Raw genomic sequence first — 139,871 nt, 5'->3', positions numbered from 1 at the left:
TAATTTTCCCTAACCTCAAAGAGATTTATTTATATCAAAGAGTTTTTACAGTAAAATTACAAAACTATAAAAGTAATGCAAAATTATAAAAGAATAGTCAACACTCCCCCTCAAGATGGTGCATAGATATTTCTCATGCCCATCTTGTACACAATGTTATTGAAGACTGCTCTACCAACTCCTTTAGTGAGAATATCAGCTAATTGATCACTTGACTTCACAAATGGAATGCGTAAGCTGCCCTTTTCCAAATTCTCTTTGATAAAATTCCTATCGATCTCGATGTGCTTTGTTCTGTCATGTTGTACCGGATTGTGAGCAATATTAATAGCTGCTTTATTGTCACAATATAGTATTGATGGTTTCTCATCTGCCATATTAAGCTCTTGCATAAACCTTCTAAGCCATAGAATTTCACTAACACCTTGAGCCATAGCTCTATATTCAGCTTCTGCACTAGATCTGGCTACTACATCTTGTTTTTTGCTTCTCCAAGTAAACAAATTTCCACCAACAAAGGTACAATATCTAGAGGTTGATCTTCTATCATCTGGAGATCCAGCCCAATCAGCATCAGTGAAGGATTCAATCTTCAAATGACCATTTCTAGAAAATAGAAGTCCACTTCCTGGAGCTGACTTCATGTATCATAGAATACGATAAACAGCCTCCAAATGTGATACTCTTGGGTCATGCATATACCGGCTAACCACACTAACTGCATAAGAGATGTCAGGTCGTGTGTGAGATAAGTATATCAATTTACCTACTAACCTCTGGTATCTTTCTTTGTCAACTTCTTTTCCGATTTTACTTTGCAACCGATGATTCACTTCTATTGGCGAATCAACTGGTTTGCACCCTAACATTCCAGTCTCTTGAAGTAAATTCAGCACATATTTTCTTGGAGAAATAAAAATTCCTTTCTAAGATCTCGCCACCTCAATTCCTAGTAAGTACCTTTACTTTCCAAGATCTTTTATCTCAAATTCCTTAGCCAAGTAACATTTCAGTTTACTCATTTCTTGTGGGTCATTTCCGGTGATTACTATGTCATCGACATAAACAATAAGAATGGTGATTTTGCTCGTCTTTCTTGATGAACATAGTATGGTCAACATCACTTTGTTTATATTCAAAGTTTAACATTGCTCGGCAAAATCTATCAAACCATGCTCTAGGCGACTGTTTCAGGCCATATAATGCCTTTTTTAGTCTGCAGACCTTTCCAATATTTTTCTGAGTCGAAAAGCCGGGAGGCATCTCCATATATACTTCTTCTCGTAAATCTCCATGTAAGAATGCATTTTTTACATCCAATTGTTGTAAATCCCATCCTAAATTTGCAGCACATGAGAGAAGGACACGAACAGAATTCAATTTTGCCACTGGAGCAAAAGTCTCTTGATAATCAATCCCATATGTTTGGGTGAATCCTTTTGCCACCAATCTTGCTTTGAATCTTTCCACTGAGCCATCAGCTTTATATTTCACCGTGAAGACCCATTTACATCCTACTGTCCTTTTTTTTTGCTGGAAGATCAACTAGCTCCCATGTATTATTCTTTTTGAGTGCCCTCATTTCTTCATCCATAGCTCCTTTTCATTTTGGATCAATTAATGCCTCTTTCCAATTATGTGGAATTGACACAGAAGACAAGGACGAAACAAAAGCTCTATATGAAGGTGATAAGGATGCATAAGAAACAAAATCAGATATAGGGTATTTACTTTTATTTCGGACACCTTTTCGAAGAGCAATGGGAACATCAAGATCATTAAAAAGGGAGAACAGCTGTTCGCACTCCCTTAATTTTCGTTTGGAAAACAAGGAGGGAATAATCTCTTAGGTATTGTTTGGTTTGAGAATAAGCAAAAAGTGGGTATTCCGAGGATAGGTATAAATTGAGGTATAACCGGGGATTAGATCAATTTTGCGTTTGGATGAAAATTGGGTTATTCCTGAAAATAAAAAAAATAGCGTTTGGTTAGGTAAGATGGAATAAGAATTAAAATGGGTAGTTATTAAAAAAAATATTATTATTATTATTCTTTTTTTTATATTAGAATTTTTTTTTATTTTATATTTATATTCTAAAAATCAAAATTAAATTTTAAAATTTAAAAATTTAAAAATCTCAAATTTATAATTTTAAAAAATTAAAATTTTAAATTTTAAACTTTAAATTTAAGATGAAATTTTAATTTAAAAATACAAAAAATCAAATTCTAAATAAAAAATTGAAATATCAAAATTTAAAATTTAAAATTAAATTTTTAAATTTTAAATTTTAAATTTTATAATTTTAAAAATTATAATTTTAAAAATTATAAATATTAATTTTTAAACTTACAAAATTTAAATTTTATAATAAATTAAAATTTTTCTTTCACTCTCTCTCTCTCTCTCTCACTCTCTCTTCACGGGTGGAACAAGCTGGGTTATCCCACCTTGTTCCACCTTGGGTTATGCTCGTTAAGGGATGGGAACTAGTGTTTCCATCATTTTTTGTTTATGTTTGAAAATTAAGGATGGAATAAACTCTTTATTCCATCCTTATCCCCCAACCAAACATAGCCTTATTCTATATCTTGTTCCCCAACCAAACGGGCCTAAATATATTACAATAATATACAAAGTTCTGACATTTGGACTAAAATAGTAGTTAAATAATACCTTTTAGAAGCCCTTGCTGGTCCAAAACAGATCTACACTATATGTTAAATATGTTTCTCCATACGGTTAATTATGGAAGTCAATTCCTAGAAATTAGGACAAGCAAAGTTATAAATGAAGTGCATGGCCAAAATATTGTTTAAGGTCAATTAATACTCGAAATAATTAAACTTCACTTAATTATGTTAATGCGTGAAGCCTTTTTCAGTTTAAATTACTTGTTTCCAACTGTACACAGCTCATGATATATAGGAAGCAACGACACAACTTGGATCTCTTATCTCCATTCCAGTTAATTTTTATCTTAGATTATATATATCTATGATAGGATTATCGGGAGCATCAATACACTTAAAAGCTTTTAATGACATCTTTTGAGAGACATGCATGTACACAGCACTGACAGCAGCGACGCTCATCCTCGCGAAAGTTGTGCGTGACAAAGGATATCGTAAGATAAATTTAGTTGGCCCATAAATCCAGGCCCACCGTAGGCCCAACCAATAACAGGCTAGTTAGGCCGAGAACCCAAATATCAACTAAAAAGAACAAAATAAATAAAAAAAAGGTAATGTCGCTCGTAAGAGGCCTAGGTAACCACATTGACATAATTATTAGTTCTTCCACGAGATCAAAACAATGAAGGCAGCTATTGTACTTGCGTAGCAAACAAAGCAAAAGATTAGAAAAATTTTCGCAATTATTGTATTTCTATTTTTGAATTTTAAATAGCGAAGCTTCAAAAACCCTATGTAGTTTCACCTTTTTTCACTTTAGTACCCTGTGGTTTAAAATGTATCAAGTTAGTATCTTGTGATCTATTTTATCACTTTAGTACCCTGTGATTTTTTAAACCACAGGGTACAAACTTTATACAAAATTAAAACCACAGGATACTAAAGTGTTAAAATGCAAAACCACAAGGTACTAATTTGATACACTTTAAACCACGTAGTACTAAAGTGATAAAGTGAGAAACTACAGGATACTAACTTGATACATTTTAACCACATAGTACTAAAGTGAAAAAAAGTGAAACCACATAAGGGGTTTTTGAAGTTTTCCCTTTTAAATATGTGTTTACAAGCTAAAAACCCGAGCTAACCAGCAATGCTAGGAACACGATTTCATCCACCGGCATCATCCATTATATAAACATGGAAAGCAAAAATGAACAAAATCTCCAACTTGTTCTCAAAAGCAAACAATTGCTAAACATGCAATGTAGGTAAGCATCCGGTACCCTACACTCCAATAACGAATTCAAGTACGAAAAACACCAACTAGTTCTCAAAAGCAAACAATTGCTAAACATGCAATGTAGGTAAGCATCCAGTACCCTACACTCTAATAACGAATTCAAGTACAAAAAACAGCATATGACTTAAAATAGCTAATAAAAAGCAAACAGTTGCTAAACATGTATATGTTGGTAAGTATCCACCCTAGACTCTAATCTGTTAGGACCATGTATTGCTCCTTCACTCCAGAAGTCTTGGTTGCCTATTCTCTATACAAACCTTCCTCAATAATCTTCCAAAATGGCAAAGAGTTTACTCCCCATCTCCTCTGCTGATGAAACAACCTTTTCAGCTATTTCCAGATGTTGCTGCAGGTCTTTCATCATTGTTTTCAGTACCAAAATATTATCGGCATTGGAAACGTGGTTGGCTTCTTCAATTAGGGCGAGGAGCCAACGATTTCAACGTATTCAAAGGAAAAAGTAGTTGGAATAAATAAGGTAACATACATTGAATCTGAACTCGTTTTCACTACTATCTGGCCTCAGATATTACTTTGAATACAACTTAAACTTCTTCCCCTTTTCCAAATAAAAGCACAGTTTGATAACTCTTACTTACACTCCAATTCTATTCGCCAACTCTTTCTCTGCTAGTTTTCATAACATTTCAAACTAAGGTGACATCATTGCATCTGGACTCATTTAGACTACTTGGACTAATGTGATTTTAAAGGGTCTTAAATCATAGTTACATCCCAGCTTTGAGTTAACTAAGGTTACACTACATTGCATTTGGACTCTTTTGAAGTACTATGACTATCTAATCGAGTTCTAAATGAAAAAACATTGTTTAATACTTCTTACTAGCATCCCAGTTTTCTCCAGTTCTTGCGCAGTTCTTGCGATTCTAGTTTTCAGAACACATTCGAAAAAAGAACTTGAAAGAAACTGGAGTCAACTATAGTTACATTACTTGCATCTAGACTCCTTTTTACTACCACAACAACCTGATCTGACATATCACTTTGAATACGCTGAAATCGTTGGCTCCTCGCCCTAATTGAAGAAGCCAACCACGTTTCCAATGCCGATAATATTTTGGTACTGAAAATAATGATGAAAGACCTGCAGCAACATCTAGAAATAGCTGAAAAGGCTGTTTCATCAGCAGAGGAGATGGGGAGTAAACTCTTTGCCATTTTGGAAGATTATTGAGGAAGGTTTGTATAGAGAATAGGCAACCAAGACTTCTGGAGTGAAGGAGCAATACATGGTCCTAACAGATTAGAGTCTAGGGTGGATACTTACCAACATATACATGTTTAGCAACTGTTTGCTTTTTATTAGCTATTTTAAGTCATATGCTGTTTTTTGTACTTGAATTCGTTATTAGAGTGTAGGGTACTGGATGCTTACCTACATTGCATGTTTAGCAATTGTTTGCTTTTGAGAACTAGTTGGTGTTTTTCGTACTTGAATTCGTTATTGGAGTGTAGGGTACTGGATGCTTACCTACATTGCATGTTTAGCAATTGTTTGCTTTTGAGAACAAGTTGGAGTTTTTGCACCATCCAGCACGAAGTCCTCAGTGACAACCACTTCTCCAACCTTGTTTGCAGCATCCAGCACAAAGTCCTCAGCGCCAACCACGTTTCCAACCTTGTTAGCACCATCCAGCACAAAGTCCTCAGCGCCAACCACGTTTCCAACCTTGTTAGCACCATCCAGCACAAAGTTCATATACGCTGGATAAAATTCATTGTTCTTTAGCAATTTCATAAACTTCTCATCTTTCATCCCTTCACAGAATTTATGAACTTTCGTACCCACCAACTGGGACTCTAAGTAAACTGGAGAAGCACGTTTACCGAGTCCGAGTTTGTGGACGATGAAGTCGTGCACTTTTTGCGCTTCATCCATGTCATCAAAAGGTCCCAAACGAAAAATCCCATGTTTGGACGCTTCAAGCCTAATTGACCATTTGTCACCTTTGACCTTTAAACCCTTGGGGGGCATGGCTGTCTGCACATAATGTATATTATATAATTATTGATAAAACAACAGTAACATGTTAAGCAAACTTGCTAAAAGGTCAAAACAGAAGAAAAAACACGATGATGAATCCATATACAAATATATGTGCTTCATCCATGTAGTTTACTGTCAATTTTTTTTTATCAGTATCTTTTATATTTTTAAGATTAGGAAAGAGCCTGCAATTTAAGATCCAGCTCATGATCTCATCTCTTCCATGCCTTTCAATGTCGAGAGATCAAACTTGAACTTCAGAAATCAAAGAAGAAAAGGCCTTCGATACCCTTCTATTGACATTTCAGAGCCATCACTGTTACAAAATATAAATTTACCACTAGAACTGTGTTAAATTATGTGTTCTAATCCCTGTATATAACTAAGTTGTAGCAAAGTTTAATACCATTTAATCCCCCAATTATCTATACTCTTCAGAACACACAAGAAAGGAAAAAGTAGTTGGAATAAATAAGGTAACATACATTGAATCTGAACTCGTTTTCACTACTATCTGGCCTCAGATATTACTTTGAATACAACTTAAACTTCTTCCCCTTTTCCAAATAAAAGCACAGTTTGATAACTCTTACTTACACTGCAATTCTATTCGCCAACTCTTTCTCTGCTAGTTTTCAGAACATTTCAAACTAAGGTGACATCATTGCATCTGGACTCATTTAGACTACTTGGACTAATGTGATTTTAAAGGGTCTTAAATCATAGTTACATCCCAGCTTTGAGTTAACTAAGGTTACACTACATTGCATTTGGACTCTTTTGAAGTACTATGACTATCTAATCGAGTTCTAAATGAAAAAACATTGTTTAATACTTCTTACTAGCATCCCAGTTTTCTCCAGTTCTTGCGCAGTTCTTGCGATTCTAGTTTTCAGAACACATTCGAAAAAAGAACTTGAAAGAAACTGGAGTCAACTATAGTTACATTACTTGCATCTAGACTCCTTTTTACTACCACAACAACCTGATCTGACATATCACTTTGAATACGCTGAAATCGTTGGCTCCTCGCCCTAATTGAAGAAGCGATGTTCACTACTTACTTCAATCGAAGAATCCTTCTCCAATTCTTCCACTTCTAATATTCAGAATGCTTTAGAGCAAAGAACTAGAAGAAACTGTGGTTAACTAAGGTTTCATACGTTGCATGTGGACTCCTTTCAACTACTACGTCTACCTGATACTACAGAGTTGTTTTGAAAATAACTGCGATCCTTCACTCCTTGCCCTTTTTTTTCTTTTTGTCAATTGTGAGTCTTCGGTACCCCCAAAAGATGGAAAGAGATAGGTCATAGGTGATATGATTGCAGAAGCCGAATTTTCGAAACTTCTATCAGAAAATTTCCTACCCTTTGGAAAATAACCATATAATTGAACAAGAAATCAGAGTTCATTCTTTTGGAGCCACAGAATAAACACAAGCTCAAACTTGTCTATAGACGGCTATAGACACTTCACGCGAGGCCCATTTCATGCTAGAGTTTACGAAAGTCCTACAGTGAAATGAATCACAAAATCCTAATGTTTACATACTTCTAAATTGATCATCCTAACGAAATAAAAAAGGAAAGTTTGTATAACACTCTCACAACTTGTTCAGAAAGGTGGGAAGGAAAAAGAGGGTAGATTAACTGTTAACCAGGAAACAGAGATCTGTCCACCCTTATTAACAAGCAAGTAAAGAATTTTAGTCGCAAATAGAACATTAGACTATGATGAGAGAAGTCCAAACAAGGAGGAAGAAAAAAGAGAGAAAAAAGAAGAGTAAAGCTGGATGCTAAAAAGATATGTTAAGTCTATGATAACATAAGTCGACCATGACATTTAATGGTTTCCTCTATTTTCTGAAGTAGAGAATTAACGACGACAGGGCAAAGTACATAGCACTAGATAAAAATTGTAGGAATTAAAGAGATTCAGATGTAAGATATATATATCACATACCCCATTTCTTAGACATCTGCAATTTGCTAACTTTTAGGGAATCTCTGCTAGTTAAGGAAACGGCATGCACAAGTGATTGAAAAAACAGCTGGAAATATGTATGATGACTGTAAAAGTACTAGCTTCAACCTCATAATCTGAAGATTACATAGAGAATTTGGAATCAACTTCCTAGACAAATATGAATGTTCAAGTACTGTAAAGATGAAGAATTCTTTCTCATGTTTCTTCCTAGACAAATGTGAATGGCGAAGCCTCTCCATGTATAGCCTACTTTATCCAACTGATATTCTCGGATAATGAGGGTGTATGCATCTCTACATTTGAGGTAAGTTAATGATGTTGTTTTCATCAAGACTGAAAAGTATGGAAGTTTGTTTTGATGTTTGGTGTTTGGAACCTGGGTGATGTCTTAAGAGGAGAAATCAAACTTGAATAGATTTTACACTAAAAGCCTTGTGAAAAATGAGATAGGATATTAAGCTTCTGTCTTCTAATAGATATTACAGTCCATATATTTTGTTAGATTGCGTGACCAACATAAGGAAAAATAATCCTGTGTAAGGTGCAACTTGAACGGGTTGAGTCGAGTTGAAGGCTAAGTGACAACTCTATCTAACCAAATGCTACCTCGGGTTGTGCTTTGATCCTAACAAAAAATCTTTTGGATTGCACTAAACTAGGGTCAAAACCAGGTTGGTTCAGGTCGGGCTGAATTATTTCAATTTCTTGGGTTCCAAATGATAAATTTTATAGGGAGATGATTTGAAATGCAAGGGTTCAGTCATTCTCTAGAACCAGGATGAAAAAGAGTGGAATAGAATATCATATCCTTCTCTAGTATCATCCGGTCTAAAAGGAGAATTCTAATATATACGATTGTATGTGGTGTATATATAGAATGTATGTTGCTTAGCTTTTATGATTATTAATTTATCATTTTAGGTCGGGTTGTGTTGGGTTTGATTTAGATTTGTGTAGTACAGGTCAGGTTTGATATCACCTACTTATGTAACACAAATTGAGGTTCGGTTGAGATTTCATAATCACAAGGGAACTAATATTCTGATTGGTGAACCTAATGCTAATTATTGATCAGGTTTGGTCGCTTTGTGCACCTTTCATACCTGGGGCCTTTTGGTTACTCATAAGAACATTATCAGTAATGACTATACTTCTGGTTTTATTCTTATCTGCCCAAGTCATAAAACAAAAAATCAAGGAAAAATAACAATTCATTCTTGCTAGCCGACGCAATGTTTTTTAATAACAATCTGTGAAAACTAGGTTTGGGAGATTGCTCAAAAGAGGAAAACTTTTTAAGTTCAAGGTAAGCCAAATGTAGTAGCTTTCATATTTCATTTCCTTTCTCTCTTCTTTTGGAACCTGGATGTACAATCCTTCTTATGCTTGAACATGAATATATATAATTGCGTTTTGATTCTTATGCTTGAACATGAATAGCTCATAGGCATTTGTAAACCATGAATACATCTTTATTCCAGGGGCTTGCCATTCATCATCTTAAGCATAAAAAATATGTAAAAAAAAAAAAAAATGCACGTGCACACTTAAATTTTAAACTTTAGTCTCTGTTGTTGGGGCTAGGCGTGTTGTTGACAGTTTATCTAACCTCTATATGCAAAGGATTTCTCTATGACTTGCATAATGTCTATACTATAGATAGTATAGTAGCCTAATTCTATATATATATATATATTACTCTTCTTTTTTTTTTTACTGTCGACGCTAGGTCTAATATCATATATATTATCCACAAGACAATTCATTGGACAACAAACACAAAATAACAGTTCATGTAAGAGCTCTACTTGCACAACAGCTTAAACAGGGACTCCACAAATCATGTACACCACAAGCAAAGCTAATTAGAAAACCCTCTCAACTTCAAAAATATTTTTAATCACAAAGAATATAATTATTGATAGCATGTTGGAATCCATAGAAAACCCAGATGGTGAGCATCTTCATACTAACACAGAAGTAGAAGCAAAGGATATAAAATAGATCTTTGTTAGAGTTTCATCCTGTATTTCATTTCTTCGTAACTTTATAAACAGGTTCCTGGAACCATTAACTCGAGGGAAGTATCCCTCAAGCATGCAAAGTTTAGTCGGCAATCGTCTGCCGGTATTTTCTAAAAAGCAGTCCGAGCTGGTTAAGGGATCATACGACTTCATTGGGGTTAACTACTATACTGCCAGCTACACTTACAGTGTTCCTCCACCTCCCAACAATGTTAATGCAACCTTTTCCACTGATGCACAGATTAATGCAACAGGTAAAGGTTCATGACTAAAAAAAAAAGACCTTTCAGCATCCCAAAACCTTCTTCCTATATATTGTTGTCTTGAGTTCTGACACCATTATAACATTTTCTAACACCCGATTGGACCACAGGTATGCATCATTACTTTTCAATTTAAAAAAAAAAAGGAAAAAAGGTTTAGATCCACATGAACTAACCTGGGGTTTAGAAGTGAGATAGGTGACACAAATGAGATTTTATAAAATGAGCTCTAAGGTCAGAGGTGTTTCACAGGCTGCTTCAGGATGGCTTTACATCTACCCACCGGGAATAAGACAACTCTTACTCTATACCAAGTCCAAGTACAACAACCCAGTCATTTACATTACAGAGAACGGTAAGATAGCCCCTTTCATATCCATTATTATGAAGCTCATAGTTCAGTATTATGAGTGGTTTAGCTAATCAAATGGCGAGCACAATGTGATTTACTTTTCTCTTGTTATTCTTCTTTAGGTGTTGATGAGCACAACAATAAGACTGTATCTCTTAAAGAAGCCCTAAATGACCGCACCAGAGTTAGTTACTACAAGAAGCATCTCCTCTACGTGCGCCAAGCCATCAGGTGATTTACGCTTCAAAATTTGGACTAGAATCAGTTGGGTTGTAATTGTGACAAAGAAGTATTTGATCTCGCACTTTTTTTAATTTGTTATGCTGGTCCAAAGGACCTAAAACATAATCAGAGCAAACATGTCATAAGAGCAATGGAGATTCACAAGTAAAACCGTTCTTGAAACCTAAATAGTCTCGCAAAGCTTACTCAATCAATCAGTGTTAATGAAGCACAAAAGAGACCTAAATTTCGGCTTCGAAACAAATTTAAAAGAGATGAGCATGTAGATGATCGAACATTGTCAAAAAACTGGATAATATCTCCCACAAATCGCAAGCGAATCCAAAAATTAACTCCTAAAACCCCCCATTACGAACACTTCGGCTTAATTGAGAAGCTAGATCAAATTGCACTAACACTGCGAGATCAAAGCCAAAAATGAAAGAAAAATCAATAGCTCACCTCTCCCGATCGTGGAATCGTGTGTAGATCCAAGTGAGAAGAAAGGGAGAGAGATCGAGAGAGAGAGCTCCAAGCTCGCGGTGCGTGGAAACTCCGATCTGAAAAAAAAAAAGGGGGAGAGAGAGAGAGAGATGGAGTAGGGCTAATTAATTTCTATATTCCAACGGAGGTCCATGCCTTTTCAAACCCAATATTGGCCCAATTGTTGGCCCAATTTATAAAATAAGTTAATAAAATAGAGCCAATATTATTTATACAATTAAAAATTATTATCACTATACTAACGGTTTACTAAATATTACAGAAAAAATAAAAAATATCGATATAATTAAAGGTATCCAAAATATCTGATATCCCATACCCGACTCGAACCCTACCCGGATCCAAACCGGACCCGATAAAAAATAAATAGTATACGGATAAAAAAAATTACCCATTAAAATTTCGGGTATGGATCCGGATATTTTATACACATATCCGATTTGGACCCGACCCAAACCTAACTTTTAAATCGGTAGGGTCCGGAGTAGTTTTCAAATCCGAACCTGGACCCGAACCCGGACCCGGATCCGGACCCGATAAAATATCCGATAGTAAATAAAAAAAATTAACTTTTGAAGTTAAATGATCAATTTTAGTATGACTTATAGATGATGAGTCACTATGTATTTTCATCATAATAAAATCTTTGCCATCTCTTTTACTCATTATCTTTTTCTAATTTTTTTACTCTTTTTCTTTACTCTTTTTTTTCATTTCATTTTCGCCAACAATATTTTATTGGATGGTACAACTTATTAAAATGTGCGTTTTTTTTATGGTGGGCTTTATAGTTTGTCTATTGACTATTTAACAAAATTTATAAAAAAAATATATTTATACGGATATCTGTGCCCGATCTAAATCCGATCCGTATCCGGTCTTAAACGAGCAGTATTCGGATAGTCACTATCCAGACCCGCTCAAATAGACCCGATGGGTATATTAGTAACTTTAGTATCCAGATCCGGACCCGACCTGAAATTAAATGGGTAGGGTATATATATTTTTTTGTGATCATTTTTTTTTAGGGTATGGATACAGTATATTAATTATCCAGACCCGATCCGGTCCAGACTTGTTTATCGACTCATATATGAAGTAATCAACATGCTCTAAATACAAATCCATCAATATAAAATATAATAAACCTATACCCCTCGTTGGTTTCGTTTTAGTTTGAATGAATTCTAAGATTCTATCACCATCTACATGGAGTTTTTTAAAAAAGGAATACATCAATTCTTTTATAATAAGATTTTGTAACAACTCATTAACCTTTAGCGTAAGCTTATCCCTACTCATAAAAGTAGTACGTGGTGAAAAGTCATAAAGTTTGAAAGAACCCAGCGTGACCGATGCTTTATTAGCTATTAAGCTATCCATAAATCGAAAACGAATATAATTAGGATGGAATGGCATTATATCAGGTAAATTATCTCCATTTTCGTACCCTTTGAAATCAATATAATTCTTCTTCATGTAAAGGAATTGCGCGAACGATGATTGAACAAATGTATTTTTAATATCTATACTAGTTATCCATTTTCGTACCCTTTGAAATCAATACAATTCCTATATCTTCTCCAATCCCATTGTTACTGAAAGAAGTAATTCGATCCTTAAAATTTTTTATATCTATACTAGAAATCAAAGGATTACCCACCGGTAATGTCACGGTCCCACGCCGATGATCACCAGCTCCGGTGATCGCCGAGGATGGACATAAGAGGATGGGGAAAGGAAAACAAAGAGAGAGAAATAGCTACACTGTGCTTATTTATAGACCCAGTTGAGGGACTAAAGTCTAAAATGTAGAAAAGAACAGACTCAAGAAAAAAAGGAAAAATCCTCATAGGCGGTCCCGGCCTTTGACTGCGTTGGCCTGGCCCCTTGTGAAGGAGGAATTCTACACTATCACACCTTCACCACGTCATCAATAACAAATCAATCACATTTCTTTATTTCAAACAAAAGTATAATAAAAATATTTTTTTACAATCATGATGGGACATATATTTCTAAACAGAATTTTTTGATTGATTTGTTACGCCACGTCACCAATATATTCGTTGCATTCTAGAATTTTTCCTTGTGAAGAGGCGTAACGGGTCGGATGCTAGTAGCTTGATCCGCTAAGTAGGTTGATCCGCTCCATTCTGCAGCTACTTTAGGCTATGTGTCCATGTTTAGTTCCTCGAAAGTGGGCAAAATAAGAAAACTTATCAAAATGACTTTTATAAAAATAATTTTAAAAAAAATTAAATTTAAATTTAAATTTTGAATTTAATATTATATTTTAAATGATCAATTTGCATAAAAAACCACTAGTTACTAGGTAATTGTGAGGCAATCAATGCAATTAGTTCCTCATGCTTACTCGCATGGTCCTTCAACATCTGCAAATCTGAAAGAAAATTGCATATTTAAAAACTTCATAACTATAAGTTCCAACGGTAAGGTTATGCATCCTAAATTTCTATTGGTAAACAAAATATAAATCGAATATAGCTACTGGACTTGTCAAGCTTATCATGCATTCTTTTGGCAGTAAGCTTGCTGATTTCTCTTAAATTTTTTTTTTGAGAGATAGGTTGCACGCTACCCGTTTTGTTTATTTCATTTAGAAATAAACTTAGCTAGAAATGTGAATTAACTAGAATTCGAACTTGGATCTCAGGTACCGACCACCAAGCCCTTTACCACTTGCTTTAGGGACGGTCGGTATTTCTCCTAAAAATTTAATGTGTATTTTTGTATACTTTATTCCCCTTGAATTTTAGTTGTGATGCAAGTTTTTTAACCCTTCTATCGTCTAATAGTATCTATTTAGTACAGAAGCTTTTTGATTTAATTGCATTTATAGGATCTGGCGATCATTTTAATGGATCTTTTTTAGTTAGCTAATTTTGTATAATTAAGCGAATTTGAGGTGACATTTTTATTTTCTGTTTACTGATCTTTTTGACTACTTTCCGCTGACAGCACTGGTGTGTGTCCAAACTTGCTATAGAACCTCACTTGTGTTACTCTTTTCATCTGTTCTGTAATGACTATTCTCTATTAACTGAAACTGAAATATACAACTACTTGATCATTGTGTTTCCTTTTCTTGTTATTAGATCATCCAGCTAATCATTGCTGTTGTTTTATCTTTGTTCTGCTTGAAGGTTGAATCAGAAATATTCTGCCTGCACGGTGGTTTGTCTCCATCTATCGAGACGCTTGATAGCATCCGAAACTTGGATCGCGTTCAAGAAGTTCCTCGTGACGGGCCAATGTGTGATCTCGTGGTCTGATCCACATGACCGATGTGGCTGGGGGATTTCTCCTCGTGGTGCTGGATATACATTTGGCCAAGTAAACATGCTGACTTCTAGACTCATCTATATTGTGAATTTGAGCTGCAGCCTTTTCTTATACTCTTTTTTTTCGGGCTGACTGCAGGATATATCAGAACAATTCAATCATACCAACAACCTTAAACTCATAGCCAGAGCTCATCAGCTAGTCATGGAAGGATATAATTGGGGACACGTAAATAGTTGATTATTCTTGTTTACTATATCTATATATTTGTCTGTGCTTGTTTTTCAGTAATTGTAATAGTATGGTGCCTTTCTTGTACAGGAGCAAAAGGTGGTAACTATATTCAGTGCACCTAATTACTGCTACAGATGCAGGAACATGGCCTCCATCTTGGAGGTTGATGATTGCAAGGGGCACACATTTATCCAGGTGTTAATTCCAGCCTTTTTTTTCATGTTTTTTTGTCCTTTTATTCTTGATATTATGGTTTCTGAATCATTCTAAGACTCTTTGATCATTTATCAAAAATGTCGTTGAAGAGTATCCTTTAGAGGAGGAGGAGGAGAGGTGAACCTGATGTTGTTGTCTAATGTTGTTGTCTTATTGTTGCAGTTTGAGCCAGCACCGAGGAGAGGTGAACCTGATGTTACGCGAAGAACACCCGATTATTTTCTATGATCCTACAATTGTTGGTTTTGCTGATAAGAACTCGCGTATATGCTCGCAAATGGAAAAATCAGTGCAAATACTATGCAAGATGTTTTGGCGTGGTGCTTTATTTCAGGGAGCTGATTGTGACATGAGAATATGAAATATTTAATGCTGAAGAAGGAAGCCCCCTTATGTATGTTTGCTAAATTAGGTCCTAGAAAAAAGTTTCTTTCAGAGAAGCAGCGTGCAAGTCTTTTTGATGATAGCAGTGAGCAGGACTAGTGATGAACATGGACCTTCATCTCTCTCTCTCTCTCTCATGATTTTGTAAAGGCAAGGATTCTCTTTCTTGGTATGCAACTACTGTTTTCCAGATTAAACTTTCTAATCATTTTGTGTTGGTTGTCCATTATAGCATAAGATGTCATGTTTTCTTCTTGACTCGGCTACCTGTGGTTTTGTCACAAGTAATATGACTAGTAAGACTTATTTTTCTTACAACCTCGTTCATGTTTGAACTAAAAATGCAGGGAGACTTGTTCAAATTAAACACTGTATGACTATTATCTCATTTTGCTGTTGAAGTCCTGGGGGTACGGTGAAATTCCCCAAATTGTCACCTATAATGAAATGCGGTTGAGATTTCCAGTTGCTAATGATTGCTAGATTTCCAGTTGCTAATGATTGCTATTCTTAAATTTGAAATTTTTGTCTGGTTTTGTCTGGTTGCGAAAGATTTATTGCTAATGTGTTTCATTCTCTTTCTTTATCATTCTTTTGTGATGATTTGTAAAGCAGTTGATTAATTTGAATTGAAAGGCATAAAAAATTAAAAATATCATGGTGAAAGTGGCAATGTCTTCTATATAGCAATGATGTTACTTTTCTTTTTCATATCTTTTTGTCTCTCAAAAATGCATTGCATACTTTGGTTGCACATATTTCTTACCATATTGGAGTTCTTTAATCTATCAGTCTCAGACACTGTTTCTTATAAAGCGCTTATCTTCTTCATTTTTGACAACAAATAAAGCCCTTATGTGATAATAAAATCATTAGCTTTAAGAATGAAGCCACATATGTCAAGCCAATAAGTTATTCATCAATTTTCTGAATCATACAAACAACCAGCTCGGTGTATTTTCAGAAGACCTATCAAATAAGGTTGGCCACGGGATCTGTTTTAGCAGGAGTTCTCGTGCTTGATGGTTACTGTAATTGCTGAATGTGTATCTGCAAAATTTCACATTGAGGAGTTCACTAGCTGGGGCCTGGAACACATGCCCCTTCCCTTCATGACATGTTTCCTCAGTCCAGGAATATGGACCTTGGAGATGTATTCCTTCCAGTCAATGCTTCTAACATCGAAAGGAAAGCTCCTCTTCTCATCCTCAGACATCTCATCCATCAAATTTTCCGTGTTTGTGTTGTCAAACCTGCAAATTTCATACATAATCCTCTAATGAAAAAGAAAAACAATTAGAAATGCAATCTGCTGCTTGTCAGATTGTAATTCTCTGCAAAGTGGCACGATTGTGCAGTTTGCCTAGATATATACACTGAGTATTAAGCGCTTGTTTTAGCTAGAGCCTCTGCCTTTAATACTGTTATACGCCAGATATTTGACTTTCGTAACTCGATGAAAGAGATGTTGCAGAATCTGAGGCAAACAAAGACTAAAGCATGGGTGCAGATGCAGTTGTTTAATACTCATGGCACGTCCATTCCGAGACAAATCAGGCGGTCATGAGACGATTAGATCATCCGGGGAGCGTCACTAGCTGTCTAGCTAACATTATCCCAGTGTAAGGAGAAATCTCACCTTCCGCCATAGAAAGTATATGGCTCATAGATGTTAGCCAAATAGATGGCCTGCTCCACAGATTTCGTGCATATGTTCTTCAATCTCTGCAACAGCTTCTCCTGCGTAGAAGCACCGGCTGCCTCTGCTGCTCTGCTGCTCTTCTGCACGGCATCGACAGAAACATAAGTTGAGAACTTGCTCATGTCGCTGAAAAGCTTCATCTGAGGAACAAGGATTGGCCTCCCTCGCATATCCACACAAGGATTTGTACTGAAGTGTTCGAAGAGAATTCTAGCCAAGTCTTGGAACACCAGGGGATTGACGATAGAGGAAGCCACATGATAGACATGCATCCCTGGCTCCCCACATGAGCCATGTTTTGCCATGGCTGCTAAAGTTGCATTTACAACCATGTCAGCTGGAACCTACATCCGTATATAAACACACCAGCCGTCTATAAATGTTGACATCAAGATCAATATCCTGGTTATTTACTTTAATATTTGCCAATGATATACATGTATGCCAAATTTATCTTACTGTTTGATTGAAAGAACAGTTTTGTGGGTCATTTGTAGGGAAATAAACTTAAAGAGAAGTCACTCACAACATCAAGCACTCCATCGGGGTCAGCGAGAAATCCAGTGAGTTGGCCTTTGCCGTAGTATAGAACAATAGGGTCCATCATTCTGAGAGAGAATAGGGCAACATTTACCGATAAAGATTTGAGTATCAGATGGTACCAATGATCTGTTATAATTGTTAGAGAAGAATGCAAAGGGTGTAGTTTACCTATTGCCTTCCATCCAACCGGGGAATGGTTCTTTCCAAGTGCTTTCAATCACACTAGGCCTTATTGTGATCACCGGTATGTCGCCTCGCATGCAGTTTATAACCATCTCCCCCATGGCCTTCGTGAACACATAAGTGTCCTGCCACCCATAGATCTTTGCTCTACAAGTTTTGCTCTGATTGTTAGTTTATGTAAGCGAATATACAGTTCATATGCCGATATGTAATATCAGAAAAATATGTTCGCGCAGAGATTTTTTTTCCTTTGTTTATAGAGTAACTGAATCACCTCTTTAAGCCCAAATCTTTCATCTCTTGAACAGCAGAAGCATCACTAGAATTCCTTCTAGAGTCAAACGCCAACTTGATTTCGGCCTCGATATCTAACATGGGTGTGTGTTTTGCTGCAGATTTCGACAAATTTGTCTCTTTTGTTATCGTGTCCCCTATGCGAAAGGGCTTCTCCAAGATCCTACCTTGTCTCTGCCCATTCACATATGCTGTTAAAGGAAACCATGTTAAAAGAGTTTAGTTTACTGTTTACCATCATAAAACATTAGGCACGAAACATTACAAGTAATACGGTTTCAGTGACAGCTATTATCTGACCCGTTGATACTTGTAAGAAGAGTTTAAGTCTCTTAAACCGCTTCGCAAAGCTCATCAGTCTGCAAGGTCCTATGGTGTTTATGTCGAGGGCTACATCGTACCTACAAATTTGGCGATTTCGATGAAGTGATACGAACAAGCAGGACGAACAAATGCAAATAATACTTTCTGAGTAGACGAAAGTAGTATAAGGAACCTCTCATCAAAAGTGGTATTTGCTGCTGAATTTATTATAACATCTACTTCTTCAGAAATCTTTTCGGCAATCTCAGGCTTAATGCCAATGTTGCCTACCCTGACATCCCCTACCACAGGAATAAGCTTCCTAAGCATGAAAGATTGGTAATTCTTTCCATGGATCTCTTGTAAGCATCTGAAGAGTTCTGTATTTACTATCTGAGTGATGGGGAGAAGAAAATTTTGTTAGTTCATAGTTTTAGCTATATTCATAACAGGAAAATCTATTAGGATTAAGAAGTCGTACTTCGGTCTTCAGCCTCTTCATTGCTGCTTCCTTATCCTTGGCCTTGATTAGGACATATATCTTTCCAACAGAAGGATTTGTCCTCAAAATCTTCTCAATAAGAACTACACATCCAGATTCCAAAGAGAAAAATAAAGAATGAGCCTTTTAAGGGTCAGAATTTAGTCTTACTGCCTGTTTAGCTTGGCTCATGGACAAGCTTCTCTACTTGAAAAGGCAAAATCTTTCAAAAACTATGCTTTTTGGCTAAAATAGCTAGTCTGGTGTTCTTGCTTTAGCGAGAAGCCAAAACAAGCGTTGGGCCTCCGCATCAGAATCTTTCATTTCAAATTCATGTCTTCATTACAGAAAGAAGTTATAAAGAAAATTTCAACATAAAATATTAGCTCTTTACTATAGGCTTGGAAGTTTGGCAATTGATGAGAAATGTTTGTTGAGATTTATACCTTTCGCGAGGAAGCCGGTTGCACCAGTGATGAGAAAGTTCTTGCCTCCAAGAAATCTGACAATCCCAATGCCTTCTTCACCACTTCTTAAAGTAACAGTCCTAGCCTCTGCTTCCTTGCAAGATGTCGAATTCATTGTTTCTACATCCTTGTGGATCGCCTTCTCAGGCGAGAAAACCACCTGATCCTCTTCTACCGGCACGTCTAACCTATCTGAGAAGAGGGGAGAAGTAGAACACCATTTGGAGCTGCTCGCATTTCCATTGACACTACAACAGACTATGTTGGTATTCCTTTTTTGCGACGGCAGCGAGAGGAAAACCACACGACGAGACCGATTTCTATTAATGGATGAAGAGGTTAGAGGCCTCTCAGGCAACACATGGGAGGAGTCTATGCATGAACTTCCCATGGTGGTCAAGAAAAGTGACTGGAGGGGGAAGGAAAGAGCAAAGTAAGGTTTGCAATGAGAAGAGGTGCAGGTGACTGATCTCTAACTAACAACTTCCTACAAATTTGCACCAAAAAAGAAAACAAGTCAACTAACAAATGCAGTTGCTGGAGAAGATGAGTGTGGTTTGGGTGAGGTTATATGGGATGGGAGGGGAGGGGAGGATAAAAGTTGGTGTAGTGTTGGATTAAAGGAGGCTATCTTTGTGCCTCTCCCCTTCATACCCCCTAATTGTGACTAAGAATGTGGGGGGATTCATGGGCTATAGGGGTTAATTTATAGTTAATAATGTAAAGGTGATTAAGGCTATCTTTTTGTTTTGCTCTATTAAATGTAACTAGTAACTAACCAAGAAATGTAAAGATCGTGCTCACACAGAAAAAGATGACACGAGTGATCGAAACTCATGTGAATTACAGTGTTCCCGTTTCAAGGTGATAAGAAATGCCATCATCTGTGTAAGAAAAGTTTGAATAAGATTGGTACTGTTGTTTTATATTCTAGAAGGCCTAATTAATTTCTGTTGTGTAAGAAAAGTTTGAATAAGATTGGTACTGTTGTTTTATATTCTAGAAGGCCTAATTAATTTCTGTTCTTGAATTCTAAGAACAATTAAATTGGAGAGCAGTACCTACAAATTCTGAAAGGAAAAATGTTATATGCACACCCGACTTACAGAGTGTAAATCTTATACTCGCAATCTAAGGGTTTAAAAATTTTCGTTGGCTTTTTAGTATTAAAAAAAAAGTTGATAAGACTAATAAGAAAGTAAGTTAGCTTTCGGATATTTATATCCTATTTATAGATGTAAAGGTAGCATTGCTCTTCAAAAATCAAGTGGCTGTTGAGATTGAAGTGTGACTGTTGGAGATTCTGGTGACTGTTAATTCGAATTGGTTAATTGTTATTGGCATTAGAATGCCTTTGTACAATTTAAGGAGTTAATTAACCCAAACGACTTTATTGTTTGCTCGTTACACAGCGTTGTCAATCAGTCATCCCATGGACTCAGAAGAGGACAGGATATTGTTATCTGGAAATTTCTCTTAACATTTTATTCATTTTTATAATTAACAACCTTATTATTCGAGAGTGCTCAAGAGCTTGACTTCTCATGTGAAAACACAGTCAAAGAGTCGCGCTTCACTATATCTCAAAAAACTATTCATTGATCTGATGCACACCAAATTTTTTCAAACAATGAGGACCAAACTGAGTTTTAAAGGAGAGCGGCATAACTACAAGTCTCAAAACCTTTTCATAACTACAAGTCTTAAAACCTTTTTCATTTTTCATCATCATCATTTTCTATCCATTTTGGTACAACAATTTACTCTCGTTTTGAATGAAGTTTGAATTTTCATTTGTGCTCCTGATATACCATGCAAGTTAATTAGCTATTCCCTAAGTTAGAAGAGTCCACACGGTCCAAATTCTATAAAAGAAATCAACAAGAAAATAAGAGTAATCCGGTGCAGTGTTTTACACTTAGGATTCTTTTTTTTTTAAGAGAACAGGCTACCTGTTTTATTCATTTAGCAAAAATATTTAGCTACATGAATTGAGGCAACATGGCCTCAGAAAACATCGAAAGCAACCAGAACAAAACAAAAACGAATAAAAACAAAAACTAAAAAAAACGAAGAAAAAAAGATAATTCTACTCTTCACTCAAAACCAAATCAGTAGCCCATTCGCTTAGGATTCATTTGGCAAGTAAAAATTGGATTAAGATTAGATAAATCAGTAGCGTTAAAATTACCAAAAAAAAGAGGATCTAACAATCTTATTAGTTGCGTGTTGCTGTTCACTTAGGAACTTGAATGCCAGACCAAGGTGACTTAACAAGGCCGTATGGCCCGTCATTTAAAACTAAAATAAACATAGACACGGCCCAGGAAAATAGTTTTGGGCTTTACAGGCCCAAACCAAACCAGACCAAATTCAGAATATCAGGTCTCAGCCCAAGTCTAGGCCCAGTCCGTCTACAGGCAACCTGGCTCCAAAATGCTATTCGATTTTAAAAAACAAATGTTCCCGAGAAATATAATGTGCAAAAAAAATGCAAATGCTTATTAATCCCCGGATAAGCACCGGAGACAATTGCACTGGAAACCAAATCCTTCAGCAAGAATCTTCTGTCGAGCATCAAGATTCATGCTCGCATCGATGTAGCAAATGCGGAGCTCTTCACCTACATCACATGAAATTTTACAAAATTTTTCTCTTTTGTACAGAGGACAATAGGATGTGATGCTATGGTTTGATGATCATAAAACGGTAGAGATAGATGTGATTATCTACCTTCTTCGATATCACGGAGGGCCTTCAGTTTTGCATCTGCATTATCCAACCAAACTATATGGGCATTCGGATCTGAGGAACGAAAACAAAAAAAAGAAAAAAGAAACGCAGAACAGAAACTTTTAGATCAGCTAAACATTAAGGCATACGTGTTGCAATGGTTGATTTACATGCTGATTGATGTTTCTTATTACAATATATCAACCAAATGGGCCTATTGAATTTTATCATTCATTTTACAGTTTGTCCCACCACCTACTCGGATATTGTTCATTATTACCATTAATATCTTAAAATTTTGAGTAATCATGGGATCATATATCGACAAAATATTTTCATTTTGATTGTCCTTTCCATCATTGCCATAATAAACCTTTCTCTACTACAAAAAGGCACATTGTATATATTTAAAAAAAAAAATTTCAGAAAATGGATAGTTCATAGTTTAAAGAAGAAGGTCAAGTGATGAGAACATACCACAGTCGTGATTGTAGAAAGACGGAACCATATAAACTGCATTACCAACAGAAACATCACTTCCAACTAAGGCAGCTGCCGATGTAAAAAGATCCTCATGTGATCCTCCAACTAATTCAATGCGAAATGCATTTATTCGGATCCTTGCCAACACATTAATGTACCATTGTTTTGTGAGAACTACTAGTCTAGTCAAAGAAAATTGGCTCTAACAGGAATCCCAAAAAAAAAGGTATCATAAGTGTGAAAGTATCAAATGGATACATGCTATAAGTTCATCCTGCAAAGATGCCTTCTTAAAAGTGTGCCTCAGCAAAGCAAACTCTTCTTCCATCTAAAAATTCATATCCATGTATGAGAGCTAATGCTATTGAGCAAAATTTAAGAAGAATAAGGAGCTTGCAAGTTGCACCACGGCATGCTTGCTGACACAAAACATAAAATGACAATAAGTATATAAATATCTGCGCTTTGAACCATTAAGAGTCCAGGATGAAGTGTTACTCACTTCTAGAAGTGCTTCTTGAGGCAAAGTAGCTGGTTGGAGTATGTCAACAGTGTCAGCAGGCACCGCTCCTGATATAACCATACAAGCTAGCCGCTTAACCATCAAAGGATATTTCAATCCACGTAGTCTTCAGAACGTAAAAAAGTAATAATATTTCTAATCAGTTAAAAAAACAAAAAATTGGCACATAAATTTTGTTTCCTACAGTCTTCCAGAGCATTTGATAGGTCCAGATATCTTGAACTTGCAAAGATTCTTCTCACAAAAGTAAAAAAGAACCACAGCAGCTAACCTCACATGATGGGAAACACGTAAAAAAAAAAAAAAAAAAAAAAAAAAAAAAAAAAAACTGGGAGATTGTGATATACCCACTGCTAGACGTACCTACAGTGGTCATCATACAATGCCCAATCTGCTCGCCTCTCAACTTCGTAGAAGATCTAAATGAATAAAATTTAAGAAATAAGTGAATTAACTAAAGCAAATCAAGGATATTTTAACTAAAGAAATAACCGATATCAAATTGCTTCTTCATAAGTACACTTTTACACAATGGCATGATTAAATTTACTAGAAGTGCAATGATGAGGTAAATAACAAATTAAGCAACTGCACTCTATTGGGGATAAAAAGACCTACTTGGAATCTGCTTCCTGGGTTTTAGTTAATTAAACCTATTAAATTACTACATTTTCATTTTATTCTCTAATTTTCGTTTATCACCTACCATCTTTGTTTCCCTTGTAACTGAGGAATGAGCCTTAAAGTTACATAGCACTTTTCACCTCAAACATTGTATGCTGTACCGACCTTTGCTACCGCAAATGATAAAGAGCTTGACATTGGATATCCCAAGTCACAAGTACCAAGCCTAATTTTTTTTTTTTTTAGGAAAAAAAAACGAAACAAATAGCATAACAATGAAAATATCGAATCTTTAGATCCAAATTGGCATGAAAAGCCAAACCTTTGAGGGCTCTACGCAACTCTCGCTGCAAAAGTAGTAAGAAGTAGGATTTGAACCCAAATCCTCACCAGCAATCTCATCACTGATCAACGAAGCTTCACTCCCTTTCTTCCTCAGGCAATAATAGCATACCTAATTGGAATCGACCCCATTAACAACAAAACCCTAGCGAAAGGAGAGAATAGAGTGTGAAGATGAAGAGATTATACCTTGCGGAGATGAGAAGGGGAGGGGTGGGCGACGAGGGGTTTAGCGGAGTGGACGAGCTCGCCGGCGCCGATCGCGCGCGTGGCGAACACCCCCCTCCCTGCGGACTCGGTGAGCGCGACTCGGATCGGCGGAGGGCCGGGCCTAGTAGGAGGATCTCCGGCGCCGGCGCCGGCGCCGGCGGCGGTGGAGACGGAGCGCAGAGGAGGAGGGTTTATGTTTTGGCGGCAGAGCATGCGGCGGAGCTCCGACGTAGTGCGGCGTCGCACCGCGCAGAGCATCTGCTGGAGGTAGTCGCGAGAAGGAAGAAGCCGAGAGTGGAGAAACTAATTTCACCGTGTTATTTGTCGCCGCTTATGAACTGAATTCGGCGTTCTCTGTTAAATACGTTACCGACTTTATCTTTCCATTTTGCTGGGTAAACAATAGTCGGCGCTGCTGTTTCTCCGCAAAATTGAACTTGATTAAGAAGATTAGAAACTCGCAGTGTTCAGTGGCAACACCAAGTTGAATATTCTCTTTTTTAAAAAAATTTAATATGTTGGACATTCTCAAATGGGAGGCAAAAAAATTAATTAAAAAATAAAAGATTATGAAAAACCTGCGTAATTTTTGATTGACCATATTACTATCCAATAAATACATTGGTGGGCAATGCAGATCCAAAATGAATTTAGTGCCCCTGATTTAACTAGAAAAGCATAAAAGGTGGCGGTAAGCTCCCTCCTCTTTTTTTACTTAAGAATATTAGTAGTAAATTAACAGAGAAGATCTAGCATTTAGAAAAGGACTCTCTCTAAAACTTCCCCTCGGCATCATAAGTTATTTTTTTTACATTCATGCACATTCAATTTATCATAAGCAATTTCCAACATAGAGATACAGGTTGTAGATCATTTTTTTATATCTTTGTACAACCAAATTTAGGCTGCCAGTAAATACATAGACATACAGAACATCTTCTTATAGAACACTTAATTTTAGACCAACAAATTACTACACCATTTCTGCTATCAGTTAAACATGTTAACTGGCTTACATTGGGGGATTCAGCTACTTATTTATATAGTAAATTACAGATGAATTACTTTTCCATGGAGATCCTCATATGAACCTTGTATGATCTTCAAAAACAAAGCTGCCGCCACGAACAGAGAAGATTCGCGTTGAAATTTTAACGTCAATCTCTTCTCTTCGGACTCCTTTGTATGGGTCTAAATGCTGCTAACACCACTGCGATCTTACTAGCGAGAAATCCTGCAACTCCAATGAAGAGGTCGGTCGGAGTCAATGCAACAGTATTTCCTCCTATCCCATACTTCACTGCAACCACGCTAGCGGCCATAATCAGTGCGAGACCTAACCACGGCCTTTTAAGCCCTCCAAAGGCTTCCCCAGAAGCTGATTCTGTAGCTGATAATCCATCAACTGATCTCTGAAGCAGCAGTAGATAAAGGAATCCACCAATTCCGCCAACTAAGAAAGAATAAGCAGCTTTCTCATTCGAACATAAGGTAAAAGTAGTGAATCCCGTTGAAATGAGAATCAGGTCATATAGCAGCAATGAGAGTTTGAGATCTGCATACTCCCTCATGCCGTCCTCGTTCGACATTTCATGGCTCGAAAAGATATTTGATGAGGACCATGCATTTAATTGATGAGGAAAAGTATTTCCATGCAATTCTTCAGCGAGCACCGGCCTTAGCTCCGCCATAGATACCCCGCCCTCTCCAAGTAGGATATTATTTGCCTCGAACTTACACTGCAAACCATCAAATTGTACTTCACTTGTTTCCTCGCTAAATTTAGGCATAGTTGATGTCCCATTGATTACTGTCAAATGCACGCCGTCTACTCTCCAGGAACCTGACCTTGAAGGTGAGAAAAAACATAATCTATAGTTAAGTAACTGAATCATCAAATATAAACTCACACGCCCTGTTAAATATTTATGAAACAATCTTAACATTACCGTAACAGCTTACAAACACTTTCCTACACGGATAATTGATATAGAGAAAGCATTTGCTATGTTAAAGACACAACCAATCATCAGCAAGTCCAAACTTTCTGAAGTATATTCTTTGGGAAATAAAAGCTAATTACCTGATTCGAGGCCAATCCAAAGTGCTTCGATTTTTCCTAATTTGGATCCTTTAAAGGTGACAACATCAGCTGAACCTCTCCGGAAATGGACAGATTCAGGAGAACTCATCTCTTTATCCTGACCAGAGTTAGCCAAAGAAATCGAAGGTATCCTTTGTAAAAGGGAAACCCCATTCACATCTATCAAGCACAGCAAGATAGCAGCATTCATGTCTCGCAAACAAGAGCCAAAGTCTCTACTCGTGCGAAGCTCTACTATATACAAAGAGTCGGATTTATCTAATTCCAGTGACGAAAATATCTCCTCTGGAACAAATTTGGAATACGTAGTTGCTTCTGATGCCGGCAATAGATGCGAGGGCTTAGCAAAAACCTGGAAATCTGAACCAATTGAATCAAAAGTTTTGGAATTATATAATTCGAATAAGCAATGGTTTGCACCGTCAGACGAACTGAAAGAGAAAGGAGCGCAGCAAAACCTGCTTCTCAGAAGCAGTAGTTTACTTGAGATCGAGAATTGCAGAATTATAACTTGGAGAACTAATGAAAGTCCCAACCAAATAATCAAGAAAACGACAATGCAAGTGACACACAAGTGAGATCCATCTAAAAATCTCATTATAATGATTATTATAAATCAGCATGTTTAATGTTATTTGAAATTCTAGCATACAAGTTATAGCATTTACAAGATGATGAATAAGAGGCAGTAGATACCTTGAAATGAAGAGTTTTTCGACCATGCGACTATTTGAGGCCGAGCCTTTTGCTTGTTGAACATCCTTACAATTAACGGAACTCGTAGATAAACTTTAGCCATGTTATCTATTGAGCTCCATCTTGTAGGAATTTCAAAGCGAATTGAAGGTATGGGATGCTTAGCATAAACAGCCATAATTTCCGCAGCACTTCAAACAGGTTATGAGTATCAGTAGCTACAAATAAATGAACAAAGGGATGAAGAACATGGAAAACAAGAAATAATAAGCAGCAAGATGATTGGTGACACTGTAATCAGATGCAGACTCGTAAGATGCTTTCGCAAATGCAACTGATGATACTGGTGGTGGTAACGGAACAGCAATATTTTTGAAGGGATCTTTCCATGTAGCATTTGTAAGCAGGAGTTATGGTCACTGATTAGGCAATTTACGCAAATTCGACGAGCAAAGAGAAATTGAGATCTGCGGATTAATCATCCACATCGAGACAACGAATTTACCCATAATAATAAGCAAATTTAAAAGAGAAGCGGATAATAAGAGCAATTACCTACTTATCCCCTTTTGCAACAGGAGTGATGAATAATAATTAAAATGAAATGAAAAAAAAAATAAATAAAAATTGGAGGATCTTATTGTGCGGTTCCTTGCACGAGGCGCTCAGTGTTTAGCAGCCCTCTTCTACACGGATTCCCAACTTCCCCAACCAAGTCGCAAATCGTGTTGAGGAGATATTTTCGAAGCCACTATTTGGGCTGGGCTGGATCTTACCCCTTGCTTCGATTTGGGCCTAACCCAATCTAATGCAACTCGGCCCTTCTAAAAATGGAATTGGACTTCAACTTGGTCAAGTGGACTGGGCTAAAACCCAATATTGGCCCAAATCAAGCTCTAAATCCCCAGTGCATATTTCAATCTATTCAACCTTGAGTTGGAGCCGGGAACCATGTAGAGATGTTGTAATAATCCTAAACATTCTTAGCTATGCAATCAATTTAAAAAAAAAAAAAAAAACAAGAAGTTGAGGGTTTCTCAAAACAACATAAAAATGGTGTATGTTTAGATAGACCAATATTGTATTAGGATATATTAATTGTAAAACAAAATAAAGTATTGCGAGTATTACAAGAGTTCCAGAAAAGGTTTGAAAGTGTTTGTCTTTACTTCTTGACCAATTACATGTGTGGTTGGATTCAAATTGAACAGAAATTAACTCAAAGCCATCAACGATCTGTACTAATATACGGCGACAGTAGCAATCGTTTGAAACTATATCTTGTGACTATTACTCACCTCTTAACATTATGTGTGACTTAGGCTTTAGTTAGAATTGCGGCGAGATTGCGATACGTACAGTAAGATAACATGATAAAAAAAATATTATGTTTGTTTTCATACGTGTGTTTCACATGTCGTGATAAGTCGGTTATAATATATTTTCTGCGATCCCACCGAAAAACGCAGATGTATATCCTAACTTGTTTTTATCTAATGCCGTTTTTATCTAATAGCTTTAAATGGATATCGATACCAAACTAAGTCTTTAACTCCTCTTTACAATAAGAATTGATATTTTTAGAATTAATTTATATATATATTGCGGGAGTTAAAAAATTTAAAATTATGATTAGATAAAGTATATTTGCTTTAAGGCCAATTTGCATAAAAAATCCACTTATTTTAGGCTTTTGCAAAACCGGGCCACATTTTTCGTTTTTGCAGATTCGGTCCGCTTTTTCAGAAAACTGACCAAACTACCCTTTTTTACTTTTTCTCTTTCCTCTTTCTCTCTCCTCTTCGTTTCTCTTGTTCTTTTTTTTTTCTCGCCGGCAGAGCGGAGGCGGAAACGGTCCGTCTCGCCTCTCACCCTCATTCTCTCGCCCTCGCCCTCGCCCTTGCCCTCGTCCACGCATCCCCCCACCTTCCTCGCCTCCAACCCCGCCATGGCCGCGCCGCGACTTTTTTTTTTTTGCTTTTTTCTTTTCTTTTCTTCTCCGACTCTTCTCCACCGTTTCCGACGACGACGCCTCTCTCGTCCTTCCCCGCCCTTCTCATCGCTCCTTCTCTCTCATTCTCTACCGCCTCCGACGACGATGCATCTTCGCCGGCGCCGACGTCGACACCGTGGAGATCACTGCGGCGCTACAGGCTCGGAACCGGGGTCCTTAGCGGTGTCGTCACCGGCACCTTGGCTGTTGGCAGAGAGTGTGACAAAAAAAATTATAGAAAAAACAGAAAAAAAATAAAGATAAAAAATTATATAAAAAGAATGATGAATATGAAATTGCATCATTAACTGCAAAAAAAATTATAAATTGCACTACTTAAGATGTAAACTGTATCCATTAAGATGAAAGTTACACTCTTTAAACAAAAGTTGTACTGTTTCTCCTCTTGTTGCATCATTTCTTCTCTTATTACACTATTTTTTATCTTAAACTGCACCCTTTTAAGAGATATTTATACTGTTTCTTCTCTTGCTGCACTATTTCTCCTCTTGTTGCACCATTTCTGTATAAACAAGAGGAGAAATAGTGCAACAAGAGAAGAAACAGTGCAACAAGAGAAAAAACTGCACTGTTTTAAGAGATATATATATACTGTTTCTTCTCTTGTTGCACCATTTCTGTGTAAACAAGAGGATAAATAGTACAATAAGAGAAGAAACTGCACTGTTTTAAGAGATATATCTACTGTTTCTTCTCTTGTTGCACCATTTCTGTATAAATAATAGGAGAAATAGTGCAACAAGAGGAGAAACAATGCAATAAGAGGAGAAACTGCACCCTTTTAAGAGATATTTATACTGTTTCTTATCTTGTTACACTGTTTCTTCTCTTGTTGCACTATTTCTGTGTAAATAAGAAGAGAAATAGTGTAACAAGAGGAGAAACAATGCAACAAGAGGAGAAACAGTATAAATATCATTTAAAAAGATGCAGTTTAAGATAAAAAACAATATAATTTTTGTTCAAATAGTATAATTTTTATCTTAAAGCAGCAGTTTATATATTAAATAGTGCAACTTATAATTTTTTTTGTAATTAACGATGCAATTTCATCTTCATCCTTCTTTTTATATAATTTTTTATCTTTATTTTTTTTTCTGTTTTTTCTATAATTTTTTTTGTCACCTTGCCAACAGCTACGGCGCCGGTGATGACGCCGCTAAAGACTCCCCGCTTCGAGGCTGTAGCACCGCAGTGACCTCTACGGTGTCGACGTCAGCGCCGGCGAAGATAAATCGTCGTCGGAGGCGGCAGAAAATGAGAGAGAGGGAGAGATGAGAAGGACGGGGAAGGGCAAGAGGCGTCGTCTTCGGAGACGGTGGAGAAGAGTCGGAGAAGAAAAGAAAAAAAAAGCAAAAAAAAAAAAAGTTGCAGCGCGGCCTTGGCGGGGTCGGAGGCGAGTAAGATGGGGGGTGCATGGACGAGGGCAAGGGCGAGGGCGAGAGCATGAGGGTCAGAGGCGAGATGGACCGTTTCTGCCTCCGCTTCGCCTCCGCTCTGCCGGCGAGAAAAAAAAAAAAAAACGAGAGAAACGAAGAAGAGAGAGAAAAAGGAAAGAGAAAAAGTAATAAGGGTATTTTGGTCAGTTTGCTGAAAAAACGGACCGAATCTGCAAAAACGAAAAAGGTTGCCCGATTTTACAAAAGCTCAAAATAAGTGAATTTTTTATACAAATTGGCCTTGCTTTAATAATGTCAAATTTGGTTATGAAAATTATTAAATTTTCTATAGTACAGTTTGAATTAATGGTTCCCTTTTTCCCACGACAAATAATTGTAATAAATAAGCTTTAATAATGTCGAATTTGGTTACGAAAATTAGAGTTCTGTTATGGTGCCGATAAAAGCACCAAATATTTTGTGCTTATAAATTTTTTAACATTAAATTTAATTATTTTGGTCATTTTTATCCGTTAAATTATACAATTCAATTAATCACCTACTTAAATTTAAATTCTTATATTCTCCTAATCGTACATCTTTTAATTCAATGGTTAAAAATTTATAAAAATTAATAATTTGATGTTTTTAAAAATATAAAAATTCTATTCATGAAAAATTATTAAATTTTCTATAGCACGGTTTGAATTAATGGTACCCTTTTTCCCACGGCGAATTAATAGTAATAATAATAATAATAATGGAAACCTATATCCGATATAGCCATAGGTTGCATGTGGAAGAGTTGACTAGTGTGTCTTGTTAGTCTTGTACCACGACCTGCCAAGTGTCAACCATCTCTTTATTTCCTCATTTATGAGCGATGGAAAAGAACGACCAGGGATGATAAACGCATGGAAAAGCGTACCATTAAATAACACTCGTATGTTGATATAACTATAATATAAAAAATATCATTAATTTGCATTATAAGGACAATCACAACAGTAGAAATACAAATGGGCGGATCTCCAGAAAAAAAATCTTTCATTATCGGCTCTATGCTCTGTTGATTCGGAACAGATTCTAGATGAATTAATTTTATTTCTAATTTTTTTTATTTATTATTTCTTTCGGAGAGAATTACAAAAAATGTATTTTTAATAGTGAATTGAGACAAGTGAAGAATTAAACTTTTTATTTGGGGCATGAGAGCGGGTTTGGATGGAATTAAAATTTTCTAAATTTTTTTTTTATTTCTACTTGCCCCATTCAGGATATGTCGGCACAGGAGCTCTCCACCTCCGGATCAATTTGCATCCCTACACAATAGTTGGAGTGAAAAAAAAAAAAAGAAAAAAAGAAAAACTTGAATTATTACAAGAGGTTTCATACAAATATATGTAGTAAAGTATTGGGAGCAGAGTAGCAGAACTTCTCCATGTGCTTAGCTTCTGGAGCAGTGGCCGCTCTGCAATTAATTAATACCCAAAAGAAGGAAAAGAAAAAGGGGGAAAAAATGCTGGGTTAGATCCCCGCGCTCGACTAGCTCCTACTACTGACAAGTTCTACACTGTCACACTTACACCACGTCATCAATAACAAGCGAATCACATATCTTCTTTTTAAACAAAAGTACAATAAAAAACTTTTTTTACAATCATGATGAGACGCCAAGTCACCAATATATCCGGTGTATTCTAGAATATTTCCCTACTACCACCATACGGTCCAACTCCTGAGGCACAATGTATACAACACAGATTTGCTGAGGAGCCCATGTGAGAGAGAGAGAGAGAGAGAGAGAGAGAGATCATTGTGTGCATCTCATGCTATTTTGTTTTTAGTCCTTATTTCTGGGCCCATAACAGGTTCTCTCTACAGGAGAAGAAGGATTTAGACATCTTAAGGCATTTATTTGGCAAATAATAAATGTGAAGCTCCTAGCTTCAGTTCTAGTCTAAACCACAATGCTCTGACCTCTTTGTCATTTCTGCTACGCACATCATTGGTGAAGTATTTGAGAAATTAAAAAGTTTAAAAACTTCCGTTGTATCGCAAATCAAAAATGACAATTCGATGCCCAAAAGCCGAAGATTAATTCAAAGCCTTCACTTTTGCTATAGCAAAATGCCGTCGAAGGACATTGCATGAAACTAATAGTTCTCCAACTAGGCCCTTTTGGTCGAATCTTCTATTTCTAGCTACAGCAGTAGACATGTAATTGAAAGACTGTAAAAGATTCTCATAAATATAACTTCATTTGAACAGAACTTGTGTAAATGCTCTTGATTTCTAATTTCTGAAAAGAAACACCTAAGCGTTGGAAAAAAAAAAAAGAAAGCTTGAAACATATGCTACGACAGAAGATTAAAATGAACTTCTAGATTTCAAAAGTACAGTGCAATTTGAAACTTTTTTTTTCCCCTACTGTAACAAAAAAGAAAAAAGGAAAAAGAAAAACTAAATAACTCTCCTACAGAAGAGCTATACAGCCACAAAGAGAATGCTAAACAGCCAAGCCAGATTCCCTCAATCTTACAATCCAAACAAAAGAGACAATGTACCAAACAATATAAGTCCAAATCCACCAGACGCACATCATTCTCTTTGTGCTGGGGACAATACCATGTGTGATGTATTACTGAGCAATTTTCTCACATAAACAACACAAAAATCCAAAATTGCTCTGATAGACACCCTTAGCCTTATATACCTTACCACTCCAACACATATGTACACAAGTGCTTTTGTCAATAATAAGCCAACCAACAGGGTTTTGTACAAGGAATATTAGAGTTACTACTACACCTATGTGAAGAGAAGAGAACACAAGCCTCACTGTATATTCTGATTAAAAGCAGTTTCGTAGAAACGGCTTCTCTGAACCTCCTCTGGGGGTAAAAAGCACTCAGGAGAGAGCCCCGGGACATTAAACACCACATCATCAATGGCCCATGTCTCCTCCATCTGCGTCACCACTCTGCTTACCTTCAAGCCGATCCCGAATCTTATCAAGCTCACCGTCGATCGTCCTGCGTGAGCTATCATCACGCCGTCCACTTGGCGGTAATCCTCGACGGTCGACGAGATTGTGGTCTCCCAGTATGTGGCTTGGGCTCCGGGGGATTGGATTCGAGTCAATTGTGAGTCTTCCAGTTGGACCAATAAGCCACTTTTTTGGCTGAAGTAGCCCACCATTCCGTGCTTAATTATCTCTGCCGTGCCGTCGCTTAGGCTGGATAAGATGGAAGCGTCGACTTCGAGCTTCAGTATGAAGCAGTGATCTTCGCCGATCTGCTTCTCTCCGACGTGCTCCGCGGGGGAAAATACTGCTGCAATTGTGACTGGGTCTAAGCCCTGGAGGATTAAGAACTTTAGATTGGATTACATCGAGTTTTTCTCTTTTACTAATTACTGATGTAGTGAAAAAAAAAAGGGTAAGAAATGTTACATGATAGGAGATTGTACAATGGAATTGGAAACAATTCCATCTGATCAAATTCATTAGTAAATAACAATGAGATTTAGTAACTCTATCAGCAACCATTTTTACAAAGGAAGTGACATTACAATTTGCAGATCCATGTTTACTAGGGCAAATTAAATACATAAATCTGATCAAATTATGATTCAAAAAATCTATATGTCAATACTATGAATATGTTCATATCCGTCACCGAAGGAAAAATATGTACAGCTTAATTCTCTTAGTGGAGATTAAAATGACTACTAAAATAATTGAAGAATAGTACACCACTAAGTTCACATGCTTCAAGCGTAGTTAGTAATATGGACAGCAAACACACACTCGGATACACCTATACTCAGATACACTTATATAGATTGTAATTTTTTTGGAAGTACTTGAAAATATTCTATATACCCAGTTACCATGTGAGAAGGAGATGCTCTATGCAAGTCAATAGGGAAAAAAAAAAGTAACAATATATATATATATATATATATATATATATTCTGCAGCTATCTATAACTAAATCCGGCAAACAAGAAATCAAAAATGGACCCAACATGATCTAAAGCAGTTAAGCATAACCCCGGAGTATTTCCAATGTTAGTATTGTTAACAAAAGATGCTTCAAATATTTAATTTCTCCCTGTTGATCTTTGTACAGATGATAAAACATTATAGAATGTTAGTGGTTTAGTACACATGCCCACAGGGCTTATTTGCCAAAAAGAACTTCCTTCAATTTTATGAGGAGTTGGGCACCACCGCAAACTCAGCAAGAAAAACTAATATAATAATAAAAATAAAAAGAGCAGAGGGGTAAAAATAAAGAGGAAAAAGAAAAAAAGTAAGGGGTGAAGATAAGGTTAAATTGTGTGGGTAGTCCTTCTACTACCCGGATATTTAAAAAGGATTCCAAGCAGTTTAATCCCCATGCTTTCTCACATAATATAATTCCATTACAATATTTTATTGGAAAAAAAACAATTTTTGTTACAAAATAAACTTTTTATTCCTTTATGAGCAAGTCACTACTTTACAAAAAAAAAAAAAATTCTTTTTTTGTTCGACGGTGAGAAAATGAAGTATAATATAGGGACCAACTTGCGCGCATGAAATATTACAGTGACTGCGCATATATATTTCACCCGAACAAAAAGAAAAAGAAAAGGAAAAAGAAAAAGCGATAATAAAAGAACAAACATGAAAAAGTAAAAGGAGCGGAGGGGAAAAGAAAAAAGAGTTAAAAAGAAAGAAAAAGAAAAGCGGAATATGATTTGGTGGCCCAGCACTTGCCTGGAGCGCGCGGCGGAGGGGTCGGACGCCGCCGCGCGCGGCGTGGGCGCCGAGCCAGGGCGTGCGGCGCCACGGCACGGTGCCGTCGCTCCCGGCGACGACCTGGTGCCCGGCCACGGCGAGCTCCACGAGCCACATGCCCGGCGCCATCTGCCACAGCACAAAGCACCCGCCGTGCGTCTCCGGCGCCCCGCCCCGCCCGCGCCCGCGCCCGGCCTCGGCGCGCATCACCAGCCCCACCCGCCCCGCCGCGTACATGCTCTTCACGCTCCCCTCGATCTTCGCGCACCCCGTCGTCGCCCGGAACTGCTGTATGATGTACTGGGCCGACGAAGCCACCTACCCGAGGTCGACCAAAAAAAGGGGTTAGTTCTAGAGACTAAACTCTCGTGCCTACAAGGTGTTTGATGAAATGGGCAGTAGAGGCTACGTACGTTTTTGAACTGCATGGGGAGGACGGGGACGGGGGAGAGGGGGCAACCGATGACGCTGAGGAGGATGCGGAGGTCGGATTTCTTGTTGAAGAGGAGAGGCAAGTGGCTCCTCATCCAGCTGCTAAATGAGTGGCTTCTCTTCGATAAGCTCTTCTTTGAGTCCTCCTCACTAATGGGCTCCTCAGATAAAGGAGCAAGAGGAGCCATCTTACCCTCTCTCTCTCTCTCTCTCTCTCTCTCTCTCTCTCTCTACTTTAGCTTCTTTGTAGAGAGGAGTATGGGAAAGTGGGGGAGAGTGGGAGAAGAGGGTGTTTGTTATAGGAATGTGATGATGGGGTGGTGATGGGTTTTTTTAATTCTCTTCTCTTCTCTTCTACCTTTTTATAATTATAATAATAATAATAATAATAATAATAACAACAACAACTTAAAGCGTATCTCTGTGTAGTGTTGCTTCATCCCAGGCTTTTTGGGTTATATAGGAGGAAGGAGAGAAGTGTGAGGAGTCTTATGATGAGTGCATGTTCCTTTCATGGTATGTAACTATGTAAGAGGGGAAGGGTAGAGTGGGACCCAGTTGAGTAGGAAAATTATTAACCTGGAGCTTGGTTCACCACATCATCCATGGACCGCATATGTATTAGCACACTCCAATTTAAATAAAAGAAATTTTGTGTGCAGCAACCTACTTATCGAATGTCTCTAATATTTCATAGTTAGCAGGTGAAAGTGAAATAATTAATCATTCTAAAAACTTAAGCTAATGGATGGGCAGAGACCTCTACGGATGATGTAGTGGGCCTGGTTCAGGGAACATTTTCTAGGTGCGGTAGATACTAATAAAAGGAAAGAGGAGCTTTTAAGGGAGGCAAAGGCAATTTGGGGTTGGGAGAGGGGTCAAAATCTTGGCAAAGAATGTGATGGCCAGTTTGTTGTTTGGTAAAATTGGAAGGCCCCGATCGAGACTACTTCTCAGGTAAGGGAGGATATAAAATTTTCTATACTTTTATATATAAGCATAAAAATGATATTTAAATTGTCCTAGTTTAAAATTGTAAAATTATCTCATCTCGGTAAAGTCTCACAGAGTGTTGCATTTTAGTGAAATTCTCTTGGAAAATTTTCCTAGCCCAGTTGCATGGCTTTTTCACAGATGGTAACTAATTTTCCAAGCCAATGTCGAGTATAATAAGTGCTTCACGTGTAAGAATATCACTAATTTTATTAAGGCCCCGTTTGGTTGGAGGGGTAACCGGGGATAACAAAAGTTATCCCCGCTATTCTTTCAAACAGGATGAAATTTGGCCGGAATATTTTATTCCGGTCAAATTTTACTATTCCCGGTTATCCCGGAATAGCAAGAGATTTGCTATTCCACCATTTTGGTAGAATAGCACTATTCCAATGCTTAATTTCAAACTTAATTAAAATTATAAATTGAATTAAAACTAAATTATATAAATATAATATGTTATATATTATAATATATTATTTTTATTATAAAATTATTAATTGTACTATATTAATACATATTATTTATATTTAAATATTATAATAAAATTTATAATAAATTATATTTAAATATTATAATAAATTCTTTTTATTAAATTTAAGTTTAAGTAGAATTTTTAAGAAAATCTATAAATTTATTATAATAAATTATTTTTATTAATTGTTCCACCTATTCTTATTTAAAAATTTAAAAATTAAAGTTAAATTTTTTAAAATTTATATATTATAATACTTTTTTTATTATAAAATTATTAATTATACATATTAATAATTATTATTTATATTTAAATATATAATAAAAATTTAGTAAAATTATATTATAAATATTAAATAAATTCTTTTATTAAATTAAGTTTAAGTAGAATTTTAAAAAAATTATACATTTATTATAATAAATTTTTTTATTAATTTCCACTCATATTCTTATTTTAAAAAAAAAAATATAAAAATTAAATTTTAAAAATTTATAATTATAATCTCAAATAAAGTTTATAATTTTAAATTTTAAATTGAAATTTAAATTTGATATTTTAATTTGAAATTAATTTGATATTATATTTTTTAAATTTAAATTGGTTCTTAAATTTAAAGTTTGAAATTTAAAATTTAAAATTTTGAATTTAAAATTTGAGATTTTAAGTTTCAAAATTTAAAATTTCAAAGTTAAAATTTTAAATTTAAAAATATATATTTAAAAATTTAAAAATTTAAATTCAAATATAATAAGAGGATAATATGATAATTTTTTATTTATAAAACCTACTATCTTTCTTATTCCATCTTACCTAATCAAACGCTATTTTTTTTATTCCCAGGAATAACCTAATTTTTATTCAAACGCAAAATTGATCTAATTCCCCCTTATACCTCAATTTATAACTATTCATGGAATAGTCATTTTTTGCTTATCCTCGAACCAAACGCTTTTATTGGAGTTATAACTAAATCTTTTGGAAGAGACAAGTGGAGATTGAAGAAGAGATCTCAAGGGGAGTTTTTGAAATATCCTGTAAATGTTTGATGAAAAAGAAAAAAAAAAAACACATTGACCATTGACCCTACACTAATATTTTGGGTCGGGGTTCCACAACACAACTTATACCCACATCCATATTCTGATCCACACGCTAAGCTATTAGATCCGAATTTTGCGCGGGTCAGGATTCGGCAATTGGATTTAATTTGGGGGTCCATTAACACCATAATATATGGCACTTTTATCTTAATTTATTATAAGAAAATAAATAAACTTTCATTTCCATGAGATGCATAGGTGTAAAACGAAAGAAATCATATAGTTTGTAACTATGATGATGATGTTGGCCTATTATCTTGAAACGCTGACATTGGGTCCCAGGGGCCATGGCACATAATAGGCATTTGGATGCATCTGTAACAGTACAATAATGATTTGGACCAATCCCATCTCAATGTTGGGGGATCAACAACTTTGATCGTACAAAGTGAATGGCACATGAAAGTAGGTGTGACAAGAGCCTAAATAGGATCATCAATGTGTTCTCCTTATTACGCTGCTGAGCACATTAAATTGAGCCGTACATTCGGTCGGATCGAGCCAGTTTCTTGCAAGATTGAATGTCTGGATTTCTATGTCCTCAAACCTAGTAAACTGCGCAGGTAAAACAAATTGGAGTGAACGAAAATTTTTTTTCATTTTTATGTTGACGTAATAACATTTATGATATGAAGAGTTTTGATCAATGAATTCATGCACGAACTCAAGATGCTAACAACGCAAAGCATTTTTCTATCACTGTATAATTAGATAATATCAATTTGAAACAAAATTAATCAACGCACATAAATATATATATATATTTCTAATTAACGGAACATTGGTCGTTCTATTAATTTCTAATGGCATTTTCCTTTCTAACACACAAAAGTTTTTTTTGAATGTTCCGCATAAAAGAAAATTAAAAAGAAAAAGTTTTAGCCCATTATGCTTAGCCTAACGGGTTTTGGGTGGCCCAATAGTTCTGGGGCCCTTAGGCCGAGCTCAATTCGAGCCCATTATCTCCTTTACGATGTAATACTATATAACTCAGAACGTCCGGATCCACCGTCCAAATCCGCAGCCATCGTACGGTTCTCCTAAGCGGGCCCATGGATTCCCAAACCGCGCGAAAAAAGCTTCTAGAAGAGAGGGAAAAGAGAAGCGCCGAAGCCTCTGCGGTTTCAAAGTTAATAGCTCTCCATTTTCGCTCCTCAGCATTTTCTTATCTAGGGTTTTCGAAATCCTTTTCTTCGTCGTTTTCCCGTGATTTCTCGTTGTCGCATCTCTCGATTTTTTTCGGGGTAAGCTCTGATCCCTGCTCTCAATCGAGTTCTGCATTTGTTTTTTCTTGTTTTTTTTTTTTTTTTTTTTTTTTTTTTTATATGTCATGAAACAAGTTCCCTATGCTTTGAACGAGATTATTTGGATCCAAGTAAAGGATCGAACTATGAATGATTAAATGGCATGTAGTTTACTTTAGAAAAAAAAATGCAAATGATATGTTCATCTGTTGCATGATCATGTGTTATCTTCACCAGCATAATGATTAGATGGCATGCAGTTTACTTTAGTACTTTCGCTACTAACGAAGGAGGAATTTACTGTTAGTGGAAAATAATATTTTGTTCGATGTAGTGGTTTATTCAATAGAATGGAGAAGATTAACAGTTTGTGTTGATTGCACATCTAATCAGTATAAGTAATTCTTAGGACTTGTTTGGTTTACATATTTTAGACTATGGAATCGGAACGAGATTTATTGATTTCAATAGTTGTTGTTTGTTTTACAAGAATCGGATTCCGATTCTTATTCCACTCTAGAATGGAAATGGCCGAATGTATTTATGGCTCGAGCTAGTTTTGAATTCCGGATTAACCCATTCCTAGTAAACCATTCCAAACTCTCTCTTACAAACACCCTCCTTCCTCTCCCTTCATCGCTCTCTTCTCTCTTTACCAAACCCCTTCTTACAATTCTAAATGTCCATTCAGATTTCCATTTCAATAATAAACTAAACATTTTTAGATAATTCGTCATTCAATTTCCTATTCCAATACAATCCAATACCATTTCCGATTTCGATTCCACTCATGAACCAAACATGCCCTTATTGCCTACTAGACATTGCAGTTAATGTTGGTGCCTCATAACTATCTGGTGCAATGATCTTTAATCCTTTTGCCATTGCTTTTTACACCTTACTTACAGCAGCTTCTCTATCACTTATGTGCTCTATGAAGGTTATGATCGTGAGTTGCTGCTTATAGTGACAATAGTTATGAACTATTTGCGCGGCAGTTCTGAGAACAATATGTGGGTAAGAAGCTACAGTTATAGCCCATCAGCGCTGACCGGTTATTTGAGAACTAGTCGAAGTCGAAGCCCTAGTGGTTGTGGCCGAGATATCCCAACTAGTCTTTTTATGTGGAATCTGCGTCTCTGCTTGAGGTTTGTTCTTCTCATTTGCATCTTAAGATTTTTGGTAGTAGTTCTCTGCTTGTTGGTCTTTCCTAGAATTGGTGTTCTAGTGCTGCTAAAGATACTAGCCTATTGGAAAGCTCTACATTGTCACCACTATGAACAACAAAGTAGGAGTTGCTAGCTGAAATTATATGAAAAATTTGGAATTGAAAAGGCATAATAGGTTTCATAATTTCTTGATCAAACCCAAAGGACTAGGACACTGGATTGCTATACGATGAACTGTCAAAGGAATTGTGTGAAGAACTAGAAGTCTGATCTCTGTAATTTAGGTCAAACAAGCATACAATGGAAGCAGCAAATTAAAATCCAGGCAAGACAACCAGTGTAACCATTGCCTGTAGGCCAACAAACGGTTCGAAGCATCGAGAAACATGTATTTTGTTCCTAGAGATTTCCGATCCCAGGTCTGATAATAATTTCAATGGCATAAGCATATGAATACATTACATGCTCACTTTTGATTCGACAGCAAGTCAATTAAGAGAAAGAATATATGCTCCTTTCCCACCATACACAGTATTATTCCAAGAAATAATTTGGGAAAATATGTCATGACCTAGTATAGCTTCATTTAAAAATGTAGGTTGGTTGGGGGATGATGGATTCTCAACTGGATGTTTTAGCACTCAAAATCTTTGTATTGCAGAGCAAACGATGGGTGTAGTTTAATATTTAGATTGAGAGGGAGGAATATAGAATTGCATTGTTTAAGCTGATGAAGATTTTGTAATTTCATTGTTAGGTTATTATAACAGGCTAACAGAAAACCATAGTTGCAGAATATTTTGCATACACCAAATACACAAGAAAGAATGCTTAAAGGGTTGCCGAAAAATCCAGTGCTCTATATAAGCCCAGTATTCTGTCTAGAAACCTATCAAGGGCACTTATGTTCAATAGTAATGGCAATGAAAGGGATGTTATAGGGAATTGGTAGAAGTTAGAAATTCCGACAATAAACATAATCGTTTCACCACTTGTCATCTTAAGATGCAACTAAGGGCACTAAAACCCAATATGGAAACTAATTTACTGGTTAGTGCTTCCTCAGGATAATCTTCAAAAAGACTCTTCCTCTACACACGCTAATAGATTTGGATTGCGTTAACTTTAGATTTTATTCTAATCATGGCCTGAAACCCGAATGCAAAACCAAATTTTAACAGGTTTCGACTTTGAGTTTAGCCAAAAGGCCCAAAACCCAATCCAAACCTGTTAATACGGGCCGAAATGAAGTAATAATGTAAAGTTCCTTACTAGAAACTGCAATGATGGGTTCAGGACTTCTGTTTTCTTTAAAAATTGGGACCCTTTATTCCTTTCCCGAAATATTTCTTCTAAGACTCGAACTTATGATCCCCCAAACATTACCTTATGCCTTAACATTTGAAGCACTTGTGGTTTGACCAAAATGGCCTATAGTAACTGAGGGGTCTCTGCACATTTTTGCCACAATGCTTCGTGTCGAAAGATCAAGTTGGACATTGACATTTGCTCCTTTCCTTTTTCTTCTTTAGCTTACTCTGCTCCTTGTAATAAAATAGAGATTTATCTCTGTTAAGTCAAAAAAAATTGGACAATGACACCAAGTAGCATTTTCGACACCTCTTGTGAAATGATTGGATAAATAAATGTGGAGAGAAATCCCTGCAAATGTGCCTAGATTAATGTAACTCCGCTTGGTAACTTTCTTGCATGGCTTCTATATTGTTTTCTAGAAAAGGCCAGCCTAAAGCACAAACTAAGGTCTCTTGCTACACAAGTTTCCTTGTTTTGACTTATATATATATATATATATAATAATCAAATAAATCGTAAATATGATCCTTTGTTATAAAAAGTCATTGTGATGACAATGACATATGGGGCCTACACTTGTTATGGCTCAATACAATTTATACGTAGCAGCAAACTCCACGCAAAGAGACCCTATATACTAACTCACTACTTAAAAATTTTTCCAGACGCAGTTTCTGAGAAGACGCGTTTTGACCTCTGCAGAAGAACAAGGAAGAGAAATAGGTCGGTTGGTTTCTTTGTAGGTTGAGAGAGATAACAACAATAATATTAAAAGATGAAGGAACAGTTCATATGTCTTATACAGTTTGGTGTCAAGTGGGACATAGGAGAAAGAGAAGAGTGAGAAAAAAATGCTTATTTAATCTATAGACTTTCTGAGTAAACAGCTGTCTCATTTCAGTGGCAAGCTGTATGCTCTTAATTGTGCACTTCCTGCCCATCTCGTACGCTTTTTGTTCATTTGGTTTGTTAATAAGTGCACTTCAAACTATATGTTACTTGCTTCGTTTGTTTTCAAACCGATCGTCCCTAAAGTAAGTGGCAAAGGACTTGATGGTTGATACCCGAGATTTAAGTTCGAAACCCAGTTGATTCACATTTTCAGCTAAATTTATTTCTAAATGAAATAAATGAAACGGATAGCATACTACCTATCTCTCTCTCAAAAAAAAAAAAAAAAGTGCTTTTCATCTTGAACAGTGTAAACTAACTTAAACTATTGGATGTTGACTCCTATGTCCAATCCCCATTTCCCAAATCCTTCCCACTTCTCGTGAATTTATTTATTAGCCAAGGTGAGGACTTCACCAGTTGATTTATTAGCCAAGGTGAGGACTTCACCAGTTGTTGGTATACGTGGATATGCTCTACTTTTTCATCTCCAAATTTAAGCCAAAAGTCAGAGTTCTGTAGGTTGGTGGCCTTTCTATAGTGAACGGTTTATTATCTCTTGTCATTGTTTTAATCAAGTGGGGCTCCATGTGAAAAAGGGCTTTTCTTGGATCTAGAGAGACATTTTCTTCTTCTGGTTTAAGTTGTTTCTTGCATGTTGTGGACCACACCTACTGTGGCTTACCCGATTTTAAGTTGTTCATCTAATCAAACAGGCTGTAACCTCTTCGGCTTCGCAAATTATGATTTGATTTTGTGGTGATCTAGATGCATGCAAGGACATTTAGTCTCTCCTTTTGCTAAACCTCCCTTTATCTCGTGCTATCATTTCAAATTTTTAGCTGAGTTGTTCTTGGCTGATACCCTAGCTCCGAAGTTCGATGTCTAGCTACTTTACATTTCTAGCTGAGTTATAAATTTTTTTTTAAAATAAATCGAAATTTTGAACTTATTTGAGATGGTAATAAAGTATAGGATTGTATCCATATATATTCTTTTCATGCACACAAAGGCAAAGATTAAAGTCCAAATGATTTGATTCAACTTAACAGCTTTAGTTCTAATCGGATTTAGCTTCTCAATTCATTCGTCTTGATTCATGCCATCATGCCATTGAGTAAATCGTGGATTCTCCCCTAGACAGGATTAAGTATGTCTATGGCCAAGGACATATTTTAGTCTACGGAATCAAAGAGCGTACATTTTAAAAGGATATATAACTAATCTTGTTAAGCTGTCGAAATTCGAGGATCTTTAAGTATCCATATTAATGCAACGCTTCTAGATCACACGTCGTCCCACCGTCACACACAGTAGAAAGAAAGTTAACGCAGCTGTTTCGACTCTTTTGCCCCACCGAACCGACACATCTCTTTCTAAATGCTATCTACAAAGAATCTCTGGACATCTACTTTGTTTTTAATCAAATATCTGTTGGGAATCCGGTACTTGTCCCGGTACCGAATCTCGTGAATCCGCAACCCGCTCTAATACCGACTGCTGTGAATTCGGTATCGATTGTTGGGATTCCGCAACGGAAGCGTCGAATCGGATTTTTACCATAAATCCGTCTCCTCAGCAAAAACTGATACAATCATAAAAGAAAGAAAAAATCAAAACAGAAAATATGCCGGTAAAATAAGATTCATTAAATAAAAAAAAATTACACCTGACTTCTCTTCTGCAGAGAGTAGCTAAAACCCGAGCCTTCTTTCTAAATATCTTCTATTTTTCTCTCGTCTTTTATTAATCCAAAAGACAACGTGCACCGGTGCACTAGGTGCACTAAATAACGCTCTCTCTCTCTCTTTTTCTCTGGTACGGCACCCAAGAGCTCTTTTTGTCTCTGCCGTACTCTCTCTTTTGCAGCACCTTTTGCTTCTTGGCTTCAATTAATTAATTAGCCCCAATGCATATATTTATAATGCTCAAACAGTATCCAATCCTCATATAATTAGGATTTCTACTCCAATTAATATCTAAATTTATCTTAATCAATCTTTAATAGATTTAAATATTAATCCTAATCTAGTTAGATTTATCCTCTAATTAATATTTAAATCTTAATTTATCTCCAACAGATTTAAATATTAATTCTTATCTAAATAGGATTCAACTATAAATCTAATCAAATCTTAACATTCTCCACCTTGGTTTGATTTGTAATTTTCAACCGCTACGTCGAGCTCACCATGCAAGCTCCACCTTGAGCTTATCTCCTCCGCTCGATGTCGCCGCATCCGTCGCTTCGTCTCGAGCAACTGCACATCCGCGAACTTTTGAAACCCAAACCGTCTTCGCTCCCGTTCTGGCTGTGCTCCCGTTTAGAACGTATAAGTTCCCACGCTTGTTCGCCTCGCATACGATCGGATCTTGCTTTCGGACCCTCATAGCTCCACTTGAAGCCGAAATATCGCAACCCTTCGAGTCCAATGCGCCTAACGAGATCAAATTCTGCTTCAATCCAAGAATGTGCCGCACACCTGTCAGCGTCCTCACGACCCCATTGTGCATTCGGATTTTCACCATGCCGACTCCCAATACTTTGCATACTATCCCGTTCCCCATCAGTGCCTTTCCACCTTTGATTGCCTTATAGGTGGCAAAAGACTCCTTCTCCGGGCATACGTGAAAAGAACGTGCTGAATCGAGCACCCACGCATCGTTCGAAATTTTCGCACCTCCGGTCGCCGCATATAGCACATCAGAATCGATCATCTCCGACTCTGCTGTCTGCGCCGTCGCTGATACCGTCTCGTCTTGGTTCACAACAGTTTTCTCCTTCTGTCGCTTTAACTCCTTCAGATCATTCTGAAGTTTTCGACAATTACGCTTGATATGCCCCTTCCTGTGACAGTAAAAGCATTCTACCTCAAATAGCGGTTTCTTCTGTCGATCTCCGGTCGCTGATGTTGTCGCCTCCTTCTTCGCTCTCACCACCAAAGCTGTATCATGTCTCTGCGTGCCGGACTCCTGAGTCATCTTCCGCATCTCGTTCGAGAGAAGCGCCGCCGTGACCGCCTCCACGCTTATGGTCTCCTTGCCATAAGGTAACGTGGTCACCAGATGCTCATATGTTGCCGGTAGCGAAGATAGTAAAATTAGCGCCTTATCTTCGTCATCCAGATTGACTCCAATGATAGTCAATTGGGTCACCACCTTGTTGAATTCGTTCAGATGCTCATGTAGGCTTGCCGCTTCTTGCATCCGCAGCGTAAACAGTCGCTGCTTCAGATACAATCTGTTCGTCAGGGATTTGGTCATGTACAGATCTTCCAATTTCTTCCACAACTTCGCCGGTGTCGTCTTGCTGGCTACGTTGTAAAGAACCTCATCTGCTAATGATAGATGAAGCGTACTCAGCGCCTTCCGCTCCATCTTCGTCCATGCCGCATCTGTGATCTCCGCCGACTTTGCCTCATTCCCGTTCAATGTCTCGTCTAACTCTTGCTGTACTAGAATTGCTCGTACTTTAATTTGCCATAATCCGAAATTGTTCTTGCTGTCGAACTTCTCGATTTAGAATTTCGTTCCCGCAGATCGGTAACCTTCGGCTCTGATACTACTTGTTGGGAATCCGGTACTTGCCCCGGTATCGAATCTCGTGAATCCGCAACCCGCTCCGATACCGACTGCTGTGGATCCGGTATCGATTGTTGGGATTCTGCAACGGAAGCATCGAATCGGGTTTTTACTATAAACCCGTCTCCTCAGCAAAAGCTGATACAATCATAAAAGAGAGAAAAAATCAAAATAGAAAATATTCGGGTAAAATAAGATTCATTAAATAAGAGAAGATTACGCCTGACTTCTCTTCTACACAGAGTAGCTACAACCCGAGCCCTCTTTCTGAATCTCTTCTACCTTTCTCTCGTCTTTTATTAATCCAAAAGACAACCTATTTACGTGCATCCGTGCACTAGGTGCACTAAATAACTCTCTCTCTCTTTTTCTCTCTCTGGTACGGCACCCAAGAGCTCTTTTTGTCTCTGCCTTACTCTCTCTCTCTTGTAGCACCTTTTGCTTCTTGGCTTCAATTAATTAATTAGCCCCAATGCATATATTTATAATGCTCAAACAGTATCCAATCCTCATATAATTAGAATTTTTACTCCAATTAATATCTAAATCTATCTTAATCAATCTCTAATAGATTTAAATATTAATCCTAATCTAGTTAGATTTATCCTCTAATTAATATTTAAATTTTAATTTATCTCCAACAGATTTAAATATTAATTCTTATCTAAATAGGATTCAACTACAAATCTAACCAAATTCTAACAATATCAAAATTATGTACATATTTTATTGGCGACTATTGTGTTTGAGTAATTTGTTAACATATATAATAATATAAAATAGTAAACCTGTTTATTTCTCTAGTAACCACGAGGTTTCAGATTTATATTACATTAGTTATTAAGAATAGTGATTGATGTCTAATTTTCTCTAGCGCAATTGACAAAAAATTTGATCGCTGGTATTCGAGATTATAAATTTAAAATCTAATTATTTCATATTTTTAACTAATTTTATTTTTTTTAAAAAATAAATATTATATAATCTTTGTGTACTACATAAATAATGTTAAAAATAGGTTAAATTTGACCGTGTGTGGATCCTCCAAACGGAAGGTGTGGGGTGACCTTCGGGAGGAGTCGGTTGGTCACGTCCGGAGCGGGCCCTGTCGGTTTGTCCCTTGCCAGCTGGCCCAGCCACGTGGGGGCGCCAGCTGCCGCCACGTGCCCCATGTACGGTGGGTGGTACGGGGTCGTTAACGGCCCCGTCTCCTCTTCTTTTTCGACTTCTTGTGCGTAGCGGCGCATGCGCTGTTTTAAAAAGTGCGTGTGCGTGGAGATGCGCGCGCGCGCACACTTGGACCCTGGCGGTGCCGTTGACCCCCATTTCCTATCTTCGTTTTGCTTGTGAGATCTAAACGGATCTGGCCACTAATTAATAGCCAATTGAAGAGTCAATTTTTGGCCCTTGTAAACTCATGTTTCAAACTATTCAAAAATTTAAACATAAAAAAATAAACAAAGAAAAAAGTTAAGTACTTTAATTGAGACAAGATAGTAGTAGCTTGGGTGGTAGTGTTCAAATTAGTTCGGGATCGTATCAATATTGAAAAATGCTGTAGTGCCTCAGCATATTAATCGATTTAAATTTGGATTTATATTATTAAGTCTGTGCAAAAAATGAACTCAAATGTGACTGAAGATCATAGAGAGATAGCCTATAGTGTGCTAATGAAGGTGAGAATAATAGGATTTATGTTGGTGCGAATGCCAAATAAGAGTATCTTTCTTTCCTCGTATCTTCATTTAGGCAATTTAAGCTCCCATTTCTAAGTTCTCCTATTTAGTAATGTAAAACTTGGATTGCTCTGCATATTGACATCTGGATGTGACAAACGGAAAAGCGCGCTGCATATTAATTTGCTTTACCTAATTCTCGGCTTATAAATTCTTCTCATTCATATCTGCCCGCCTTGTGACTCCAGGTTGGATATCTCCATTCCTATTGTTCACTACATAAATATTATTGCATTTCACATCTCAAGTTTAGGGATAATTTACATATCAAAAGGAATCGCATCAGATATTAGAACCAGTTACCAACATATTTATCTTATTGGCCTCTGATTTGCACAATTTCTTTTTTAGGTGATTAGCATAAATTTGTAACATTTTAAATAGTAAAAGGTAACTATTTCTCTGCATGATCTCTTAAAAATGGTTGGGCATAACTTTTCATCTAATAATTCCAACCACATCTATACCTTCTATACCTATACATGAATTTTCATGCCTAAATTCTATGTGGATGTATCTCCTTAATTCGAGGGAGGTGTGGGCCCTAAGTCATTTTTTCTCTTCTCTAAAAAATTATATTTATTTTATTTTTTCAAATGACTTTTTATTTTTTGTTTTATTTACTCACATTTGCTTTTTTTTTTTAGTGGCTCTTGATCTACCATTTATGAGAAAATATGTAATATTTTCAATCAAATATACTTATATTTTTTTTTTCTTTTTTATGTTTCATATTTGTTTATTTATTTTATAAATTTTTACTAAAAATTTTTATCCGCCGCATCGCGCAGTTTCCTACACTAGTTAATCTTAATTCATTCAACTTGCTCCGCGCTCTCTGAGCAACACCTGCTTCGATATTCGTGTTAGTACACCAGAAATTTAGTGCCGTAGTTGCCTCCTTAACAATCCCTAGCCACTACTACTAGGTAATGAATTTTCTATTTGCTCTCGCTCCTTATTCTTTTGAATCTTTTCCTTTGTCGCACTGGCTCTTTCCTTAGTCTCGCCCTGTGATCCACGAGATACATTTATAAAATAACATCATGCGCTATTTATTTAGTAATAATAGCATTCTTTCTTAGCCGTAATTAATTTGGGAAATTTGCTTGTCCTAGACCTCAAGAATATCTCGTTGGAAAAAGTGAAAAATCCTACAATTTCCTTGCATGTTTACAATCGTTTCATAAGGGCCAAAAAGTCTCTTCCGCTGTGCCGATACCGTATAGGATGCATTGCAAGCTAATTGCGTGAAAGCTTGTTCCGGCACTTTGATCAGATCAAATAAATTTTTATAAGTTTAAATAGAATTTTAAAAGATAATTAAATTTGTATTTTATGATTATGTTTGATGTTTGATTTTAAGCATAGGGTGGTGGCTATAATGTGATCATGAATAATGCTACCCAAAATAAAATAAAATAAAATAAAATAAAGTATAGCTTCATATATTTTCGTTTTCTGTTGTTTATCTTCGGTACATGGTTACTTGGATTATTTTAATTAGCCTAACTCGTAGGGTTCATAGGGCCATGTGGTAGATTTCTGATCTGAAAACTTACCCACCACATGATCCTTGTAGCTCTAAGTGGATTAATAAATCTTTTGTTACTCACACGCATATATTTTTCTATTCTTTTTTCTTTTTCTATTTATGAAAAGTTATTGGGGTGTTTGGCCTAGCTTTGAAAAGTGATTTTGAGTTCAAAATTAAGTGATTTTTGGCTTAATAGAGTATTTGACAATCACATTTTTTTAATTTGATTTTGATTTTTAGAATCAGTTCTTTGATTTTCGAGACCCAAAATCAAAAGTCTGCTTTTTGAAATCTGGTTCTGATTTTGGAATCAAATTTAAAATTTTTATTTTAATTTTTGATTCCAAATTTAAATTTAAATTTAATTTTTATTTTTAATTTTTTAATTCATTTTTGAATTTTTAAAATTTCAACTTTTAAAATTTAAAATTTAAAATTTAGATATTAAATTTTAAATTTAAATATCAAATCTCAAATTTTAAAATTCAAAATTTTAAATTTTAATTCAAATTTTAAATTATTTTAAAATAAAATTTAGTAAAAAATGTTATTATATGCAAACATCAAATTTTTTTGACAAACAGCTTTACAAAATTACTTGAAAAAAATAACTTTTATCTAAACTCAGCCAAACGCTCTACGGCTCTTAACTAAAATTACTTTTTCAAATTAAAATTAATTCTATATAAATTATTTTTTGAGAATTTAAGCCAAAGAGGCCCTATATCTTAGAAATCTAGTACATCATGTGTTTTTTTCTCTTTTTTTTTTTTTTTTTTTTTTTTTCCCTTCTTAATTTGGGGTGTTGGGGGATGTGGGGATACGACTTCCGACTAAGTAAACGCACCAAAGTCAGTGACTTGGAGAACACTGCTTACAAGCGATACTCCTAATTTAAGGTCAACTATATTGTTGAGTCCATTCGCAAATGACTGAACACTTCGTCGGTCCACACCAAATAACAACGTAAGACCAAATAATCAATAAACAAACCGTGTGTGAGCCTTGACATGATAATTTTCCATCTCTTTCCCTAGTGTTCATATCAATTACCACTCTACATTCCATAACTCTTTTGCCAAGCCAAGCCAAGCCGTGCGTGAGCCTTGACATCAAAAAGACCGAGATGACCCGTTCTCACTTATGACGTCATCTATTACTTCAGACGCTCCGCAAAATGTATTGACACTGCTGATGGAAACATCATCTCTTATTTATGTGTTTTTTTTACAGTTCTAAACCAAGATATTCAAATGTTTCCTTTGATGCGATGTTTTTAGAAATCATTAATGTACTAACATACGCGGTGTGAAGAGCCTTTGGTTAATTTGTCCTCGTAATGTAAGAAATTATATGAGTTTGTGAACGTATTAATAACTCCTTTTCTTTTCTTTCTTTTTTCAAAGATAGGTAGTACGCTATTCGTCTCGTTTATTTTATTTATAAATAAACTTAGCAAAAAATGTGAATCAATTAGGATTCGAATTTAAATTTCGGATATCAATTACCAAATTCTTTGTCACTTGCTCTAGGAACGGTCAGTCGTATTAATAACTCTTGAAACATATTTTGTGGGGTGGAAGTTTTCTCGGACCAAGCTCGATAGTAACTTGGAACTAGTCGTGGAACTCAACAACATTTGGCACGGCAATGCCATTTGCAAGATGGTGACTTTTCTACGTGAATTGGACTTGCATTTTTAGAAAAATTAAAAACAAAGTAGGTGGGATTTACTCACGAGATTTCTTTGAACTATTCCTATTTCTTTCTTTGAACTATTCTTGTATTTGGACTATCACTGACGCAGGTTAAAATCAACAATTTTGATTTAATATTTCTACTTAAAGCAGTAAAAGCTTATTAGGAAGAATTTAGCCAGAAGATTCAATTTTAATACTAATTTTATTATATCTTTGGAATTGAAATGGGGTAGGATTAATCTTAATAGTATATTACTAAAAAAATTGACAATATAAGAAATACTAAAAAATCAATCGCAAAAAAAAAACCATTCAAATAAAAAATAATAATTTTTATTTCCGACTAAATTTATTTTTTTAAGAAAAGTTTATAATATGCTACCTTTCTCTCTCTCTCATCAAAAAAAAAAAAGAAAAAAAAAAGAGAAAAATCATTACTCATTGGGACAAAAATACTACCATGGTTTTAATTCTTTGCCGGAGAAAACCCGGCAGCGTATTCGACGGAACAGTCAAGCGAATGCCGAGTACAATTAAACCACCGACCCTCCTATGGATAGTCAAATATCGCAGTTATTAGCCCATTTAAACTATGAATAACGACTCCAATGTTTCTCCCTAATCTTTTTACCTTTTTTTTTAATAAAAATGTACAAAAATTATTTCAACTGCCATTCTTTTGGATTCGACTATTTAACCTTTAAAAGTTTAGACTTTACAACCTGATTTTTTTAAAAAAAATTTATTTACTTCGAGTCAATAAGTGATTCTTTTTATTTTGAAGTTTGAATATTTGGTTTATTCTTACCTATTCAGTCAATATATTTTATAATATTTAAGTATTTATAAATTTATTAAAATAAATAATTAATTTAAATTCTGTAGTTAAAAACTCATCTAATTATTTAAATTAAATTTTAATTAAAAATTTAAAAAATTGAACGGTGAAATCAAAATAAAATTATCTATAGTTTAAATAAATTTTCTAAATGTTTATTTATTTAGATTTGGGTAAGGTGAATCCGTGTATGGGAAATTGTATCTACTACAGAGGATTCTCCGCGAGCACGTGGCCGGAAAATCTGGAGCTTGGGTTCGCTTCTTCACGGTGTAGTGTTTCCATAAATAATAATAGAGTCCACACGGACCACACCTCTCCTTTGTTCCTATTTAAACACACCACCGCGCCCTCTCTATTGGCTCAAACTCACCACCCCCATAACAGAGTCCCACATACATATTCCTGCTTTTAGGAGGCTATAAAAGAAGCCACCACCCTGGGCTTTTCTCCTCACTCGGCTACGCCTATCTCCATTCCATTACCAACCAACCAACCAACTGCGTCTCCTCCTCTTTATCTCTCATTCCCTCTCACATTATCTTCTCTCCTCGTCCTCCTTTGACCTCGCCATTTTTTTTTTCCCATTTCTGAGAGCTTTGAGGTGTTTCGGAAGGCCAGGGAGGCGCGCAAAGGTGAGATTTTATTGGCTTTTTTTTGTAGCAATTAGATGGATTCTGAAATGGGTTCTCTTCTTTTCTTCGCTTTTTGAGGTCCATAGTGGTGGGGTTTTCGTGGGTTAGAGGCATTGGGGTATTTGGATGTCTTCGGAGAATTTGGAACGCTTTGTTCCATTGGATCCGACGGTTTCTTCTTTAAGATTTTTGATTTGCTCATGTATTATGATGCTAAAGTTTGCATTTTGTCGCTATGGAGCGCAAAATGATGTGCTTTTATTGGCTCGATCTTAGAGAGAAGTGATTGTTTTCCTGTTGAAATTTGTTGATCCGTTTGAGTTGTTAGCAGAAAATGGTAACTGATTCTCTTTACTCTTATTTGTAATCAAACTTTTATCCTGCTTCATGCTGATCTAGTCTTTAATCCTTGAGATTTGGTCTTTCAAAAAATGTTTTCTCCTTTCCAGTTAATTTTTGTTCCCTACCATTGTTGTAAAAGCAACTCAACTAGATCGCATTTTATTGTAAAAACCATCTCAAATTTACCTTCCGTATTCTTTTCTCTGCATGAGGAGATCGGTAACATTGTTGCTATTTTTCACATTTAGCACAGAAAACAGAGGCTTTCATCCGTTCTAAATCCAAAAAATGGGTCTACTATTCTCATGTTCCGCAGACGACCGTGATTCTCTCGACGAAAGCTTTGAATCTCTCCTCATGAAATCTTTCAACTTCAATGACAATATAAACACGAGCCTTCGATCGGTTAGTTTCGACGGTCGCGATTCCGAGCCCACCATTCTGAAAGCCCTTGGCTCAGGCAAACTAATAATCAAAGGATCACTGAGCTTTAAAAGGGAGGAACCAGATTCACTTCACTTAGAAACCATGATCTCTATAAAGAGCCCTACCTCTGATAAGGAGACTACGAAACTGGTCAATCCTGCTAAGAGGTTTAGACCTTCGCAAGAAATGGAGCCAGAATCACCGGTTATCGGGCTGGACAGCCCGAAACATGAGGCAGCGGTGAAGTTGCAGAAGGTCTATAAGAGCTTTAGAACAAGAAGGCAGCTTGCGGATTGTGCCGTCCTCGTAGAACAAAGATGGTATGAATTAATTGTTGGCTGCCTCTATTTTTTGTTTAAGTAGAATTTGTGATGTTTTAAATAAGTGTCTAATACGAGAAAGATAATTTTTTGGTTGCTTTCTTTAGGTGGAAGTTACTGGATTTTGCTTTGCTGAAAAGGAGTTCTGTGTCGTTTTTCGACATTGAGAAGCAGGAATCGGCTGTCTCAAAATGGTCGAGGGCGAGAACTAGAGCAGCTAAGGTACTTTCTCTGGTTCTAGTATGCTGATATATACAAATAAAATAATATACTTCTAGTAGTTTAATATTGTTTCTTGTTCAGGTTGGCAAAGGTTTATCGAAGGATGATAAAGCTCAGAAACTTGCTTTGCAGCATTGGCTCGAGGCAGTACGAATCACTTCAACCACAAATTAATCTCGTAGTTTTCAATGTTTCATATTGAGATACGTAATGACCTATTCTTTACTGATGTATGAACAGATTGACCCGAGACATCGATATGGTCACAACCTTCACTACTACTATGAAGGTTGGTTTCGCTGTGAGAGCAAGCAACCCTTTTTCTATTGGTAGGTCTCAGGAGCTCTTCTTCTGAATGTTTCATGCTTAGTAAGATGATTTTCTATGTTCTAAATAAATACCACTATGAATTATCAGGCTTGATGTGGGCGAAGGAAAGGAGGTCAATCTCGAAGAGAAGTGCCCTCGATGGAAGCTTCAGCAGCAGTGCATCAAGTATCTAGGACCAGTAAGTGCCTTAAATAACAGGATAGTGTGTGCTACTTAATGACAAAGCTGAATTTTTATGAAACAATCCTTATATTATTGTGCAGAAAGAAAGAGAGGCTTACGAAGTTGCCGTCGAGGATGGAAAGTTCATGTACAAACAAAGAAGGCAACTCCTCGACACGTCCGAGGGTTCCAAAGATGCAAAATGGATCTTTGTATTGAGCACATCAAAGACTTTATATGTTGGTCAGGTATTTTTCATTATTCTCCCCCTAAAAATTAAGTTTTTTGATCCTATTGGATGTTTATCTGATTTCATTTTCTTCATTATTGCAGAAGAAGAAAGGAACATTTCAGCACTCCAGTTTCCTTGCTGGAGGTGCCACATCTGCTGCTGGGAGATTAGTAGTAGAAAATGGAGTTTTGAAGGTATTAACTTAATTAGCAGGAAGTTAGCTCCTATTTCATAAATGATGGTTTACTAAATTCTATTTTTGTTTCTCTCAGGCTGTCTGGCGGCATAGTGGACACTACCGCCCGACAGAAGAAAACTTTCGGGAATTCATGAGTTTTCTCAAGGAAAACAATGTGGATCTTTCCAATGTAAAGGTGAGAATAAGTGCGAGTTACAACTTATTCAACATTTGAAGCACGTCGTATTCACTCGTATGTTTTACTTGATGATTAAAATCTGAATTATTTCTAATCTCATCTAGCTGACAATTTATTCAAAATTGGAAACGCGTTATATTGACTCGTTTGTTTTAAATTTCGTTCAGTTAAATCCTACAGAAGATGATGGGGAATTTGGGGGTAGACTAACAAGCAGCTATTCTGAATTGGATCTTGCTGGAAGGAACGTCTCTGAAATGCTTGAAGATGAAATAGAGCCGTGTAATGCTTCTACTGCAGAGAGAAGCTCCACTGCAACAGAAAGCTCTAGTTCAGCGGAGGGCCCCTCAGAATCGAGTTTTAGTTGTTCCTCCATTGGATTCAAATTAGGAGGACAGAGAGAAGTGGAACGGCCGATTGATCTAACGGTAGAGGACCCAGCAGACAGTGATGAAGAGAATGAAAAGCAAATAAACTCGTCTGGAAATGAGGAAAGAGTTGAAGAGCCATCTACTTCTAATAGGCCTCATGTTTTCCATAAAAGAAACTTGTTTTTCGAGGAGCAGGAGGAAGATGAAGAAGCCTCTGTACCACAAGAACTGATCCTTAGGAGGATTAACTCGAAGAAAGAAATGAAGTCATATCAACTGGGGAAGCAATTATCCTTCAAATGGACTACAGGGGCCGGCCCTCGAATAGGGTGTGTAAGGGACTATCCCTCCGAGCTTCAGTTCCGAGCTTTAGAGCAAGTCAACTTATCGCCGCAAAGCGCAGGGGCTTCTAGGTTTTGTTCCCCACGAACTAACCCAGGTCCAAAATTTGCAGAAGCATCTGTACATAAAGAAGATCCACTGCCACAATAATACAAACCAGAGTAGTAGATGGAGCAAATCCTCTAAATCTTGGTAAATTGTACGTACACACAAGATGAGAGCATTCAATTTTATTCATTTTGTAGATCCTGTAGAGAAACACCTCATTCAAGTTTTAGTGAATTTTGATGAATCAGTAGAATTCAATGAGTTATTATGTATAAACTAGTTATTCCCATCTTTTTTGGAGATAACATTCCTAGAGGTGTAAGATTAAGCTGGTGTCGAACCTTTCGGAGCAATTCCTATCGACTAATCGACGTGTCCTTTAGTTTTTTTTTTTTATTTTTTGTTCCAACCGAGGCCTCGTTGTCTCATCTATATAACTTAGTTCATTAATTCAATGAATGAAGTGGGCAGTGTGCTACCTCTTTCTAAAAAAAAAAAAAAAAAAAAAAAAAAAAAAAAAAAAAAAAAAACATCCTAGAGATGTTATATAAAGCAGTAATCTAAATTGCAACAGACTTATCTGTTGTACATCTACTTTGATGTTTGAGGTTATCGAACTACTTGGAAAAGGTTATAATGCTATGCAATGTAAAAAATCACAAAGAAACACAAAATAGACAAATTGCCCATAGAAATATGGAATATTGTTATGCTACACTACACTCTCCGATCTTAATAGAAACAAATGGGCGTTGGGCCCTTATTTGGTCCAACCCAAAACTAACCCCTTCTAAAATGTCCCACTTTTTCTGTACACGGTACTCTTCACCTCTCTCGCACACGTGATCGAACACATGGCCACCATTCTCTCCGCTCCAACCCCATCCCCGCACCGCCTCCTCCCCGCTTCCCCTCTCCGGCCACTCCGCCACCACCGCGTCCTCCTCCTCCTCCCCTCCGCCTCCGCCGCCACCCACGGCGGCGCCGCCGCCTCCGCCGCCGGCGGCGACTGGCCCCTGGAGCGGCGCATCGAGGAGTCCATCGCCGTGCTCGACCTCATGCTCGCGCAGTCCCTCCCCCCCGACCCCTCCGTCCTCTCCGCGCTCCTCCGCGGCTGCGCCGCCGCGCGCAGCCTCCGCCTCGGCCGCGCCGTGCTCGACCGCGTCCCCGCGCGCTCCCCGCTCCTCTCCGACCCCTCCGTCGCCGACGCCCTCCTCCTCCTCTACTCCCGCTGCTCCCTCCTCGGCCCCGCGCGCCGCCTCTTCGACGCCATGCCCCGCCGCACCGTCGCCTCCTGGACCACCGCCATCGCCATGTACCACGCCGCGGGCTTCCACCGCGACGCCCTCGACCTCTACCGCGCCATGCGCACCGAGGCCGAGGCCGACCCCTCCGTGCGCCCCAACGCCTTCACCTACACCGCCGTCCTCAACGCGTGCGCGGGCGCCCGCGACCTAGAGCTAGGGGTCGAGGTCCACGAGGCGATCCTGCGGGACGGGTGCGGCGCCGACGCGTTCGTGGCCGTGGCGCTCATCGACATGTACGCCAAGTGCGGCCGCGTCGCCGACGCCCGCCACGTGTTCGACGCAATCCCTACCAACCCTCCATCGGCCGAGGCGTGCACCGCCATGGTCGAGGGCTACGCCCGCAACGGCGCGCCCAAGGAGGCCATGGACGTGATCCGAAGAGCACTGTGCAACGACATCGAAGTGGGTAATAAAATGGGGTTCGCTACAATGATAAAACCATGTAACATGGAAACGGCACTGCGCAGTGGTCAAGAGATCCACGCCCACATCATCAAATCTGGGTACAAACCAGGTATGAAAACCTTAAGCTTGCTTGTAGAATTGTATGTAAAATGTGACCGGATGGGTAGTGCGAAACAGGTGTTCGACGAATTGGCTGTGAAGGATGTAGGTTTGTGGGGGAGAATGGTGGCTGGGTTTGTGAGAAATGGGATGTATATACAAGCCTTAGGGATGTACATAAAGATGGTGTCTTTGGATATTGGGTTGGATTCTTTGGTTGTTTATTGGGCTATAAAAGCATGTGTTGGTATGTTGGGATTGGAAGAGGGGAAGCAAATTCATGGAAGGGTTATTAAGATGGGTTGTTTTTCGGAGGATTGTGTGATTGATGGAGTTGGTGAGGTTTATGGGAGATGTGGGGAGAGTGGAGAAGCTTATAAGGTGAAGAAGCTGAGAAAGAATAGGATAAATGGGCTTTTGGCTCAGGTGAATGTGGTGGAACACGGTTCTCAACAGTAGGTTGCTCTTTCGCCTTGGGTGGTTAACTAGTATGTTTGATGGGAAAATCCTAAGGTGATATGGGGAAAATTTTTGGTGTAGATAACAATCTGCTGGATACGGAGACATTAACTTTTACTCCTCACTTGTATCTGCATGACATTTGTAAAATATACATTAAGAAATGACCATCGTAGATTCTTATTTGTACTTATATGGCACTAAACTCGGCCTTTTCTTTTGCTTTTGGCCAGTCCTCAATTATCATGAAATACCCGCTTTCAATAACTAATGCTGAGGAAATTGGTTTGCCTTGGGTACTAAACCATGTAATTTAGCTCTTTGGGTTTGCCTGAGACTGGCTTTAGGTCGTATGAATCTATCCCGCAGCGTGCTGAACAATTCAGGGACAAGTAACGAAAATAGAGAGAAGTGCATTTATCACATTGCGGTGATACTTGAAAAGAGTTAGCATTTTTTTTTGTTTAAAAATCCTTTTGAGGAGATAACGGAGGTCCTTTAAATAGAGCTGCTTATACTTTAGTAAGGCCAAATACACTAAATCCGGTCTAGTTTCGTTCGTGAACAGCAACCACGTTCGATGCATCTCTAGGCCAACAGAGATGCAAATTGATATTCATATATTACAATAGTGATGAGAATTAATATTCATATATTACAACTAAAGGTAAATCGTATTTATTCATGCAGTCAGTGTGATAATTAGCTCCATAACATCAACAAACAGGTATACAACAAAACTCATTCGGCAGAGCAATCTCGCATTTGCCAGTAATAAACAATATCTACTGCAGAAATTATAAGGGCAAGATCATAACCTTAAGAGCGCGTTTAGTTTGCACTATAAAAGATTACTAGAAATAAAAAGATGTCCGAGAATCTTATTCATATTCATCATATTACGAAGAATGTGACATTACTGTGTTTGGTTCGTACAGTCATATTATTTAGTCATGTGATTTAAAATTACAAAAAAAATATACAATTAATTTATTTATTTCTTTAATTAATTTTAGATAATGCTACAAAAAAAATTTAACATTTTTTTAGAAAAAAGGGAGAGAGAACATAGATTAGAGAAAGAAAGCATAATTAAAGAAATAGAAAGAGAAATAGAGTCAAGATTAGAGAGAGTGAGAGAATTAAGATTTTAGAAAAAAAGGGGAGAGCTTAATTTAGAGAGAGAAAAAGAGTTAAAGTTTAGAAAGAAAAAAATAAATTTAGAGAGAGATATGAGGTTAGAGTGTAAAAAAAATAATAGCAACTAGCCGGCGGATAGAAAGAAAGAAAGAAATTAGATATATTATGATTAATCCAATCCATTAATATGAAGATACCTATCCTTTCTCAAGAGAATGAGATTAATACTTTATGATGAATCTCATTTCCAAGTAAATCTAATATTACTAACTAAATTACTTAGTACATTTAGCCAAACACCGTCATATTTTGTTATTCCTGTTAGATTACTAGGAATCTTAAAAAAATAACGCGAACCAGACGCACCCTAATGACCATCAAATCACATTTAACTGGCGAACACTATTCAAGACAACTTTTCAATCTTAATCAGACGAGAGGGGAAAAAAAAAATAGCACCTTTGCAGTCTCATAGTATTGAATACTTGCTCTAACAATCCAAAACACCAACTGTGAAAAACAATTATAGCAGCAATGCATCACCAAAAGCCATAATAGAGCTCCTGCAATAAGGAACAGCATCAGCGCAGCCTCCTAGCCTCTCTTTCAGACTCGAGCAAGGTGAGGATATCACCCTCCCTCACTGGCCCTTTCACATTCCTCATGATGAGCCGGTTCTGGTCGTCCAGAAACTTAACCCTAACTTGGGTCACCTGACCTCTCGACCCAGTTCGGCCAATGACCTTAACCACAACCGCAAGCTTCACTTGGGCATCCATTCTGCACGAACAAATAGCAATAACAACAGGCGTCTCAAATAGGTAACTCATACAGTTGATAGATTCCCATAGAGTTGATATATAACCAAAGTTTCATGGAGTCTGTAGCTGCTCATTGACAGCCCTTAACAACATTAATGAACTGTTTGATAGTCACAGAAAATCTTACTGGTAATGACTCTTTTGGACATAGCAAGCATAATAGACCACAATTTTGGACAAGTAGGGGCTATGACATCCAAAACAATTTGTTTAACCTTCTCCTAATGCGTGGAGTATGGTTTACACTAAAGTCCAGTTCCCCTTTTCTGTTTAGACTCTTTTGAAAACATTCTATGCAACAATGTAGTATTGACCAACAAGCCAAAGCCCTGAGCTCATTACCATCCAAAAACATAACAAGAGAATGCAAACAGCAAATGTTTTATCACTAGATCAAAGCACTAATTGCAATACCTTCATAACCGAATCTTATGAGCAGATTATGTTATTAGCTTATTCTGTTTCAAAAACACAAGTATTAGCACCTGATCAAACCTGCAGGTGCTTCGTTCAACCAATGGATTTCATACAGAACTTAAGATGACTATTCATCTTTCATTATTAGTTCTGAGATATGCTTAATATACCATTTAATTTGCACCAGCGAAACTTCACTATATGCCTTACTATAATCTATTCCAAAAGTTTTGATTAAAAAAAAACAATTTACAAGCTAATAATGATCAAGGTCGTACGAGAACTAGGCAATCTACTTTTCAGATAAGAAAAAAGTACAGAAAAAGGACTCCAACGGGCAGGTAAATTGAGAAATCGATTGAACAAAATAAAGCACAATTTACGTTCTCAAAAAGTAAAAAATAAGGGGTACAAAGATGTACAAGTTAGCACAAACCAGAAACCCTCGAAATCGCTCGAAGAGAGTGAAGACCCCTCAACTAATTAACTACAAATTAATAGAAGAGAATGTATGAGATAAGATCAGATTGCAGGAAAAAAGGAAGGAAAAAAAGAAATACTGTTAAAGATTAATGCAGAAGAGAAAGAGAACATACGCAGCGACGGCGATTTTTCTCCCTTGCAAACGAGGGCGATCCTATGAGAAATAAACCCTCAAATAAAATAAAAAACCGCAGGAGACTTACGGGAGGCTGATTTGCCTCCGTTTTTGATGACAATGGCCCTCCAATTAGCGGAGTTTACTGTTGTACATGGGCCGGACCGGGCCTAGTTCCGACCTTCGCGTTTTTCGTTTAAAAAAGGAACAAAAGTATCAAAGCCCAAGCCTGGGCCCTTTATTAGTTCAGGTTCCTGTTCAGCGAAATTCCCCCGAAAAGTCCGTACAATCGAGGAAAACAAATTGAGGAGATGGGATATTCTCTATTCTGTTTTTTTTTTTTTTTTTTTTTTTCACTTTTTGGGAAAGATGCCATTAGGACACACACACTCAAGCACATTTTTTTTTTTGCTCGAAGTGGGAATGAATTCTGATAACTATTCTAAAGTCTAAACAGTAATGATAAAGAGACAGACCGACCGTCCCTAGAACAAGTGATAAAAGGCTTGGTAGTTGATACCCGAGACCCAAGTTCGAATCCTAATTGATTCACATTTTCAGCTAAGTTTATTTCAAAATAAAATAAACAAAGTGGGTAACGTGCTACCTATCTCTCAAAAAAAAATAATAATAATAAGGAGACAGAAAATAAACTCTATCAGTAGCCCGACAATTTATGCGGGTATCCAAAACACAGCGAGGGATAGAAGAGCCACTTCTGCGAAAATCCTCAACCTCAACTCAAAAAGAAACTGGAACTTGGGCAAGGATTTTCAGAGACTAACCAACACAAATTCGAAGTTGGGCTATCAACCCAGCTTCACATGCCAGGAACAAATTCAATTTTAAGCGCTCGGAGAAGGAGCGCCTAGCATCAAAATCATGCAATTTACAGGGTAAGATGTAATGAGAAGCATATTAGGATAGGCACCTCACCTATCAAATAAAGTGAAGCTCCAAACCAAAAGCCGCAGCACGAAGAATGTTAAAACTGGGGGAAAAAATAAACATGTAGCTATCTGTATATGAAAGTAAAATGTGTAGTAGCATAAATTCAGAGGTAGATGGCAAATAACTAGTATCACATTTTTCTTTTTCAGGAAAATGTATCTATGAAAAACCCTATTTTTGAAAGCAGGTTCTGCAGCATTGATTTATGATATTTTTCTTGATACCTAGTTGTGGAAACTAAATCATTTTTCTGTTTATACATTTAGTCAAAATAGAACACAACATACAGACTCTTGCTATTTCCCAGAATTGCAATTGGTGATTTTTCTTGTTTGCTGTTGCGAATAAATCAGATGAAATGTTGCTGCATACCTTTAGGATTCTGCTTCAGGAATTGAACTCTCAGAAGTTATCTGTTGAACAAAAATACAATTACCCAATGCACTGACAATGAGCTTGCTTAGCATGTCTTCAAATCAGAATATAGTGGTCATCACAATATCAGAGAAAGTTCATTGCATTCAATAAATTACTGCACTTTAAAGCTTAAATCCCATTTAAGATACCATATTTTCATCCTTATTTGTCTGGAGGCAATCAACTGCCGCAACATTTGAGCTCGGTGATTTAGGAGACTGCAAAGCAGAGAACTGCACACAGGTATTGACCATAGCTGTGTTAGAATAAAGCTACACATATTACTAAAATTATTAGAAAAGGGACGCATGAATTTTCCTTTGGTAAGGTGGTTTGGTCAAGCTCATCTTCCCGAGGGGAGTCATGTCCTGAGTGGCATTCACCATGTTGACATGTGGCTGCAGAAGAGACGATTTTATGTCATTTCTCTTTTGAAAGGAAGCATAAACTGCGCAAGCAGGTGAATTTACATTCTCATAAAGGCACTTATAGTATAGTATGCACGATAATAATCTTAACCTAGTTAAAGGTGGTGTAGTTGCACCACAAAAAAATTTGCAAAAAGCCTTATTACTTGGATGAAAAAAGTTCGAGGTGGTCAGTGTACTCAATTTGCCAGGAAAATTAATATTTTTCAGGAAAAGGTGCAAGTGAGGGCTGAAAATAAAGAAATTCTCATAAAATACAGGCTCCAGGAATTTTTAATTCCTAAAATTTAATACATTTACTATGTGGCGACAAAAGAGTTTGATGCATAGCAAGTTGACCTGCTTGTTCAGTTGCATCTCTATCAGTAGTTTTGTCAGGTGAATCCTGCTTGGTTGGCTGAAAGGTATTCTCCAAACTGCGCAAAGCATTAGAAGGAAAAAAGCACCACAGGCCTCTTATATACTGAGGAGAATATACTCACTTTCTATGCTCTGCTCTGCTGACAGGCTCAGGAAGAACTTGACTTCCTAAGACAGAGGATGGACATTTCTGATCCTAAATATCAACAGAGAATGTAGGGAAAAAAATTGCTAATCACAAGTATGGATATGAATCATTTCAATAAACAAAATTTTCATACCTCATTCCTCATATTACTGAGAATATCTTGAAACTTCCGTAGAGCAACTTCCATGTTATGTTACTCAAGATGCAAAGACTACGAAAGAACCACTTCGAGCATGAGAAAAATCAAAGGCGGCCAAACATAAATTAATGCCAACAGGTATTAAGATAACCTGCTTCTCTGAAGTTAACCTGTGTATGATTTCATCCTTCACGGATAGAGCTCTTCGAAGGTAACACCACTTAAGGAAAAACAAGCGAATTGGGACATTTAATGAAACTCAAAATACCACATATCTTGATAAGTACTTGATGGAATGGATATTTCTTCAATTAGGGGCTGGAAATTGCTGCTAAGTTTCTCTGCTTCAAGGTATTCTTTTAGTTTCAAAATAATTGTGTCCCTCCGTTTAAGCTCAAGCTGGCATTCGTTGAGCTTGTTTTCCAGGAAATTGACATTTTCTGTGTGGGTAAAGCATTAAAAATAATATAAAATAACATGACTAACAAAGAATGATGTACATTAAACCAGAGCAAGTGTGATGAATTAATGCAGCAGTTCTAATATCAACATGCACCTTTTCTCCCTTATGCTATCTAATTTGTAGAATTTTTTGCTAAATCTGCTGCTAGAGATAATCTTGCATATTCATGCAATAAGCAATAATCATACCCACAAATACATTCTCAAGTGTAGAAATCCTCTGCACTTTGTTCTTTAATTCCGTGACTGAAAATAGTAGGAAAAAAAATAAATAAATCAGCTTGTAAAGCTTTATATAGCCAGGAAAACTACATGTGGAAGAAGAAAAACTAACAACAAAATGTTAGATTGATTCCTAGCATGTCTATCAAGTAGAAAATCAGTCTCTATTCAAGTCCATACCAACTTTCTCCTTCTCGTTTACAAGATGATGAACACCATCTAAAACCTATTTAATAGCAGTAGCTTCCTTTTCAACTGAGCCAAATAAAGCCAGGTGTGCATTTAGCTTCTCTGAGATCACAGCAATGGATCTGTCCTTCATTTGAATGGTGCCCTTCAGAGCACAAGAAGAATCCTGTTTCTCGAAATTGCAACAGTGAATTAAACTAGTTATCTACCAGTAACTGCAGCAGCCAAGACTATCTTATTTAAAGGCAGAATAATTGTCTAAAATGCCAACCAAGCTTTCCAGTGGAATGCAAAGCTCAGGACCAAAACTTAGATGCCAAATGATAGGCGGCATGCATTAAAGAAGGTCACAAAAAGAATGAAATATATTTTTTTGATACTTTAAAGGCTATACATGCAGACAACAAAGACCGAACTAAACACCAGAATTACAGGAAGGTAGTCTAATTAGTGAGCTCCAGAAAAGAATACAAACTGACCTCATAGTGGCATACGAAAGCATCCCATGATAGAAGCAGGCCATTAATAGTTTCTTTCAAATCCTTTTCCTTCTCCTCCAGTAACTCATTCTCGTTCTCAAGATACTTCACCTGTAAAAGGCAAGTAAAACGTTTTGAGCATTGTAATCATCAGCTTGGTGAAGCAGAACATTCTTAAAACCTCATTAGGGGAAAGTTCCAAAAGCCAGACTGGGAATGTCTCACAACTTCTTTCTTATTGATAGATCCTACATTCACCAAAAGGTAATCGTACTAAGATAGGCCTCCAGTTCAGATAAATTTGATGATCCTTTCATTTTTCAAACTGTTTTCACTTCACTTGAGGATCTTATGGTTCAATTTTATACTTGAGTAAATAGTGCGCTAAAAGAGTATCATTCAATAACCGAGCACAATGTTGTTTCCAATACATTTCCATGAAATTTCTTTTTCGACACTTTCTCATATGAGATTCTTATCGTTCAACAAGATGATTGCTCTAATTGCAAGGCCGCAATTGGTCAAATTAACATGTGTACAAATGTAACCAGTTAAATAGAAAAGGATTAAAACAACAGATACTAGCAACAAACAACAACAAACCCTAGATTCGAGTTTCATCTGAAGCTCATCACGCGAAGCTAACTCAGAGCGCAATTCTTGCAACTGCTTCGAGTAATCCGCTTCGATCTGCTGCTGCTTCTGAACTCGAAACCATAATTTCGTCGAACTAACTCAAATTAAAGCATACACATGGAATCCGAAACAAATCCCCAAACAAGATGGATCGAATCAAAACCTGAATTCATTGCTCGAGCTCTTCTCTCACGCTTCGCTCTCTTTCCTAGCTCCGACAAGGCGAATAAACGAAGAGATCGAACTCAATTTTCGAGAGGGAGGGGGGATGAGGCGAAGGATTAGGGTTTACTCTGAGATCTCGAGCTTCGGAGACGAGGGCGAGAAGCTGGAGCTTGAACTTGGAGAGCCCCAGCAATTCCACGGCCATGGCGCGCTCGCGCACACAGCGTTTTCTCAATTTTGGGGCCTTTTATTCGGGAAAGATGGCTCCCCGTTTTGACACGTGTACGTTGGATCTGCTACCGGATTTTGATAGGATGTTCCTACGGTTGAATCTTTAGTCCCACATCGAAAGAGGAGACAACAGCGCAAAGCACCTCACGTTATACAAGCAACTTAGCCGCTACGTTTAAAAGCACGCAGCTGCGTGGTGAGCACAGAGCGAACTATTCTTTCGCCTTTTACTAAAGAATACCGTGTGCTCGCCACTCAAAGCAGCATACGCCTATTTTTGGAGGGGTATTCCGAAAGGAGTGCTCCAACAAATCAAATTAGTAAAATTTTGAAGTTAACATTAACATTAAAATTGAAGAGAAAGTAGATAATATGTGCTTACATACGAAATGTAAATATTTTTGAATTTATAGTGGGTTAGAGATTATGGCCGAAGCATGCTTAATAGGAATCCATGCCGGGAACGAGAAAATGTTTTGGGCACGAGAATTTGTTTCTCCAATGCGAAGATAATCAATTGGGCTACAAGAGACCATATCCTCTATTCTCAAGATCTGTCTTTTGACAGCCTAAACGTTCTTTAGCAGAAGCCCCTAGCCTGATACTCAGTTAATCTCGTCCAACCACAAAATATAAAAAACACCAATTTCTCACAACAAAGATTCCAACATCTTTTACCATATATCAATAAATAAAAGAGGCAAAAAAGAAAACGATACAAAGATGAACATTTTTAAAAGAGAGAGAGGGAAAGGGAGAGATTCCAGATGCTTTTAATGAGGGCATGTGACTGCTGACACGAAACAGACACCAAATAAAAACGTTGCACGTCCAGCAAAGGGGGGAAGGGAGAGAACAACTCCAAAAGCGCTTTGCACCCGAGTCAAGGCATGAAACTATGAAAAGGAAGCACCAGGAAAAGAAGAGTGGTGCATCCCACAACCAGCTCCACTACAGAAACCCAACTGCTTCCTCTTAGAAAACTGCTGCTTCCACCGCTGCTTTCCTGCGCACTTCCGGAACTGCTCGGGGTGTTCCCTTTTGCTGTGAAAGACAAAGGTGATTCCATTCACACCAAGTTATAAAAGGAAAATAGAATATATATATAGATTGAGATGATATTATTAATACAACCGAAAGTGCTATTTACAGGGTGAATTTACTAATAATATTCATTCTACCAAAAGCTAGTTTGGTATTGAAGCTCATCTAGTACTAATACACAAAAATATGAATGCGATAAATTCATTGTAATATGCGGTACGTAACGTAATCTTTCTGCAATCCAAACGACACCTCAATGCAAATTATGCAATACATCTCTCCAAAAATACTAATTTTTGCCCCCTGTCAAATATTATTTTGGTGTGATCAGAATAGTTAGTTGTTTCTGATCTTTCTATTTTCTTTTTGCCGCACTGGATTAGAACAACGTGTCTGATTTTTGTTCATCTACTCAATTGGACCCGACCAAACACTGGACTAGCAGAAAGAAAGTAGGGTATGCCAAGCTGTATTACCAGTAAAGGCACTAAAAATCTACCGACCACGATTCAAAACATTGGGGCACAACAATACAATGAAAACAATATATAACAAGTAAGAAGTGATTATTTAAGGTAAAAACATATTAGAACTCACCTGAAATATATATAAACCACTTTGAATCAGCTATCCAAATTTTCAAATTTTTTTTTTTACTATCCAAACTTTTAACTTGTTTGATCTAAATCAACCAACAACACTTTGATTTCAAATTTTAAATTAATTATTTTAATTAATTTATAGCTGCTAGAATTATATGAAGTATGCTAAATAAACCTATAAAGATAAATATCACATTCAAATTTTAAAACCAAAGTATCATAACTTACTCAAATTAAATAAGTTAAAAAATTGAATAATAAACTCAAAATTAATCAAAATGATTCATAGCTCAAGTTCTGTACAGTTTTTTCGTTATTTAAATAAAGAGTTTGAGGACTACATAAAAATATCACAGAGGTACATAAACAATTTTTTTTTTCCAAAATAATTATAGCTATAGCAGAATCCAGGACCTCACAGAACAAAAAAATTTAGAATTTAATTCTGATGCAATGTTACCTAAAAGATCAATCGTTCTAGTAGTAAAACATGAACTCTGAATTTTTTTTCTTCTTTTTTTTGAGAGAGAAAGACAATAAGCCACCCACTTCGCTTACTTTTTAAAAATAAATTCGGCTAAAAATATGAAGCAATTAAATTTAAAATTTAAAATTTAAAATCTCAGTTACCAACCATTAAATCTTTTACCAAATGTGCTAGTTACGCTCTCATATATATATATATATAAAACAGCAGCTAATCACACTTAAAAATTTACTACTTTGACTTAGAGAACCAAATACGTTAAGCAATTAATAATTGATAATTGATAATTAAATCAAAGTATTTATAGTGATAGAGCATCACCTGGAGGCGCAGTGCTCGCACTTCCACCCTGCTTGAAGATCGCCGCATCCGTGGAGTTAGGCGGTAGGTTTAGGAGCTCTGCAAAACCCAAAAGCATAAAACATTAACATCTAGAGCTCTTCAACGATTCGATTTAATTTTTTATTGGAAAAAATAACAGTTACTTTATTAAGACACGAATTGATCAAACCTTTCTACAACCATCATAAAAGAATGAATAATTTTCCAACAAGAAAATCATAAAGATAAATACAAAGCCCGTTTCTAAACCCTAAACCTCACTAAGGGGGGTTGGAGGAGGCAACAGAGCGAACAGGTGGTGGGCACTCACTGGGGCACGCGGAGATGTTGGCGGGGGCGCTGCACGCGGCGGGGAGGGAGAGAGCGAGGGAGACGTTGAGCTTGAGCCCGAGCTGGGGGTCGTCGCGGTCCTTGACGAGGACGCAGAGGCACTTGGGGCTCTTCGCGAGCACCTGCTTGAGCCCGTCGCAGCAATCCGGGGTGGGCGATCGCGCGTTTCCCTCGACGTAGGCGAGGCACGGCGCCAGCCCCACCAGCTGGTTCGCGCACTCGCTGCGGTCGCCCGAGAGGTCGGAGAGCGCGACCATGGGGAAGGAGGAGACGAGGACGACGACAACGGCGAAGGCGAGCACTAGGGTTTTCGAGGAGGAAGAGGTGGTGGTGCTCGCCATGGGAGAGGAGGAGGGAGGTGGTGGGGGGGTGAGGGATTTAGTTTGGGTCGTATTAAACAAGGAGATCGGGAGAGAGGGGAGGTGGGTGAGTGTCAATAATGAGTGGTGCAATAATGGTGGCTTGAAGTGTGTCCTGAGTGGGAGTGTGGGAGTGACGGCCGAAAATAAATATTTTTTAAAAAATAATAATAGTAGTCTTGTAATTAAGATTAAAAATATAGATCTTAAATTAAATAGTTTAAATAATTTTTTAATAAAAATTTAATTGATTTGAATATTTTTATATTGTTAAACGAGAAAACACTTCATATCGACCATTAAAATTACAAATTTTGAAACTCTTTGATTATTAGGCAAATAATGTCGAAAAGATTTGAAATTTGATTTCTAAATATTTCAAGTGATATAGATCATGTTCAACGATGCCGATCGTCGATTTGGAGGCTCCATCATAAAAAATAAATTGGTAGCAACGGAGCCCGTTTGCTATCGATAGTATTCTGGCTCAACTCATAATAATTATATATTAATTTAATTTTTAGTAAATTGTTGTATAAATAAAAGACAATTTTTTTAAAAAAAATTCTAGCATTTTTTACTTTCGCTGCTACAGAAAAAATAATACTATAATAATAATAATTGATTTTATTATTGTCACAATAAAAAACATTCAAATCATAACTAAATTAAGTATATCTATTTTGACGATATCAAAAATATTAGCATTTCTATACTTATTATTTTTTAGGCTAAATTACAGAAAATCCCCCTGTAAAAACTCGCTTTTTCACTTTCCCCCCCTGACATTTAAAAACCTACACTTTGCCCCCTTGTAAAATGAAAAATGTGCACTTCACCCCCACCGTTAGGGTTCCGTTAGGGATTCTGTTAAAAAATATTTTTTTATACCGAAAATACCCCTCTGCCTCTTCTCTGATGCTTCGCTCCCTCCGGCTCGCTGCTTCGCCGCCTCGCCGCCTCGCGGTTCTCCACTGCTTCTCCCTCGCCCACATCCCCTTCGTCCTCCTTCGCCGCCTCGTCTTCGCCCTCGTTGTCCCTACCTACTTCTCCATCAACACCCATCTTAGTATCCTCTCTACTGTCGTCTAAATCGATGGGCGGCGACGGTGTAGGAGGAGAAGCGGAGCAGGTGGAGAAGAAATTGGAGAGGAATCGTGGCCGATTGAGGTGGAAATAGCGGCGGATCGAAGGGGCTGCTGCGGAAGCTCAGGAAGAAGACAACAATGGCGAGGGGCAAAATGGTCATTTTACACACCGTAACCCCCTGTGAACATTTTTCATTTTATAAGGGGGCAAAGTGTAGGTTTTTAAATGTCAGGGGGGGAAGTGAAAAAGCAGGTTATTACAGGGGGGTTTTCTGTAATTTAGCCTATTTTTTATCACCGTTCATTCCCTCATTTTCAACGGCTCAGATTTAATTTTTAAAAAATTGTGACCTGTAATAGTGGGTCATTTTGAGTGAGGTATCGGTTATCGGGTATCCCAAAGAAAAATAATTTTGTCTTTTAATACATGATTAATTTAATAATTTTATCTCTACTATAGCAATAATTCTATAATAATAATTATTGATTTTATTATTGCCATGGTAAAAAAATTCAAATTATAACTAGATACAGTATATTTATTTTGACAGCCCAAAGATATGGCGTAAGTAGATTGATTCTCCATAATAATATCAAATAAAAAAAATAAGGAGGTGGGGGTATTAATAAGTTATTGGATCCCATACCATAGTGTTTATTTTGAAGGTCAGGTGTTAGGAGATGTCTAATAAAGAGTTCTTAGAGCATCTTCTATTAATGCTTCTTGAATACTAGTACTTCTTCAGCAGAATATAAATTAAAAGCTTAGGTTTTGAGGGTTAGGAACAGTATTTTTTTGAGTCCTTTGAATGTCGCTAGATGTGGAAAGGGCCAACTCCTTTTGAGTAGAGATAGTAATCGGGAAGCGTGCACTTACGAGGCTGTCCCGCCATTGGCAGGATATAATTAGGAGTAGAAGATGGTGGGGAGAGGGCAAAATAAATATGGATTGAGAACAACGATGCTTTGGACCACCAACACCCCCAGTGTCCATAAATTAATTAAGGGTTTGTTTTGGCCCACTAGGATGATCTGTGTCAAAATCAAAAGATCTGCCCTATAATCTCAACTATGAGAACCGACTACTATAAGTGATGGAAATTCTATAAAATATTATGTATATATATAAAAAAAAAAATTAAAATTTGAACCTATCTTAATTATAAATAAGTAAAAACATACAGAATTTATCTAAACTGTGAAACATTTTGAATTAGCTATTCAATCTTTTAAAATTTTAATTTTACTATCCAATCTTTCATATTGTTTGATTTGAAACAATCAATAATTTTTTCGACTTTAAAATTGTGACTAATTACTAATTTTAATGAAGTTATAGTTAAAAGCATTATATGAAGTATATTAATTAAATCTATAAAGATAAATAATGTATTTAAATTTTAAAATCAAAAGACCTGACTCAAATTAAATAAATTAAAATTTTAAATAATAAAATTTAAATTTAAAAAATTTGAATAGCTGATTCAAAATATGTTCATTGTCCGAATAAATTCCTTTTTACATAACAAATGTGCATCTCTATGTAGTCTCAATCCACATGAGAGAGAGAGAGAGAGAGAGAGAGAGAGAGAGAGTTTAACTAATTAAGGGTCCTATCATGAGATTAGCAAGTGCGTAGGAAATGGAATTGAGTGGATATTCTAAAAGCAAATAAGACCTTTTCCGTGGTCACGGGGTTAAAAGGCTTGCTACTATTCGTCACGGACCTCACAGTAGACATCTTCGGGAAAAGCCAATCTCCTCATCTGTTCTGTTTCGGCTTAGATTTAATTATTCCCTTCTTCTAGCATCTCAACCAAAATAAGGCTTTGATTCCATTCCAAACATGCAAGCACCCGACAACACTATAAAACCAATGAGCGTAACGGCTGAGGGATCTGCTTTTCCAGAAAAAAAAAAAAATAAAGTAAAAAATTGCGTAACACAATATGTAGGAGTCCAGTGATTTAGGGCTAGGTATAGGTTTTACAGATAAAGCTGTTTGAAAAGGCACTCAAATATTCTCTGCAGATTAATAGATACATTGAAGGCATTTCCATCCCAATAACACTGTCGGTAGCAACTGCTCTAGTTTTGTCACAACACCAACTGATGTTGCCATCTACAAAATCTGAATTCAATTAACAAACCATAACCAATTTGTCACCATCATATTTCCCAATTTCTAAGGGACAAACACAAACACACACACACACACACACACACACACACACACACACACACACACACACAAAAGCATTAACGTCGACAATGTTAAATGTCGTGCAGCAACTGCTAGCCCGCCAATAAAAAGAAAAACACTTTTAATGATGGGACAACTTTAGCGAGAATGCTTGCTATCACTTTTTTAAGTGCTTCCCTTCTTATCAGCTAATGCATTGCTTCATTTCGTCCATCTCATTGTAATTCAGTAGTGTCCAAATCCCAGAAACAAAAATGAAAGGCATTCAAAGCTTTGTTAAGAAAGCTTGATAGTACATTTACAAAAATCTGAACTGAATTACATGCTATCAGAAACATTTTGCTATGATATAAAGTAAACATGATACAAATAGATAACTGCAGACCTAGCAAGTCACCTCGGAATGCAGAATAAGTATGCGATCATTTTCTTTCATAAGCTTACCAGGTGTTCTTTTACTCAAATCACCTTTCTTGAAACAACAGCTGTTATAGAGTTCATGCTGATAGACCTGTATGTGATGTGGAACGACAAATTTAGAAAGAAAAAGTAGAAAATTAATCATTGAAACTGTTGAATTATGACAGGTTCGATGGCTAAAGTGCATAAGCAGATAAAGCTCCCCAATTTGTACCCCTAAATCATGTAAAGTAAGCTGAATATAGCAAACTACGATACTTGAATTACCGAGAGGAAGTAATATCAATAGGATCGTTATTAAAAAATTATGAGATATTCAGAAAAGAATGGACAGGAATAAAGAAGCAGCAGCTTCTAAGATAAATAGGAATGAACAGATTTCCATCACATACCATATATCTAGAGATCATCTATAAGAAAGGAAATTAAGATGGGGACTTCCATGCGGCATTACAATGCAAGCTCTACATAAAGCTAACTCAGGCAGCAATATTGCAAGTTGTCAAGCAACTAACTTTTTCATGTTGAACTCAACCAGCAATACTGTTATAGAACTGAAAAATGACAAACTACCGAAATGTACATAGAGTTATCAAAAGGAGACTGCATTTTCGTTATTACTGATGCAATAATTACAAATTTCTCTGGGTTACATGAGTTCTGGCTAATGATAACTTCAAGACGGCTTATAGAGTTATAGTTATGACATAAGAGTTGTGAGCGAGAGACATTGTCATGCAAACCTTGATCCTATGAAACAGCCTTACAATCATCGTCCAAAAGTTTGTGAGTGTCAAACATCTAGGAGAGCCTTTTACACACTCACTCAATTTTCTAGATTGTCTATAGAACATATGCCTATTCCAAGGCAACTGCTTACTTATTACCTTAAGATGTACAGATTATGTACCAATCACAAAAAGATCAGAAGAAATAGTAAGAAAGATGTGCAAATTGTCATATTCTTATTTCCTACAACAAAAACATATTAAAGAATGGACTCTAAAACAAGACTTCAACAAATAAAGGCATAAATGCGATGATTTACATACCTCAACTATCAGCGTCTAATCCTAGGTTTGCACCGAAATTCTGCTAAGAGTGCTATATGATCAGATGACCATTCAGGAGAAGGAAGCGCTGTATCCTTTCTCAAGCTTTCCTCATCCAAAAGTTCCAGTAGTGACTCCACTGTCAAAGAGTCCGCTGGAAACAAAATTTCAAAAGTAAATCTGAAGTCAAACAATGAAACTTCTCTTCTAGTAAGTGCTTGTAAAGCTAGAATAAAGAACAGAAAACATAGGGAAAGCAAATACCTGTGTAGAATATGTAATCAAGGGTGCCAATGAAATCCCTAGTGCAATTTGTGAAAAGGGGTTCATTTGTTGCTGGGTCTATCCTCCTCCTCTGCTGCTCCAAACCAAAACCAACACCCCTAGCAAATGAAGAATACGCACTAACCTGCAAAGAAAAGCTGCCAGTTACAACCTAGGCTGAAGTACTTGCAGGTCTTTCAATATATGAGACAGAAGTTTACCAGAGGGAGTTGGTGAGTCAACTTGCTTGCTGGGCGCAAAATCCCAAGGGGATCTATCGCCAGGTCGGGATGCAATTGATCAACTTTTCCCATTGCAAGAAGTGAATGAGGCGCACTACATTCAAAACCACCAAATTTGTATAGCCACAGAACTAACTTTCGTTTAAAACAGATTTATAACACATAAAAGCTACTGCCATTAAAATGGTTGTACGTGCCTTCCAGGAAGTGCATTGAAATCCCCACAAACCAACATTGGAATGTCGGCACTAACAGCTATCTTTTCTAACCCTTTTAACAGAGTATGCACCTGATATGGCCAAAAAAATGTATGGAACGTTATTAATAGAACAGGAGAGTACAGATTTCAAATAAAACTCAACCGTAGCATGTAGAATGAACCTGCCAGAGCTTAACATCTTTGAGGTCCGGGTGGACATTTACATGAGTATTTGCCTGCAAAGGGTGACTAAGGAAATATGAGAAAAGGCCATCTAAAAGCCAAAATGAAAGACTAGGAAAATAGCTGTATGCATGTGCAATAATGAATAAATAAATAAATGGAGGTCAAAAGTAAGAATAAGGCCAAAACCTCAAAGCAGTATGTTAACTGGGAATTGATTCCTTGTATACAATCCACTATGAAAAGGCTCAGAAATGTCCCATATAAATAGCAACATCACTTGTGAAAATCAGTTTACATACCAACCCCTAAATATTAAGGCTGAATTAAGAAAAATGCAAAACTTAATTTCAAATTCAAGACCAAAATTTCAATGGGAAAAAAAAAGAATATATGCACACCAGCTTTAGACCAACTTGGGTCAAATTCAATATTAGGGAATCACTACATGAAAAGGGGTTATCAGCATACAAGAGGCTTTCATCCAAATCTGTGAATTATTTTCAGAATTTTGACCCTCCGCATGAATCAAAGGAACAACAAAAAGAACAATCAATGTAGTTTTACATGGAATGTCACAGCACCTACAGAAATTTATTTTTTTGTGTTTCGATTTTCCAATGATTTTGTTAGATTTATTCATACCACCGGCACAAGGAAAAAGCACGGGGGAACAAAGGCTGAACCTGAAGTATGTCTCTTATTGAAGAAAATACTCACTAATATCACCTATGGAAGTGAAAATTTTAACAGAAAACCAGACAATTACCAAAAAAGCTATATGCAATACACTGTTTCCACCTAATGCCAACCACAAACTTGGAAAAAAAGGTAGACTAATGTGCCCACCACACAAAGCAGCTGCCTTTTTCCAGGGTTATCGCCACCACTATTACCAAATTTTGCTTCTAAAACTGCAATCAACGCAATATTATCCTGCACAAAAGAAAACAAAGTATCAATATTTCAGCAATAAGCAGCCAAAGAACCGCACATTCAAAAGAAGTATTTCAGAAACATTGGCACCAACCTTAATCAAGCGACTCAAAGCAACCTTTTTCTGACCAGTTGCAATCACTGCTTCAGTTAACGACTGTGCAGCTTTATTGAACTCAACCTGCAGAAGTGAATAGATTCAAAAGCATGAGAATGTCATCTAAGTAAGATGAAGTGTAACTCAACCAGTGAATATACCTCATATTTTTTAACATGCGAAAATCGCTCCCTGCGAAAAAATGTAGCACAACCATCAATTGACTGGGGATTTCCAGTATAAACCTGGAACGATCAACAAAGCATCATAAGTTACAGACAGAGATAAATCTAGAAGCACTTTACACAAAAGAAACTTTCACCCTGACCTCTGATGTCCTTTTCTTGTAAAGTGCTTGATATCCATGTTTATCAAGCTCTGGAGCAAAAAACTCATCAAAATGGTCACTTTGTACCTTGAAAGAGCAGACATTACACAACTTAAGTTTAAGTCATCATACAGAAATTAAAGCTTATTTACTTGGGCTTGATTTCTTTGATATTCGAGTGGAACTAATGCAGTTTCTATTAAATAATTTTGCTTCGCCAAATTAAGGCACAAGTAAGAGAAGCATATTCTTCGGGTATCAGGGCTCATAACACATGGTAAATAGAACTACGATAGTAAAAGGAAAATACATCATGTACAAACTTTCCATTGTTTAAAGTAAAGAGCATGTGCTGTTGAAGAAAGGCAAAATAGATCAAGCATTAAAATTTTCCCGAATATGCAATCAACTATAACTAAAAACAATAACATTGAAACTACTGACATCAAAGATTTAACCCGAAAAAAGAAAAATGAAACCCAAAATTTTGGTGAATCAGAGGTACAGAGTAAAAGAATAGATAATGCTGCAGATTGTCCAGGTTGCTCATTTAACTGTAATACAATAATGCCTTCAATATGTCAAACCTATTTGGAATCAGGTCTGAAATACTTCCCTACCATCTTTTATTAACTGAAATACATGCAAAAAATAATGACGAAAACATTAAAAAGAAAAGTTGTAATTTCGCCGGTCTCTTGAATATCAGGAAAGGAAGAGATAGGGACAATATACCTCTTGAAGGCAGATAATGTCGGCATGGTAATTTATTATTTCGCGTAACAAATTTTGTCTTCTGTAAGGCCACGAAAGAGCCCAGGAAGGGCAATAGCTGTATACATCACTTGTTGCATATGTATCAGCAAGTATATTATATGAGAGCACCGTAAATGTCCCAAAAGTAGAAGTTCTGCTTTCTGAATCCAAATGCCCCAAAACATCAACACTATTCACTTGAATCATGCGGCGCGGACTAGGAGATGGAGCTGGGATCACGCGGGAGGTCATAATAGAATTCACAGCTCCTACCGGTATCCTCGTCTCTGCATCTATAACTACACACTCGAACTTCAGAACATGGGCAATATCATCCGCTGTTGGTGTGTACGTACGAGATCGTCCAACTTCAAACCACGTTTCACCGGAATTCCTCTCTGAAGATAGAGGGTATAAAGGTACCGGGCCATTTGTAAGTCCTGGGCTATGTCCTAGATTAGATGTTGAGCCCGATAACCCCGTGTTAATAACACCTGATCCGCTGCTACCGAACCGCCCGAAAAGCTCTTCCTCCTCAGCTCCATTTTCATTTACGGCATTACTTGCGCGCTCATGTAAAGCACGATGGTGCTGCCATGCATCTAAGAAGCACTTGGACGAGCAGTGGTAACTTTTAGCAACAGGTATTTTCGCCTTAAGACAGCCTAGGCATTGCAGGGTCGCATATTCAGTTGGATGCACGCTGCAGACTGCGACTTTTTTATCACTCTGTATGCGATACCTTCAAGACATAAAAAAGCACAAGGATAACATAAATTGCTGATGTAGCATTGAGGAACAAGTTAGGATTCACGGATGCCGTGTTAACTTAGATTTATGAGTAATTTGATCGACATCGGAAACTCATCCTCAAAATTATCTGAACTGTCGCTAGCCTAAGCCCAGCAATGGATGTTATTGCCTAACTTAATGGAGGTGACAAGATCTTCAAAAAGCTTGATAGTTGCAGTGAGAGCACTAATTAAAAACCAGAAGATAACTAGAACTAGCAAAATAACCATAAATTGGACGTTGGATTCGAAACAATGAGAAATGGGAGGGGAGAGAGAGGGGCGAGCGAAGAAAACCCTACCACTTGTAGCGGATGAAGTAGCCGTCGAGCGGAGCCGACTCGGGAACATCTTCCGTCACTATCGAGTTGTCGGGCCGCCGCAGGAGGACGTACGGCGTGATCTCGCAGCCGACGACGGGGATCTCCGACGGCAGATGCACGCGCAGCACGGTCAGCATGCTTCCCGGCGGTTGGATCCCTCGCCCCCGAAACCAAACCCTAACCCTAGAACCCCTTCCTCGCCTCCTTCCCAACGCCTACCCCTTCTCCGGCGGAGGATGCGGGGCGGATCCGCCATCACCCGGCCCTGGGCCCCGCCAGGGTTGACCAAATCCAACGGTCGCCGATGGATCAAGCAGCTCCGAGGGGCATTTGAGGCAGCTCGATGGGAGCTCTTCGCGATGGCGAACGCTGTAGAGCGGCGTCTTCTTCCTCCGCGACGAGCTCCTCTTCGTCGATTTGGGATCCGCGAAGCCCTCAATAAGTGTGGGGAGCTTGAGATTGAAGAGGACGACGACGACGAAAAGGAGAAGAGAGAGAGAGAGAGAGAGAGAGAGAGAGAGAGAAATGGTTAGGGTTTTGGGGGAGCGGCTAAAGCATTTGGGTGTCGCGATGAGAGAGAAGGAGAGATAGATGGGCCCCTGTGGTGGCTCCCGATTGCCCCTGCACTCCTCTCTGTGGTCGTCTCCTTTGGCGTATAAATATAGAGACACGGATTGGATGCAATGAGGTCTCGTTTTATGTCCAACACAAGTGGATGTGCCATTTCTTTTTTAGCACATAAATTTTAGCTTTTTTTACTATTTTTTTGGATCATTAGTGGTTAATTTTTTTATTAAATTAGTAGTCAAATTTAAAATCTTTTAATTTTTTCTATGAAAAATAATAAATAAAGATAAATAATAAAATAACAATAATGAGGACCTCATCGGCTTGTTAGCTAGCTACATAGCTAACAATTTTTCATAGTCACATTTAATTTCTTTTTAATAGAAATAATAAATTAAAGTAAATAAGTAATAAACTATCTATAATGCTGTTATGAGTTATGACTATGGAATTAGATGTGCTCTATATAGATCAAGGCCAGCAAATCTGCATGTGCGTCACAGAACAATCTCGTCCATATAGTAACATTTTTTTTTTTTTTACAGAGATGGGTAGCACGCTACCCGCTTCGTTTATTTCATTTAGAAATAAATTTACTTAAAAATGTGAATCAATTAAGATTCTAATTTGGGTCTTGGATAGCAACCACCAAACCCTTTGTCACTTGCTCTAGAGACGATCGGTATCCGTATAGTAACATTGGGTTAAAAATGGTATACGAGACCGCAAACTAACTCATACATATATGTATATGGACGCGAAACAGAGGTATGACCTCTTATGTGTCATTTTTGAACTCCTATTTAATGGTAATGATGACATAACATAGTAAGAACTGGATAATTATTAAGGCATTAGGATGTTAAGTGCTACAAATAAAATATTAACAACCATTATTTAGATCGGGCCAAATTTGGGCTAGGCGTAAATTGGCCCGAACCTGACCGTATATAACTTCAAGTTTTAAATTTTGGCCCAGCCCATTAAAATGGGCCAAAAGATGTGACTAAAAGCAAAGAATGATGAAACTGCAGAGTCAAAGCCCAAGACTAGCCCAACAATTGTTTGGGCTAACAGTTACTTGCGTTTCCTTCCGAGTCCATGATCGAACCCAACATGGTTTTGGGCCGAAGAGCCCACACCCTTGAATGCAATGTACTTTAACCTGGGAGGCAACTGCTCGAACCCGCTTTTTGTGAAGCCACAAGCAGAGATGCGAACTCTTGACCTTTTTTAAGTCTGGTATGATAACAACTGAATGCAGTAGATAGTGAAATAAGTTATCTGTGTAGATCGAAAAGGATAGATATTACGCTAAAATTTCCATGAAATTTTGTACAAAATTGTGAATATATTATTTGGTGAAATTGACAGAGCTAGGAAAGTTATTGAAGAATTTGTGGTGCTCTTCAAACTTTTTGACACGAATAGTAATAAGAACAGAAATTAGTCCAGCATTTTGTGCTTGATAGTACTAATTAATTAATTAATACTCTTCCAAAGACTTGATTATTATATTTTATTTGTTTTCTTCTCGAGGGTTATGTTTTTTATATTTAATTTTCTTCGATCCTTCTTGGCTATTCTATTTTAATTCTGTTGTTTTGTTTATTTTTTTAAATAAATAAAATAAATAGTGTGCTTCGTTTAGAAAATTTTTTTAAAAAAAGTAAAATAAAGGCAAAATCATTGAAGAGAGCGCCGTGCACCACGACATCGGATCTCGTGAAACTCTTTAACTAATTGCTCTTAATTATTACTATAAATGGAATGGCGACACCGCCGTGAGCGTAGGAGACAGCTCCGAATGTGTATATATAATTATATATAGACCCTCCTCCCCCTCCACCCCTCGTCATTAATTAATAGTTCCATCGCCGCATGCGTGATATAGCTACGCCGCCCCATCCTCTCTCTCAACAACTTTTTTTTTATATATATTCTCAATTTTTTTTCTTTATAAATATTTTTTATAATTGAACTTAAATAATAATAAAATTATATTATTTACCAGTTTTATCTTCACGACCGAAATTCGAACTTCTTTCTTAACTTTGGCACAGATGAAATTATTTAAAAATTATTTTAAATAAAATAAAATAAAATATTATTTATTTCTGTACTTAATGTGACAAAACTGTTGTCATATAATAGGAGTGTAAATAACAACCGTCTTATGGAGTCAACTTGTCATCGACCTTCGAAACCCTCGCATTTACTGTTACGACCTGTCACTAGTTCACTACCGCTTATAAAACCCTCCCTAAACCCCTCACTCCCTTCTTAAGTTCTTAGCACACATCCTATATTCTTATAGAGAGAGAGAGAGAGAGAGAGATGGGGAGGTGGTGGCTTCTCCTCTTGGTACTAGCCCATGTCGCGTTCCGAGCACGCGCTAGGCACGTGCCTGCCCCCGCGACCACCGCAAATTCGGCTACTAAAGTGGTTCCGGTGGGTGCCGGTCTTGAGGACCAGAAGAACTTTGCGACGAGTCGGCGGGTGGGCCGGAGCAGGAGGTGTTGCAGGCGTCGGCCCCGGCAGCGTCGGCGGTATCGGCGGTGCCGCTGGCGGACTCGGCGGTGTCGCGGGAATTGCCGGACCGGGCGGTGTGGGGGGGGTTGGCGGCGGTGTGTATGGATGGAAGGGAATCGGCGGTGGAGTGCTCGGCGGTGTCGGTGGCCTTGGTGGTGGTGTTGGTGGCGGAGTCGGGGGGATCGGAGGATTAGGCGGTGGCAGTGGGCTTGGCGGTGGTGGTGGGCTAGGCGGTGGCGTCGGTGGCGGTGGAATTGGAGGTGGAGGTGGACTTGGTGGTGGAGGCGGTGGTGGGCTCGGCGGCGGCGGCGGCGGCGGATCGGGGTGTAGGCTTCCTTGAAAAGCGCTTCTTTAGTATATAAGCGTCCGTACGTATTGGCTTCCCTGAAAAGTGCTTCTTAAGTAGACGTGCTCTTTTATGACGTATTTGGTTGATCATGCATGCATGCATGCATGTAAAGCATGGCAAATAGTGGTAGTTGTGTTGTGTTGTGTTGCGTGAGAACGTATGGTGAGAGTGTTTAGGAATGTAGTTAAAGCCTAGTTAGCTGCAGTGCTGTAGTATGGAGTCTCTGCACATGAATAAAACTTTCTTATGGTACGTACGTACTTTGCTTGTTGTTAAATCGCAGCATTATTGTGCTTTGTATTTTTTTTTTTCCCCTTCTCTCATCGAGTCCCGAGTATATTAAACTAATGAAAATGGAAACATTAATTATTTGATCTGGACTCTAAATGAGTTAACAGTTAACACACCAATGTAACAACAAAATTAGATTATAAGTCTAAAAAAAATAAGCTAATATTATATGTATATTGAAACCTGATACAAAGAAATTAATGTGGATTCCTCTCCTCTGTTTGAGGAGATCTTTCACCCAGAAATTTTTTTTTTTTTTTTGAGAGATAGGTAGTACGCTACTCGTTTCGTTTATAATTCATTTAGAAATAAACTTAGCTGGAAATGTGAATCAACTAGGATTCGAACTTGGGTCTCGAGTATCAACCATCATACCCTTTGCCACTTACTCTAGGGACGGTCGGTTTCACCCAGAAATACTTGCTCTCAAAATCTACAAGGCAACAACATGTCAACATCCCTGTGGAATATATATATATATAGTTAACAGAAAATATATGTACGTAAGAATAAAAAAATTCTTATTCAGAACGATTGATAAGAAAAGTTACGTGCATATTTACTGCCACTTTTGATAAAGTTCTTTTTGGTTTTAAATTCTAAAATACTACTTCCTAACAAAAATTACTTTTTGTCTTCTTTAGAAAACTTTTGTATGGTTGCTCACATGCAAAACATGCCGCATAAAAACGTGAAAGAAGTGAACTTGGGTTTATCACCCCCAACAATTCGGCCATTTCTGAATGCTACTATATGTTGATTCGTAATAATAATTGTAGTTATTTATAGCAAAGAATTTTGTAACACAATAAGTCGAAAGTTTCTGTCGCAGCTGAAAACTCTTATGATTTTAAAGTTCAAAAATTTTATCTTTCGTTTGAAAATTTTGTTTCTATTATCAATAGAAGTTGCTGATGACATTTAATATATTATCTTTATAAATGAAGTAGTAGCATATTATTTTTTTCTAATTTTTTTTTTTTTACTTATAACATTTCTCATTTATACAACACTCAGCACTCAGTTAACTAAAGTTACACCTTTCAACAAGACCCAGCATGTCCGGATCCTATTGTAAACATGCAAGTTGCATGAGAGCACAAGGACATCTACGCCCATCAATTTTTCCCTGTGGATTGTGTGGGAATGCATATTGAAATTGGATGCAATTAATGGTATAATAAACAAATCATTTTATTATTTTTTCGCTCCGAATATATGCCCCTATATATATACAAATATTTTAGATACAGTATTTAACAAAAACATTTAAACCACAAATTGTGATTTTCCTCGTCCAACAATCTTTAAAATATACTGTATTATAATACTGATTATGCATGCTCTTTTGAAGTGCAATAAGTTAAGCTTCATTTGAATTATTAAAAATAAGCATTATGCATGGTTAAAAAAGGAGTGATATAAAAATGTTTAAATATTAACCGGCGAGTCACGGTCGAAACCAGCTTGTAACCGGCGATTAGTTTTGCGGGCCTTTTTAAAAATTAAGAGGTAGTGAAAAAGAATTAAAAAATAAAAAGGAAAATTTGTGCCCTAATCTCAACGCGCCATATTCCGTCCGTGTGTGCGGTGGATGCAGTTGAAGCCCAAAACCCCACCCCACCTCCACTCTCTCAGAGGTTTTAGCCCATTTGTATTTGTGCTCTCTCCGTTTTCCTTTATTTTCTATTTTATCCTGCCCCTAATCCGCGCTAGGGTTTTAGCGCCTCCTCTCTCGCTCTCCCTCGCGCTTATCGCCACCACTGAAACCCTCGTACGATCTCCTCTCCCCTCTTCTCCTTTCTCTCCGGCGATCGGCGGAGGAGGAGCTTGGCAGCGGACGCCATGGATCGGTACCAGAAGGTGGAGAAGCCGCGGCCGGAGTCGGCCATAAACGAGAACGAGATCCGAATCACCGCGCAAGGCCTCATCCGTAACTATGTTAGCTATGCCACGAGTCTCCTTCAGGTGAATCCCCTTCTTTCTCCGTCTCCGAATCCGTTTCAGATGGAGCCCTAGGTTCGATTTTGATTCCCCTGATACGTATGTATTGCTGAATTTGTTCGGTGTTTAGCTGATAGTTGTCTCAGATGTATTATTAAGGATTTAATCTCTTCTCTTCGCTATTTTTTGACACTAAGTTTGGTGTCTTCTATTGAATTGTCTCCCCTCTTTTATATTCGCTTTACCTAGTGAGGATGATTTAGTGCGTGTAAATAGGCCGACATTATTGCAGAATAACACGGTAAATTGGAGATGAAAATGTTATTAGCGGTAGCAACAGGGGTTTGATCCATTTTTGTCAGCTTTTAAACATTTTTACTGCATTCTGCTTCGCTGCATGATGAGTGTTTATATGATTTCTTGCGATGCTTCTTCAACTTTGTTATTGAATCAAGTGATTTTTGAAGTTTTGCTTGTCGGCCAACAACATTACCTGTAAGGCATTTTCAATATTTCTTTTGTATGTCTTATTGCAATGACACCATAGGAATATCGTCCAGCAATACTAGGAGCATTTGTTATCTTGTCGTGTAAATCTTATCAATCTTTAATTTGCATTGGAGACTACTTTAGTAAGTAACTGAATAGGAGAAACAAATGAGATGTTGGAAAAGAAGAAAAGTTGATGACAATATGAATGAAACTTTTTCTACTATGCATTTCTGATATGCTTTCACCAGGTAAACAGGTTTATTTTCAGCACTGCTGGAAAAGTTTAGGACGTGTCACACATGCATTAATCCACTTAGGACTCTTGAAAGTATGGGAGAGTTTTGTAGCATTTTCCACTTATTTCTCGCGAACTGGAGATGCTGCATTATCACCTCCTGATATAGTTCTCATTATATGAAGTTGCTTGTCAAAATTTTGGCATCACCTATACGGGTTTGCATCTGGTTGACAACCGATTGAAATTGCCCGTTTTATTCTCGCCCGGAGTAGTCGCACCTTTGTTACAGCTATTATTCAAACCGAGAAAAAATTCGTTTAGAACTCTGGATGATGTTATGAATTGTTTGTTCGATCTATTTTACCTCTGAAACCTTCGTTATATTAGGTATGTACTTCGTATCCGCCATTGATATTCACCCCCGTTTCCTAACCAGCAAAGAAATCACTGTGCTATCTCTTCTCGTTTTCTTATTTAGCTAGATTTTGTTTCAATTGTGGAACTGCGTTTACTGCATACTGTTTTCTGAATAGTTTTTATGTTCTTAGAATTTGTTTATTCCCGATTTCAGGCTTAAATATGTATGCTTCTATTCTAGCTTCATTTGATGTAGTAGGACCAGAGGTTCTTTCCAATGCGTATGAAGCAAAATAATATGATCAGCTACTACTAGGATTATCTGAAACTCGACCAATAATGAGTTGTTTGCTTGGAATTCCTAGAATAGATATGAAGAGTGCTAATTTTGAAATCATGTAGCTGCTGGAATTGGACTGCTTGAGCTGCATGCTTCTGCAGTTTGATTTGAAAACTTGCTCAGAGAGATGACTTGGATTTTTTTTTGGTGTAGAAATGAGTCTTTTGTATTGAGCCAAATATACTACAAATTTTTTTTTTTTCCTTTCATCTTTTTTCTTTTGTTTACATGATTGCATCTTGTATATTCTCGGCAGTTATCTCTTGACAATTCTCTGTAGAATAATCACCAGCTTGTATTATTTCTTTACGGATCTTTCTTAACCAGGATAAACGTGTGCGCGAGATTGTCTTGAAGGCCATGGGGCAAGCTATCAGCAAGACAGTGGCCATTGCTGAGATTATTAAGGTTGCTCTCACATTTCTTCTTGTACTTTTTATGATATTTTTAGCTGATGCATATTCCTCTTCATCCATTAACATCAACTGCAGAAAAGGATTCCTGGGTTGCACCAAGTTACCTCTATCAGTTCAGTCAGTATCACTGACGTGTGGGAACCTATTGAAGAGGGCCTTGTACCGTTAAGTCTCTTGCAGCCTTTTATATTCTTAAGAGTTTGCACACTTGAATGTTGTTGATAAATCATTTAACATTTGTAGTAATTTGATGCAGGTTGGAAACTACAAGACATGTTTCAATGATCTCAATCTCGCTTTCTCCGAGGGAGCTAAATAAAAATTCCCCTGGGTAATTCATTTGACATTTTCCCCCACTTTTGTTCGTAACAGTAAAATACATTGATCAATCAAGTAATAATGTTTTTTGCTTCTAATGGGCTTATGGTAGGTATCAAGCTCCATCATATGCAGAGCTACCCATCCGACAGCAAAAGTTCCAACAGCAACAGCAATATCAACAACATCAACCACGACAAAGTCAAGGTCAATTTAGTGAAGGTACAAGTACAGCAAGCTCTAACTCCTGATTGTTGAGCATGTATTGATTTTGGCGCTTCTTGATCTAGATACATATGGACGGGGCCGTGGTAGAGGAAGAGGCAGAGGAAGGGGATGGGGTCGAGGAGGATATGGTGGGTATGGTGGATATGGGAACAATCAAGGTGGATATGGGAACAATCAAGGTGGCTATGGGAACAATCAAGGTGGCTATGGGAACAATCAAAGTGGCTATGGTGGATATGGCAACCATGAAGGTGGATACGGCGGATATGGCTACAGTCAAGGTGGATATGGAGGATATGGAAACAACCGAGGTAGTATTTCAAATCTACTCCTTCCATGATTAATTAAGTTATGAATTATTATGTAAACTGTTAGATGCTTGATTGTGGCATACTTGGCTAGCCAAGGAGATATGTCAGTCACGGCCTTCCTAAGTTACATATAAATTGAATAATTAACGGACATGACAGGATTTGTGTACTGCTAATGATCAAACTATTGTTTCTTTCTGGTTTATGCCCCATATTTCTCTCCCTTGCAACTCTGAATGTCTTGTCTGACTGTCTCGCTCGATAGAAAATGGTGGATGGAACACGAACTGGTCTCGAGGTGGTGGGCGAGGCAGAGGGAACTGGGGCTATGGTGGTAAGCTCTTGTCATTCATTTGAACTCTTCTATTTCTGTTTTATACACCCAGATAAGATTATTTGGTTTCTATATTAGTTAGGGATCTAGAGCACATTCCTTTTTACTTCCGAGTCATCCGACGTTGAAATCATGATAACTAGTGCAAAAGCAATGGTAGGCTCTTTCAGATTTTGCAAATGTGGGATGGCTTATATTGTTTGAGGACTTTAGCATGGTGGAGGTCTATTCATGCAACCTTGTAAATTATATATTTTTTAGCATTTGTCTTCACATTTTGGTTTAGTTTGATTTTCTTGTTCCTCTCCTTGATAGATGGACGTGGGAGGCAGATTTAATTAAGATTAAATAATCTGAGCTGGTTAGTTTGCTGATGATTTTCTCCTACACTAAGGAAGGACCCACATAGTACAAATTTAGGGTTTTGCTGTAACTCAATAGGCTTTGATGGAACCATGTTACAAGTCTTTAGCATTTGAAAGTGTAAAGACATAGTTGGCCACTCTCCTCATTAAACCTAACACGAAGCACCTTGCCTCAGTAGAAGTAGTGCTTCATTTCTTTTCACCATACATCCAGCTAATAATTTTGGTATTACAAACTGTGTAAGAGGGAGGTTCTTCAACTTCTCTAGGTCATTCTGAGGTCAAAAGTACTGTAACTTTAACAGCTTATTATTTGTTCCACCAGCATATTTTACCTGCAGGAAACGAATTGTTGTTTCCATTTTATATGTACCGTGCTTTTACCATTTCTGTGCAGGATATGAACGTGGCCGAGGTGGTGGGGGGCCGGGGGGCAGAGGCTACGGGCGTGGGCGGGGACGTATGGGTGGCCGTGGGAGGGGGAACTGAAACCCTAGTATGAGTGCCGTGCTTGTGCTTCTCTTATGCATGCTTTGGTAGTTTTTCCTTGCGAGAAAAGAACGGCTTTTCCTGGACTTAGTTTGGGGCTGTCACATATATATTTCACACACTAGGTTTGATTATAAGTTTTTTCAAGTCGTTCTGCGGTGTTTATCTTTTTCTTGTTTTCTGTGGTTGCTAAATTAGCATAGCATCCTGTTATTTGATGTTCCCCTTTGTTTTCACTATGTTCAACAACTTTTTCCTACTGTATTTAGTAATCCATTTATCATGTCGTTTTTTCTTTTTCTTTTTTTTTTTTTTGGTTTTAAAAAACTACACCTCCTATTAATATCATGCCTTTGGAATACATACATAATGAATTGCGGCATTAGGGATCGGGGAGGTTCATTGTCAATTTTTTGTTTTTTATTTATTTATTTATTTTTTTGGAGAAATTTGTCCATAGACTTATTTTTTTAACGGTTTGTCGCTTTGACAAAATTCAAAATTCGTGTCTAGAAATTTGTTAATGGACTTTTAATGCATGCCAATTGTCTATATCGTCACGTACTGAATTGTATTCAGCTCTCTATTTAAAAGAATGGAAATAAATAATGGAAAAAGGTATGATCGATTTTCCCGTCAACGTTGGTGCACGACCAACACGGGAGTTAAACTCTTACGAAGGTTTTGCAGAAATAATTATTGTATACCCAGCGCATCGTTCATGTACTACATTTTTAAAATTAGCAGATATTTTAAAGTTTGATTAATTTTATATTATATTTTATGACATTTAAGAGATTTATATGCGAAAGCCGTACGATTTAAACATGTAGGATGCCAATTTAAAACAGATTCTTAAAATTTACAACTTTCTAATATATGCAGATATGTTGCATAAGTTTTGGATTTTAAGGCATTTATACTTGAATCCGATTAGCAGTGCACGAGAAATCTGGCACACTGGGTGCGTGAAATAATAATAATTTACATGGTTTTTGGCTTTTTACACATGTAAGTATTTGGAACTTACAAAGGTTTACAAAATTTTTGCTTTTTTTAATTTATGATTAAGTTGGCACTAGGTTCAATGTAACTAGCCATTCAATTATTAAAAACTACTTTATTGTTATTGCCTTTTCGTACATAGGCAATTGGTGGTATTGTTCACAAAGTTCATTTTATTATTATTTTTTTTTTGAGAAATAGGTAGCACGCTACCTGCTTCATTCATTAAGTAAAATGAACTGAGCATACAAGTTGGAAGCAGCTTAGGCTTCCGGAAAGCCGGCAAAAAGATAAAAATAGAAATTAAACAAAAAAAAAATCAGGGTAGCAAAAGAAAGAAAGTGGAACAGAGAAACTTAGAAGGGGTACAGAAGAGACATCAGAGCATCGTGGTCCAATCGCTGATAAGTAGTTTCACCCGTTCCAGAGACCCGGTGATAATGGGCGGCTTTCCTCTGAAAGCATAGTTGTTTCTATCCTTCCAGATGACCCACCACGTCGCAGCCAGGAGGATTAGGCCTTGTTTTCTCAACGAGTCAACAAGGATTTCAGTAGCTCTGGCCCAGAGATCTCGAACGTCACATGTGCTGACGTCAGTTGTGTCCAATCCTTCTATATTGAGAAGAAGGAATCGAACGTAAACACAATCATTGAAAATATGGTCGCAGCTTTCCGTAAGGACCGCGCAGAAAGCACAGTTCTGGTTTACGTGCATGCCTCGGTTCAGCAGTCTGTCAGCAGTGGGTAATCTCTTCCGAAGGAGCAGCCAAATGAAGACTTTAATTTTAGCAGGAATTTTCAGATTCCAGATGTGTCGATTCATCGGGACAGACAGTCCAGCATCCGTGATGAACTGGTAAAAGGATTTGACAGTGAATAGTTGGTTGAAACCTTACAATATTTTACAAACTATATCACTCTACGATTTGAATTTTAATCTTAAAATTATAAGTCATGTTTATTTTTCCGTAATATGCACTTCTCCACTAATTAAATAACGGCATGTATACTAGCTAGTTTATAAAATATTGTAAAATTTATTTATGTGTCGCATTATTTTTAAATTCATGGAATCTAGTCAATATGTACTCGTTATCTTTATTACTTTACAACATGTGCAACCATAAATGATTTGGATCCTCCTTAAGGTTGTCCTTATAGGAGGAACGTTAATCGTCGACAAATACATACGATTCTTTTCAATTGTGTGCATACATTAATCAAACTTTTTTTTATTAACACGCCAACAATTTATAAATTAAGGCAACATTTATAAAATTAATAATTTTATTAGAGTTAATCTAATATGACTAGAAAGATTCATTGAGTTGAGTCACTGTTCGCTCTCAATGGATGTGCAATATTATTTTCCTTAAACAAAATTATATAAATAACAATAATAGTAAGGATAAGGATAGTAATAATAATAATAATAATAATAATCTTTCACACGAAACCACTTCGTGGCAGTGGCACGTGCGTGGGCTCAATAATGATCGCACGAGTATCAAATAGAGGGTCTCCCCCGTACTCCACTGCGCTTACGCTCTCTACGTACCTGGACGGAAACGCGTCCGCATCCAAAACCTGCACCAGATTCATAGCACCCAATCAATTAGCCTCTCGTCTTCTTCCTTGCGGGGGAGATGATAAAGACGCGCACGCAGTCTCCTGTACGAATTACGAAACCCACCACCACGTACACTCCCCCCATCCTCTCTCAAATTAAACCCTTTTTTAGAGAGAGAAAATCAAAGAGCTAGATCTCGAGATCGAGATCGAGAGAGAGAGAGAGAGAGAGAGAGAGATATGGTGGAGAGAGGAGGAGGAGGAGGAGCGAGAGGAGAGGGGGAGCACTTCCGCGTCATCCACAAGATCCCCTCGGGAGATGGGCCGTATGTTCGCGCCAAGCACCTGCAGGTAATTAAACCCTAAAAAATATGTAGTTGCAATAGTTGTAATTGTAATTATAGTAGCCCAACGTTACGCACTATTATCGTTATTATTTTTACATGTAAAATATATAAGATCTGTACGTAATTGCTCGATTAGTTTTTTAGGGTTTAATAAAAAGTAGTGAATTAATTAGCGACTGTAAATGATCTTTATACGCAATTTTTGAGACGGATCTTTGCAGTTGATAAATTAATTAAGCTAATAAATAAAAGATTGACAAATTATCGTTCCGAGGATTAGTCCAACCTGATCTGATTAAAGGCTAAATGTTATAATTAGAAGGTGACACACTAACTAACATCTTCTAGATAATTAATTAGTGGTGATATACTTTTTGAGGTCCATTTGTTTGAGAATAAATCTGAATTAAAATACAACGAATAGATAGATGTATATAATATGACTATATATATATATATATATATATATATATATATATATATATATATATATCAGTCACATGAATAATAGTATTTCTTGTTTAGAGGGAATACATATATATAAGCCTTTCATTACCACCCTTAACCCTCAACCAAGTCTATTGTATATAACTTGTTAGTAAATATGGGATCAGATTACATGTGATAATGAATATCCTTTCTCCCGCGAAACAATCCCTTTGCTCTTTTGTATATGTTTAATCTCCATCAAGGACTAGTTGTAGTGATTAAACATGGAACAAACGATATGATTGATTTAGGCCATGTATAGTAACATCTTAATTTGGCAATTAAATCCATAAATATGTAGTATCATTTTCCTCATCAATGAATCCATATATAGTACGATGAAGATGCATGCCATGTGCTCATTCAGTTGGTGGAGAAGGACTTGGATGCAGCAATAGTGTGGTTCTGGAAAGCAATAAATGCCGGGGATAGGGTCGAGAGCGCTCTCAAGGACATGGCGGTCGTGATGAAGCAGCAAGACCGCGCAGAGGAGGCCGTCGAAGCCATCAAGTCCTTCAGGCACCTCTGCTCCAAACAAGCCCAAGAATCCCTCGACAACCTTCTCATCGACCTCTACAAGGTGCTTCTCTCATTTTCATCGTCGAGCATATTGCGTGATACATACATTGATATACTTGTCCATGTAATAGGATTGTAAGTGTATTGTACTGAAGGTATTTGTGGATGATGATGGTGGTAATTTTTGGTGTTTAGAAATGTGGGATGGCAAGGGAGGAGATAGAGCTGCTGAAGCAGAAGCTGAGGAAGATATTCATAGGGGAGGCTTTCAATGGGAAGGTTACTAAGAAGGCGCGGTGCCATGGCAAGAAGGTCCAAGTTTCCATCCAGCAAGAGACTTCACGGCTCCTGGTACTCCAATATACGCTTAAGAGCCCCTTTTTTTGGCCTTAAAAACAGTTCCTCTACTCTAAAAAGCACTAGAGAAGCAATCAGCATAGAAAATCTAAAGTTGTCGTTGTGTCATTTTAAGTTAAAATGAGTTTTTGAAATTTAAAAGTAAAACTGCTCGAGCAATATGCAGTGAGAAAGTTATTAGTACGTACTTTATCAAATAATTTTACTCGGCAACACTTTCGTAGAGCCTCCGGCAGGGCCAAGCAGGCCCTAAGCTGTATATCCTCTTCGCCCCAGGTCCACTAGTCTTTGGTAGTTAATAGGCTTTTGCTTGCTCATAAAAGAGGCCTCATTGTAATGTTGTCTTACCAATTGTACGGGCAGGGTAATTTGGCCTGGGCATACATGCAGCAACGCAACTACATGGCAGCAGAGGTGGTGTATCGAAAGGCCCAGATGATCGACGCCGACGCGAACAAGGCGTGCAATCTCGCGCACTGTCTCATCGAGCAAGGTCGCTTCGTCGAGGCCAAGCAAATCCTCAACGATGTTCTAAACGGAAGCTATTGCAGTTTTGATCGTGGCAAGATAGCAAAGCGAGCTGAGGAGTTGCTGAGCAAGATAAGTTTGCCCCCTGAGCTTGTTTTGTGGGACATGGAGGAGAAGGTAGGAGATAACGCTGTTACGAAGAGGAAATTTGAAGAAGAGATGATGGAGATGCTGGATACAGTGATCAAGCAGTGGGCACCGTTCCGGTCGAAGAGACTACCGATCTTTGAGGAGATATTTCCCTACAGAGATCAGATGGCTTGCTAAATTTGTGTATTTGTTTACCTTTGGGTGGCTGATGATGTAGATAGAACAAGGGGGGCTTGTGAATGCATCAATCATGTTAAATAGCTAGTCCTTTTTAGTAGACGCAGTGTTACTTGAGAGTCGCAGCAACCACCGGTTGTGTCTAGTTGAAGTACCATGAATTGGAGAAGTTTATGAATAGTGTTATTGGACGGGAGTTTCAGTATTGTGGAAGTGTGCAAGGATTGTAAGAAGTACCTCTCCAAATAATAAATGAATATGTGCTGCAATCATTTTCAGTACTACCAAAAAAAAAATAAATAAATAAATCCGCATGAGATATGAAAAGGCTTTTTTAGAAGAACTGTTAGGAAAAATCGACACTCACTGCATTCAAAATGTTTTGTGTAACATGAATCAGGTATTTAAGGATCACAACTCACAAGGTTGTCAAATTCAATCATATAAATTGTAATTCAAAACACCCTGGCTTCCACATTAATAAATGGATAATCTTCTAAACCCCATGTCCGCAGAATCATTCCCCATTTGACAATTCAGAGATAAATAAACATAACACACCTAAGCAGAATTCATTATTTTAACTTGAAAAAGGTCAAAAAGAAGAACCAGTAGGCATAAAATTTCTAATATTCCCTATGCTATATTCTAGTGTAACAAGCCAAACATGCTCTCCACTGGGAATAATACATTTGTGCAGGACTATATATATATGCGCATGGCATCCACAATATAGAAGCATTCTTTATAATTGATCCCACACAGACCAACAACAATGACAACAACGACAACAACAACAACATACGTATGTATTGTAGTTAAGGGTGGGATTCCTATACCGTTGAAGGTGTATGATCGGCATATTAGCATTTGAATCCATGGCAAACAGACAATATTATAATGAGAATTAAGGCAATGACTATTCCCAACACAATGAGCTTTATCTTCATGTTCTGCAGCCACATCTTCCGCCTCATCGTTGTTCCCTGCTGCCTAAAATCTTGTGCCTAGAAAGAGACGGCAAACATCATACATTATCACAAAACCACAGGGAGAACGTAATAAGCGAAAACATGGCATGAAATTAGACTTATATTGAACCTGAGAGTGAAGATTCTCTGTCTTGTCAACAAGGAGCTCAATTTTCTCCCCACGATCTAGGACCTGGAAGGGCATCAATTGTGTTAGGCACCAAATAGTCGAAGTATCATCCTCTCTAACAGAACAATGCCGAGCGAAACGAACCAATGGGTCTCTATTAAGTTTGTTTGGTTTCCATACCGATCATAGGGTTATATTTCATATGCTGAAAATGATTGCTGCATCTTGGTTTGATTTCACATTTCTACTAGAAAAAACAGGTTGGAGACCAACAGAACCTATTCATCTAATTCTCATGAAAATTGTTACATATTCTGTTTCTAACGTATATCATGCATGTTTTATCTGTTGAACAGTACAAATACACAATAATGCTGATTCGGACACAAACAACCATGAGAAAGTGCTCCATGACTGAAGTTGTCAGTTGCATTCAGGTACTTCAAGTTACTATATACTTTAACTCCATTTGTTTTGTAATGATAAAGAAATAACAAACCCAATTGACTCGAGAAGAGTAATTTTCCTTACATTAGGCTCAGTTGTTCTTGCCATGTCATGTCAGTGTCGGTTAGGAATCTTACAATCAATTGCTAAAGCTCGATTCGATTCTTCTCCAATAATCCATGAAACACTAGGGACAGACCAAGACAAACTGACCAAAAATAATCTGTAACTTTGCAGTGGAAAGATTAAAGAAAGAGCTTTACCTTCTCGATATTTTCCATCATCACCCCTTTGACTTCTGAAACCTGAGCTTTCACTTTTGCTAGCTTGCTGATTTCCTCAGGATGGTCTACACAGAATTGCATGTGTTCTTTCAATTTTGACCTGAAATTGTAGATCAACTTCTAATGGTAGAACAAAATCTCAAAAAGATTTAAACAATGAAGAGCAGAACATTACCCAAATTCTCGGTCAAGACTGTTGGCAGAAGCAGTTGCAGCTTTCCCACCACCATATTTCTTGGTGAAATCTTCTTTCGCCCTCTCCAGAAAGGCTATGGGAATTTCCCTACCAGTTGATTCAACTGCAACCACGCAGTATGCTACAAAATACAAATGAATGAAAGCTTAACACCGACAAATCATTTCAAAGAGTCACACGAGTTGATAACACGAGAAAAGGTTGCAATGCATTTACTAGATGAAAGCATATAAATTTTACTTGTATAGGAATCAAAGTACAAGTGAGCAGCCAAACCACCACATAAACTATACCAGAAAACATACAGAATGACAAAACTCAAAAAGTCACGAGGGTTGAAGGTGCTTGCAGAGTTTATTATGATCAATCATGAACCTACTTTCACACTCTGACCGGTGAAACTACATTTTAACTGAACCAAAAGACCAATAATGAGACATAAATAGCCAGTCAGGTGAAGTGGTGATCTACTACAGCTACTCTCAGGAAACCAAACCAATCGCTTGAAAGTTCCGACATATAGAGAGCCTGGATAGAGGAGAGTAGAGACTCGTATATGATATGCCGCATCAAAAAACATATTTAGCAGAACTAGTCAAAATCCATCATTCTTTATATTGCATATGTTAGTAGTGTTAAGTAGCTAAAAAGATAACATACATAGTGAGACAAATTAAAAGGACTACCACAGTATGTAAAATAATAAAAACATAAATGCAACAATGGGCTATTTACAATCTATTTCCTTACGATATCGAGCACTTTGATGCAGAACAAAATTTAAAACTTTCATAATCAGTCAAAAGCCAGCCCAATATTCGTCTAATCCCTTTGTCAACATTGATAGCAAAGAAGAAATGACAAGACTGCAAGCAAGAGGTCAACAAAATGCTCTTCAGAAAGAGAAAGTGTAGCATCCAAATTAGTGAAAAGTATTCTTTGAACTACAACTATACCCACATTCGCTAGCCACATTGACAGATTTTGCAAAATACAAAATCAAAAACTATTTACCTAATTTAAATAACTAGAATAAAGTCTAAAGTATTCCAAGTTTCCAACAAAGTTTCACTTACTACAACTACAATAATTAAGCTTTCAGTCTCTACTAATTCTGTAAGGACTCATAATTTATTGACAAAGCGTTTATGTTGGTTATCAAGGTATCTAATATCAACCTTTCCTTTATCATTAAGCATAGACGAACAAAGTTTTCCATAGAGTTTCACATAGAAATACAAATTTACAGATTGGAGAATCTAGCATCAGCGTTGACTTGCTGAGAATATTATGCTCAACGCAGCACAAATAGAAACAACAGAATAGAATGGTTGAGGGAAACCAAAAAAAAAAATGCAGCGAATACTTCATTCAAAGATCATACACACCACAACACCACAAGATCGTATGCACATAACAGATCAGCAAATTCAGAGGTAGTTAATAAACATGATGAGTGTGAAAATAACCGTTGTACTCTAAAAGCTTAAGCTGTTAGAGAACGGTGTTTAAACATTTTTATATTTAACCATGAGTGACGTGTCTAAAATATATATATATATATATATATATATATATATATATATATATATATATATATATATATAATTACCCGGTTCAACAACAACAAAATACATAAATGAAACCTTCATTCCGTTCTCTACAAGTTCCATAGACTTATTTTTATTAATAGTATCATATACATCAAAAAGATACGATCATAAGAAATACAAGCCGTACTATATTCATTTTGGAAAGCGCTAAAAAGCCTGATCAGAGAAATAACATAAAAATCATCACACTATAGATTCAGAATACAAGGTCTAACAGGACAAACTCCATTTGCAGCTTCCTATCTCAAACATTCACCAATTGAACCATGAAAACTTCATCAAATCAAACTCTGACGCCTCCAAACAAATTCGACAAAGTAAACCGACAAAAATCGCCAAATCAAACACATGAAAGCTAATCCTACGCTTTCAAACCCTTGAATCACTCACAAACACACACCCTCCTCTAACGACTCAACAGTCGGACTCGGAGCATTGCGAAGAGAACGGATCAACTCGAAATCAAAGTAACATGAAGGAAAACTAAGGGGAGAGGACTCACTGTATCCATCCTCAACGAGGTAGTTGAAGGTGTGTCCATCGCAACTGTAGGTGAACTTGTTGTTGCTCGCGGGGAGCTTCTGAAGACATTGGGAGGCGATGGTGGAGAAATTGCCCGTGAACTCCGTGTACTCGGCTAAGATCACCATCCCCCGCGCCACGAAGCTGTAGATCAGCTTCTGCTGCCCCATCGCACGCCCAAAACCCTAACCCTAGAACGATAGAGAGAGCCAAAAGGGTCAAGAACGAGAAGAAGAAGAGCGGGCGACGGAGGCGACGAAGACAGAGAGAGAGAGACGCGAGGGGAAAAATGAGTGGCGTAGCATTAATTTTCAAATTTATAGAGTCGGTGATGTTTTAGTACGGAGGGGTAAAATGGGAAAAGGAGAAGCTCTTGCTCCTCCAGGGGCGGATTTAGAATTTTAGAGGAAACAAACTCTGCTTCGATTGTTCTGAAAAGGACCACAATTTGTCGGAAAATAACATAAATGCCACTGCGTGAGTTTGGTTTGCTCGATTCGGACCGTCAATTTTAAATCTTGATTTAGTGCGCGTTGGGTTAGTTTCACTTGAACGGATTAAATTACCTTCAAAAATAAATAATATTAATAACAATAACAATAATATTATAGAACGGATTAAATAGATAGTTTGGTAAGTTAGGTTTGATGCTCTAACTCAAACCCAAAATAGGGGTGGGTTACCATTGTTACATAAACCAATTATATGCACCGGTTCGAGCCTAGTTGAATCATCTTAACTCATTAAATTCTTATGCAGTTTTCCTCCTATTTTGGCTACATATTTTTGTGTAATGCTACACACAAACCCCCAAAAGAGGTGTACAAGTAAAGTTTTTCTATATTTTTCTACATTTTTAACAAAGGTAATTTTGATTTTGTATTTTCATAGTATCTTTGATGACTCAAAATATTTAAATTTATAGCTGTAAAAAGGCGACACAAATATTAATAAAAGTAACTTGATATAAATTTCCTTAAAAGGAAAACAAATTGAGTCACGCAATATGTAAAAAGAATATTTATTCACTATTTGAAATAGTGTTGAAAATAGAGTCAAACTTGAGGGAAGATGATAATTTTTTACTAGATTTGTCTGATCCAATAGACTATGCTGAACACAATAGTTTCCAAATTTTTTTTTTTTAGAGAGAAAGATAGCATTCTACGTGTTTCGTTTATTTTTTTTAAAAATAAATTTCGCTGAAAATGTAAATCAATTAGGATTCGAATTTGAGATATTGGGTATCAACAATCAAATTTTTTGTCACTTGCGCTAGAGACGGTCGGTAATAGTTTCCAAACTTGATATGCTATGATGTATATAAAATTTTTAACTAAATATCAAAATGTTTGAGCTTCTCATCAAACCACACAGTTTAATTATACTGAATTCTTAAAACTTTTAAATTTCTGATTCTACTATCTAGTCTAGTAGTATTTACTATTTTTATAGAATTTTTCATCTGATTGATATTATAAATGCCGCAAAATTAGATAGCATTATAAAAGCTTTAAAAATTTAAGAACCTGCTTAGAAATGTTAGTTCGTGAAACACAACATTCGTTTGACCAATAGGTAAGACCCTCGATTGTAAGGATATTTCAAATTTGGAGCAATGAAATCTATCATTTGTGAAATTAAGAAGTAAAATAAAAATGTGAAATTACATGTGCCTACTTAAAAATTGCAGGTAAGGTCACTGTATATAATTTTACTTTTCTTAAAGTAGTTTTTTGCAAAAGTACTACCAAGAGCACCTTTTTAAACCTTTTTCTATTATTATTTTTTTAAAGTGGACGAGTGAGCACTGTTGTATTTATGTACGGACATCATAGATATGTCCAATTTGTTGTCGAATACTCCATCAATTAATTCCAATATAATCCAAAATAATTATAAATAAATAAATTATCGCCCAAGGCAATAAAATGTAAGGTCTAAATATCTTAATCTCGACACCTTCTCTAATCCTCCCTTTTTAAACCGCGATTACCAGCCGATTAGTTTCATCCCCAACGTCCAAAATTTCCACTACTCCCCAATTTGTGCAACTAAAACCATCGTCCGAACCCCGCCTACCACGTGGTTCGTGAACCGCGAAATTAAATTCCAACTTATGCAGCTCCCAAGTCCCAACCCAGGAATATTCGTCGCTATATTCTTTTTCAACACCTCATGGAGTCATGGAAGATTTTAATTGGTCCGGACTTCTAGACCCGGTGTAAGAAATTTAGACATATATGTATATATATTTTCCCATCATTTGTTTTTTTTTTTTGGGGTTCTACTTAGAAAATTACCGAGAGAATTAGAAAATAGTTATTACTATTATTTACATCCCGACTCACAGTCGCCCGCAACCATTTCTTTTTCATGCTCCTCTTTTTTTTTTTTAATTAATTAATTAATTAAATCCAAGCAAAGTACTCAGCAGGCTCCCCTGAGATATCCCCTCCCCCTTCCCTGTTTCTCTCCTCCTACTACTATTAGGTAGATCGCTTGATTCCTGAATCAATGAAGGGCAAGTTGGGGTTGGGTTTGGTAGGGTTTTATATCACTCCTAGTACCTTCTCGCCCACCGCTCTCTCTCTCTCCTCCCCTTCGTCTTCGTCTTCGTCGTCGTCGTCGTCGTCGTCGTCGTGTTGATCGATGGGTGGGAAGAAGCGAAACACTCAACAACGCGTCCCGCGGGGAAATCCCGATCCCGATGCGGTGGCGGCGGAGGTGAAGGGGGAGTGCCAGCGGGCGATGGCGTCGCTGCGGCGCGGGAGCTACGCGAGGGCGGTGCACGTGATGAACGAGGCGTGCGCCAAGTACGGGGAGGCGTCGGCGCTCCTCCACCGCGTGCGCGGCAACGTCCACGTGAAGGCGGCGGCGTTCGTCGACGACCCCGCCGTGAAGCAGCGGCGCTGGCGATCGCCGAGCCGGTCGACCCCTCGCGCGACTCGCTCCAGGACGAGGGCCAGCTGAAGGTGTCGACCCCGGAGGCCCGGATCGCCCACGTGCAGCAGGAGCTCCGCGCCCTCATCCAGAAGTCCAACATCGCCTCCATCTCCACCTGGATGAAGAGCCTCGGCAACGGCGACGAGAACTTCCGCCTCGTCCCGATGCGCCGCCTCCCCGAGGAGCCCATCGAGGTCCGCGTCGTCCCCGCCGCCTCCGGCTCCCCCCGCCGCGCCAACGAGATCAAGAAGGCCGCCAAGACCCCCGAGGAGCGCCGCAAGGAGATCGAGACCCATCTCGCCGTCCAGCGATGCGCCCGCCTCATCCAGCAGCAGTCCTCCTCCTCCTCCTCCGCCGCCGACCCCGCGTCGCCGCAGCACGAGGATGACGCCGCTCGCCGCGGCAGCCGCGACGCCCCGGCTTCGTCGTCGGGATCCAGTCGGCCCGAGCGCCGGAAGCAGGGTTCGAGAAAGCACGCGCCCTCGGGGCCGTCGTGGGACCGGATCAATCAGGTCCGCGCCTACTGGGACTCCATGAGCGACGAGAGGCGGCTCGCCTTCCTCACGGTGAGCGTCTCGGATCTCAAGGCGCACTACGCCTCCGGAAAATCCAAGGACAGCACCGCGTCGGGCTCCCTTTCTGACGCTCTGTCCTTCGCCGAGGCTAACAGGACGTGGCAGTTCTGGGTCTGCTTCTGCTGCGGCGAAAAGTTCGCCGGCAGTGAGTCTCACCTGCGTCACGTTCTGCACGAGCACGTGGGCATCCTCCCGCCGAAGCTGCAGTCCGTGCTGCCCCAAGAAATCGACGGTAGCTGGGCGGAGATGCTCCTCAACGGGAGTTGGAAGCCTATCGATGCCGCTGCTGCCATCAAGATTCTCGAAGAGGAGCAGATAAAGCTTGCCGTAAAGGATAAGGACTCCAGATCGGATTACTGGAGTGCTCGAGAGAACTCCGACTCTTCTGCTTCTCCCCACGAGGAAGAGCCAAAGGAGAGCGAGTTTGCTGCGGATAGCAGGGAGAATGGCACAATTGATTGCAACGATGTCCCTCGTAGTTGGCCGCTGTCTGATGATGGTGAGCAAGCTAAGCTGTTGGAGAAGATTCACGAGATGTTTAAGTTGCTTGTGAAGCATAAGAGTCTCTCGGTCAGCCACCTGAACAAGGTGATACAGTTCGCAATAGAAGAGATTCATTCGTTACAATCTGGCTCGCTGCTCCTGAACCATGCGCTCGACCAGTCCCCTCTCTGCATTTGCTTCTTGGGCGCTTCGCGCTTGCATAAGATTTTCAAATTCCTGCAGGAGCTCTGGCAGTCTTGTGGGTCAGGGAGGTATCCAGAGAACAACGGTGCTTCTGGTGATGGAAGTAGCGACAAACAGAAATTAGAAGAGATTGATCTGACTCTTGATTCATCTACTCTTCTTCTGGACAGTCGTTTGTTCAGCAGAAAGATTGCTTCTGGAGATGCTGATAGTCTTGGTGCAGACAGAAGCCTTGATACCGAACCAGATTGGGGTCAGCTGTTCTCATGGTTTTTCCCCGGCCCGCCAAGCGGAGAGCAGCTTTCAGCTTGGACGCGCATGCGAGAAGAGAAATCGAATCAGGGCAGCGAGATCTTTGAGGCGCTGCAGAAAGAGTTTAACCTCTTGCTGAACGCATGCAAGAGGAAATGCGAGCACTTGGACTATGAGGAAGGTCTGCAGACTGCCGAGAAACTTTGCTTTGAAGAACTCAAGCGGAGAGAGCAACCTGGCAGTAGGTTTTCAGCTCATAGCTATGAAGAGGTTCTCAGGAGGCGCCAGGAAGAGCTTACTCAGCTGGAGTATGATGGGGTGTTTGCCAGGGTGGAAGTGGAAGCCATTGCTAGCATTCTCAAGGAGGCGCAGGCTCTGAGTGCATCTCAGCTTCAGTACAATGAGACTCTATCTGGTGTGACTTCTCGCTTCTGTGACTTGGAATCTGGTGAAGATGACGAATGGAGGATGAATGATTCCATACATCAGGCTGACAGTTGTATAGGAATTGCTATTCACAGAATAAAGGAACAATTGTCTGTGGAGGTTGCTGCAAATTTGCTATCTTCTTTAATGAAGACTATAATAATTTTGTGCTCAAGATTGAAACCTCATCTTTATCTCTTTGACTTGCAGCTCAACAAGACAGATGCTAGGATCATGCGGACTGTCACAGCAATGCAACAGTTGGAACTTAATCTTGGGACTGCTTCTACGTTTGATTACCGGGAAGTCATTCTGCCTCTTGTGAAGTCTTTTCTGCGAGTATGGATATGCGCTGCCGTATATTTACTTTCGTCAACATGTTGTTTAATATATCTGGGCATCCAGTTGTATTTCTTTCTGACATGTGTTTTGCAGATGCACTTGGAGGATCTGGTGGATAAAGATGCTGCTGAGAAATCTAAAGCTGCAAGAGAAGCCCTCCTTGCAGAACTTGATTTGGATGCTAAGAAGACTGTCAATAAAAGGGGCGATTCGAAGCAATCATATGAGAAGTCAAAAGACAAGAAGAAGACAAGAGAAAATAGAAAAGCTAAGGATGTGAAGGTTGATTTTATCTTGGGCCTATATATATATATATATATATATATATATATATATATATATATATATATATATTGAATGGATAGTTAGATGCATATACTTATTACTAATACTAAACTAAACTTGATAGCTCTCTCATAATATTATTGTAATGCTAATTCCAGGTTTTGGCCCGTAAAGAGCAGCTCTTTCATCAGGATACTGCAGAACAATCGTACGTACACACAACTTTATCTCTTGCTCCTTACTGGTATTACCAATAATTTCTAGCAGCTGACTCTTTCCCTTTCTAGTCAATTGTTCGCTCATAACACTCTTCTTTTATGATATTAGATGAGAACTGTCTTTCTAACAGATTTCCTGCTGTTCTGCTGCGTCTTTAGTCCTTTTCAGCTGTCGCTGATTGATCTATATTCAAGTGGCCTTAAATGACTATACTTGAACTGTAGTGAATATGAAGAGTGGAAATTTAACAAAACCTGACACTTGATATATTTTACAAAATTATTGGAAAAGGTTATTTCTAGAACAACTTGCTTTAGTTCTTAGAGGTAATATTTGATGACTATGGTTCTACCATTGTTAGTGGCAGAATTAGAATCTAACTAGATATTGCTGCCTATGGTTAATGTTACTGTTTTTTAAGAAAATCAATTCATTGGGCATTTGTTAAATTTGTGTACTGGAATAAAGAAAGAGAGTACGTGAGAACCATGAAATGTTTCAAAGGGACTCCGATACTGCATGACTATCTACCATTGAGCTACTGATTAACAATGGGATGATTTAACCTCTTAGGGTGCAGCTCCTTTTCTCAATTCGATGCTATATGGATTTGAAGCATACTTATGCAATTCCTGGAACTTCTTAACAAAGCTCATCTCCATGCCTTATTTCTTTGATTCCATCAGTGTTCTACTTTAGATCAATTTAATATCTCTTTGGTCTTTGTTCTATATATTGGTAATGAATGAATCATCATTTATAATTGGGAAACTGCAAGTAAATTAGTTAAGAGAAGTTTGTGAGGATCGCCAAATCTTTTTTGTTAGATAATATATTATCCTTATGCTTGAAGATGATAAATTTGGCCTTGTGATCGGGTTCTATTGTGGATTTCTGACCGCATTCTCCATAGAACCCTAACGGATATGCTGCCTTTTCTGTTCCATCTATGCTTTTGTTGTATGCAGTATTTAGAAAGCTTCTGTGGTTGTACTTTCTTTTTTGTTGGTTCTTTTTCTCTTCTTTTTTTTTTTTTTACCTTCAGTCCAACTTGTTTTTTTAATGTTGATGCATATGAAATGTTCTAGCTGTGACACAGAGCTTTTTTTATCTTCCAGTTATTATTTCCTTTTTCGACATATTCAGTTGCATATATTGGTGCAGTGATATTCCTGCTGATGGTGATAACTTGAAGCCTGAGTTGACTACAACTGATGATTACTTGAAGCAGCAAGAAGAAGAAATTAAACAAAGATTAGAGCTTGAAGCAGATGAAAGGAAGCTAGAGGAGACTTTGGAGTACCAGAGGCGGATAGAAGAGGAGGCAAAGCAAAAACTCCTTGCAGAGCAAAGTAAGAATGCCTCTGTAACTTCATCAATTAACCTACTTGGTCAACCATGGGTGTTTGGTAAAGATATAAATCTGGATCGGCAATCCCTCATCCATAATACTAGCCCAGCTGTCTTTTTTGGTGATTTTGGCCCTTCTGAAGCTGGTATGCTTGGATACAAGTCTATAGACAGGTCTAATAGGCCAGACCAGATGCCAAATTCTCAAGATAACAGCACTAAGAAGCATGATGGAGTTGACACTAATGAGATCCAACCATTCAGCTTGACTAACACATTGCCAACTAAAAGGTCTTCAAAAATGAATGGAACTGATCGCATCACATCTTCTAGCAGTTCTAGCATCCAAAAGATTAAGAAGACAGATAGCCAATCGTATGTCAACCATAATCAAGGTTATCTCTCTTTTCTTCCGTTCAATCAACAATTCTTATTTGTAAAATCTTCTCCTCTTGTCGTTAGGAACGTACATTATATCTGGTAGCAAGATTTCAGATCTATTATATGTTTTGTAGGTGCACCAGGAAGGGTCCGTGAGGGTTTTGTCTCTAATGATCAGAAAGTGCTTGATGGAAATCCCCAAGCTTCCGGACATGCAAAAGAAAATTGGCCTGCTGTTCAGAATGAAGTACAATATGCAGATCAGACTAGTACAACTGTTCCAGTTGATGCACATTTTGACAATGGTAGGCACTTTCATAAGAATTTCGATAGCATCCCTGAAGTTTTATATATATTGAGCTTGTTTGATGCATAACTTTTACTAGTTTTCTCTAGATCCATATATTTGTGATTTGTCCGTGGGCCTTAGTATCTGCATCTCATCATCTTCCTTTTCTTTTGGTCTATTTTTGTCGTAATCTCTCTGGCTTCCTTCTCATTTTGCTCAACTAGAAGATATTTTATAATGATCTGTACCTGCCGTCATATGGTGACAGGACAGTAACTGATGATATCTACTTCACCGTAGTCACGGATTACAGTTTCTTGGCATCTTTATTATATTGTCAGTCATTTTCTTTTTCTCTTGGCCATTTTCTAAATCAAATTCTGGAAATAGGTTATGAATTATTCTTGCTTGCTAGATTATCATTTATGACTGTTGACTGGCAAAAGGTAAATCATCATCCTTGTCATGCAATGCATCTATATGCAAGTTCATCCGACTCTCGTACCTTTCCTTTGAAATTAATGTACTTTTAAAAACTGTCTTTGAATTATTTTGTGTTGATGTTCTAAGCATAGAAATTTTTGTCGACACACAACAATAACATTTGTTTCAGGATTTAAAAAAAACCAAATGTCAGCATTGTTCTTCTGGACGTTATTCATATAGATAGTATTTGTTGAACTACTTTAGACGATGTTGGAAATTCATGACATGAATGAGAAAGCATAGATAGCTGAAAAGGATTGCTTAGTTTTGATTAACATATAATTAGTGAGCATTTTATCATTCATGTTCAGTTTTGACTTAATCTATTCTTATAATCCTTAGTTGAATATGGAATTTCTCTCCAATGTAACTGTTTGCTATGAAGAGGAAAATTATGATAGAGGCAGTAATTGTAAGCATGAGACTTTCTTTACGAAATGATCTTTAAGGAAATTTGATGTCACACGTGCTCAAGGAGTAGAAAGCTGTCGAATGAGCTCTTAAAAAAGAGGGAGGTTTTCATACCAAATCTAGGTAAAAATAATACATTAATATGACAGATAAGTATGGGAAAACAGCTGGTTTGAAGATTCCGTGTGATTTTTCTTTTGCCATCCTTTTGTCCCTTTGACATGTTTGATCCATTTTTAGGTGATCATGAAGAAAAGTCATTGCCACAAATTCATGTTGACGAGGAGGATGATAAAAGGTTCCAAGCAGACCTTAAAAGAGCCGTACAACAAAGCCTTGGTATGTATGTAGTTTCTGTTACATTTGCATTAGTTGCTTTTAAGAAAGCTAATTGGACAATTGCCATATCTTTGATTGACAAGTCGAGCTGGTTTATGGAAACTTTTTGGCATTGCAGAAAATTTTGACATTATAGAAGTATGAACAATGATCATTTTCATTTTCATGGAATTTGTCTGATGTCCTTGGAATTTGGTGTGAACTAGATTTCTATACTCTAGTATCAAAATGTGGAGAGAGACGTTAGTTTGAAATTACCTTAGAAAAGTTGGAAAATCTACTGTTAGAAAAGGTTGTAGAAAATTCAAATTGTCGTTTTCTTCATACTATTTCAGGTGAGGTATTAGCATTGGAGTAGGAATATATATGGGCACCTTTTTCTCTCTTTAAAAACTATTGATCTAAAATTCAGATGCATGTGCAGTAAACAGAGCAATCTGCTGATTGATTGTATATAAATTTGAGTGTGCAATTTGATCGTCTGCTCATAGTGGTTTTACTGTTGTTCCCAGAAACAAATGATTACACTGGATCCAATAATGAACCTACAAGCATTTCAAATGAGAAAGGTGTATTTGGGACCGGCCTTCGAAATGCCGCCGGCGAATACAATTGTTTTTTGAATGTGGTTATACAGGTAACTATCTAAAAAAATTCAGAAAGTAGTGGCTGTGCTTGTCTGACTTCTCCTCAAGTTGTTTTTATAATAGTTTAGGGATTAATAATCTGAACTTTTGCATGTTTGTTCAGTCACTGTGGCATTTAAGGCGCTTCCGAGATGAGTTTCTTAAGACATCGTCACTTCATATGCATGTTGGAGATCCTTGTGTTGTTTGTGCTTTATATGACATCTTCACTGCGTTGAGCAAAGCACCTGAGGAGGGGCAGAAAGAAGCTGTTTCACCGACTTCACTAAGGACTGCTTTGAGCAACTTGTATCCGGATAGCAAATTCTTTCAGGAGGTAATTTAGAAGCTTTTGGTATATGCTTTAAGCCTCATATGTTATCGATTGTGAATATCCAGTGGTAGTGAATCATATGACAGTAGATGTTTAGAAGTGGCTTATGCTTTATTTCGTCTTCCTGAAGCATTATAAATATATCAGGTCTCTCTATTGAAGTATCTAATGGATCTAATTCTGTTGACAGGGTCAAATGAATGACGCATCTGAAGTTTTGGCAGTTGTCTTTGAATGTTTGCACAAATCATATACTTCTAGCGATTGCAATGCTGAGTCTCATGATAGTAAAACTTCGGGTGTGTGGGATTGTGCAAATAATACTTGTATTGCACACTCTCTGTTTGGAATGGACATATCCGAGCAGATGAGCTGTCGCAGTTGCAGTTTGGAGTCCAGGCAACTCACATATACTTCATTCTTCCACAATGTCAATGCAAAATTACTTCGAGAGACAAAGGTATGCTTAGTTTCAATATTTTCTGTATCATCTATTTAATTGTTTGAATTTTGCTAGGTGTTTTCATTGTATGTGATACTATCAGAGACTTCTTAGTAACTTCTTAAGTAAAATTTCTATTATTTGCTCAACAGATTGAATGTGCAGACGGTGCTTTTGATAAGCTTTTGAAAATTGTGGAGATGAAACACCAATTAGCTTGTGATAAGGAGGATGGTGGTTGTGGGGAACAAAATTATATTCGTCACATTATTTCAAATCCGCCGCATGTTTTTATAACTGGTAACCTTCTTGGCATTATAGAATTTGCATTTTATTATCTCTGACATGCGATGGATATCGTTACTTGAACTAGACATAGATTTAAACCTAGACTATGAATCAGCCATGAATTGCTTTGTCCAAAATGTATCTTTCGTTCAATGATATATTAATGATTCGAGAATGAAAAAAAAAAAAACCAAAACTGCTAGTCTTGTTTATGATATTTCAAAATGCAAACATAGTCCACGATTGACCTAGTCATTGCAATTTTATTAGGCTCAATTGTGTGACCATGGCACCTCTTACCTATTTTCACCCTTAATTCTGCATGACGATAACAACAGTTTCTACATTACTATCGAGTAATATTGTATTGCAGTTTTGGGCTGGCAGAATAGCAGGGAAAGTGCGAATGACATATCTGCAACATTGGCGGGCATCACAACAGAAATAGACATCGGTGTTCTCTATGAGGGTTTAGAACAAGGAAGCAAACATTTCCTGGTTTCAGTGGTATGGTCAAAGAAGAACTGATTGATTGATTTTACATTCTCAGAGCTCATTTTTATTGGAACGGTCTAATATACTAACCTGTCATTGTTACTGCAATATATTTGTAGATTTGATGAATTTGGCTGTAAATTAGATTAGAATAGAGATGTTACGCTTCGTCCATTCTTAACTACTGGGGTCCCATCTAGAGATGCGAAAACTGCCAAGAAATATTGCTAACTAGGAGTTTGCAACAAATTAATTTGTTTTATGGTATTAGCAACCTTCTCTTTTCTGGCTCATGCTCCATTATTTTTCTCTAAAGAGTATCAGTAAAGAAATTCTTTCGTCCCAAAAAATCATTAAAATGATTGGGAAATATTGGTTCCTAACTTTTTTTTAGTGCCTTCATAATCATCTATAGTCTTTATGAAGCTATCTGTTAAAAGTAAGAACTTACTTCCCATTACTATAGTTCATTGAAGTTAGTATCTCCCCACAAAATATTTCATTGTTTTCTTGTCTCAATTTTATTTCCAAGAAGTTCATTTTCATCCCGCCATTGCTAAACTATTATTGGTATTATATGAAGTATAACTGCAAGCACTGCCAAGCTATAGATCTCCGCAGACTGTTGTCTCTCTGCTTCTTGCACTCTTTGTAATTTAAAGCTGTATGGCTCGTGTGTTTTCGGGCCAGATGGAACAAGCCTTTTAGAGCCTAGTACTGCAGCTGGATATTGTATGAAAAGTTCTGTAACAAAAGTATTACTAGCGACTGAAATGACATGATGAGAAAAGGTTGGATCTTTGGATAAGTTTCTACATGTTTTCAAACTTAAAAAGTGATGATATGACTACATTGAATTTCCAAGGTTCCTAAATAACCATGCTCCTGCAGCTTTTTTAGTTAAAAATGACCTCACCAGATCTATCTGGAATATGCATAACCGGTTGCCCAAATTACATTTCACGCTGCCTTGGTACATGCACACATAGCAGGTTATTTTACGTGACTTTGTACAGTAAGTTGTCTAAAATACATGTACTAAGATGCTGTAGAGGTTTATTAAGTATACCGCTGTTTCAAACTCACTATTAAGTAATGCTAACACCAAATGACTCAAAAGTTTTTTCTGTGACAGTAAAATATATCATTTATAGCGTGCAGGAGAGTGAGAAATGCTAGATATTACAAAAGTTATACGAACACCGAAGGCTTGTGCAAATTATATTTGGCTCTTTGCTTGCATCAGTACAATATTCTAGCCGTTTATTACCTCAAATTGCATTTTAAGAATGTTAAAATTTATCTTGCTATAATAGCTCTTATTCTTCCTACATTTCTCATACCAAATTGCCTTGTGGCCTGTATAGAGCTTTTCTTTAATTTCAGTCATTAACTTAAATTAAAATTTCATAATTCAATATTCAGGTTTGTTACTATGGGCAACATTATCACTGCTTTGCCTATGAGCATGAAAGGTGGGTCATGTATGATGATCAGACTGTCAAGGTAACTCCAGATGGATGCACTTCTTAATATATTCTATTTTTCTCTCTCTAGAAATGTTATGATCGAAATTAATTAATGCAGATGATTGGTGGTTGGGACGATGTACTTACTATGTGTGAAAGGGGACAGTTACAACCTCATGTTCTTTTCTTCGAGGCTGTCAATTAGTTGTTTCTTGCAATTATATGTGCTCTAAAGTGGTCGTCGCCACAAGTCCGTTCCCCTGCATCAGATCACATTCTAAATTGTTGCTGCAATTGCTATATCGCAGCAAATCCTTCTCTTCTGCTTAGGTGATCGAGTGGTGATGGTTTTTTCTGCTGACCTCCTTCGATACCATAGACATAAGAAAATTTTCAAAACAGCCACCAAAGTTTCAGGCTATGATTAGGAAAGACAAGGGATTTCCTCCTGACCCTTTTATTTTGAGTCCTATCTCCTGAGGTGGTTGCCCGACAACACTCTAGAGGTAACTTATGTCACCATGCTGAGGATGTTAGACATTGCGGGAAAAAATCGCTGAATCAAAATCACATTCTTTTTACTGCCAAATTTTGGCAATAACTCTTTACTTGAAGTATTTGCGTGCATAGATTTTTACACCTCCGACTTGAAGGTCATTTTAGCAGATTGTGATAATTGTATGCATCAGCAAGATGCATGTGGAAAATGCAGTGCTCCCTGCTTTATCTCTTGGTAGCTTGACATTCGTCTTGGTGATATTGGAGACATAAAGGAGCATAAAATTTTGGATTTTTCATAGACTTGTAATCAATATTGTAGAGAGAGGAAAAATGATGATAGTGATTGGAGAAGACAGACCTAACAACTGATTGCGCTTTTCTCATATGTGATTAGACTTCGTTGGCTATTGCTGATACTTATATTGCTCTGCATTTTCCTTTTTCTGTACCGCCTATGTGTCTTGGATTTCTTCTGTAAATTTGGTTCGGCCAGAGGAGTTTTCAAGATTTCCTATGATTTAATTATGTAAGACTTTGAATTTTCTCGAAAATGGGGACAAATAGCGTGAAGAAACATTCTTCGTGTGCAACAATCTTTCATATCATTAGTTGCAATGCATGCACAATGTATAGTTACTCTTCGGTGTTGTCTGGAGTTTTGCTGTTGTGTTGTAGAGGCAGCGAAAGAGAGGAGGATATGATTCCATAATGGAAGTTATTGTATCAATGCTTTGGTTCTTCATGTGTCATAAAATAGAAGTTGGTTAAAGCGAGTGCTAATTATGTTCACTGTTTCGGAGTTGCTTTTACATGTTTAATTTGGTGCTTGGCCCATGGTCACTGATTTGAGTCTCAGCTGTTGTCCAGGATTGTGACTTGGTTTTGGTATTGTACTAGATGTTGGTACTTGTAATATATTGTTATGTGCTAAGAACAACATTGCACAGATAAAACTGTTGGTTACTCTACTCTATATTGCTTGTTCACTTGAATAATTTGTGTGTGTGTGTGTGTGTGTTTTTATTTGTATTTTTTTAACTGTGCCTGTGATTGCACGAAGTTGCTGCTATTTGCAGGTTCATAGCTTGTTGGTTATTAAGTTAAATGAATCGTTGGTTGCAAGTTGATGATGGTAACAATATTGTTATTGACTAGGTGCCTTGCCGTATCAAGTGTTGTACAAGCATTTCAGAGAGCCGTAATGTGTTTGTTCAGATTTTGCTACAGATGATCTGTTAGACGTCAGATGTGGAAGTTAAATTCTTCTTAAAAGTTGGAAGGTCGTATCAAAACAGGCTATAGTTCAGCTTAGTTGCACTTTAATGTAGCTTAGATGTTTGTGAGCCTCCAAAGCTAGCTTAGAATTCTACTTGGATCACGATTAAGTAATTTAAGTTAAATATTTTATTTCAACCGTTCGCAAGAAATTAAGTTTACCTTAAACTTTTGAATAATATTTCGTTTAGGATATTAAATAATCGAATCAGTATGAATATTTTATACATGGGTCAAAAAGTATTTTAAAGTGTAATGTGGACTATTAATTTAATTTCTCGGCATTAATACACATTTGAAATAAAAGTAAAATAAATTATGTACGCGCACTCTATTTAATTATCTCTGTAATTAATACTACCCAGGAAATTCTTCAGTGTATAACACCCCAACCCAGTATAGGTACGGAATGCAAGAATGCAATAATTTCCCAAAAAATTGTACTTTATTAACTAAAAGAGTATCAAGAATTATCAGCAGCGGAATCTTAATAATAAAGAACCAAAAAATCTCCTCTCCAAACTGGAAAAACCAAAAGAACCAAAATAATCCAAAAGTGATCTAGTAAAGGACACCGCACTAAACACATGCACCACTATATATATACTTCACCAACAATTGCTAGCTCCCATTATATTTATATATATAGACGTAACGGCGAACGATGACCACGGCTAAAACCCTCGAACGATCTCCGTGATACGCCCCTCCTTGACGGTGACGAAGAGGAGCAGCGACATGGCATCCGTGTGGACGTCGACAGCGTGCACGTCGGCGCCGGTTTTTGGATCGACGTAGCTCTCGCTCGCCACCACCTCCGCGAACTCCCACCGAGGCGCCGTGACCACGATCTCCACCTCACCGTCCTTCGTCAGGGTGAAGAACATGCCGTCGAACACGGCGCACTCGTACTTTTCTCCGGCGACCTCCACTGTGACGATCTCCATTGCGCAGAGGAGTTGCAAGAGAACACAAAATCAAGAGAGAATACCAATTACAACGAAGGAGAGGGCCGGGAACTATCCATATATATATATATAGAGAGATGGTTACCGTTGCACTTTTTCCTATTCGAACTAGGAATCCTAATACGGCTAGAACCCTGTATATGTAGCAGTTCGAGTCCTAGTAGTTGTAGCAAAAGGTTGGGAAACTGAAAAGATACGATCTTTTACGTTGCATGCATGCATCGCGGGAAAAGATTCAGATATATATATATATATATATATATATCTCCAACAACGCGCGGTCCCAACTCGATCACATCAGGATTATGAATTTGTGTACGACTGAAATAATTAGTAATCGTTTAAATTTAAAGTGTTAACGGCCGTGATTGAGGTAATTAAATTTTTTTTTGAGAAAAATTGAGGTAATTAATTAAAAAAGGAGTAGCGGTGCATGGTTCATATCAGGTGGAAGCAAACCAAGGTTCAGACCATGTCACGTCAAGCTGCAATTCCCATTCCAGCGGCCCGGAACGGCTCCTTGTCCTTAGTTAGTTAATTCGCGATTAATACGCGAATTATTCGCGTATTATTTAACATATGAATTAAACGCCGTTTTTCGTATTTTTCAAAAAATACGAAAAAAAAACGCGATCTTTTCATCAAAAATGATTATTCGCGAATTATTCGCGATTCGCGAATAATTCGCACAAAAAATCGGCTACAGCAACTCGCGGCCAAGGGTCACATCGTCGCCGATCTCGTCGTCGCCGCTCTTGTCACCGCCGCTCTCGTTGTCGCCGCTCTCGTCGCCGCTCGCATCGTCGTCGTCGTCCTCCGCCGCCCTCGCCGGCGCCGGGAGCAAGGGCCGCGGCACCGGATCCCATCTCCTCGCCCGAAGTTGTCCGCAGAAAAAGAAGAAGATGAACAGTAAAAAATCGGGGCTTTTGGGAGAAATTGATGCGCGTGGTCCACGAGGCTATTTCAGCCTCGTGGACCGCATGAGGGGGAGGTCCACAGTGGACCTCCGTGTGTGAAATTTTATTTATAAATATATATTCATTTATTATATATATTATTTTATTTTTATATAGAAATATTTATACAATATTTTGTTTATAAATTTGTAATTATTTATTAATATTTTTAAATATATAAATTTTATGTATTATTAATAAAGGTTTATTATTAATATATGAATATATTTAATCTATATACAAAAATTATAATAATAATATATATAGTATATTAATTATTATATATTTCTTATATAGTCGAATTTTTTATTCCGAATTTTTAATTGGTGAACGTATAATATCCGTATAAATCACGTATCCGAATAATTACCGAATTCGTTTTTTAGCCGTATTTTTTAACGAATTTAAAAATTAAAAGACGAATTTTATCCGAATTATACCCGTACCGAATTTTTGCTGAATCCGAATTAACTAACTATGTCCTTGTCCACATGGGTAGATCTGAAGTGTAATGAAACGACTAACAATTTTTTCTGATATTTAATATTTTAAATATTTTTTCCTTTTTTTTTCTTTTTTTTTTTTTCCTTTTTTCGGTCCGGTTTAGTGGAAGCCTACTTGCTTCCCGCAATTGCTAAGCGGTAGCATGCTACCTTCTCTCAAAAAAAAATATTTTAAATTTAGTTTTAAATTTTAAATATTAATTAATTTTTAAAAGTACACATTATTATTTATTCAGATACTGCGCAGTATCTGAATAAATAATAATGTGTACTTTTAGAAATTAATTAATATTTAAAATTTAAGATGCTTCAAAATTACTTAAGTACAGGTTCAAATGATCAAGATCATCTAAAATTGAATGTTTGCTCCTCAGCCTCGTCGCTTAGAAGACAAAAATCACACATGGGAGTAAACTCATCCCATTTATTAAGCCCAATGAGCTCACTACACACACACACACACACACACACACACACACACACACACACACACACACAAATATAAAGAGGAAGAAGAAGAACAACACCAAAACTAACCTACTTCTTTCGCTAAAGCTTCGAAAATAGCATGTTATCCAGTGCCATAAAATAATCGAAACCCCTTCCTCTCCGCTTTAGCGTGCAAGATAATATAACAATGCTTTGATAAAGCATGCATCTTTGAGTAATGTCCGCCATTGATTAATTATATAAGTTGGCTTAGATTAATTGCAATATTATTATTTCCTCTCAAAAAAAAAAAAAAAACAATATTATTACTCAAACGACTAGTACGTATGAATCAATTGATCAATGGCGCGACAAGGACAGAGGAAGCTTCCATGCATGTGACAAAGATAGGGACCTGAGCATTAATCAAACATGAAGTAATCAAATGGTGAAATGTGTTCCCGTTTTATAATGGTTTGGGTCCAGTGTAGTGTCACTACCTACAATATATTAAAAACAAACGTACGTCATGTTAGTTGGAGAAAGATAAGGTAATACAATTTATAGAATCGACATTGGTCTCCTCAATTTCTTAACCACCCTAATTGATTCATGCGCCGTGCATTTGCCGAGTGTCGACGTGTTTGCTCGTAATTGCATGTAATTAACATGCATACTATTTTCCCACAATTTAGATTTTTTTTAAAAAAAAAATCATTGGATCACAGCGTTACTAAACTTCCGTATATATTTATCATCTAAACAATTATGCGGCTTCAATGTAAATTGGAAATAAAATTTTGTTCTCTCACATAAATACAACTATTAAATATATTTTGAATATATATAGAGCTAGGCTCCTATATATGCTTTCGAAAGTACGGAAGCCTCCATACTTATAAGTTATTTTCAATAATGGGACATCCGATTCGGCGATCGGTTCCGTTAGACATGATCTACGCTATTAGAACTATCTAAAAACCAAATTTCATAAATTTTTGACTTCATTTGTCTAGTAAACGAGTAGCCTCAAAATGAACGGCTGAAAATAAAAATCTCATAAAAAACAGTGATAAAGGACTCAAATTTCAAATCGGAAGCATTGGTCTTGCTATTGATGTTAAGTAAAATTTTTTATTAAATTTTCATCTAATTTGGATACTTCTATACCGTTGAACTTAAAAATGTGCCACATCGACCGTTAAAATAGTCATTTCTGACACCTTTTGATCGGTTGGTAGAAAAAAAAAATGTCAAAAAATTATAAATTTGGTTTCTAAATAGTTCCAATAAGGTAGATTATATTTAATGGAGCCGATCGTCGAATTGGATTTCCTATCATCGAAAATAACTTACAAGCACGGAGGTCTCCGTACTTTCGAAAGTACTGGAGACTTAATCATATATATATTATATAATTATAATATATATGTATATATATATATATATATAAAGTTCGGCATAATATACTCTTATGATATAATAGTTTCTTTGTGACGTATATAGTTTTCTGACTGTTTAGATCTATCTTTGATCATTATCCACCTATGACGTATTATCTATTCAAGCCAACCACCCACTCATCTCTATAAAAACCACTATCATGCTACCGCCATCTCTTCAATCCAATTGGTCGGAACTTATGAGTACAAAAGAGCTATACTGTATAAGAGTATAAGTAACCCAATACTATATATATATATATATATATATATATATATATATATATATATAGAGTTGAGGTAGAATGCTATCGGTAGCAAACTGGCTACGTTGCCACCCATTTGTTTTCGATGATGGAATCTTTAAATTGACGATCGGCACCGTTGAATAGGATCTATACCACTTGAAGTATCTAGAAACCAAATTTCAAATCATTTCGACAACATTAACCTAATGATTAAAGGGTTTCAAAATTTGTAATTTTAATAGTAGATATGAGGCGTTTTCTCGTTTAACGGTGTAAAGCTATCCAAATCAATTGAATTTTGGTTAGAAAATTCTTTAAACTATTTAGAATAANCGTTTTCTCGTTTAACGGTGTAAAGCTATCCAAATCAATTGAATTTTGGTTAGAAAATTCTTTAAACTATTTAGAATAAGATCTATACTCTCGATTTTGATTACAAAATTTCTATCATCATTTTTTAGAGAATATTCATTTTTAGCCGTTCATTTTTACGCCCACTTGATAGACAAGAGAACAATATTGGAAAAGCATAAAATTTGATTTCTAGATACTTCAAGTGGTATAGATCATATTCAACGGTACTGATCGTCGATTTGGAGGCTCCATCATCGAAAACAAATGGGTAGCAACGGAGCCCGTTTGCTACCGATAGTATTCTAGCTCAACTCTCTCTCTCTCTCTNAGAGTCCGGCTACTATACTCTTATGAGTATGATCGCCTTCGTATTCATAAATTGTTTTCGACGATAGAGCTTCCGAATTGACGATCCATATCGTTAAACATTTTCTAGAGCATTTAAAACTTTTAGAAATTAAATTTTATAATTTTTCGATATCATTTACCTTACGATCAATAACTCACAAAATTGATAATTTTTAACGGTCGGTATGTGATACTTGCTAGTTTAACGGTGTAAAAGAATCGGAATAGCTTGAATTTTTGATAAAAAATTCTATTCATTACCTAGATAAAGATCCGATTATCCATTTTTAGGACGTTGTTAGATTTTGACCGTTCATTTTATATCTGCTTGATGGACTTTATAATGATTTCGAAAAGTTACGAAATTTATTTTCTAAGAATTTTAAATATTCTAGATCATGTTTAATGGTGTGGATCGTCGATTCGAAAACTCGAACATCGAAAATAACTTATGAGTACGAAGGGCTCTATACTCGTGAGAGTATAGTAGCCTTACTCTCTCTCTCTCTCTCTCTCTATATATATATATATATATATATACACGCAGTTAATAAGCTAGATAATGTTAGAACTAATAAGACCATATTTTCAAACAGTTGGATACAACAATTATGAAAATGACGTGCCAAAATTTGTGCACGCTCAGTTACCTAACTCAACCTTTGTCATTTTCCCACCAATATTTAAAAATTTTCACACAAAATTATAACAAATGTTGCATCACATCATCGATCCCCAGTAGTCACTTCCCCGTTAACAAACTCCCTCCATGTTACTTGCTAACACGTATATATTACTAGCACATATAAATGCATAAATACATACATACGAAAAAACAACACCATCTCAATTAACAAAGAGATCGAAGCTGCCACACTCAGAGACTCCCGGAAGCGGAAGAGCAGAGCTTAAAGGAGGAAGAAGAAGATGGTCGTGGAGGATAGATGGGCCGGATTGGGGTCGACGATCGCGACGGTAATGTTCGTATGGGCCGTGGCCCGACAATATTTTCCGGCGCACCTCGACACCTTCCTGACGCAGTACACCACCAAGTTGGTGGGCCTCTTCTACCCGTACGTCGAGATCACGTTCCCGGAGTACGCTGGCGACCGGCTCAAGCGGAGCGAGGCGTACGCCGCGGTCGAGGCCTACCTCGGCAGCTCGTGCGCCGAGCGCGCCAACCGGCTTAAGGCCGAGGCGGACGGCGACGGCGCGGGACTTGTCTTGAGCATGGACGAGTACGAGGAGCTCGCGGACGACTTCGGTGGTGCCACCCTGTGGTGGTCGTCACACAAGACCTCCTCGGTCGCCGCCTTCTTTTCTCTCTTTCCTCGCCCTGACGAGTGCCGCTCCTACTGCCTCGCCTTCCACCGCCGCCACCGCCAGCTCGTCCACACGGCCTACCTCCACCATGTCATGAAGGAAGGCAAGGCCCTCGAGGTCCGCCGACGGCGGCGCAAGCTCTACACCAACAATCATGGCTACGACCGGTACTTTAGAACAAGCTCTTTTTTCTCTAAAAACTTGATCAGTTACTAATTGTTATGGTTATATATTCACCCACGAATTCTGATCTCCACCATGCATGTCATGAATAATTACATAATAAAGATTATTTAAATAGTTATCTATTAGTTATTAAAAAATATTCATTGCTCGCTCTAATACCATATTAAAATAAATTATTATTTATTTTATTTACATTCTGTGCGCAGGTTGGAGAACGGTAAGACAGTGTGGAGTCACGTGGCCTTCGAGCACCCGGCGACGTTCGACACGCTGGCGATGGACGCCGACCGCAAGCGCGAGATCATGGAGGACCTCCTGGCCTTCAGCAAGGGCAAGGACTTCTATGCGAAGATCGGCAAGCCGTGGAAGCGCGGGTACCTCCTCTACGGGCCCCCGGGGACGGGCAAGTCCACGATGGTGGCGGCGATGGCGAACCTCCTAGACTATGACGTCTACGACCTCGAGCTCACCGCGGTACGGAACAACGCCGCCCTCCGCAAGCTCCTCGTCGAGACCACCAGCAAATCCGTCATCGTTGTTGAAGACATAGATTGCTCCCAACAACTCTCATCGCGAAGAAACAACAACAGGAAAAAGAATAAGAAGAAGAAGAGAAAGGACTTAGAAGAAGAGGAGTACTCTGAGGACGGGGAAAAAGAAGAAGAGATCGGCAGCGAGGTGACGCTATCGGGGTTTTTGAATTTTATAGACGGGTTGTGGTCCGCATGCGGGGGGGAGCGGATAATAGTTTTCACGACGAACCACGTGGAGAGGCTCGACCCGGGGCTGATCCGACGTGGCAGGATGGACGTCCACGTGGAGCTCTCGTACTGCACGTTCGAGGGGTTTAAGGTGCTGGCGCGGAACTACCTGGGGGTGGAGGCGCATAGAAAGTTCGCGCGGGTGAGGGAGTTGGTGGGGGAGCGGGCGATGACCCCTGCCGACGTGGCGGAGTGTCTCATGCCGAGGAGTGTGGGGAGTGGGGCTGATGCGGACGAGAGGGTCGTCGAGGGATCCCTCGCGAGGCTGATTCGGGCGCTCGAGCGGCGTAAGCGTAATCGCAATGGGGAGGAGAGTGTTGGTAATCGCAATGGGGACATTTGTGAGAAAGGGGGCCAGAGAAATGAACCGGAGTGTTGCACATGGATGTGATGAAGATGATGTGGTGTGCGTAGTGTGTGTATATATATATACATATACACACGCACACAGTATATTATTATCTCTGCTCTATTTTGCGTGTAGATGTAATTTTTGTTTCGCGCTGTGGTAGCTTAACAAATGGACACTCTGGGCATCGAATTCGTCGGCCCAATGAGCCCAAGCCCACGAAAAAACATGATTATGGGCCTAGTAGTTTCAATCTTACTTCTATACAGCCCACACTACAGTACGGATGATGGCCACCGACGCTCCGCTCTACGGTGTAACGGTCACATGATGTCACGGCCATTATTGCCCCGACCGGACAGGCCACGCAAGCAACGATACATACGTGGGCTGCTCCACCCCGGCCTACCAAATAATAAAGAGCGAATATTAGTCCTCCCCTGCCGACGCCGTGACACGCTGCTCACTTGCAGTTGTGGGCCCCCACCACCCACTCCCCTCCACGTCTCCACTCCACTCCCTTCGCGCCGATTCTACCCCTCCCCACTGTCCCACACCCCGCGCTTTTGCCGATCCTTTTCCTCTTCAGATCGGCGTAGGGGCCGTGGTGGCGATGGCCAATCCTGGCCTTTCTTTTTTCCTTCGTTTTATTTTTTTCTTTTCTTTTTTTTTTTTTGGGTGGATCTGCGCCGCAGTTAACAAACGGCCGTACGTTCGAACGTACAGAGGACACGCCGCGCCGTGTGGCGTAGTTAACGGGCGCGTGGGCCCCAGCCCCCCTCGATGGGCCCTAACAAGACTTGCTTTACACGCATCCATGGGCCGGCCCAATACACCTCGCAGGGAAAAGCTTCTCGGTGCGACACGTGGCAGGTGGTCCTTTTCCCGTATCTTTAAAAGCGGGATGTGAAGGGATGTGATTCGATCCGCCATTGGAAAGGACAACCAAATCCCACCTCTTCTTCTATATCTTGTTTATGCTCTTCGATGCTGTAATCAATGAACGGTATTTTTTTTCTTTTACTTCGTAACATGTGAGCATGTCTGATGCCCTTGCCTGGTCGCCATTGGGTCGTTATAATGCGCTGTGGTAAAAACATGAGAAAGAGTTGTCGGATAGTGTTGTTATTACGTTTTTCCATAACGAGATTGTATATATATATATTTAATAAAATTTAAAGCTTTCAAATTGTAATTTTGAGTCTTTAAAAAACTTTTAATTTTGCTATAAATAAAAAAATTATTTTAAAAAAATATAATGCTTCTTCTTATAGTATCGCTCAAACAACAGGTGAACGGACAAGCACCGGCACCGTAGATACCGTCGAGCCAAACAAGCTATATTGGCCTAGAGATGGAGCGTATAAAAGATGTAATCATGTGAGTGTCACATGGTGGGGACTGGTCTGGTTTGGGACACTTCAGGTGCATGGGAAAGTAGGCAGACTGGACCAGAAAATTTGTCTTCTTGACTGGCATTCGAGTTTTGGTCAGTGCTCGACACAGCTTAATTTGATGTCTGGCTAGCAAGTAAAGAGAATATACTTTCTCAGTCTAATTTAATTCTTCGAGGTCTACCATACAGATTGTGTAATTAGGTGTTCCCCTGAAAACTCTTTCTTTATTTTTCTTAACTATTCTCCTCCTTATGCAATGTATTGGGGAAGATTACCATGATGGTTGGAGTATTAAAAAGATATATATTTAAAGGATTGAACGAAGATTCTGCGTTTTTGCTATTTCAGTCTAAATTGCAGAGTAAATGAAGAGTTGAGCTAGAATACTATCGATAGCAAACGGGCTTCGTTGCCACCCATTTGTTTTCGATGATGGAGCTTCCAAATCGACGATCGGCACCGTTGAAAATGATTTATACCACTTGAAGTGTTTAGAAATTAAATTTCATACATTTTCGATATTATTCTCTTATCCATCGAGTGGATATAAAAATAAATGGCTAAAAGTGAATATTCTTAAAAAATTTATGATAGGAGTCTTGTAGTCAAGATCAAGAGTATAGATTTTGTTTTAAATAGTTTAAAGAATTTTCTAATAAAAATTCAATTGATTTGAATATTTTTACGCCAATAAACGAGAAAACGCCTCATATCGGCCATTAAAATTACAAACTTTGAAACCTTTTGATCATTAGGCAAATGATGTCGAAATGATTTGAAATTTGATTTCTAAACACTTCAAGTGGTATAAATTATGTTCAACGGTGCCGATCGTTAATTCGAAAACTCTATCATCGAAAATAAATGGATGACAACGGAGATCGATAGTATCCTAGCTAAACTCAGTAAATCATGAATAGATATTATCATTAAGTACTTCGACTATAGGCGATAATTAACACGAAGTCACAATGACAAATCTGAACAACACTAGCCTCTCTAACCCAAAAATTCGACACCAAGAGTTAACAAATTAATTGTTCAGACATATCAGAGTTAGCTATAGAAATTTATACAATCTTTGAATCGACAAAATATCAAACCTTCAGAACATAAAAACAACTTGCATATGAACGTTAACACTGCATGCGAACCGTTACACTGGCCCAATTATCTGCAATTTGTCTTTGTTTTTCTCACTAAAGAAACTGCAAAATTACATCTTCTGTGAATGTCCATTGCTCCAAATTTTCAAACGGCTCTTTGATCACTTGGCCCTATTTGTGTATGCTCTCGGTTCACGGGAGGAGCCGATACTCGTACTGAATTATAATAGTTTGGCGTGGGAACAAGAAGACAAGGGCATTTGAGAGCACCAGCAAAATCGACAGGAAAAACATTTAATTGTGTGCTCCCAAAACGTCTCAATTTTGCTTCAGTCACGGGGCATCCCCTTCACCAAACGGGCCCACGCCGCTTACACGAAATCATCTTTTTCGTATAATTAGAGTGTACTCTACGTACGTTACTCCGCTAGCTAATTATTCACATGTAGTGTTCTTATTTAAGATATCTTTTTTGGCACTCCCGTTAACTATTTCTAAGCTTTGAGAGTGGAGTTCACCGTCATCAAGGCCTTTCTTTTGTGTGGGTAAAGCTATTCAAAGAGCTTTATTTCAAAGCCTTTTTAAGAGGCTCTACAAGCTCGCGTTTGCTTACCATTTTAATAGAAACATGAAACTTCAGTAGAAAGATTGTGTACATAAAGATGCATTTCTAATAATACATCATGATGTTACATATTTACAAATTTTTTTAATAAAAATAATAAAAAATAACAAGGTTTACATAAGAGCAAATGTTTATTTTCAAGTCACAGAGCAAAAAATATTGAAGATGGGGTATATATTGAACAACATTTATTTATTTAATTATTTACTTTTAGCCCAGAAATTTTAGCAGTCAAAGGATAACAAACCATATCCCACGCTTCACAGGGAATTAACAACCCCCTCACCAACTATCATTTGGAAACAGAGAAATCCTATGATGAGGCTGGGGAGCACAAGCATCATTCATGAGAAAGAGTTAATGCAAATGAATGACACCTGCCGGCCCCCATCCCCAACTGTTTTTGATCAAAACCACTATTATAACCCTAACCCTAACCCTAACCCTAACCCAAGGTTGATTTTTCAGTTAATAATAAAATAAAATAAAGGGAGGAACAGTGGGATGCAGTATAAAGTGTAGACCCATGGTGGCCTACACTTTTTTGTAGTATCCCATTCCCTTGTGTGGATGGGAGCAGAGGAGGAGAGAGAAGTGAAGGCAGCCCAGCACCAAACCCCTCCATCCATTCCTCCCTAACCTGCTGGTGGTATTATATAATAATAACACCCCCCCTCCTGAGTCCTGCCCTCCATTCCTCCCTTAAGCTGCTGCTCTTCTTCACCCTTCCCAAGACAGCAACACAGTTGGCCTCTCTGGCAGACTGGAAGGAGACCAACTTTCAAACCCCTCCTCCTTCTCTCTCCTCACTGCACATTGCAGTGTTTTGTTGGGTTTTTACCCAGTACTAACTTTCCCTCCACACCAAGACCTCTCTGTTTTAGTAGTCCCACTCTCTCTTCAAGGCCAAGTGAGGAGTTAGTAAGAGAGAGAGAGAGAGAGAGAGAGAGAGGGGTCTGAGTGGGTCTGGTCACCTGCAGGTGATGGGGAGCAAGAGCTCACCACCCTCCATTTCCCTTCTGTTGCTTTTGTTGGTGGTGGTGGTGGTGGTGGTGGAGGTGGTGCTTCTTGTTCCAGGAGCAGAATGTGGAGTGGCATATGATAGGAAGGCCATCATCATCAATGGGCAGAGGAGGGTTCTCATCTCTGGCTCCATCCACTACCCCAGAAGCACACCAGAGGTGATGATTTGTCTCACTCTTTGGGCATGTTTGTGCAGTTTCAGTTTAATTTGGTAAAGTTTCTGATGTGCATTGTGGTTCTGTTTGGGTTAGATGTGGGAAGGACTGGTGCAAAAGGCTAAGGATGGAGGGTTGGATGTTATTCAGACCTATGTGTTCTGGAATGGCCATGAGCCTTCTCCTGGCAATGTAATTTTTCACTTGCTTTGTAAATTGGGTTTTTATGTGCTGTTTCATGCACTCTTTAATGGGGTTTTCTCTTTGATTTGTAGTATAATTTTGAGGAGAGGTATGATCTGGTCAGGTTCATAAAAACTGCTCACAAGGCAGGGTTGTATGTCCACCTCCGGATCGGGCCGTATATTTGCGGAGAATGGAATTTCGGGTGTGAATATCTCTTCTTAGCTCCATCTTATTATGTGAATTTTCTTGCTTGGACTCAATTAAGATGTACATGCTTATATAATCTTTCTATTTCTACTGTTCAGTGGGTTTCCAGTTTGGTTGAAATATGTTCCGGGGATCAGCTTCAGAACAGATAATGAGCCTTTCAAGGTAATTCATCCTTATTAATATTGAACTGTGGCTGTAATTCTATCCCATAGATGTAAAGGAAAAGCTAGGTGTTTCCTTCTGATGGTTGATCAGCTAATTTCCGCCAACTTTTCCGTAGCACAAGATTTTGTTTTTTCTTTTTTTTTTTTTCCCCTTGTGTTGCTTGTAATGTTGTGAATTTATGGGATTATGCGGTGTTTCCCAGATGGCCATGCAGGGTTTCACCCAGAAAATTGTGGAGATGATGAAGAGTGAATCCCTGTTTGCATCCCAGGGAGGCCCAATTATTCTCTCGCAGGCAAGTTTTCAATTTTAGAAAATTTTTCCATACTATTCTGTTCTCGGTGTTAAAGTTCATACGAAGGTAGAGAATCTTCTTAACAAGAAAATTACTAAATGCTAATATGGTGCTCCATTAGTGCAGATTGAGAATGAGTACGGACCCGAGAGCAAGGCATTTGGGCCGGCGGGTCATTCGTACGTAAATTGGGCTGCACAAATGGCTGTTGGATTAGGCACCGGAGTGCCGTGGGTGATGTGCAAAGAGGATGATGCCCCAGATCCTGTGGTAGGAACACTCATTTTCCCATGTATATGATTTGTTGGTCAGGAGGGTCCTTTTTCTAGTTCATGATCAGTTTTGAGTTTTTGTTCTTTTGTTCATTAAATGGAATGTGCAGTTCAAAATTACCTGGTGTCATTTCTTGGTTACTTGCTATAATTTCAATCAACACTTTTAACTTCACTGTTGACGAGAACAAGTGTATTTAGTAGATTGGATTTACATATGTTGCTCTTGAAGTAGAACATCGGCTTGCCAATGATTTGTTCTCAATCACTGGGTCAACTTGGGTTAAGATTGAATCTTAATCTCTTTAACTACTGCGGTATTGTGGTGGGTAGCAGATATAGTCATAATTATTAATATGGAAGTCCTTTTTATTTTCTTATCAACTGTCGCATTATAATGGGCATGCATGCTTTGAAAAAGGTTTATAAATTTCTGGAGATTTCTGAGGGTGGGCCAAATTCGGCACAAAAGTTAAATCTTATATGGTCTATTTCTTTTCTGAAAGAGGAAGAGTATCAGCTTATCTTTTCATTTGTATTACTTTTTAAATCTGGCAACAGATAAATGCGTGCAATGGATTCTACTGTGATGCTTTTACACCAAACAGGCCTTATAAGCCTATGATGTGGACTGAAGCGTGGAGTGGCTGGTAAGTTGCCTCCTCAGATGAACCTTCTATGACGGTAAACACAGAATTGGGGTCGTAAATAGCTTTATTGAAAATTATGTAGGTTTACAGAGTTTGGTGGCACAGTTCGCGAGCGACCAGTTGAAGATTTGGCATTTGCCGTCGCACGCTTCATACAGAAGGGTGGCTCTTTCATAAATTACTACATGGTTAGGACTTGCTACTAAATGCTACTAAATCTTGTTATTAATTTACCTATTTTTGGGCCTTTCTGCTGAAAATTTAACTAGTTATTATCTTGCTTTGCTATAACAGTACCATGGGGGAACAAATTTTGGGCGTACAGCCGGAGGTCCCTTTATTACAACAAGTTATGATTATGATGCTCCAATTGATGAATATGGTAAACAAAAAAAGGGTCATTTGAATCATTTATTTTACCATTAAACTATCATGTTGAACACATTAAATTGCGGATCAATCGCAGGACTGATCAGGGAACCAAAATATGGACACCTCAAAGAACTCCACAGGGCCATTAAATTATGTGAACAAGCTTTAGTGTCTACTGATCCAACAGTTACTTCTCTCGGAAGCATGCAAGAGGTTTGTGCTGATTCCTAATTTACAACCATTATGTGTTTTCTTTTTCTTCAAAAATTCAAGAATGAGCTCCTTAATTTGGCTAATTATGCTGTTGGCTTTGCAGGCTCATGTCTTCACATCCCAACCGGGAGTCTGTGCAGCTTTCCTTGCAAATTACAACACAAATTCCATTGCAAGAGTCATGTTCAATAATGTGCACTACAACCTACCACCTTGGTCTATCAGCATCCTCCCCGACTGTAGGAATGTAGTATTCAATACTGCAAAAGTACGTAGAACATTGGTAGTTTTTAAATCACCTATTTACATACATGTCCCTGCAAAATCTGCATTTCCATATGTGACGCTAGAAATTCAGTTTGTTACAAAACTATGCTTAAGTTGCAAATATTTTTTGGTTGTTTTTATCTTTATCGTAGGTTGGTACTCAAACTTCCCAAATGCAAATGTGGGCAGCTGATGCCCCCTCGCTAATGTGGGAGAGGTATGATGAGGAGATTGGTTCGCTTGCAGATACTTCATCAATCACCTCAACTGGTCTATTAGAGCAGATAAATGTTACCAGGGATACTAGTGATTATCTCTGGTACATTACCAGGTACAATCTGATTAAACTATTCTATATGTGCTCCTTATAATCAACCAGTTACAGGAGTTATACCATTCCCTCTATCTCATGCCCTAACAGCCTTACAGGGTATCGTATTCCTTAAAATTCACAAAGTGGCAATGTGAACTGGTTGGTTTTTGCCGAGATTATACCTTAGAGTTCTTACGTAATTAACATCCTGTATGGTGAACTACAAGAGAGTGTGCAGCTTGGCTTTACGTTTATGAAATGTTTATTGTCCATTTTAGTGTTGATGTGAGTCCAAGTGAAAGATTCTTACAAGGCGGTCAACTGCCTAGTCTCACAGTACAATCAGCCGGTCATGCTCTGCATATCTTCATTAATGGGGAGCTCTCAGGTATTTTAGCGGATGAACTGTTATGGTTAGTGGAAAATAAAATTTAGCTGGAATTCAAGGTTGAAGAAACTAAAATTACTACTATTCTATGACAGGTTCTGCTTATGGAACTAGGGAAGATAGGAGAGTCACATACACCGGCAATGTCAATCTCCGTGCTGGTTCAAACAGAATTGCACTTTTAAGTGTGGCTATTGGGTTGCCGGTTGGTTCCTCACTTCGTATCTTAATTAACTTAAAAGTGGCCCCCCTTTTGAAATATACGTGGATATTGCATTATTGGGTTTCTCTGATTTTTGTTGTTTGTAGAATGTTGGGGTCCATTATGAGTTATGGAACACAGGTGTTCTTGGTCCTGTTGTGATCCACGGTTTCGATGAAGGAAGACGAGATTTAACCTGGCAGCAGTGGTCCTACCAGGTCTAATATGTTTTCATCACTTCTCATTTTCATGCAGGAAAAGATCATTTGATATTTGACACTGACAAAGGTTCTCTATTTCATGTTTGATTTAAAGGTCGGACTAAAAGGAGAATCCATGAATCTAAACTCCTTAGAAGGTGCAACTTCAGTTGAATGGATGAGTGGTTCTTTGGTAGTTCAAACTCAGCAGCCATTAACTTGGTATAGGGTAAGGAAGGAAAAAAAAAAAAAAAAAAATCCTATTTCAAGGAAATAAAAATTCCGTCTCACTTTTCATTTTCCATGTCAATTTCTATTCTCTGGCATCCTAATTTCATTGCCTTTTCTCTTTCTTTGTTTCCTTTAGGCATATTTTGATGCTCCTGGTGGCGATGATCCACTGGCTCTTGATATGGGTACTATGGGCAAAGGTCAAGTATGGATAAACGGACAAAGCATTGGAAGATACTGGACTGCATATGCACCAAATGGCTACTGCAATGGTTGCACTTATACTGGGACTTACCGAGCACCCAAGTGTCAAAGTGGTTGCGGTCAACCAACCCAACGTTGGTAAGGAGCTTATTTGTATCTCATTCATCTTAATATTGAAGGGTCAGTTGTTTCTAAAAAGTAAGAAAAGTAAGGGCCTACACAGTTTAAATTAATATGTTTTATCTGTGAATAGTACTTATTAATCTTGTTCTTTGGTTGGTACTACTTGATGAGAAACCACCAAACTCATGAATCAGCTTTTCTCAAATGAATATTTGCAGAAATATAAAGGGCGGCTAAGCACAGAAACCTATCTGTTACACCACATAATGCTTCAAGATATCCCGCAAGCACTATTCCCATCAATATTTCCTTCATTGAACTTAGTTGGCATGCTAAGCTGAATGTGCTACTCTGTACTATGTTTCTGGCGATTTCTTCTAGTTTTCATCTGCTAAAATAGGTGTTGAAATGCTCAGGTATCATGTGCCGCGATCCTGGTTACAACCAACCAGAAACCTATTAGTAGTATTCGAAGAACTCGGTGGGGACGCCACAAAGATTTCTCTAGTGAAGAGATCGGTGTCCAGTGTTTGTGCCGATGTTTCTGAATGGCACCCCAACATAAAGAACTGGAAAATCGAGAGCTATGGCCAGACTGAGGAGTTCCGCAGGCCAAAGGTCCACTTACGGTGTGCATCGGGGCAGTCTATTTCAGCCATCAAGTTTGCAAGCTTTGGAACGCCTTCTGGAACTTGCGGAAATTTCCAGCAGGGAACTTGCCACTCGCCAGATTCGCACATCGTGTTGGAGAAGGTTCTTAAGGCTACTGCCTGTCTCTCTCTACTCAATACTCCTTTCTATCAACTTACCTGGTCTAGTTAGGAAACAACTTTAAGGTTTTTATGAATAATGCACCTGTGGGGAGTTACATGGAGAGGAAACTGGAATTATAGTAGATCAATCCACACCCATAGATCAATTCACACCCATATCTATTTGATTTTTATCTTGCATATATTTCGTACTGTTGATTCAATTTGTTAGCTTTATGATACTAACAGATTCCTTAATCATTCTGAACAGAAGTGCATCGGGCGGCAGGCTTGTGCAGTGGCGATATCCCCCAACAACTTTGGCGGAGATCCGTGTCCAAATGTGATGAAGAGAGTGGCGGTGGAAGCTATCTGCTCCCCTACTCTAGAGCCAATACCGTAAGCTTGACTCATTTTTCATGGTGTGATTGATGGAAACCTTTTTAGTTGGTTTTGTTTGATCACATCCATATCGTAAAGGAGACAAAGGGAAGGGGCAAAAATTGTAAATGAGTCGGCGCGTATACGGAAGAATCATGCGCTTTTCTTGTTTGTGTGTGCTAGTTGCTTTCAGGTGGGGCACCATAGTTAGATAAGCTTAGCGCTTAGCATTTATTCGGTATTCGAGTAACCATTCTGGTTCCTACACTGCTAAAGAAAAGTAGGTCCCAGAACAGTGATGAAGAGGTAAAGAAAAAAGAGAAGCAAAGGAAAAGGATTGCACTTTTGCTTTTCTCAATGTCTCTCATCCTTCTTTTTTTCAAAGGAAGAAACATGTAATTGTATCATTGTTTGTGTTAGGTAGTGAACTTGGTTCTCATTTATGGCATTTGTTTTCTTTTTGTGATGTAATGTGTGTTGTTTGAATGGATTGTGATGACAAATTGGCCAAATGAAACACCAACTTTTTCCTTGTCATTTTAACTTTTTCTTTTTCTTTTCTTTTTTCTTCTTCTTTTAACCTTGGTCGTTTGCATCCACAAAGCACACCCTCATTCATTGTTGAAGTGTGATTTGAAACGAATATTGCTTTCGGAGGAAGGGTACACATCAAGCGATCTAGCGGTTGGCAATAGCACTCCCAGAATGCCTTGTTAGGTGAGTTGCTTTCTATTTTAACTTTTGTATTTAGGGAGTGTTTTGGATTTGATAAAATTACAATTTCACTGCAAATTAAGTTTATTAAAAATATATATATATATTTTTTTTGGAGAGATAGGTAGCACGCTACCGCTTCGTTTATTTTATTTAAAAAAAAATATAATCCTCAAAGACATAATCGTAAACTTCAATTTGCAAAGGCATTTCCTTTAAAATGGTTCTATGAACTTAAATTCTCAAAGACATTTCCTTGAAAATGGTTCGAAGTTACCTACAAAAAATTGAAAATCTAGCCTGCAAGTAAACAGTAAACTTTATGATAGTTAATGGTAGATTAATAATTCTCTCACCAAATATAATTTTTAAGCAAACTATAGTTACATCAATCCAAAGGCCCCCTTTCCTGATCTTTATTGACTCACACATGAAAGGGTCAACAGTGCAACCACCTTCAAAGCTTGAGATAAATGTAAAAGCACTTGCTCCAAAATAATCCTTTTAAGCATTTAATTTACAATCCTAAACAATAGTTTTGAATTCTTTGGAGAGATCATTATACACAATCAGAGGTTTGAATTCTGAAAAATCATAAATCGGCTTTTCTTTTCTTTCTGAGAGAAAAATAACCTGAATATGTACAAATTGGCAAAGATACTTCATTAAAAATACTAAAGTATACAGCCATAGCAAGTTTGCACTAGTATTAGTGAACAGCAACCACCTGTTGCCTCAGTGGAGTGAGTACCCTGGCAAGTGGAAGGGGCACATGTGCCCTCACAAAAGTCCCATTCTCCATGTATTCCTTCAAGAGACCAAGAAAAACATGTTATTGCCACAGAATTGGAAAAGTGCCTGATGTGCATACGCTCTCGGAATAGGCGAACTATTTGAAATGTATACATATGTAAATGGAAATCTCATCAGTAACAAATAATACAACTTATTTGAAAGTTGAAGCATGATACTCAACTGTTCTCTCTACCATGCCGACCCGATATATGTCGTTGAGGAGCTCTCCCTTTTCGTATGGAACAATAGCTTCGACTGGTACCATAGAGTCCTATAGAAACCATTTCAAGGGAACTCAGCTGCTCCATTGTCCCTTATTTATATGCAGTGAACAGCTAATTGACAATTATTTGAAGATCAAATGCATGGCGGGAGCAAACAGTGCCTACCTTCAATTTTTCTTGAACTGCATTGCAGAACTCGTCTAAACCATCACCAGTAATGGCCGATATGCAAATTATGCCTTGCCGTTCTGCTTCTTTTCTTACTGTAATAGGATCATCGGTCTTGTCGACCTGCAATGATATAGCGCACCACAATAAGCAAATGTTTTCATACCGCAATTCCTAACGAACATAGTTTTTTAAAGATAGTGCATTCCACTTATAAGGTGGTCTATCACATCCCAAATGTTTGCGATTACTTATTCTTACGTTCTGCTATCTATCTCGTAAACCAGCTACAAACTTGAGTAAACAATAGAGATACGTTGTCAAATTATTCTAGCATCCAAACTGGCCCCAAATTTATAGAAAAGTCCAGCTTCAAGGTTGCAATATATCTAAATTAGGTGATTTTTGCTTGAATTTGGGTAGGACAAAAACAAGAAAGGCCTACCTTATTCCATACTACCAGCTTTGGAATTAATTCCACATCCAATTCTTTCAGCACTTTATCAACAGCATCTATCTGTTGCTGAGATAGCGGATGACTGCGGTTGCATGAAAAGAAAATATCGATGTATGAGATAATTGAACTTAGATAATCTAACCCAAAAAGCAGCAAAGTAATGATGAGTTGGAATATCACATTTATACCTGATATCAACGACATGAACTAAAAGCGATGACTCTGATATTTCCTCTAATGTTGCTCTAAATGCAGCAACCTGAACAAGAATTAACTCTTCAATAGGAAAAGAGTGAGGTTTCTAAGTTTTAGGCTTCAGTAAATGCAATCTAATAAAGGAAAGTTCCAAAACAAGGTACTTTGAAGCCAAGAGATAAAGCTCTTCGTGTAGACATCAAACTAGTATGCTTCAAACTGCTAGCCAATTAGATATTACAATCCTATAGACATTATGCAGCTCAATCTAATTATAGAATAAAAAAACAGGAAATTTCCAGCGTTAGTCAGAACAGAAGAGTATCAACACAATTTCATGTGTCAACTCAAGAATGAATTAATATTTAGTATGAGCATATACCATACCAGTGTAGTAGGTAACTTTTGAATGAATCCTACAGTATCAGTGAGCAGGAATTCACTCCCATTCTTCATCTGTAAGGTACAAACTAAAACAAGCATTGTTAGGTTTGACAACTAAAAGAAAATAGTCATATATTCATCTTGCAAAACAAGCTCTATAACCATTGATCAATAAAAGTGTAATCACCTAATAGGATAAAGCTAGTAAATGAATACAACATAAAAATCCAATCAACTCATGAGTGAAAAATGAGAACTCCTAAGCAAATGAACAGCTAAATATATGATGCGCAATGTCCAGGGTGCTTTTAGGCAATGTGCCATGGTTTCATCCATACAACCGCACGTAACAGACCACCGGTATGCAAACTACTAGTTTTTTAAGGGCATATATAAAACTCAGATTTTGCAGCGATAATAGATAATCTTCCAAGGAAGTATGAATATATAAATATTTCCTCTATAAAATATACCTGGACCCTCCTTGTTGTTGGATCGAGCGTTGCAAATAACTGATCCTCTGCAAGCACATCAGCTCCGGTCAAGCGATTCAAGAGCGTACTTTTCCCAGCATTGGTGTATCCCACCTGAGAATTTACAGTTCAAATTACACGAGAACCAACTGAGACATAAGAACCTTTTGCTATCTTATGTTTTGTACCAGTGACACAACAGGAACTGGCACAGATAGGCGACGGTTGCGGTACTGCTTCCGATGTTGCCGGACTGACTCCAATTCTTTCCTCAAAGCACTTATCTGTTAATAAAAATTGCAACACAAAAGATCGAAGAAAATCCTAATGATGGTCAAGAATATGGTTGATACAGCAATGCTTTAAAAAGCAGTGATGTTGGTGCACATGCAGTCTTTTATCAAATAAATTAACAGATATAAAGTCTCAATTATAGCGATTTCCATCATCCAAGGTTAATGGTCCCAGCTAAAGAGACAGCAAGCAATAAAAAGCAAGTCATACATCGTGAAACAGACATGTATAATCTGCTTCTAAATCTTACAAGACTAAGGACTTACTTGAGTACGCAAGATACGCTTATCCACTTCAATTTGTTTCTCACCCATACCCTTGACCTGTCCTCCTGACTGCCGCTCAAGGTGAGTCCACATTTTAGTGAGCCTTGGAAGTTGATATTCCATTTGCGCCAAAGAAACCTAAAAGGAAAATATGTGGTTATCAAGAAATGGAAGTACAAGATAGCTCCGGTTTCACATATTTTTGAAGGTTGCAATATTGGAAGAATATTAAAATTTAAAATTCTAACCTAGCCGAAGATCAGATAGAGAGAAAATTATTCATGTCCACAAAAAAAATGTAACATGGTCATGTTACAATAGGTGAGGTGGAAAAATTACCTGCAAAGCTGCTTCATGAGTGGCTGCTCTCTGATTGAAGATATCTAGAATGAGAGCAGTCCGGTCACACACTCGAACATCCCCACCGAATGCCTTCTCCAAGTTCCGCAGCTGTCTAAAGGCCAACATTCCAAAAGTGACCAGGACTGAAGACAGCTCTAGAAGCATCAATTACTAACTATTGCAAATACTGAAAGCAATGTGTCTATGACAGCAAAAAGCAGAATATAGAAATATTGACGGTACATAGTATATTGAAGGTTCATAGAACTGGCACCGCAAGCATGCAGAGAAGGGAATGAACTTGTAAACGTCGAAAAGTTATTTACATAGTAATATTACCCTGGGGACAGTTCATCATCAAAAATTACAGTTTCAACATCCAGGGCATGAACTGCACTCTTGATTTCGGCAACCTTGCCAGAGCCAATGTAAGTCCTCGGATTTCGAGAAGCAAGCCTAAGAAAAGACAGTTAGAAACAAAGATAGCAAATAATACAAACAATAAAAGATCAACAATCTTAATGTTTAACAGTAGCAATTCGCCAAGATTGACAAGAGAAACTACCAGCATATTTAGCAGCAATTCCCCAATCTGTTCAAATGACACATGTAATCGAAAATTCATCTTCAGTTATTTTAACAGTTTCTTGCCTTTTAATGTATAGGTTTATGTTAGAAAACATGTAACTTCTACTACGACGAAGTCGATCACAATAAGCATGCTATTACGTATAAGATATATCCAAACTCTAACAAAGAACATAAATAACTTACTTTTGATATGTTGAACCAACAACCAAAAGCCCAGCCGTATCAGCCAACTGGGCGAGCTCTTTAAGTGAATCTTCAATTCCAAAGCTATCATCTTCACTCCCTTTACATTCCACTCCAACTAGGTATGCTTTCTCTTCAAATACCTATGATTTTCCAACAAATATGAGAAAAAATTAAACTTTTTCACACCGAAGGTCCATCAAAGGATCTTTTTTCTTACATAAGAATATTGAAGGCATATCGTAGAGTGAAAAAGTAGCATTTTTTAGAAGCCAATCACATTTCCACAAACTCCATTTAGCTAAATAAAGAGATATACTAGCTATTCTCGCCTATTCTCACCCACCTCCCTCCCATTGCGCGACTTGAACCTATCGGAGCTACTCTCGCTACTAGCCTCGGCCCGGTTCTTGCTCCGGATAGAAACCCTAGGAGGCGGCGACACCGGAGCTTCCGATACGGCATCAATGGTGGATCCGTTGACTCCGACCTCGCCGCTCCCTTCGGTCTCCACCTCCGCGGACTCTTTGAGGACTCTGATACCGCGGATTCGCCCCTTTCGTGGGCTTAGAGAGATGTTGATCGGAAAAAACTGGTGGAGATGAGGCGGAGCAAAACGAGGAGGAGAGGGAGTGGCAGATTTTGCGGGAGGAGAGGTAGGGTTGAAGAAGAAGGTCGCCATGGCGAGAAACGTGCTCACTCTCTCTCTCTCTCCCCGTTCTCTCTAGAGAGTGGTTTTAAAGGATGAGGAAAGCGATCGAGATGTGCGTTTCGTCTCCTTTATGCGGACGCTCGGAGTCCAATTGAAGCAACACGATGTCTGCAAGAGTATGGTATCGTTGCCGAGTTCAACTGCAAACTCGGTTTTCGCCGAAAGCTGCGTAAGTGCGGCAGTCGTTTCCCCAACGAAACTCACCGAAGTCTGCGAGTGAGCTGTTTCGTCGCCGACTACGGTAAAGTATGTCACCGGAGAGCCGACTTTAATACAATTCCTCTTTTGACTATTATAGACTCGAGAGCAACCACTTCAAGTACAATTTATTTATTTTAATGATACGACATGCAGAAAAACTGAAAGATTTAGTTCCAGTTGTCTCTTCAATTAACCAAAACATTGAGATCAAACCCCTCAATTACATCTCTCACTCACTAGCTACCAATATAAGTACATCTTGCATCATCCCCTGGCTCGAATTTTTTATGTAAGTAGGCCAACCAAATGATATTAATGTAACCATCACAGGAGCCACAATCCTGCATCCGAACGAGAGCAATCGCAAAAGAAGAGGATATCCCAGTAATGATTTGCTGATATAAGATGCGCTATTAAAATATCATTACTTTGAAAGCTTAATTCAGATAGATTCCTTGATGAAAAATTATAGGGAGAGAGTTGTAGATTTCGTCAGACGACGAAGAACTTAATTAGTCACTAGAAATTATTATTGAGAGTGCAGGGAGTAGTAGACATTAATTCTTGCACTCGAGTTTGTGGCTGTCAAGCAAATGGATGATGCAGCCCTTCCCTTCAACCAAACAGCAGTTGCACACGGGGCGGACTTTCTTATGACCGCTGGACCGGCATGTCATGTACTTTGCTCGCACGCAGAAGAGGGGGCAAATCTTGGCTTCACTACTTTGGATCATCCCGAACATCGTACATTCTGTCAACGATGTAAATACAGGTGCGAAAAATGAACTAAGATGGAAAGTAAAAGAGAAAATGACACATAGAAAGTTTTATTAAGTACCACAAAGTAGGAGAAGAATCAGAACATGAAGCTCGATGGAGGCCATTTTCTAACTCTGTAAAGATGCAAGGAAAGGTTGAGATAAATGAGGGATTCAAAAGTATTTTCCAAGTATCAATTAAAGACTAGAAACTTATTATATATCCTGGATTAGACATTGTGAGCTCAAAGTTACAAGAGGAACAGTTTTATAAAGCCCATAGTTTGACTTGCTTGGTTATGATCCTAGTGGAGAGCGCAAATTAAGGAGTCAAATTAGACGGCTATTTGCGGCCTCCTTGAAAATCATGCACTAATCGAAGAATGTGAAAGTTTAAAGTTTGGCCAATACATATTACTGTTTCCTGAACTCTTACGAAAAGTTTCAGTTGAGTCCTTAATTATGAACATTTATATTCAAACTTATTCAAGTGTTTTATCGTAGTTCTTTTCATCGAATCTTATTGAAATGGGACTAGCAGAAAAGGCCAATGGTCAACTTGTAAACAAGATCTGATGCCTTTGCTGAACCTATATTACTTCGGTTGGGAATCCGGTACTCGCCCCGGTACCGGATCTCGTGAATCCGCAACCCGCTCCGATACCGACTGCTGTGGATTCGGTATCGATTGTTGGGATTCCGCAACGGAAACATCAAATCGGGTTTTTACCATAAACTCGTCTCCTCAACAAAAGCTGATACAATCATAAAAGAGAAAAATATGCAGGTAAAATAAGATTTATTAAATAAGAGAAGATTACACCTGACTCCTCTATGCACAGAGTAGCTACAACCCGAGCCTCTTTCTGAATCTCTTCTACCCTTCTCTCGTCTTCTATAAACCCATAAAGAAAACAATCCTTCACATGCACCCGTGCAGTAGGTGCACTCAAAGCATAATTAAATAACTCTCTCTCTCTCTCTTTTTCTCTCTCTGGTACGGCAACCCAAGAGACTCTCTCTCTCTCTCCCGTACTTCACCTCAAAAGCAAACTCTCTCTCTCTTTTTCTCTCTCTGGTACGGCAACCCAAGAGACTCTCTCTCTCTCTCCCGTACTTCACCTCAAAAGCAAACCCACATAGAGCTATTTATAAGGCTCCACTAAAACGTACCCCAATCCTAATATATTTAGGATTTCTACTCCAATTAATATCTAAATCTAACTTAATTAATCTCTAATAGATTTAAATATTAATCCTAATCTAGTTAGATTTATCCTCTAATTAATATTTAAATCTTAATTTATCTCAAACAGATTTAAATATTAATTCTTATCCAAATAGGATTTAACTACAAATCTAACCAAATTCTAACATTTTCCACCTTGGTTTGATTTGTAATTTTCAACCGCTACGTCGAGCTCACCATGCAAGCTCCACCTTGAGCTTGTCTCCTCCGCTCGATGTCGCCGCATCCGTCGCTCCGTCTCGAGCAACTGCACATCCGCGAACTTTTGGAACCCAAACCGTCTTCGCTCCCGTTCTGGCTGTGCTCCCGTTCAGAACGTATAAGTTCCCACGCTTGTTCGCCTCGCATACGACCCGATCTCGTTTTCGGACCCTCATAGCTCCACCTGAAGCTGAAATATCGCAACCCTTCGAGTCCAATGCGCCTAACGAGATCAAATTCCGCTTCAATCCAGGAACGTGCCGCACACCTGTCAGCGTCCTCACGACCCCATCGTGCATTCGGATTTTCACCATGCCGACTCCCAATACTTTGCACGCTGTCCCGTTCCCCATCAGCGCCTTTCCACCTTTGATCGCCTTATAGGTGGCAAAAGACTCCTTCTCCGGGCATACGTGAAAAGAACACGCCGAATCGAGCACCCACGCATCGTCCGAAATTTTCGCACCTCCGGTCGCCGCATACAGCACATCAGAATCGATCATCTCCGACTCTGCTGTCTGCGCCGTCGCTGATACCGTCTCGTCCTGGTTCACGACAGTTTGCTCCTTCTGTCGCTTTAACTCCTTCAGATCATCCTGAAGTTTTCGACAATTGCGCTTGATATGCCCCTTCCTGTGACAGTAAAAGCATTCTACCTCAGATAGCGGTTTCTTCTGTCGATATCCGGTCGCCGATATTCTCGCCTCCTTCTTCGCAGTCACCACCAGTCCTACATCCTGACTTTGCGTGCCGGACTCCTGAGTCATCTTCCGCATCTCGTTCGAGAGAAGCGCCGCCGTGACCGCCTCCACGCTTATGGACTCCTTGCCATAAAGCAACGTGGTCACCAGATGCTCATATGTCGTCGGTAGCGAAGATAGTAGGATCAACGCCTTGTCTTCGTCATCCAGATTGACTCCGATGCTGGTCAACTGGGCCACCACCTTGTTGAACTCATTTAGATGATCATGTAGGCTCGCCGCTTCTTGCATCCGCAACGTAAACAGTCGCTGCTTCAGATACAATCTGTTCGTCAGGGATTTGGTCATGTACAGATCTTCCAATTTCTTCCACAATTTCGCCGGTGTCGTCTCGCCGGCTACATTGTAAAGAACCTCATCTGCTAATGATAGATGAAGCGTACTCAGCGCCTTCCGCTCCATCTTCGTCCATGCCGCATCCGTGACCTCCGCCGGCTTCGCCTCCTTCCCGTTCAACGTCTCGTCCAATTCTTGCTGTACGAGGATCGCTCGTACTTTAATTTGCCATAATCCGAAATTGTTCTTGCCGTCGAACTTCTCGATTTCGAATTTCGTGGCCATCTCCGTCGATCTCTCCCGCAGATCGGTAACCTTCGGCTCTGATACCACTTGTTGGGAATCCGGTACTCGCCCCGGTACCGGATCTCGTGAATCCGCAACCCGCTCCGATACCGACTGCTGTGGATTCGGTATCGATTGTTGGGATTCCGCAACGGAAACGTCAAATCGGATTTTTATCATAAACCTGTCTCCTCAGCAAAAGCTGATACAATCATAAAAGAGAGAAATACCAAAAACAGAAAATATGCGGGTAAAATAAGATTCATTAAATAAGAGAAGATTACACCTGACTCCTCTATGCACAGAGTAGTTACAACCCGAGCCTCTTTCTGAATCTCTTCTACCCTTCTCTCGTCTTCTATAAACCCATAAAGAAGACAATCCTTCACATGCACCCGTGCACTAGGTGCACTCAAAGCATAATTAAATAACTCTCTCTCTCTCTCTTTCTCTCTCTGGTACGGCAACCCAAGAGACTCTCTCTCTCTCTCTCCCGTACTTCATCTCAAAAGCAAACCCACAAAGAGCTATTTATAAGGCTTCACTAAAACGTACCCCAATCCTAATATATTTAGGATTTCTACTCCAATTAATATCTAAATCTATCTTAATTAATCTCTAATATATTTAAATATTAATCCTAATCTAGTTAGATTTATCCTCTAATTAATATTTAAATCTTAATTTATCTCAAACAGATTTAAATATTAATTCTTATCCAAATAGAATTTAACTACAAATCTAACCAAATCCTAACAACTTCCTACCGAATTTAAATTCTGTTGTCTGCTGCATTTCGAGAAAGTAGATCTGCATTTTCAGCCAATTATTTCCGCGTGTGATCATGGCATAAAACACTTGGATGTTAAAGGGCGTGTTTGGCATGACGGAGCTGGGATCAAGGTGGATAATTGGTCGGCCAGGGGAAATCCTCCGCCTACAGCCGATTCCGCCATTTGGGACACGGTCGGAGCTTGCAACCAGTATAACCATCATCCTATAACGGAGAAGAACTTCGATGGAAAACCAAATTGCTGGCACTCAATCGCATACGCGAGGCCTCAATTTATTCAAAGAGAACACCAGAATACAATGGTTTTCTTCAATTGTCCAACCTGAAGATCAAGTACATATTATGTCGGGACTGCGATTAATCGCATACAATTTTGTGACCGTTCGGTAAATGTGCGATGTAGCCGTATTCAGCAGCACTGCAGCAGCTGCAGGCTGGCTAACGTACGCACCGTAGGCCCAGTCGACTCG

General features: G+C 38.1%; 18 protein-coding genes and 3 pseudogenes across 27 annotated transcripts; 10 read left to right on the top strand and 11 right to left on the bottom strand.

Moving 5' to 3' along the window:
• LOC109721564 overlaps positions 1-11,392 on the bottom strand; it is a 13,966-nt pseudogene extending 2,574 nt beyond the window's left edge.
• On the top strand, positions 9,639-11,250 carry LOC109721565 (beta-glucosidase 24-like). Its single transcript, XM_020249230.1, has 3 exons — positions 9,639-10,215; positions 10,477-10,579; positions 10,699-11,250. The coding sequence occupies exons 1-3, from the start codon at positions 10,171-10,173 to the stop codon at positions 10,809-10,811; spliced, it is 261 nt and encodes an 86-aa protein (XP_020104819.1). The 5' UTR covers positions 9,639-10,170; the 3' UTR covers positions 10,812-11,250.
• Positions 12,715-15,297, top strand: LOC109721466 (annotated as a pseudogene).
• LOC109721465 (fatty acyl-CoA reductase 2) lies at positions 16,376-19,806 on the bottom strand. The gene is made up of 9 exons (XM_020249119.1): positions 19,395-19,806; positions 18,949-19,052; positions 18,661-18,860; positions 18,465-18,565; positions 18,145-18,355; positions 17,856-18,017; positions 17,671-17,752; positions 17,082-17,488; positions 16,376-16,695 (listed from the first exon to the last, which is right to left on the bottom strand). The coding sequence occupies exons 1-9, from the start codon at positions 19,804-19,806 to the stop codon at positions 16,503-16,505; spliced, it is 1,872 nt and encodes a 623-aa protein (XP_020104708.1). The 3' UTR covers positions 16,376-16,502.
• Positions 21,629-24,752, bottom strand: LOC109721827 (histone-lysine N-methyltransferase ATXR4). Of its 2 annotated transcripts, none has more exons than XM_020249624.1 (8): positions 24,310-24,752; positions 24,101-24,232; positions 23,518-23,573; positions 23,134-23,260; positions 22,890-22,959; positions 22,626-22,808; positions 22,149-22,220; positions 21,629-22,038 (listed from the first exon to the last, which is right to left on the bottom strand). In XM_020249624.1, exons 1-8 carry the CDS (start codon positions 24,586-24,588, stop codon positions 21,920-21,922), a joined length of 1,038 nt encoding a protein of 345 aa, XP_020105213.1. In that variant the 5' UTR covers positions 24,589-24,752; the 3' UTR covers positions 21,629-21,919. The 2 variants fall into 2 exon arrangements, with proteins under 2 accessions (XP_020105213.1, XP_020105214.1); XM_020249625.1 differs by having other exon boundaries at positions 21,630-22,038; positions 22,626-22,805; positions 24,310-24,750.
• On the bottom strand, positions 25,159-27,803 carry LOC109721661. 4 transcript variants are annotated; one of them, XM_020249381.1, is made up of 4 exons: positions 27,686-27,803; positions 27,131-27,348; positions 26,414-26,794; positions 25,159-26,173 (listed from the first exon to the last, which is right to left on the bottom strand). In XM_020249381.1, the coding sequence occupies exons 2-4, from the start codon at positions 27,306-27,308 to the stop codon at positions 25,488-25,490; spliced, it is 1,245 nt and encodes a 414-aa protein (XP_020104970.1). In that variant the 5' UTR covers positions 27,309-27,348; positions 27,686-27,803; the 3' UTR covers positions 25,159-25,487. The 4 variants fall into 4 exon arrangements, with proteins under 4 accessions (XP_020104970.1, XP_020104971.1, XP_020104969.1 ...); XM_020249382.1 differs by having other exon boundaries at positions 27,131-27,321; positions 27,686-27,795; XM_020249380.1 differs by having other exon boundaries at positions 27,131-27,797.
• On the bottom strand, positions 33,062-36,317 carry LOC109720943. Its single transcript, XM_020248311.1, has 3 exons — positions 35,726-36,317; positions 35,292-35,630; positions 33,062-33,883 (listed from the first exon to the last, which is right to left on the bottom strand). Exons 1-3 carry the CDS (start codon positions 35,930-35,932, stop codon positions 33,362-33,364), a joined length of 1,068 nt encoding a protein of 355 aa, XP_020103900.1. The 5' UTR covers positions 35,933-36,317; the 3' UTR covers positions 33,062-33,361.
• LOC109721810 (IQ domain-containing protein IQM2-like) lies at positions 52,713-56,319 on the top strand. Its single transcript, XM_020249602.1, has 10 exons — positions 52,713-52,958; positions 53,554-54,046; positions 54,154-54,268; positions 54,350-54,415; positions 54,509-54,597; positions 54,686-54,776; positions 54,862-55,008; positions 55,094-55,186; positions 55,265-55,366; positions 55,537-56,319. Exons 2-10 carry the CDS (start codon positions 53,589-53,591, stop codon positions 56,230-56,232), a joined length of 1,857 nt encoding a protein of 618 aa, XP_020105191.1. The 5' UTR covers positions 52,713-52,958; positions 53,554-53,588; the 3' UTR covers positions 56,233-56,319.
• On the top strand, positions 57,189-58,400 carry LOC109721464 (pentatricopeptide repeat-containing protein At3g12770-like). Its single transcript, XM_020249118.1, has one exon. The coding sequence runs from the start codon at positions 57,189-57,191 to the stop codon at positions 58,398-58,400; it is 1,212 nt and encodes a 403-aa protein (XP_020104707.1).
• LOC109721211 (40S ribosomal protein S28-like) lies at positions 59,946-62,979 on the bottom strand. Of its 6 annotated transcripts, none has more exons than XM_020248677.1 (3): positions 62,894-62,979; positions 62,700-62,740; positions 59,946-60,320 (listed from the first exon to the last, which is right to left on the bottom strand). In XM_020248677.1, the coding sequence occupies exon 3, from the start codon at positions 60,317-60,319 to the stop codon at positions 60,122-60,124; it is 198 nt and encodes a 65-aa protein (XP_020104266.1). In that variant the 5' UTR covers position 60,320; positions 62,700-62,740; positions 62,894-62,979; the 3' UTR covers positions 59,946-60,121. The 6 variants fall into 6 exon arrangements, with proteins under 6 accessions (XP_020104266.1, XP_020104264.1, XP_020104265.1 ...); XM_020248675.1 differs by lacking the exon at positions 62,894-62,979 and adding an exon at positions 62,313-62,367 and having other exon boundaries at positions 62,700-62,746; XM_020248676.1 differs by lacking the exons at positions 62,700-62,740; positions 62,894-62,979 and adding exons at positions 61,201-61,265; positions 61,375-61,631.
• On the bottom strand, positions 63,070-66,370 carry LOC109721209. The gene is given in 8 exon segments (XM_020248671.1): positions 63,070-63,142; positions 63,512-63,700; positions 63,814-64,030; positions 64,123-64,259; positions 64,471-64,527; positions 64,684-64,858; positions 65,172-65,282; positions 66,100-66,370. Coding segments are annotated over 6 exon segments (711 nt in total). The 5' UTR covers positions 66,178-66,370; the 3' UTR covers positions 63,070-63,142; positions 63,512-63,700; positions 63,814-63,877.
• Positions 66,783-69,501, bottom strand: LOC109721210 (protein YLS3-like). The gene is made up of 3 exons (XM_020248672.1): positions 68,989-69,501; positions 68,658-68,735; positions 66,783-67,247 (listed from the first exon to the last, which is right to left on the bottom strand). Exons 1-3 carry the CDS (start codon positions 69,347-69,349, stop codon positions 67,087-67,089), a joined length of 600 nt encoding a protein of 199 aa, XP_020104261.1. The 5' UTR covers positions 69,350-69,501; the 3' UTR covers positions 66,783-67,086.
• Positions 72,843-78,893, bottom strand: LOC109721340 (carbon catabolite repressor protein 4 homolog 1-like). Its single transcript, XM_020248898.1, has 12 exons — positions 78,229-78,893; positions 77,115-77,877; positions 76,380-76,466; positions 76,213-76,296; positions 76,049-76,135; positions 75,868-75,954; positions 75,018-75,071; positions 74,834-74,925; positions 74,616-74,730; positions 74,395-74,539; positions 74,131-74,284; positions 72,843-73,169 (listed from the first exon to the last, which is right to left on the bottom strand). The coding sequence occupies exons 1-11, from the start codon at positions 78,384-78,386 to the stop codon at positions 74,139-74,141; spliced, it is 1,818 nt and encodes a 605-aa protein (XP_020104487.1). The 5' UTR covers positions 78,387-78,893; the 3' UTR covers positions 72,843-73,169; positions 74,131-74,138.
• LOC109721463 (glycine-rich protein 23-like) lies at positions 81,191-81,688 on the top strand. Its single transcript, XM_020249117.1, has one exon. It carries the CDS (start codon positions 81,191-81,193, stop codon positions 81,686-81,688), a length of 498 nt encoding a protein of 165 aa, XP_020104706.1.
• LOC109721817 (heterogeneous nuclear ribonucleoprotein A3 homolog 1) lies at positions 83,615-88,121 on the top strand. Its single transcript, XM_020249611.1, has 8 exons — positions 83,615-83,956; positions 85,687-85,767; positions 85,851-85,939; positions 86,032-86,106; positions 86,206-86,315; positions 86,384-86,632; positions 86,898-86,966; positions 87,729-88,121. Exons 1-8 carry the CDS (start codon positions 83,834-83,836, stop codon positions 87,818-87,820), a joined length of 888 nt encoding a protein of 295 aa, XP_020105200.1. The 5' UTR covers positions 83,615-83,833; the 3' UTR covers positions 87,821-88,121.
• LOC109721708 (protein SULFUR DEFICIENCY-INDUCED 1-like) lies at positions 90,505-93,173 on the top strand. Its single transcript, XM_020249460.1, has 4 exons — positions 90,505-90,745; positions 91,598-91,810; positions 91,945-92,100; positions 92,470-93,173. The coding sequence occupies exons 1-4, from the start codon at positions 90,635-90,637 to the stop codon at positions 92,899-92,901; spliced, it is 912 nt and encodes a 303-aa protein (XP_020105049.1). The 5' UTR covers positions 90,505-90,634; the 3' UTR covers positions 92,902-93,173.
• On the bottom strand, positions 93,449-97,347 carry LOC109721709 (annotated as a pseudogene).
• On the top strand, positions 99,476-111,180 carry LOC109721837. The gene is given in 15 exon segments (XM_020249640.1): positions 99,476-99,969; positions 99,972-102,070; positions 102,161-102,289; positions 102,386-102,574; positions 102,736-102,785; positions 103,961-104,541; positions 104,662-104,832; positions 105,954-106,052; positions 106,565-106,689; positions 106,803-107,015; positions 107,203-107,472; positions 107,607-107,754; positions 108,116-108,249; positions 109,663-109,743; positions 109,825-111,180. Coding segments are annotated over 15 exon segments (4,629 nt in total). The 5' UTR covers positions 99,476-99,716; the 3' UTR covers positions 109,912-111,180.
• Positions 117,685-119,401, top strand: LOC109721763 (AAA-ATPase At3g28580-like). The gene is made up of 2 exons (XM_020249537.1): positions 117,685-118,234; positions 118,466-119,401. The coding sequence occupies exons 1-2, from the start codon at positions 117,709-117,711 to the stop codon at positions 119,389-119,391; spliced, it is 1,452 nt and encodes a 483-aa protein (XP_020105126.1). The 5' UTR covers positions 117,685-117,708; the 3' UTR covers positions 119,392-119,401.
• On the top strand, positions 123,143-129,616 carry LOC109721385 (beta-galactosidase 5). The gene is made up of 19 exons (XM_020248981.1): positions 123,143-123,658; positions 123,752-123,847; positions 123,931-124,043; positions 124,147-124,213; positions 124,419-124,511; positions 124,638-124,781; positions 125,345-125,433; positions 125,516-125,621; positions 125,728-125,815; positions 125,900-126,018; positions 126,122-126,286; positions 126,438-126,616; positions 126,877-126,986; positions 127,082-127,191; positions 127,296-127,406; positions 127,504-127,617; positions 127,756-127,961; positions 128,363-128,699; positions 128,970-129,616. The coding sequence occupies exons 1-19, from the start codon at positions 123,461-123,463 to the stop codon at positions 129,099-129,101; spliced, it is 2,577 nt and encodes an 858-aa protein (XP_020104570.1). The 5' UTR covers positions 123,143-123,460; the 3' UTR covers positions 129,102-129,616.
• On the bottom strand, positions 130,258-134,897 carry LOC109721699 (GTPase HflX). The gene is made up of 13 exons (XM_020249440.1): positions 134,512-134,897; positions 134,166-134,308; positions 133,731-133,847; positions 133,389-133,503; positions 133,050-133,187; positions 132,678-132,773; positions 132,490-132,603; positions 132,020-132,088; positions 131,626-131,696; positions 131,426-131,519; positions 130,978-131,103; positions 130,770-130,859; positions 130,258-130,601 (listed from the first exon to the last, which is right to left on the bottom strand). The coding sequence occupies exons 1-13, from the start codon at positions 134,845-134,847 to the stop codon at positions 130,503-130,505; spliced, it is 1,608 nt and encodes a 535-aa protein (XP_020105029.1). The 5' UTR covers positions 134,848-134,897; the 3' UTR covers positions 130,258-130,502.

The sequence above is a fragment of the Ananas comosus genome, linkage group 15, assembly GCF_001540865.1.
Source record: "Ananas comosus cultivar F153 linkage group 15, ASM154086v1, whole genome shotgun sequence".
NCBI lineage: Eukaryota > Viridiplantae > Streptophyta > Magnoliopsida > Poales > Bromeliaceae > Ananas > Ananas comosus.
The sequence above is the reverse complement of the archived record's forward strand: the minus strand, read 5'-3'. Positions and strand labels throughout refer to the sequence as shown.

Excerpts from the sequence above, each read along its gene's own strand:
- LOC109721827 (XM_020249624.1), bottom strand. The coding sequence starts at position 24,588 with ATGCTCTGCGCGGTGCGACGCCGCACTACGTCGGAGCTCCGCCGCATG. Across the intron at positions 23,574-24,100 it reads GTTGCGTAGAGCCCTCAAAG|ATCTTCTACGAAGTTGAGAG; the intron begins GTTTGGCTTTTC and ends TTATTCATTTAG. Across the intron at positions 22,039-22,148 it reads CCTCCGTGATATCGAAGAAG|GTGAAGAGCTCCGCATTTGC; the intron begins GTAGATAATCAC and ends CATGTGATGTAG.
- LOC109721340 (XM_020248898.1), bottom strand. The coding sequence starts at position 78,386 with ATGCTGACCGTGCTGCGCGTGCATCTGCCGTCGGAGATCCCCGTCGTC. Across the intron at positions 75,072-75,867 it reads AAAGGCAGCTGCTTTGTGTG|GCAAATACTCATGTAAATGT; the intron begins GTGGGCACATTA and ends CACCCTTTGCAG. Across the intron at positions 74,540-74,615 it reads TGACTCACCAACTCCCTCTG|GTTAGTGCGTATTCTTCATT; the intron begins GTAAACTTCTGT and ends TTTTCTTTGCAG.
- LOC109721385 (XM_020248981.1), top strand. The coding sequence starts at position 123,461 with ATGGGGAGCAAGAGCTCACCACCCTCCATTTCCCTTCTGTTGCTTTTG. Across the intron at positions 125,816-125,899 it reads TGCTCCAATTGATGAATATG|GACTGATCAGGGAACCAAAA; the intron begins GTAAACAAAAAA and ends GATCAATCGCAG. Across the intron at positions 127,192-127,295 it reads GTGTGGCTATTGGGTTGCCG|AATGTTGGGGTCCATTATGA; the intron begins GTTGGTTCCTCA and ends TGTTGTTTGTAG.
- LOC109721699 (XM_020249440.1), bottom strand. The coding sequence starts at position 134,847 with ATGGCGACCTTCTTCTTCAACCCTACCTCTCCTCCCGCAAAATCTGCC. Across the intron at positions 132,604-132,677 it reads CAGTTCCTGTTGTGTCACTG|GTGGGATACACCAATGCTGG; the intron begins GTACAAAACATA and ends GTAAATTCTCAG. Across the intron at positions 130,602-130,769 it reads TCGGCATGGTAGAGAGAACA|GAATACATGGAGAATGGGAC; the intron begins GTTGAGTATCAT and ends GGTCTCTTGAAG.
- LOC109721210 (XM_020248672.1), bottom strand. The coding sequence starts at position 69,349 with ATGGCGAGCACCACCACCTCTTCCTCCTCGAAAACCCTAGTGCTCGCC. Across the intron at positions 68,736-68,988 it reads CAACATCTCCGCGTGCCCCA|AGCTCCTAAACCTACCGCCT; the intron begins GTGAGTGCCCAC and ends TGGGTTTTGCAG. Across the intron at positions 67,248-68,657 it reads TGCGAGCACTGCGCCTCCAG|CAAAAGGGAACACCCCGAGC; the intron begins GTGATGCTCTAT and ends TGTCTTTCACAG.
- LOC109721708 (XM_020249460.1), top strand. The coding sequence starts at position 90,635 with ATGGTGGAGAGAGGAGGAGGAGGAGGAGCGAGAGGAGAGGGGGAGCAC. Across the intron at positions 91,811-91,944 it reads TTCTCATCGACCTCTACAAG|AAATGTGGGATGGCAAGGGA; the intron begins GTGCTTCTCTCA and ends TTTGGTGTTTAG. Across the intron at positions 92,101-92,469 it reads AAGAGACTTCACGGCTCCTG|GGTAATTTGGCCTGGGCATA; the intron begins GTACTCCAATAT and ends TTGTACGGGCAG.
- LOC109720943 (XM_020248311.1), bottom strand. The coding sequence starts at position 35,932 with ATGGCTCCTCTTGCTCCTTTATCTGAGGAGCCCATTAGTGAGGAGGAC. Across the intron at positions 35,631-35,725 it reads TCCCCATGCAGTTCAAAAAC|GTGGCTTCGTCGGCCCAGTA; the intron begins GTACGTAGCCTC and ends GACCTCGGGTAG. Across the intron at positions 33,884-35,291 it reads CCCTCCGCCGCGCGCTCCAG|GGCTTAGACCCAGTCACAAT; the intron begins GCAAGTGCTGGG and ends TTAATCCTCCAG.
- LOC109721463 (XM_020249117.1), top strand. The coding sequence starts at position 81,191 with ATGTCGCGTTCCGAGCACGCGCTAGGCACGTGCCTGCCCCCGCGACCA.
- LOC109721817 (XM_020249611.1), top strand. The coding sequence starts at position 83,834 with ATGGATCGGTACCAGAAGGTGGAGAAGCCGCGGCCGGAGTCGGCCATA. Across the intron at positions 83,957-85,686 it reads ATGCCACGAGTCTCCTTCAG|GATAAACGTGTGCGCGAGAT; the intron begins GTGAATCCCCTT and ends TTTCTTAACCAG. Across the intron at positions 86,107-86,205 it reads CTAAATAAAAATTCCCCTGG|GTATCAAGCTCCATCATATG; the intron begins GTAATTCATTTG and ends GGCTTATGGTAG.
- LOC109721465 (XM_020249119.1), bottom strand. The coding sequence starts at position 19,806 with ATGGGAAGTTCATGCATAGACTCCTCCCATGTGTTGCCTGAGAGGCCT. Across the intron at positions 18,356-18,464 it reads CTTCTTACAAGTATCAACGG|CATATGTGAATGGGCAGAGA; the intron begins GTCAGATAATAG and ends TTCCTTTAACAG. Across the intron at positions 17,753-17,855 it reads GGTTGGATGGAAGGCAATAG|AATGATGGACCCTATTGTTC; the intron begins GTAAACTACACC and ends ATTCTCTCTCAG.
- LOC109721763 (XM_020249537.1), top strand. The coding sequence starts at position 117,709 with ATGTTCGTATGGGCCGTGGCCCGACAATATTTTCCGGCGCACCTCGAC. Across the intron at positions 118,235-118,465 it reads CGACCGGTACTTTAGAACAA|TGTGGAGTCACGTGGCCTTC; the intron begins GCTCTTTTTTCT and ends ACGGTAAGACAG.
- LOC109721464 (XM_020249118.1), top strand. The coding sequence starts at position 57,189 with ATGCTCGCGCAGTCCCTCCCCCCCGACCCCTCCGTCCTCTCCGCGCTC.
- LOC109721565 (XM_020249230.1), top strand. The coding sequence starts at position 10,171 with ATGTTAATGCAACCTTTTCCACTGATGCACAGATTAATGCAACAG. Across the intron at positions 10,216-10,476 it reads TGCACAGATTAATGCAACAG|GCTGCTTCAGGATGGCTTTA; the intron begins GTAAAGGTTCAT and ends GGTGTTTCACAG. Across the intron at positions 10,580-10,698 it reads CATTTACATTACAGAGAACG|GTGTTGATGAGCACAACAAT; the intron begins GTAAGATAGCCC and ends ATTCTTCTTTAG.
- LOC109721661 (XM_020249378.1), bottom strand. The coding sequence starts at position 27,032 with ATGAGATTTTTAGATGGATCTCACTTGTGTGTCACTTGCATTGTCGTT. Across the intron at positions 26,174-26,413 it reads TTGGATTGGCCTCGAATCAG|GTTCCTGGAGAGTAGACGGC; the intron begins GTAATTAGCTTT and ends CTTCAAGGTCAG.
- LOC109721810 (XM_020249602.1), top strand. The coding sequence starts at position 53,589 with ATGGGTCTACTATTCTCATGTTCCGCAGACGACCGTGATTCTCTCGAC. Across the intron at positions 54,047-54,153 it reads GTCCTCGTAGAACAAAGATG|GTGGAAGTTACTGGATTTTG; the intron begins GTATGAATTAAT and ends TGCTTTCTTTAG. Across the intron at positions 54,598-54,685 it reads AAGCAACCCTTTTTCTATTG|GCTTGATGTGGGCGAAGGAA; the intron begins GTAGGTCTCAGG and ends ATGAATTATCAG.
- LOC109721211 (XM_020248673.1), bottom strand. The coding sequence starts at position 60,370 with ATGAGTTACCTATTTGAGACGCCTGTTGTTATTGCTATTTGTTCGTGC.